At 41.2% G+C, this 141,681-nt stretch overlaps 9 protein-coding genes and 1 long non-coding RNA gene across 13 annotated transcripts in view; 6 read left to right on the plus strand and 4 right to left on the minus strand.

The window, feature by feature from the left end:
* The first annotated feature begins 5,463 nt into the window (after positions 1-5,463).
* fbxo10 (F-box protein 10) lies at positions 5,464-14,896 on the plus strand. The gene is made up of 11 exons (XM_089006562.1): positions 5,464-5,799; positions 6,088-6,691; positions 7,771-8,544; positions 9,732-9,881; positions 10,775-10,911; positions 11,378-11,448; positions 11,520-11,672; positions 11,757-12,107; positions 12,217-12,527; positions 12,601-12,785; positions 12,867-14,896. Exons 2-11 carry the CDS (start codon positions 6,107-6,109, stop codon positions 13,045-13,047), a joined length of 2,898 nt encoding a protein of 965 aa, XP_088862688.1. The 5' UTR covers positions 5,464-5,799; positions 6,088-6,106; the 3' UTR covers positions 13,048-14,896.
* polr1e (RNA polymerase I subunit E) lies at positions 14,843-19,760 on the minus strand. The gene is made up of 12 exons (XM_089006563.1): positions 19,670-19,760; positions 19,353-19,456; positions 19,206-19,282; positions 18,892-18,977; positions 18,465-18,517; positions 17,930-18,074; positions 17,488-17,598; positions 17,300-17,396; positions 15,975-16,105; positions 15,816-15,897; positions 15,605-15,736; positions 14,843-15,075 (listed from the first exon to the last, which is right to left on the minus strand). The coding sequence occupies exons 1-12, from the start codon at positions 19,731-19,733 to the stop codon at positions 14,910-14,912; spliced, it is 1,248 nt and encodes a 415-aa protein (XP_088862689.1). The 5' UTR covers positions 19,734-19,760; the 3' UTR covers positions 14,843-14,909.
* Positions 19,761-20,208: 448 nt separating this feature from the next.
* On the plus strand, positions 20,209-27,969 carry zbtb5 (zinc finger and BTB domain containing 5). 2 transcript variants are annotated; one of them, XM_089006374.1, is made up of 5 exons: positions 20,209-20,683; positions 21,478-21,571; positions 21,654-21,694; positions 22,331-23,125; positions 24,447-27,969. In XM_089006374.1, exons 3-5 carry the CDS (start codon positions 21,668-21,670, stop codon positions 25,557-25,559), a joined length of 1,935 nt encoding a protein of 644 aa, XP_088862500.1. In that variant the 5' UTR covers positions 20,209-20,683; positions 21,478-21,571; positions 21,654-21,667; the 3' UTR covers positions 25,560-27,969. The 2 variants fall into 2 exon arrangements, with proteins under 2 accessions (XP_088862500.1, XP_088862499.1); XM_089006373.1 differs by having other exon boundaries at positions 21,478-21,694.
* A 150-nt stretch (positions 27,970-28,119) lies between these two features.
* Positions 28,120-31,169, minus strand: grhprb (glyoxylate reductase/hydroxypyruvate reductase b). Its single transcript, XM_089006376.1, has 9 exons — positions 30,929-31,169; positions 30,474-30,607; positions 30,323-30,395; positions 29,961-30,077; positions 29,785-29,873; positions 29,601-29,705; positions 29,364-29,499; positions 29,033-29,163; positions 28,120-28,388 (listed from the first exon to the last, which is right to left on the minus strand). The coding sequence occupies exons 1-9, from the start codon at positions 31,099-31,101 to the stop codon at positions 28,267-28,269; spliced, it is 1,080 nt and encodes a 359-aa protein (XP_088862502.1). The 5' UTR covers positions 31,102-31,169; the 3' UTR covers positions 28,120-28,266.
* Positions 31,170-32,275: 1,106 nt separating this feature from the next.
* On the plus strand, positions 32,276-43,844 carry uba6 (ubiquitin like modifier activating enzyme 6). The gene is made up of 32 exons (XM_089005756.1): positions 32,276-32,318; positions 32,834-32,875; positions 33,014-33,108; positions 33,635-33,663; positions 34,115-34,209; positions 34,294-34,405; positions 34,540-34,620; positions 34,720-34,842; positions 34,992-35,115; positions 35,214-35,317; positions 35,410-35,472; positions 35,927-36,003; positions 36,165-36,231; positions 36,321-36,464; positions 36,601-36,747; positions 36,841-36,921; positions 37,803-37,880; positions 38,096-38,277; positions 38,409-38,514; positions 38,612-38,701; positions 38,799-38,879; positions 38,977-39,105; positions 39,217-39,268; positions 39,345-39,408; positions 39,490-39,559; positions 39,698-39,769; positions 39,845-39,968; positions 40,881-41,074; positions 41,181-41,308; positions 42,132-42,219; positions 42,323-42,417; positions 43,480-43,844. Exons 2-32 carry the CDS (start codon positions 32,835-32,837, stop codon positions 43,619-43,621), a joined length of 3,078 nt encoding a protein of 1,025 aa, XP_088861882.1. The 5' UTR covers positions 32,276-32,318; position 32,834; the 3' UTR covers positions 43,622-43,844.
* A 155-nt stretch (positions 43,845-43,999) lies between these two features.
* Positions 44,000-61,511, minus strand: polq (polymerase (DNA directed), theta). Its single transcript, XM_089005757.1, has 35 exons — positions 61,253-61,511; positions 61,106-61,169; positions 60,678-61,018; positions 60,378-60,604; positions 59,970-60,146; positions 59,767-59,897; positions 59,531-59,687; positions 59,344-59,455; positions 59,077-59,278; positions 58,843-58,984; positions 58,011-58,157; positions 57,377-57,589; positions 57,160-57,302; positions 56,900-57,089; positions 56,446-56,588; positions 56,114-56,307; positions 55,387-55,511; positions 54,863-55,106; positions 52,854-54,192; positions 51,109-52,375; positions 50,862-50,993; positions 50,596-50,786; positions 49,807-50,014; positions 49,543-49,736; positions 48,831-48,959; positions 48,589-48,763; positions 48,392-48,512; positions 47,681-47,784; positions 47,512-47,594; positions 47,330-47,431; positions 47,150-47,261; positions 46,204-46,328; positions 45,678-45,813; positions 45,486-45,592; positions 44,000-45,274 (listed from the first exon to the last, which is right to left on the minus strand). The coding sequence occupies exons 1-35, from the start codon at positions 61,324-61,326 to the stop codon at positions 45,161-45,163; spliced, it is 7,665 nt and encodes a 2,554-aa protein (XP_088861883.1). The 5' UTR covers positions 61,327-61,511; the 3' UTR covers positions 44,000-45,160.
* Positions 46,702-60,839, plus strand: LOC148892811 (uncharacterized). The gene is made up of 3 exons (XR_016116176.1): positions 46,702-46,732; positions 47,486-47,623; positions 60,727-60,839. It is a non-coding gene; the product is annotated as an uncharacterized LOC148892811 (long non-coding RNA).
* A 298-nt stretch (positions 61,512-61,809) lies between the features above and the next one.
* On the plus strand, positions 61,810-72,247 carry ptpn9b (protein tyrosine phosphatase non-receptor type 9b). The gene is made up of 13 exons (XM_089006565.1): positions 61,810-61,918; positions 63,546-63,689; positions 63,818-63,907; positions 64,040-64,164; positions 64,257-64,362; positions 65,131-65,241; positions 65,704-66,590; positions 67,436-67,532; positions 67,634-67,703; positions 67,819-67,897; positions 67,983-68,133; positions 69,451-69,658; positions 69,755-72,247. The coding sequence occupies exons 1-13, from the start codon at positions 61,886-61,888 to the stop codon at positions 69,976-69,978; spliced, it is 2,325 nt and encodes a 774-aa protein (XP_088862691.1). The 5' UTR covers positions 61,810-61,885; the 3' UTR covers positions 69,979-72,247.
* A 1,070-nt stretch (positions 72,248-73,317) lies between these two features.
* melk (maternal embryonic leucine zipper kinase) lies at positions 73,318-83,128 on the plus strand. 2 transcript variants are annotated; one of them, XM_089006056.1, is made up of 18 exons: positions 73,318-73,472; positions 73,650-73,746; positions 73,821-73,906; positions 74,361-74,477; positions 74,565-74,708; positions 74,797-74,865; positions 75,180-75,272; positions 75,449-75,547; positions 76,871-76,939; positions 77,033-77,131; positions 77,431-77,517; positions 78,793-78,924; positions 79,002-79,157; positions 79,804-80,074; positions 82,038-82,134; positions 82,215-82,371; positions 82,447-82,550; positions 82,633-83,128. In XM_089006056.1, exons 2-18 carry the CDS (start codon positions 73,668-73,670, stop codon positions 82,808-82,810), a joined length of 2,037 nt encoding a protein of 678 aa, XP_088862182.1. In that variant the 5' UTR covers positions 73,318-73,472; positions 73,650-73,667; the 3' UTR covers positions 82,811-83,128. The 2 variants fall into 2 exon arrangements, with proteins under 2 accessions (XP_088862182.1, XP_088862183.1); XM_089006057.1 differs by lacking the exon at positions 77,431-77,517.
* A 16,644-nt stretch (positions 83,129-99,772) lies between these two features.
* The window catches only part of pax5 (paired box 5), a 47,466-nt gene continuing 5,557 nt past the window's right edge, over positions 99,773-141,681 (minus strand). Inside the window, exons 2-11 of one of the 2 annotated variants that reach the window (XM_089005660.1) lie at positions 136,263-136,428; positions 133,027-133,224; positions 132,332-132,396; positions 129,122-129,247; positions 120,859-120,959; positions 112,361-112,493; positions 105,868-105,969; positions 102,442-102,528; positions 102,017-102,103; positions 99,773-100,269 (exon numbers count right to left, since the gene is read on the minus strand). In XM_089005660.1, coding sequence (XP_088861786.1) covers positions 100,193-100,269; positions 102,017-102,103; positions 102,442-102,528; positions 105,868-105,969; positions 112,361-112,493; positions 120,859-120,959; positions 129,122-129,247; positions 132,332-132,396; positions 133,027-133,224; positions 136,263-136,428 — 1,142 coding nt within the window. In that variant the 3' untranslated portion in view covers positions 99,773-100,192. Of the gene's footprint in view, positions 100,270-102,016; positions 102,104-102,441; positions 102,529-105,867; positions 105,970-112,360; positions 112,494-120,774; positions 120,960-129,121; positions 129,248-132,331; positions 132,397-133,026; positions 133,225-136,262; positions 136,429-141,681 lie in introns of both variants that reach the window. The other variant, XM_089005659.1, reaches the window with a different exon arrangement.

The following is a 141,681-nucleotide window of genomic DNA, read 5'->3' on the forward strand; positions in this document are numbered from 1 at the left end:
TACTTCCGGGTTGACAGAAAAACTGATCCTGTTACTGTAAAATGACCTTGAGAGTTTTGAAAGGAGCTTAGAAATGAAATGTATTATTATTATTATTATTGTTATTATTATTATTATTATTATTATTATTATTGTTATTATTATTATTATTTCTTACAGACAGTGGCTATTTTAGGTGTTCAATTACCTTACATGAAGGCGGAAGTATACGCCGAAACATGTAAGGTAATTGAACACCTGAAAAAGCCAATGTATGTAAGCAAAGAATATGTTGTAAATTAGATAACAAGTAGACAGTATGAACTTAACAGTACTATTTTGTATCTAACTTGAGATGGCGGACCAACTCTTTCTATGTTCATGACACTAAAATCATTTCTTCATTTTGTGTGGTTCAGTGCTTGAGGTTTGCCTTTAACCGCGCACTTCTGAACCATACAGTATGGATAACAGAAGTGTTATTATTGGAAAAAAATCTGTGCCAAATGCCATCCTATTATTCAAATTATTCAATGGATGGATGGATGGATGGATGGATGGATGGATGGATGGATGGATGGATGGATGGATGGATGGATGGATAGATGTTTGTTTTTTTGTACCCATTTCAAAGAACTCTCTGGCCTATAAATGACCATTCAAGAATGGGACAAAAACAACGAACAAGAAACTGATTTTGCAATTTTTCTCACAAAAATCATCCTGGTTCCGAGCCTTGTGTACATTGGCCAATGAAAATTATTCACACTGCAATGGATACTTGGACTTTATGTTTATCAGTAACCACATAAGAAGTTGTTCTATTGCAGTTTCATCAGTAGGGGCGCAGTGCAAATGGCATTAGTAAGAAATATAACAGCATAAGTACCAAGTTATGTTAGGTTCATACTGTCTACTTGTTATCTAATGTACAACAGATTCTTTTCTTACAGACAGTGGCTTTTTTAGGTGTTCAATTCGAACGACGAAAGCGGAAGTACACGCCGAAACATGTAAGGTAATTGAACACCTAAAAAGGTCACTGTCTGTAAGAAAATAATCTGTTATAAATCATAAGTACCACGTTTCTGAATACAAACGAGTATGAGCTTAAAAACATCAAAATGAATAAAGGGGATGGAAACAAGGACAATGTGACAAAAAGAGCAATGTCCTATAAAAGCTGAACTTTTGTAAATGACAACACCCAAAAAGTTAAATTAAAGAGACATTCGCTATACAATTAAAATAAACGCAAGTTTTACATGAGTACTTCTACAATCCGAGTGTAACTCCTTAACTCGCTGACTAACTTGAATCACACAACAAAGACAACACGTGCACAACGGCGGGAGTGTTCTCATAGGAAGTAATAACAGTTTGAATGAATCAATGTTATCATCCGAAAAAACCGAGCCCTCATTTTTCATTGGTACCATGAGTTCCTTGGAAATCACACACACTCTGAATCGAGTCTACAGTTAGCACTTCCACGCTCGCTCAAGCATCGGTCTTAAGCCTCAGCACACAATTTGAAATCATTTGCAAATATTTGTTCAAGCAGAGTAGGAGTAGGAGGGAGCACCCCTTTTGATTTTAAGCCATCTTCTCCATTTTGTCTTGATTTGTCGGTGCAATGTTAGGTATTTGCTATTTATTGATCTATCTGTTTGTTTTAGAGAAGGGAATGTTGCGTTTGGGTGTTTTTTCCCATGTTGACACTTTGTCTCTAAATATAAACTGCTCGTTATGAACTGAATTAATCTTTGGGTTTATTTGGGTGGGAAGATGTGCTCTCGCCTGGCTCAGGTTCACCTACCTTGGGGAATGACATGTCATTGACATCGTTTATCTGGAGTCGTGACTCAGGGCGGTCAAAGTAGATTCCATGGGAAGCTGGATTCTGCTTCCCGTACTGGTCCCGATTCGCTCCAATGACGATATGACTCACTTGCGGCTAGTCACTACCCCATTGATCTGTTGGAAAAATAGCTCCTCGGTGATGGGACATTATATGCTTCCTTAGAACCTATAAAACAAAACAAGAATGTTAATATTAATTTCTCCACATATGAGTAAAAATATTCAAAAGACAAGATATTATTTCATGTTTTGTTTTCTATGCATTCAGAGAAACCATACTTTATATACATTATTGCTGAAAGGCATCTTTGAGACAACTCTGAGTATTATTTAAGCACCTGGACCAAGTGTTCTCTTTTATTAAAATATAAATATGGGCACCATTGCACATAATTAGTTACAGGTACAGTACTTACAAAATTTGATATTATCTCCCATTATGGATAAATCTGGAGCAACTACATAAATATTCTCAAACAAAAATTTTCATGCTAATAAATTGTACATCTGTTTGATGAACCCTTTTATTTGGTTGTATTTATTTACCTTATTTTTGTTTGTTTCATTGACCAACAGTATTCCATCGTAAAATACACGGTGGCTGTGGTAAATGTTTATGTATATTTAAGTATGACGGATCTGCGGTGATGGAATGAGCATTTTCCCAGCCAGACGTTTGCGTTAAAATCAGGACGGTTGGATATCAGTATGCCATGCTTGAGATGGCAGAAACAGGAAGAGACTCGATGGAGTCTGTGAATGACATTGGCAGATAAACCGCAGTCATGCCCCGCTAGTCTAAAATGTTGAGTGATAGTGTTCATTTATTTTATTAGTTGTCTGAGTAGCACTTGCAGTGGGTCTAATACTACCCTGCAGAACAACTATTTTTTGGGCGTATGTGCATTTATATTTGGAATTGTGTTTGTTTCTTGTTCAGCAGTTTTGTGACTTCTTAAATGATCAATTATGACCAAGAATAACCTTTGCATTGTAAATACGTATGTGGGAGTTTTGTTTTTTGCTGCAAGACATTTGTTTTTGCAGTAGCAGTCAATGACTTTAATACATGCACTGAAAAAATGTCAACTAAAATATTAGATGTATGAAGAGCACTTATTTAGCACGAATGCATGTCTTTTGTCCAGAAGCAATATTTGACATGTACTGTATTAGGAAAGGCATGCCCCCAAGAGCACTGATGAACAAATGTGGTCCCCTCCAGTATTTTAAGTGCCATTTCCTGGTCTAATTTCTTGTTCCAGGAAGCAGGCTAATGATTAAAGAGTGACACTGGTATTGTAGAGAGAAAGAAACCCTCAAGAACAGAACCACCACAGTGATTTCCTCAAATTGCATAATAGATTTGTTGTCATAAAAATAGATCAACTAGGCTGCCCCCACCCCCCCCCCACCCCCAACATCCCCTCACACTTTTTACAGCTATAAAAGCTTCCTCTCTAACAGGAAGACCCTGGAATGTGGGAATTTTTGGCCACTCATGGAGATGTTAACAACTGACTACCAAAATAAAAAAAGACACAGCAGCATTCCACCTCGTGCAACTGACAATTTAATAAACATCATATGTGGGGCCTAAGAACCACTTGGGGGCCTATTAAATTCGAAGGATGTGGGAAGCAATGTAATGGCTAAAATCTTGCTTCGTAGATCAACATCGCCACCTTTCGGTAAGAAAGTTCCACTAAAGGCCATTAGACTAAATGTCCCATTCATTTGTTTCCTTGTTTTATATATATAGTATATATAAGGATGGCAAGGTATGCCACAAACATACACACCGACACACATCCCCACATACAAGCTGGTTGGTTAATCTGCACAAGGTGTCGCATCGCCCAAACAGTGCAAAATATTGTACTGAATGTCTCATCTTTATCATATTGGAATAGTCCAAGATTGATTCAGTGCATCACTCCTTTCATTGTCTCATTCATCAAGTTAGTGGCCTTGTGATACCAGAAACATTCAATCGCCTGTTTTTCTTGAAATGAGCTGTTCTCATCTCCAACCTCTATTCATACTGGCACGTTTTGAGAAAAATAATTACTGGTGACTGGTTGACAGGTATCTTTTCTTCCCAATGTTTCCGAAAGCTGTCATGAACACGAGCTCCTGCATGGTAGGAGCCCACAAATGATTGAAAAAAAAAGCACAAGAGAGGGGGCAGCCACTCGAACATTAACTTATGATATGAAGTAGCACCAAAATATCAAACTGTGGGCCATAAATGGGTCCCGGGTCACAAGTTCAAAACACCTGAAATAGAGATGAAGTGGTGAGTGACATAAATGATATAGGTACAGTATTAAAGTTGCTCAACTGCGAAACTATATTAAAGGGGGAGTCGGCAGTGCTATAAACTAAAAACAACAAGCGAGATTTGCGTGCACTTTCACTTCACTCATCTCTCCCCACCTGAATCTCTGCCCAAAGCCACACCCCTCATTAACACTGTATGTAACAATCACTGGAAACTAGCTATTGTTTTGAAAGGCACTTATAAATATATTATTATTATTAGCTATGGCTGCTACGTTCAGAGCATGAGCATGACACCGACCCGCCAAATTGAGTCGCCTCAAAGAAAGAAAAACATAGCACTCAAAATGTAATGCATTATATTAAAAATATGTTTTAAAATTATAATAAAATAATAATACATTTTATTTCAAGCACCTTTCAAAAGCCTTTGAAAAGCATTTCAAAATCAGAATCAGAATCAGAATCAGAATACCTTTATTCGTCCCGCAATGGGGAAATTTGCAGTCCACAGCAGCAATTGAAGAGGGATGGGGTTGGGGTGGGAGTGAAAGGATAGAAAACAAGATATTCTAAGCATAACAAAATAAAAATGTCAACTGTATACTGTGCAAATGTAGATGTGCAAAAACCGTTCTATAAACAAGACTGTACATAGTGCAGTGCATAGTACAAAATACATTTATATGTGATTTACAAATGAATATGATAAGATAGTTAACAGTTGTTGATGAAGAAAATGCATCTGTGTATTCTAGCCTCTCAAAAGTTGTCAAGCTCAATCAGGTTTGAACAGAGAACAATTAGAAGATTGACATTGTTATTTTCTTGAGATGGATATTCTGTCATGGTTTCAGCCAAGCTTGCAAAGCCAAAGGTAACTGGTCATCGGCCGTGGTTGTATCCCCACTATGAGTGGGCATGACAAATGATTGATGCCGAGGTTAAGCGTTTTGTCTCTTGTTGGTTGTTTTTGCAGCTCCTGTGGTTCTACGTAGAGGCACAAGATGGGGCCAGAGATAGGTGGGTTTTTTTTTTCAGTTACTGACTACTACTCACCACTGTTGTCATGTAATATTGACAGCTTTGACAAACGTGACAGTGATGTTTTTTAAATTGCAATATCCCTTTTTTTATATGTTGATTAATGGTCTCGTCAATATGGGGCCTGGTGATTGGCTTGTTGATGAAATTGGAGGACTTTATGAAATTTGTGTAACTCTGATAATAAAGAATTGTCTAAAATTTTGAGTTTTTAGATGGTGATGAACATTTTTCTAAATATTTGAAACACAATGGTGTGGATGACCCGATAACCCCATTTTTTATGAGCCCCCAAGAGACGAAACAGGCCCCTGTTCGTAAACAGCGGTGTGGAGGGGAGGCGGAATATGAGGACATGATAGTTGCTGTCTTGTGACACTCGTCTTGGGAATGCGACAACAGCCTCATCCGGACTTTTCCAGGAAAAGGAGAAAGCGGAATGACTGTTATGTTTCCGATTTCGCTATTATTGCGCTTTCGCACTTGGCAGCAGCCTGCCTGCTCGCTTTGTTTTGAACTCTGCAAACAGCTTGACGAAAGTCGCTGTCTCAGGCATCTTCGGGGCGGAGAGCTACGTACCGCGTCCTGTTGTCACGATGTCCAAACATGGTAAAGCGGTGAAATAAAAAGGTTGGTCTTCACTTTTTAAAAGATCTTGCGTGAACGTGTTAACTTTATAGTTAGCGCGTTTGACTCTTAACTAGCTTGCTAGGCTACTCGCTCGATCGATTGATTAGCGTCACACCCACCTTGGCGTTTGTCTGAATACAGTATAAATGGTTCAAGTATATTTTCTTCGCATAATAACGCTGATGTTCCTTCCTTCGTTTTCACATCAGCTGTTTATCTGTAACGGCTAACGGTTCACTGTTGTATTATGTGTGTGGGCGTGCGTGCGCACTGTGCCTTCTTATGCAGCACCCCCGTCCCTGCTGTCATGGAGGTGGGCAGCCTCCCAGTAGAGCTGTGGAGGGTTATCTTAGCGTACCTGCCTCTCGCCGACCTGGGCCGTTGCTGCCAGGTGTGTCGCGCCTGGAGGGAGCTGGTCCTCTCTCTTGATAACACCCGCTGGAGGCAGTTGTGCCTCTGCTGCCCCGAGTGCCGTCACCCCAACTGGCCAAGCAAGCCTCACCTGGAACCCGCGTCGTGGAGGGATGCCCTCAAGCAGCACGCCCTGGCCACCCGCACCTGGACTCAAAACGGACCCGAGCACCAGCCAACAGCCTGTCTCCTTTTATTCAAGCGCCGGAAAGACCGCAAGGTTTGGCATGTGGGGCCCGGGTTTGAGTTTGAGACCCTGCGAGGAGCCCTTGGAGTGGCGGGGCCTTATGACCGGTTGGTTCTCCATCCTGGGGTGTATGAAGAGCAGGCTGAGGTGGCCCTCAAGGTGCCTGTGGAGCTGGTTGGACAGGGCAGGCTGGGTGAGGTGGCCCTCTTGGTGTGTATGGAGCAGCAGTGCCCGACTGCCAGGCTGTGTAATCTGGTTTTCATGCCGCCCTGGTTCTCCACCGTGGTCTATAAGGTGAGATAGTTTTTTGTTTGATCCAGAACCACTTTTTGAAATAGTAGGACTTAAGTAAACCGGAGTTCTACAAGGAGCTACTTGAATAAGCCCAAGTATTCAATGAAAGAAAATACAGTATGCATAATTGGTAACTATTTTGTTTGTTTGCAGTAACATAAAATACTGTAATATAAAGCAAATTAAAAAAAAAATAAGAAGAGAAAGCACATAGTCGTCTTTGAAATGTAAATCCGCCTCGCCATTTCAAGGTAGGGAAATGCAGCAATATTGTCACATTTGATAAATTCCCATTTTTATGTTGAGACTTGTATTTGCCAAAACAATTTCCTTTGTGGAATTTAATGCATAACACTATTTTAGGAATAAATGTGACATCAAGTCATTGCCTGGCTGTCCTTTGCACCAACCAATTCTTTAGTGATACACCGAATGACTTCTCTGTAGATGTAAATCGGTATTCTCTTTTTTTATTTCCCTACCAGGTGACCAGATTTCTCCCTGACGTTTTCATGTTATTTTCTTGCAGCTGGCATGCAACTGACCTAAATACACAAGTAGAATTAAACAAACATGACGAAACCTCGAGTTCATTTTGGGATAGGGATGAGAAGAAATGCATTAAGCAATAAACCTGATGTACAAATAGATTTTATTGGCTTTGTGGGCAACATAAAATGACATGGTTGGCCTGATCAGGACTATGTGGCTTGAGTTTTATGCTCGTGATCTGAAGTCTTTTGAGAGGCAGATATTTTTCTTGGTAGTGCTGGAAAAAAATCACAAGGGGTTACCCGTTTCTTTTTTATGTGCATTCAGGTCATGATCATTTTTGAAAATGTTTTTCTTGTTATTATTTTGTACTTGGTTAATGCAGGATTGTTCGGATTTAGCAACGGATTAAATGTGGTGCTATTCTAGTTTTAGTTTCTTGTTATTTTTTTAATAGACACATTTCCTCTGACTTACCATGAAATGTTGTTCTCGTACTAAATGTGCTGGATCACAGTGGTGTTTCAAAAGAAATAGTTGCTGATGCCGTCATTTGCGTCCCCCCCCCCCTCTCTTGTTTGTTGTAGACATCGTGGGGTCATGTCCAATTGGATAACTGCAACTTTGAAGGGGCTCAGCTGCAAGTCCGCGGGCCAGGGACTTGCCAGGCCCGCTATTGCTCCTTCTCAAAGGGAAGCTCTGTACATTTGCTCAGTGTGGCTCTGAGTTTACTGGAAAGCTGTGATTTCTCCGGGAGCGATGCCGCTTCTGTAACAGTGGAAGGTTCACCCGTGTCTGAAAAGAATTGGGCTTGCAAATATATGGCTGCCCTGGCCAGGACATTCTCACCGTGTGAGAGCAATAATCGAGGGAACTTCACCGGTTGTTCTGATGCTACTGTTAAAAAGGAGCGCACAAGGATGGAGAACTGGAAGCAGCAAAACGGATCGGAAGCAGTTGATCAGGGCACAGTGATTGAAGATGAATGGCGTGTTGGTGAAGATGACGGCAACGGAGAAGGAGGAATCACCCAAAAAACATTTTCAGCGGATTACAAAATCTCATGTGACAACCATGGACTTGCCTATTTACTGAAGCCCCGTGCAGATGGCTCTTTGACATCCGCCTCCTGCCCACATCCCCCATGCGTGATTCCGGAACCTCTCACCCTACAGCAGGAAATAGAGAGGGACCCAGATGCTCAGATGTTTGTAGCGTCTACTCTAGGCTGCCTCGTCAGGCGTTGTCTATTTAGGGATGGGAAGGGAGGAGTCCATATGTCTAATTACGGACAAGCTCGACTGGAAGGCAACATTTTCCGTTGTCTCAACTATGGTGTCAGATGCATCCAGAACTCCATAGTAAGTATGGCCATGATAAAGAGGAATCACCGAAATCAACCACAATTTATTGTAGGGAATAATTCACATACCGTAAATCATCATTGGGGTGCGCCCCCCACCAAAAAAAAAAAAAAACTGCAACGCCCAATTTGTCAATATCACTTACTGTATATCTGATTGATGCATGAACCGAAAAGACAAAAAAACATATAATGACTTAAAGGACAACCGACGTTTCCGGACAAGTTGTGTCCATAATTTGTAAAATGGCTTCAAATGACTTCTACTGAGCGTATTTTACAAAGATTCCACCGCATATAGCTATATTTTACGTTTTAAGACTCGCGCTGAATATTCAGGAAGTCTTGTTTTTGAGTTGGTGACGAGTCCGTACGTGACGTCACTGAAGGAATGCCCTGACCGATAAAAAGACACATTGTAGCAGTCCTTCCATCACGTCAACGTATTTTGCTGTACTTGATTGGTCTGAAAACCTCGTGTTGCACCAAAAAGTCGCCAGAAGAGGGCGACCAAGCTCCATGGAAGGAATTTAGCAGCCTGTGGAAACGGGCTGATTAATTGATCACAGGAGCTTGGACGCCATTTTCTGCCTCTTTTTGGGTGAGACATTCCCCCCCCGCCCGTTTGCCTCAAAATGACACGGAATAAATTCTTTAATCGATTGCAAACATGTATGCTTTCCTCTTCAGAACTATTTGAATCATATTCATAACTGGATGTGTAACAAGAAAGCATATTCTCTGAATGTGAAGCCATTGTTTTGATTCTCCAGCAATGCAAGACGTCTTGGTGTGACGTCACGAACTGGGGGCGGGACTTTCTGAAAATGCCCAATTCGGAGCTCAATTTTTGCAGATTTTGGACACTTTAAGTCATTTTTATTGGTGTTTTGCATTTGAATAAAAATATCATGCTGCGTGTTTTGGGTATTTTGGATGCTATAAAACGTTTTTTTCATGTCAGTTAGGAAACAAAAAAGTGACGTCGGTTGTCCTTTAATTTTGGCCTTTTTTAAAAACCACATGATTGAGGCAAAACCCCAAAGAAAAACCATGTTTGAAGTTGAAGTTTAACTGTGTAAACCGGTGGGCTCCCTGTATCATTTTTTTCCTATTTAGTGAATAAATGATGGTCAAGATGTAGCACAGAACCAAATCAATCAAGCTTTTGTCAACCTCTTCTAGATAGTGATGCTGCGAAACGAAGTGTGCGAGTGCAGAGCATCAGGCATTTTCCTGCGGCTATCGGCCCAAGGCCTCATCGCTGAAAACGATATCCACTCTAACGGGGAGGCAGGGTTGGACATCAGGAAAGGAGCCAACCCAATTATTGTGGTAACAGTCACACCGATATCAGAATCATAAAGCGTTTAATAGTCCCACGATGGGGAAATTTGCAATTTACAGCTGCAAAATTGAAAGTGGTGGCGGGGGTCTGAGGATAAAACAATGTATTCTATGCACAAAAGAAAATGTAAGGAGACTGAGGCACAAAAAAGTTTTGTAAAAAGAGCTGTGCATAGTTTAAACTATAAAAATATGTAAAAATATAAAAAGCATATTTAATATATGTAACTGTATTGACTCGACAGGTATATTGATTGATGGTCTACAATCAATATGCCTGCAATGTTAACACAATTTTGCATTCATACGCGTATGAATCCTGATTGGTCTATAACCACATCATCAAACTCAAACAAAAAAAAGTGTAAATTTTTGGACATTTCCCAAATAATGGAAAATAAGACATTTTCAAGTACATGTCGATAGTACCATAAAGATGAAATTCAGTGTTATTAAAACTGAAAACTAGATATTTTTTGTATACTTGGTTTATTTTTATTTAGTTTACCATAATTAGTTTTTAGAACGGGTTGGTTATTATATTTTATTTGTTTACTTTTATTAGTTTTAATATTTGTTCTGCGTATGAGGTGTTTGACAGAGTTAATTAACAAACAAAAAAAAATCACAATCGGCATTGTGTAACAATGTAAACAATAATTTCAAAACGGTTGTTTGACCTTTCTTCTTCCGGACAGTTATACAGTAAATACTGTCATCATTCATATGTAATTTCTAAAGGAATTACAATTTGTAGTTTCAAGACTGAAATTGAATCCTTGTTTTATTATTAAGTTAAGTAGGTTGGCATTAGTTTCTGAATTCTATCTAATCTATTTGACATATTTCTTTCTCTCCCTCTCTCTCTCTCAATCCCTTAGTGTAACAGAATACACAGTGGCTTGCGCTCTGGGGTTGTTGTGCTTGGCAATGGAAAGGGTTCACTTCGGAGCAACCGGATCTATAACAACAAGGAAGCAGGTGTATATATCCTCTTCAGTGGGAATCCTGTGGTCTGGTAGGTGCAATTCCATAATCGTTTTTAATAGAAAATAATAATTGCCACATGCAAAATTGCACACAAAGACCAGAAATATGCTAAAGCACTCATTGGCAGAATCGTGACTCATAGAAAAGTCAGATTCAGGAGACTGGAGTTCAGTATCTTAGTTGCAAGTGGCAGGGAATCTTAGCAGTGAATGGACAAGGTACATTGCCTATCCCAGACTTGGATCAAGGACTCCCCTCAGGGACCCATGCCCAATTTGGTACATAAGCAGTCCATTATCTGCAAATATTGTTTATTGCAGAGGGTTTTCTCCTCCTGGAATTGACATGTATTTGACTTTTCTTTTTATCTTGACATCAACAGTGACTGCCGACTCAACTTTCATGAATGTTGACTTAAAAGAAAGTAGAATGTGACCTCTATTACCCAGTATTTCTTCACAAGTTCCTTTCTTCATGTTCCTCCCCTCTCTTAGTGGGAACCACATTTACCAAGGGCAGGCAGCAGGAATTGCTATAAATGAGAATGGCAGAGGGATGGTAATTGGTAAGTCCATTATTGGGGCTTAAAATGTAAACACAAAAAGTACTCTGTAAACCTTTCATTTTTAATTCCAGAAAATGTTATCAAGGAAAATCAGTGGGGAGGTGTGGACATCCGCAGAGGAGGTGACCCAGTCTTAAGGAATAACTACATCTGTCATGGATACTCTGATGGAATTGTGGTGGGAGAACGTGGCCGGGGACTCATTGAGGGAAACCATGTCTTCTGTATGTTATCCCCTTCTTTAATATCAATATCAGCAGCCAAAGTTCTCTCCACTAGATAGTTTTCTTTTTCTTGTTACTCTATAGGCAACAAAGGTTGCGGTGTGTGGGTTATGTCATCCAGCCTCCCGCAGCTCCTTGGAAACTACATCACCCATAACTGCATGTATGGCCTGGCTGTGTTCTGTAGAAAGGACCCTGAGAACATCGAAGCTAGGGAGGGTAACTGGCTGGCACATGACGGGATCGGTGGAGACAACAGCGGTGACAGGAGAGGCTTAGTAGAAGATGATGCTAGGGATGAGCAGGAAAATTTACACGAGGAAGGAGAACTCTTTGCATGGGAGAGCGACCTTGAGAGTGAAGATGAACGGCACACAGCACGGCGCTCCATCAGTGTGGCGCTGGTAGAAAGCAACTGCATGAGCTTCAATGGAGGTAATTTAACAATTATCAGACTTGTTTATTTTTTCACGGCCTCAATATCATTGCGTTCTCAATATTAAATGTTTTTTTTTTCATCATATTTCTCTCACCCTCTGTGTAGCTGTGGGTCTGTATATTAAAACCAGCGAACCGCTCAACGTTTATGCCAACCTCGTCAACCGTAACAGGGGTGATGGCATCGCTGTGCTCCAGAGTAGTCATCTGACCCGCCTGGTTGCCAACTGCATTCTTGCAAACCAACGAGGGGGCGTTACAGTAGAGAAAGACTCCCGTGCGGAGCTTCGCGGTAACGGCATATATGAAAACAACGGCCACGGCATCAACTTCACGGGGATCGGACAGATGCTAGAGAACGATGTGCTTGGAAACTATGGCTACGGGATCCAAGTCTCTGGATGTGGTGATGTCAAGGTGTTGCATTTGGATATTATCTGTAAAAAAACATTTCACATGAAATATATGACCGTTAACTTGTCACTTACAGGTGCTGCGCAACCGTGTGCAACCGGCATTGGGCTGTGGCATCTCAATTCTGGGAGCAGTAAAAGCTGTGGTCACTGATAACCAGCTGTTTCAGGGCCACCCGGAGAGCAAAAAAAGCCTTTTATACTTGGACCCTGGCAACGAGAGCTGTGTGTTACGCAACAACAGTATTTCAAGACATAGCAGGTATCTAAGCAACCCGCCGTGTGCCAAACTGTCTCCAACACTGCATGTCCACTGAGCCAATCTTTTTTTTTTTTTTAATAGCTGTACATATATCTCTCCTTGGACACTGGAAAACCCTCCCCCTCGTCCTCCGACCAACTCACCTTCGGGGCTCTCCTCCTCCCAGTACCCTTCACGGCTGGGAATCTCCATGGCGACCAGAATCAGTGCCACCGTGGAGAACGGTTGCCACAGTGGCAGCATGTTCTGCTCTATCCTGTGATGAAACTAAGAAGGAATTCAAAATTTCAAGATGACCTCAACAGAAGTGGAAGTGGACCTCATCGCTGCCTTCAGCAATTGCGCTCCTTGGATTGAATGGAGCCAAAAAAAGAACTGTCAATTTGAAATCTGGTTCGGTGGGTCAAAAATTGTTTGTCAATCAAATATATATACATACAGTGTTATCCAGAGAGTATTTACAATGTGTAACTTTTTCCACATTTTATATAATAGCCTCTCCACCAGAAGAGGGATTTTTGGGGGGCTATACACACTTGCGTGACAACATGATTTTTAAAGAATGTTGTTGTGAAAATATTCTAAATAAAAACTAAGAACTCACATGAATGTAAGTATTCACAACCTTTTGGTCACTATTTTATCTCCGAACCTTTGGAAGTAATTGTGAAGTCTTTTTTTTTTTTTAATATGATGCCACAACCTTGGTTAGCCTATTTTTGCGGCTGTTTCACGCATCCCCTCTCAAGCTCAATCAAGCTCGACAGGGTGAATCAGTACACAGCAATTTTCAGATATCTGCAGTGATGCTCTATCACATTCAAGTATGGGCTCTGGCTGGGCCACTTAAAGGACAACCGACGTCTCCGGACAAGTTGTGTCCATAATTTGTAAAATGGCTTCAAATGACTTCTCCTGAGCGTATTTTAATAAGATTCCACCGCATATAGCTATATTTTACGTTTTAAATGTGTTCGTTTAATTTTAGAATGAGGCTATGATATACTATCTGGAAAAAAAAGCACTGTGAATCATTTTCGGATGCATTATATCCTTACAAGTGCTCTGGGATCATTTCTATGGTAACAGAAATTTGTTGATCATTTTTGAATAATACATCTATACACCGACTACAGCAACCTGCAAAATGGGATAATATGCATTCAATTAACTGCTATTAAAATTCATTCTGAAATTTGCAGTTATTTTTGTATTCCAAAATATCCTTCACAAAACACAGTGTAATAATCCAAAATTGATTTTTTTTCCCCCACTTATTTTATTTTCGGAGATTTGACATTATCACAAAGCATTGTCCCATTATATGTCCCACAGATCTCGTATATCCTGTTGTGTGTATTGATACTATTACAACTGCTTGAACACAGTATGTAAGCTCAAATTGGCATGTCATGAAATAGCTAAGTAGTGCTTTGTCTTCAATTGGTCAGATTTCAAACTTCAATTTCAAATATGTACAGTCACTATAGCTTCATGTTGACTTCTCACCACTGTTTTGATCTTCATTACTGAAGATTCAGGGAGGTAGTGTATTGTCTGGATTTTTTTTCAGGGGAGATTTTGAGTTGAATGAACTTTTATATTCAAAATCACAATGAGTTTTGATGTATACTTTTTCATGCAAATAAGTTCTGCAACCATTCCTCTTCTGTCAGCGTTGTCTACACTTGTAAATATTCATAGACAATTAAGTCAAATCCATGTGCAACATCAACCTGTGCCTTGTTTGAGCTTTATAAGAAATGGTAGATCTAGGGTGAGCTTGATATGGGGGGGGGGGGAATGCAACCTTATGCTCGAGTCTCTTAATAAATGTCCTACCTTCTTCTCAGTCTGTGCTCTTGCAACGAAATCATTCAAATTCTTTCATTCATTTGAATGTTTGCGATAGATGCACCTGTGGCGGTCACCAAAAGAAAGTCGGAGATTTACAGAGTGCAATATACGCCTGTATAAATGCATTTACATTTTTCTTTGTCTATCAGAGCTGTGTAGATGACGTGTAGATGACGATGAGTGTAGATGACGATTTGCAATCACATTTTAATTAACTTTATTTATTATTCAATAATAAACATTTCTCAACTTTGTGTTTGTCTGTCCTTAATGTATCCTCTTGCGTTTCCTTCTCTCTGCAAATTGCTCATATTTGACGAGAGGGAGGATGAGAGAAGCCTGTTTGTGTTCATCTTGCAGTCCAGCCACGGTGTTCTGTCCACGGATCTTCTTCGCCAGGGTCAGCCCCATTGACTTTGCAACTTCAGTCATCCTAGAAAACCACATAAATAAACCTCAGTTAGCACTTTAAACAGAAGTACATTCAGTAAACCCACACAGCATCCATCCGTCCATTTTTTTGGATCCGCTTATTCTCATAAGGTTTCGTGGGGCACGCCGTTACCTATCCAGTTGTCTGTGGGCAGTTAGTGGGGCACACCTGAACTGGTTGCCAGCCAATTGCAAGGCACACAAAGACAAAAAAAACATTCGCTCTTACACCGAGTGACAATTTAGAGTGTTCAACCAGCCTGCCATGCATGTTTTTGGAAATTGGGAGTAAATCGGACAACCCAGGGAAAACCCACGCGGGCCCGGGCAGAATATGCAAACTCCACATCGGGAGGCCAGAACGGGATTCGAACTCACGACCTCTGCATAGTGAAGTTGGTGTGCTCACCACTCGGCTGCTGGGTCACCAAATAATTTCTAAAGTTGGCAATTATGATTTATCTCAGATTCTGAAGTAATGGCTAACATTTTGTCGAGAATATTCCCAATCTCAAAACCTCAACACCCACCTGGCCTCTGTGAATCCCATATCTCGATGCAATAATGTGAGGTCAACGGTCATGTCACCCATATGGAGAAGCAGAACCAGGCAGTAGGCTGCTAATTTGACACGCATTGAGTCGGACACAAAGTGAAGGACCCTAAAAGGTGACAAAATGTCAGAGTGATCAAACTGAATATATTTTGATAAATTCAAGTAGGGCAATATCACCATCATACCTTCCATTGTTGAAAGTCTCTACTGTGAATGTCCGGAATATTTTGTTTTGTACAATGCGGGGGCAGCGTTCTTCCGTGCCAACTGTGAAGACAAACCCACAACTAGTTGAGAAAGGCACAACGTGCTGCTTTTTCAGCAGTGACGGTGACTTCACTGACACTTGCGACTGATGCTCTTCTGCCGTGACAGTTTGAGAAGTATAGAAAGGTAATAAGCGCAGCATGCCATCTTCTTTCGAGCTTCATCATCACTGGGCAGGTTCTCGAGGTGCTTCAGGACACACATAACCCTAAAGCGATGGAAATTATGATCAGAAGTTCAGAAAGGAAAAGAGAAAACTAGCCTTTTGATTTCAATCCACCAAGAAGTACAGTTGTGGTTGTGTTAACCAGTGGGAAATTCAATGCTTTTCCACTAGACTCGTGGGGAAATTATGTACCCGTTGTGATTCAAATAGCAGAAAAATAGTTTTGTGTTCAACTAAACAAGCCAACGTTACGCATTAAAGGACAACCGACGTCTCCGGACAAGTTTTGTCCATAATTTGCAAAATGGCTTCAAATGACTTCTACTGAGCGTATTTTACAAAGATTCCACCGCATATAGCTATATTTTACGTTTTAAGACTCGCGCTGAATATTCAGGAAGTCTTGTTTTTGAGTTGGTGACGAGTCCGTACATGACGTCACTAAAGGACCGCATCTGCCCGTAAAAAAGACGCATTCTAGCGCTCCTTCCATCACGTCAATGTATTTTGCTGTACTTGTTTGGTCTGGGGACCTCGTGTTGCACCCAAAAGCCGCCAGAAGAGGGCGTCCAAGCGCCATATAAGGAATTTATCAGCCTGTGGAAACGGAGGTGGCCACAGGAGGTCGCCATTTTGTGCCTCTTTTTTTGGGTGAGAGATTTTCCCCAATGTTGCCTCAAAATGGCACAAATAAATTCTTGAATCGATTGCAAACATGTATGCTTTCCTCTTCAGAACTATTTGAATCATATTCATAACTGGATGTGTAACAAGAAAGCATATTCTCCGAATCTGAAGCCATTGTTTTGATTCACTAGCAATGCAAGACGTCTTGGCGTGATGTCACGAACTGGGGGCGGGACTTTCCGAAAATGCCCAATTCGCAGCTCATTTTTTTTCAGAGTTTGGACACTTTAAGTCATTTTTATTGGTGTTTTGCATTTGACTAAAAATATCATACTGCGTGTTTTGGGTATTTTAGATGCTATAAAACGTTTTTCTGATGTCAGTTAAAAAACAAAAATGTGACGTCGGTTATCCTTTAAGTGTGTGTGTGAGTAAATTGAGATGATCTTTATTCATTAAGTTGGCTTTTTGGTTTTTGGTATTTTGCTATGAGTTTTTTTTATGATGAAAAATATATGCCATGGCCTATTAATTTCTGGGAAGCGCCGGGTCAGGTGTGTCATTCTGAAATGATGTCACAATATTAACATCAGACTTAAGTCAACCTACCCTCCGTTCTCTCTCATAGCCTGCAACTCTTCAGTAGTGAGCGCTGCCATCTTGGAACCAGCTTCTTCCAATGCCTTGAATTCCACAGGACTGAGGACTGTTGTTATTCATAAGGAAAAGAAGACTCAAACACAGTTGTGGTTTTGATGTCGGCGTCACCCGCAATGGATTGGGGATCAGAAGGATACGTCCGTTCAATGGGTAGACATTCTCAGGCATGTCTGCATCTGCGTTACATGGCGGAAGGTGGAGAGCAGAATCTGCCTGTGAATCGGTCTCAGCAACTTCCTGTTTCAGAGCTGTGGAGGGGAGGGAAAAAAGAATGTAAAAATTTTGCAACCCTTAAGTTTTACATATCAATTTTACAATACAGATATTTTACAATATGATAATATGTAATGATCAATCACTCGAATGGATCAAAAAGGACGTGAACTCCCAGTGTCTATGAATGAATCACTGGTGTTTTAAAATCATGCTTAAAAACAAAATAAGAGCCAGCCTTTTAAACGGCTCTTTCAGGTGAGTGACCCCTGAATAAAAAAAAAAAAAACGACAAAAGTTACATCGCTAATCATTGTTCAAATAAAGTACATTCATCATTATGTTCCACTTGGCCCCTTTGCTTACCATCCAGACCCTTCTCATCAATTACGGTATTGGCAGCTTTTATGACGGCCTGCTGCAGCATGTCGCTGTTCACTTTGTTTATCCTGCGGGAATTCAGAGCTTTCTTCTGTTTGTTGGTACCGAACGCCTCGATCAGAGATTCAACCTGCACAGGACGTCAGACGTTATTACCAAACACATTTACTTTAAAAAACATTAGTGAAAGTGCATTTTTACAATTTTTAGACATCATTTGATTTGGTTGACAAAAGTGTTCCTTTTGGTTGTGAGGGATGCATCTTCAACAAGTACTGCGAGGAATTTAAAAAAAAAACATTTGTAATGATTCTAGTGAGCCTGTCCTTTTTCCAAAGTAGGATCCTTACCAGTGAGTTTGTAATGTCAGGTCGCATCGCTAAGAAGTCCAAACAGAAACAATTGTCCCTCTAATTAAATTAGCTGCTTAAATGAGAATGTTTTTTTTTAATTTATCACATGGAACAGGGAAATTGTGTTGCCAAATATTACTCATTATACAAACAAGAACGTGACAAACCTTTTCTTTGTAGGTCTGAGTTGCCTCCTTCTCTGTTGTCACTGTTGTTTCTCCTAGTGTAAAGATTAATTTTATTAGGCAAAACATTTAATAAAGTCCTATCAAACAAAGTATAACTCAAAATACTCCTGAACACTCTTGTTGCGCATTTGACAGCCTGGCAACTCATCACTTAGTGTTCGTTCAGGCAAAGTTATGAAACATAAAGTTACTGGATTGGAATAGTCCTCATGGTCAACGCTGGCATCACGAGCAAATTACAACTGAACATGTCAACATACACATGACCCTAAGATAACTGGTTCGCATTCAACCTAATGTAATCATTGGTAAACCAAACCCATTCACTGCAAAATAACGCTAACAGAAGAGTTGCTCGTCAAGGTAAAAAAAAAAATTAAACAATTGCTATATATATTCCTCTTACCTGGTATAACAGGCTGCATGTTGAAGAGCAGTGCACTGTGCAGTTCCATTTGCATGGTCTGCTTATTCAATACTCCAACATAATAGCTGATGAACAAAACACAAACAAGGAAAGTGTACTTGAGAGTTTTGAAAGGCGCTTATACATTAAATGTATTATTATTATTATTATTATTAAGGACAGTACTATCTTCTTCTTTTCCTTTCGGCTTTTCCCTTCAAGGGGTCGAATTAGTGTCCTCCAGCTTCAGAGGTTTGATTCGCAAGGACAGTACAATATAGCGATCTAATTCCAAAGAACCTAATTCGACCTACTTGCAAAGACTGTTGCATTTAAGGGATCCAGTTCCAAAATTTTGCCCAACATAGTACAGCCTTTCTGATTCAGCCACCTAAGCAAAAAGATACACAGTAAGAACATTCTCAACAATTAACCAGTAAAAGAGAGGTCACTCGTCTCACCAGTATTCGCCTTGATTTTTTCCGAGGGTTCACCTCATCGACACTCTTGTACATTGTGAAGTCCAGTTTCTCTGAATTCTGGACGCATCCATTGGAAAATCGGACTAAAGTAAAATACAATATACATTCATGAACGTATAAGGAGGTTGGGTTAGTGATACATTTATGAATTAGACAATAGCGTAAAGAAACTTTTCAGACTCTTGCAGGAATATTTAGTGAAAATAAAAGTTAAAATAAATGCACAGAACAACGAGTACAAAGACATACATAATTGGAAATTAACAAACTATTGCATACTAAAATAAAATAATTACATATCACTGCTTTGTCGGAGTCTCGCTCTTCTCCGCAGCACACTACAGAACAGGAGGCCGCCATTTTTGTTCTGTGTTGGAGTGTGGAGAAAACTTCCGGGTAACTAACTTCCGGTTCGTCATGCCTTCGTCACATTTATTCAAGTGAAACGTTTACGTGTACACAAAAAATCGAAGGATAAAAGTGTCATTCGTTAAGTACGCTTTAATGTGTTCTAGTATTTTTTGTCTGTTTCTAATCACGCTATCAGCATTTTGTGCAGTGTTACATTCCGAATTCTGTATATTGAATAGCCCAAACTCACTTTTATTTTGTGCAATAAATATTCTTGCATTTTCACCCCCTCTGCAAATTGCCGGGCTTATATTTGTGTCGATGCTAACTATATTCAAATAATACACTAATGTATTATTGTTCAGTGTTATTCAATGTTGTCCAACATTTTTGAAACTCGGGCCTGTTTGTCATCTTTATATGCTGTGGTTGAATCGTGACACCTATTGGTCATTTGTAAAACTGCGGATGCTCACCTCAGCGAGGTCATGGAGCACAGCGCCGCCCTGTGAGTCTGGTTGGGAAAATCTGTCTGGGGAGCGCAATTAACAAGATCGGCTATTTATTTGCCTTTCAAAGTGCGCATCTCATTGCTATCTCTTTTATGAGTAGTTTTTATTTTGAAAAGTTATTCTGGTTGAAACTACAATCGGCCGAAGATTTGCCGGAATGAACAAGACCCATTTGGCTCTCTCGCCCCACAAGGCAGGCTGCCATAGTTACAAGTAAATCCCCGGGAACCTGGATCCTGGCGTAAACGAATTTTTAGAAATATTGGACGACGTTTCGCTCGTCAAAACACTGAACTCGCTGGTTTAAATGAATGCCCTATTAATGTGGCCGACTGAATGCTTCTGCTCCCACCAGCTTGCAGGCAATTAGCTGGTCAATAGCCAGCTAACTTTAGCCGCGCCAGGGCCCGAAGTCTGCTGCTTTTTCCCACTGTTTGATTGTTCAAGGTAATGTGACGTTATATCTTAGGTTTAACATCAAATGTTTTCGGTGTAGTTAGTTGAGTCAACAGTTATCTGTGCGTCATAACGATCTATTAACTATTTGTATCATTGGCACTGCTACGAAGCTGTCGTGTAAGTGGTGCTGTTTAATTGCAATTGATACAAAATAAGACTATCGCTAATCATCAGTAGGTTTTATGGGCAACATCAATATATCTGGAGTTTCTGTTATGTGGACCAAAGCAGTGGTACACTTGTCCGTTACACTTACATAATGTTGACTTGATTGAATACTTCATGGTCAACGCATTCATTTGAATGTATCTGCCGTGACAGTTCGTTTTTTAAGAAAATATAATGACAAAGGGTAGGGTATTCAAAATCTGTATATCAGAGGTATTTTGCTTTAGAAAAATGACTCAAGTAAAAGTAAACATAGTCCTTCAAACTAAAATAAATTCAGCCCAGGAAATGATTTGATTCTATTTTTTGTTAAAGATGTAAATATGTATAAATCAATATGTATTGTATTGTATTATATTATCACTTGTTAGACTCACCAGACCAATTTGTGATAATAAGATGAGACAAAGCTAAATAAGCTCTTTAAATTTATATGTATGTACATGATATATGAGCCCATCAAATGTACACAGCTTCGTGCTAGAATACAAGCGAATAGTATTTCACTTAACCCTAAAAGGGTAATGGATGACTGACTGTAAAACATTACTGCACTGTCTTAAACCGAATGTATTGATTCATATTCCAATAACCTATTCATATCTTGCCGTTAGGAGGAGTATGGACTTTCCGAGCCACTTTGAGCAGATCTTTCAGCAGCTCAACTATCAGAGGCTGCACGGTCAACTGTGTGATTGTGTCATTGTGGTGGGTAGTCGACACTTCAAAGCCCATCGCTCTGTGCTGGCTGCTTGCAGCACCCATTTTAGAGCGTTGTTCACGGTTGCAGAGGGTGATGCTAGCATGAATATGATCCAGCTCGACAGCGAGGTGAGAACACTCATGATCGACGCAGCGCTAACTCGATGTTTCATCATAAGCCGTTGTGTGGTGCTGGTCAACCTCTGATTTGGTTAGGCTTTTTAAATAGATTCAAAGAATACCTAAAATGATCCCTGCAGCCCGATGGTTAAAGGGTAAGCATGTCTTCCTCACATTCCTGTGTTCAAATTGAGGAGTTTTCATGTTGACACACGGACTTGCATCTGTTTTCTGTTGGAATTTCGTGATTATAAACACTTAGACTAGAGGATTTAGATCAATTGATGCTGCTAATAATTGTCAAGTTTGGGTTTTTCTCACTTTGAGACTCTATTGTGAATCAGGACTATTCACGTGTTTTTTAATTAGCTGGCAGGCAATGTTTTCAATCATTCATACATTATCTGAACCGCTTAAACTCACATGAGTCACAGGCGTGGTCGAGCCTTCACAGCTCTCATGGCGCAGCAGGCGTGGTACACCCTGGACCGGTTGCCACTTAATCGTAGCATTTGGATAACTTATGGCATATTTTGGTGGAACTGCAACAGTAACACAGTATAACACACAGTATAGGCTTTAAGGCGTTTGTCATTTGAGCTTCCACTATGCATGGAACCAAACAACAATGTTGTATGTATGCAGGTGGTGACAGCGGAGGCATTTGCTTCCCTGGTGGATATGATGTACACATCCACCCTAATGTTGGGAGAGAGCAACGTGATGGACATTCTGCTCGCCGCCTCCCATCTGCACCTCAACAATGTGGTCAAAGCCTGTAAACACTACCTTACCACACGAACCCTACCAATGTCACCATCATGTGATAGACCCCCACCTCACCACCAACAGGAACAGCAGAGGCACAGGCAGCAAGTAGCAGACTTGGCGAACCCCTCTTTAGACTCCAATGCTAATAACCTTGACACAAATTCCGAAGCCTCTAAGTTGCAGCGTTCTTTCTTGCTGCAGCAGCTCGGCCTCAGCTTAGTGAGTTCTGCTTTCGGGGGGATGGAGGATGGCAGAGTGGTGGAACAGAGATCCTGTTTCCCTGCACGACGCTTCCACAAGCGCAAAGCCTCCCCAGGCCTATCGGAGGAAAGGTCCAGACAAAGGCAGCGCCCCTCTGCCCCAAACTTAGGGTTACTTTCAGAACAGGGCGTGAGCACAGACAGAGAAGAAGGAGCGCTTCTTTCACCAGATTCCCACAAGATGGGGGATGACACCAAAGTGGATCCAAGCATGCTCGGTGCCCCTCAAGACGATCCACAGATGCCAAGCCAGTCAGATAGTGGGCGGTGTGAGGGAAACAACATGGGGATAATGCAGCGTGGGGTGAGCAAGGAGGAGGACGTGGAGGACGGAGACCACCCAAGCAACGAACTAAAGATCAAATCAGGAAGTGAGGAGGAGGAGGGGGCAGAAGAACCAGAACAGAAGGTAACATTGTATTTTTATTTTTATTTTTTTGCATAGTGTTTTTTTTTGGAGGGGTGTGGTGGGGGGTTGTTGCTGTGACTTACAGTCTTGTACTAGCCCAGTTGGACCTAAGGTGCAAAGGTCGATTGTGGCCCGCGGGCCTTGGGGCTGCTGTTGATGTCAAACCTTGACGACAGTGCCTTGGGCTATCAACCTTTCAAGGATGTTGCACCGTGCACACGGTAGACATAGGAAGGTTTTTTTTATGTCCGGCAATGGACATAATTGATTAGTTTTTGCGTGAATAATAATAATACAGTGATACCTTGTATTATGAACCCCTTGGCTGACGAACTTTTGGGTTTATGAACGTGACATTTATGAAAAATTTACCTTGGTGTACGAACTATTTTTTGGGATACACACGGAGTTGCCACAATGAGTGATGTGTCGTTCGCGAACAAGCCCGTTCTCCTATCAAGAAAATGATGGCCGACTGTTTTGTCCTCTATTCCCCGCCACGTGATTGGTCAAGAACACAGCAGTGAGGGCGTGGGGGTTACAGACAGACAGACAGAGAGAGAGTGAGGCCGTTCTCCCAAAAACAAAATGGCATCTTTGGTTAAAGCCACGTGATTGGGCAAGAACGCGGCAGTGAGGGGGGAGTGAAAAAAACAAAAATGAAATGGTGAGAAAATGGATAGAAAACAGTGAAATTTGGACTCGTTTCATTCAACTTTGATAGTTCAAAAAGAGAGTGTAGACTGGAAGGTTAAAATATCCCATCAATCAGGCTCCACAAATAACCCGCACAAGCCATCTGTACACTAGATGCAAAAAACTATCAACCCAGCTAAACAGAACACAATTGATGAGGAAAAAGGTAAAATTATCGCAGAGAAAGCACCTCCAAGGGATCATTCTTCAAGATGGTGAAAGAAGAAGGCTACGTTCCTCATCAAGTGTTTAATGCTGATGAAACCGGCCACTCCATTCTATCAAGCCATCAACGACCATCACAAAGGTAAATAAAGCGACTTTATTATACGGTACAGTTAGTTTCATAGAACATTTATTTTCTATAAAATAAGGCATATTTTGTGTAGTTTTAAGGCTTAGAAAATTAGACAGTAGAAAATTATGTTTTGTGGGAACGGATTATTCTCATTTTAATGGTTTCCTATGGGAAATTAATTTTTGGGATACACACTTTTCGCCTTACACACTGTCTAGGAACCAATTAAGTTCATAAGCCAAGGTATCACTGTACACTGAATTTCTAAGCGCCTTTCAAAACTCTCAAGGACACTTTACAGTCCACTGCTCCTCTTTTCTTCCTCAGGTGCTGGTCAAACAAGAACCATTGAGCTCACCCGAGCCCACAGATGAAATTAGTGACCCTGCCGAGCCAGCGAGCCAGGAGGAAGAGGAGAAGGTAGAGCTGAGTCCCGAGAGCAGTGAACGCAGCTTCACCTCAGAACCACAGCCCAGCTCCAGTTCTCTGATGCAGTCTGGCTCCCAACATCTCCTCAAGAGCAGCCCTGGTGGAAGCAGGGCTGCTTTTGGGTGTAGTAACACAATGAACAGCAAACCCGATTTCAGTATCTCTAGTTTCCTCGGCCCAAAGAATTATGGGAGTGGCTGCGCTAGTTTGATCAGTGGAGAGGATGACATTCCCAACACCACCTCTGGTGAGGCTGTTCCTCATAGCTACCTGTTGAGGCAGGAAGCTTCTGGATCATCCGCTCCTGCCACGACCTCCTTGCTACAGTCGAGCAGTGAAGGTTGTACCCGTTTTGGAAACAACTTACAGACCGATTCCCTCTTCCTTCGCCCCCTTCATGATGGTTATGGAAACCCAAGAAGAAGTGGGCGGAATGATGTGCATGGAGGGGATGATCCATTTGGTTTGGACTTTCAACGCTCCAGCCTGGGGCTACACTCCCTCGGGCGACACCCACAAGGTGCTAGTGAAACCACCCCCACCGTTCTGGGTTATCCCGGATACAGGCGCATCGCCCCAAAGATGACAAACGTCACGGGGAGGGGACAAGGCGGCCCGCTCCAGGATCCCGCCTCTTCCTCGTCCAGCCTGGCCAGCCCCATGCTTCTTAATGAAACTTCTCGGTACGACGTGGCTAACGGCAGGCCCAACTCCCTCCCGCCTCAACTGACACGCGCCTCAGCAGACGTGCTGTCCAAGTGCAAGAAGGCTTTGTCGGAGCACAACGTGTTGGTGGTGGAGGGCGCTCGCAAATACGCGTGCAAGATTTGCTGTAAAACCTTCCTGACGCTGACCGATTGCAAGAAACACATCCGAGTGCACACGGGAGAGAAACCTTACGCGTGCCTCAAGTGCGGCAAACGTTTCAGCCAATCGTCACACCTCTACAAGCATTCAAAGACCACCTGTCTTCGCTGGCAGAACACCAATATGTCTAATGCTTTACTCTAGAGGTCTTGTCGATCCCAAGGAGGATGCTTGAAGTCAGTCTTGATCACGGCGTGACAACTATAGTTGTTATGGCGTCCATCACATTGTGGACAGTTGCCGTGAATAAAGTTAAAGAACGGCCTGATAATGTCAAACCAGGATTGATAAAATGTCATGATTATTGGCCTATTAACTCATTCACTGCCAGATGTGCAAAAATGTGTCCTCTCCAGTGCCAGGGTTTTTGTCATTGTCACTTGAATTCCAGGACCCACAGAATATTGAGTTTTAGGACTACATAAATATTCAATACAGCGTGAGAAATCTTAGACTCTTCTTTCATCAGAAAAAAATGCTTTATTCCTAAATTATATGGGTATGGAGTTATGAGCTTGAAATGAGGATGGCTGTCCAAAATACAATGCAATCCATATTGGTTTATATTGCGCTGTCACTGTTGTTTTTGTGTATGTTGTTTTTCTACTTTCTTTCCTTTCATCTTCCTTTCATAACTTTGCTGCTGCGAAATGTAAATTTATCCACTGCAAGACTAATAAAGTCAAATCCAATCCAGCAACAGCTGAAGTTGGAACAAAGCGCTAAAATAGGAAAAAAAAGGAAATGCTGCCCCCTTGTAGAAAAGAAAACATTGCCAGAGGCCATGGCCAGCGCTTTATCGGCACTCAAGCCTGAAAAAAACAAAACGCGAACAAATTCGGGAATGGCGCTCTACGTCATATTTTCAATTCCCGAATACATAGGAGAATGGCAGTGAATGAGTTAAGTTACAAAATTAGAAAATGTATTTGTCTTTACATAGCAACGTTTTACATAGAGCCCGGTAAAGACACAGTCCGTTAAAATCAACTGAATTCCAAGTGCCAAAATATACACCTTTGACTTTTCAGTCCACAAATGGGTCTATAAGCCATCAGAGAAATGCACTTACTAAACTTGTTTCGTAATGATCACAATTCACTAAAAAATCCAAGCGCACCTTACTTTGCAATCATGTTTGACGAAAATTTTAAGCCTTAATAGTTAACGATTGAGATTGAAAGGCCTGTTTTGTGTGAAAGAAAACTGCCATTCAGCAAGATTTCTGAAATGTAATTAACCATTTGTAGATTGATGTATACATTTTAAAAATAGTATGTGTAAATGGTCGCTTTGCTTCATTTCAGTGTTTTTAGACATGTCTCATGCATCTCACATACTGCACGTGTTACAATGTCAAATTACGTTTATTGTAAATATTCAGTGATTGTGAATGCCTCTTTTTAATTACGGCTGTTAAGCTGGGTGGTTTTAATAATAATAATAATACATTTAATTTCTAAGCGCCTTTTTTTTTTTCTTTTGACTTGAATACGGAGCCGCGAGTGTGGCTGCCTTTCCAGCAGCTCATGTATTTTGTTTTTCTACTTTCATTCTTTTTATCACTTTGCTGCTGTGAAATGTACATTTCTCCACTGCGAGACTAATAAAGGCAAATCCAATCCAAAACTCTCAAGGACACTTTCCAGTCACAGGATTTTTTTTTTTTTTTGTGCGGGTGAGCAGCGGCAGCCATTCGCGCTGGCGCAAAACGTCCGGGTAGACTTTACCCGGACGTTTTGTTGCATTCATCAGCCCACTTTTGTGAGCTTTTATTGAAAAAAAAGGAGAATTGTTGACTTTTCCAGGGATTTTACAGTACATGTATTTCAACCAGTTATTAGTGTTAACATATCTACGTGTGATCTGTTGACTCCGACTAATTGTTAAATGCGTGTTTCTTGTCCATCATTAAAATCACAGAACCTTATTAAACTCTGCGAGGGTCTATACCAAGTTGTAAATCGGAGCAGACTTGTTGAGTAGAAATCATATTCAGTGTTACATAAGTGAACTGAAGAAAAAAAATGAAGAATGTGTACTTTTTTTTATCACTTAATGCTCTGTGAGAATCACAATCATTACTATTGTGCACCTTATTTGTACTGAGGAGCCAGTACAATCCATGTGTTCCTATGAGAATTTGGAAATATTCTCAAATGCATTCAAAAATCTTATTTGTCAAAACTATGAAAATGCCATGTTAACAACAAAATGTATCTGCTGGTTGAGTCAAAGCTCTGCGGCAGGGTCTTTGCTTTCTGAACCAGCTCTGGTCCCTGTGATGCATATACAGGTACTTACTTGAATGCCAGAGTTATCATATTTTTGTACTATTTAACTATATATATACTTACTCTCAAGACATACAAAAAACCCTAAAATGATGATTCTGGTTTCTGCCTTTCCACCTCTCTGCTGGAAAAGTTTTTTTTTGATTGAGTCCAAATTCACAGTATTGTTTGTGTTCACTTTGATGTTAACATAGCATGAACATGCAGTATAGACGACTAGGGGGTCTTGTTGATTGTCAAATTCGGTTGCACATGCACACTGAATATTAAAAAAAACATCCATGTACATGAATAAACAAAAAACTAAAAGAGTGAAATTGTGTTGATTGTGATTTTTTTTCATGTACAACTTTTATTTTAAATGATTGTCAAATTCGGTTGCACATGCACACTGAATATTTAAAAAAAACATCCATGCACATGAATAAACAAAAAACTAAAACAATGAAATTGTGTTGTGATTTTTTTTTCATGAACTTTTATTTAAAATGCTCACATTATAAGCTTCTGTATTATTATTATAATTTTGGGGGGGTACAGTTCTCCAGGGCAGAAGTTCACAATTTTAGCTCTTTGATCATTGGTTCACCCCGCAGGCCAAGCAGAAGGTTGTTTGCCGCCAGGCTGGACATAGCGTTACGGGTGCTGTAGGAGGCACTGGCGATGTGTGGCAAAATCACTGTCGAAGGAACAGACATTAGGAACATCATTGCAGGTAGGCTTGGAATTGAATATGTAGACAAAAAAATATAGAGGCATCTGGGTATTATTTTAGTGCACAGGTGTCAAAAGTCAAGGCCCGCGGGCCAAATCTGGCCCGCCACATCATTTTTTTTTCGGCCCGCGAAAGCATATCAAACTTGTTAAATTCCATGATGATTGCTAAAATCTGAGCCAAAATTTCATATTTTTGGATGTCAACCACAATAAAAGTCATTATTCTTGACTTCAGATTTGAAAAAAGAGTTATTCATTAATTTGCTGTGTGCTCTATATGTAATATTTGAAGGGACTTAAACATTCTAATGGGTTCCCCAAATTCATAACGGCCCTCGAGAGGAAACCTTAACTACAATGTGGCCCGCGGCAAAAAAATGACTTTGACACCCCTGTTTTAGTGTGTGTCTGGGAATTTTAGTCCATCGTGTCAGGTCAGATTTTACTGATGTTGGAAAGAATAGCCCATAAGGCTCAAGTTTTTCTGTACACATATTTTGACTTATGTCTATGGACAATTTTTTCCCATGTGCTAAATAGAAAATCTCTGGGAATGTCATCCACAAAAAAAAGAATCATACTTCCTATGAACAATCATAAACTTACCACAATTTTTGAGGGTGAACAGTGGATGGTCAGTTGGTAGGGGCTCAGGGACGGTCACGTCTAGTCCAGCGCCAGCAATCTGATTCGTGGCCAATGCCTCATATAGGTCGTTTTGATTCACCACGCCGCCCCTTCAACAACAACAGCAACAACAACAACTGAAATGTCTTTATCTGTTGTGTTTGGAAATGCTTTCAGGTGTTGTGTTTTTGCTTATGTGAAGTACATTGAGTAGCCTTGTCTATGAAATATGTCATGTATAAATAAAGCCGCCTCGATTAGTATTAGTGTTCTTCCAGTATTTCAGGTGAACGTTTTTTTTCTGTCTTACCTGCTTGTGTTGATGAAAATAGAATTTGTTTTCATCTTGGAGAAAAGGTTCTTGTTGCAGATTTCATGTGTTTCAGGCGTTAAAGCGCAACACGCTAATAGGAAATCGGACTGCTTTGCCAGATCATCAAAAGACACTACGACAAAGGTATTGGTCATCATTTGTACAAAAGCACATTGACACAATTCCATAAAGAGAATTCTGAATTCCAAGTTAAGACATCAGACTGGTTCTTACCATACTCTGCATTAATGTCGCGAGCTAGATCGGGCCGGGGACCCATGTCAGTGTAGATGAACTTTTTCACTTTAAAAGGAGCCAAGCGTTCGGCAATGGCCACACCTTTAGAGCCAAGCATACAGAGTCAGACAATCCATCATATTTGAGATGGCTTTACATGTTTGTTTTCTGGAGTTCTCACCAATCCTCCCCAGGCCTAAAATACCCACAGTGCTGTTGGCCAACTCGTGTCCACACAGCCACAGGGTTCTCCATGTTCCCCATCCTCCACTGAAGGCAAGGTTAAAAGGCAGCTTACAATGTGTGCATGATGGATTCGAGGTCATGGAAAAGCTTGTGTGTATGTGTGCAAATTACGTCTTGGCTTCATGTGTTGCCTCGATGAGTCTCCTGGAAGTTGCTAACAGCAAAGCTACAGTCAGTTCAGCAACGGCATCTGTCAGAACGTCTGGTGTGTAACCCACACGGATTCCTCTGCATGGACACACATCCTTATTAAAAGATCACTGAAACAATAATAATAACCATCACCATCATTATTATTATTATCATCATTGTACTTTTTAAAATGTTGTTTATTATAACTATTACTATCTACTACTACTTCTACGACTACTATCATCAGCTTCCTTCATGAATACTGCCAGTGGGTAGCATAGTGATTCAATCGTCCAGTTTTCTAAATGCTGACTTTAAGAATTGTGTGACATCAGAATCACCTTTTCTTGAGCTCCTCTAGAGAGAGGTGGTCAAAGCCCACAGACATGGTGCTTAGGACCTTCAGGTTGGGACCTGCAGAAACAACCCGAACATTCATGTGTGTTGAAAGCATGTGTGATCAGTTGTGTTGAGAATGGGCAGCCCCCTAACCTGCAGCATCCAACAGTTCGGCATCAATTTTCTCAGTTAAGACACAGAGGAGAGCATCAACACCTTTGACCTTCTGAAGAAGCTCCTTCCTTGGTACTGGGACATCATCAGAGTCCCACAACTCAAATTTCACTCTACAAAAGAGACACGTGTCCAGTGAAATCAAACCAATCAAATTATAATAATAATACAATTCAAATCAAAACAATGAATAGTTTGTAGAGTGTGTCTTTGTAGTTCACGTGTGGAGATACCCTTTAGTCTACATGTCTTATCTCACCTATTGGGTGACAAACAGCACCCCCACGTCTACCCTCCCCTACAATTTACTCTACTTAGCACGTTGTGTTTGGATTTTTTTCAGGTGCGATGTTGTATGAAAAGTTGAAGATGACATCTCCAATATTTCTAATGGGTACAGCAGTAATAAGTTTACACGGCGCGTGGTCACTCACTGTCCAGATTCGTGAAGGATCCTCAGGCCCTCTGGTGGGATCTGGCGGGTGACATACACCCGTGGTAGAGTTGACATGTTCCGGTGTATGAAGCCTATTGGAGACCCAGTGAGTATCAGCGGCTTGACAGCAGCCCGCTGGAGCTGACGCAGTGCCACACGACTGCACCACATCGCTAACAGAAAGTAAACTACAAGGGAGGCGAGAGTTCGTTGGTACTTTGAGGCTGTGGACCTTCTGCGTGCAGACATTGGCCTCTGGTTGAGTGGGAGGTGCTCCTGTATAACTGGCCAATCTGATTAGAGGGAGGATGTCTCTAAAGTCTGAAGGTGAAGGGGAATATGTCATGTTTTCAGTATTAAACAGTATGATAGAGTAATTGTATTTTACAAACATGCGGGGAACAATTTTGAATCTATTGAGAACAACATTTGACTCGCTTCTACACTACAACAGTCTTAATGAGAGTCAGGAATCTGGACAATGTAAATGTTTCACTTGATTGTTGCACTTTGCTTCTTCAAACAGGAAAGACCCCGATTTCCAAAAGTCTGTCAATGATAATGGTTATGCAAGCTAACGTTATCATACGGAACAAACACACACACACACAAAAATATTAATTAGCTTTCAGCGTGTGTGTGGTTGCTGTTAATAGCCTTTCGTGAAATCAATCACTCAACTTTGGATACTGTTTCACTATGCATTGAGCTTCAAAGAAAGACATTTGTCAACACTTTCGTTATATGAACACAATATAATACAATAATGCTTAGTTTTTTGCCATTCTCACTATGATATGTTGTGGTACAATGTGTGGGTTTTACAGCAACACGTTTTGGAATGATTTGTATTTATATTTGTTGTAAGAAAAATAGAAAAGATGGTACATTTGCATTACTGTTTCTGTTCTTTATTAAATAAAAAATAAGAATAAATATCTGGTTTTTGAAAGCACAATAGTGTTGACAGTGCTGTATGTATATGTTAGCGATTTCCTTATCCTTATAATGATTAACAAAAACACATCTATATTTTTACAATTATACATACAAGTAAAGAAAAAAATAAACAACAAAGTTGTTCAAGTCTGAGAGTTTAAAGTAATGTGTATGTAATTTACATTGTATGCTAGATGAAATAGGACAAATGTGTTTTGAAGTCAGAGGTTATTGATACTTGGATGTTTGTTTGTTTGTTTGTGTGTTAATTTGTTTGTTTTTTGAGGAACGTCAACGTTTGTCATAAGTACTGTACTATATTTATACTTTGGCGAGCTCATTCGACTGTGCGGATGACGTGCACTCGTAACCCGGAAACGTTCCAAATTTCTAACCAATCACAACCATTCACTCACTGCCGCTGCTCACGCACTCTGACAACTCCCTACGTATGTAATGTTTTCTTCATTGTAACAGTTTTATTAACGTTTTTTAAATGTTTCGGAATTCCCCAGAAGTAATCATATGTCTCTTTGGGGAGTGAGACTCAATGACTGATATGTTAGCACTTTCAACTAGTTTTGGCATGCTCCATATCGTTGCTCGTCACCGGCATCAGGCACTCACACCACGATAGCTAGCGATATCAACTCACAAAGAGGTTTTTTTCAGAAATGTTCTTTAATACATATTGTCTGTTTTTTGTTGTGTAAATAAGTTTTTTTTAAGTTTCGATAGTCTTCTAAATCGGCCCGTATTGGGTAAATTGCCATTGTAACGATAAGTACAGTCAGGTGTAATGTAGTTAGCCATTCAGCTACAACCACAGTGCATTATGATGCATTATAGATGCATTTTTATAATTAGAAGCATCACCATATGCGACATATCTGTTCATTCTGGGGTTTTAAAGGTCACATTGTTATCTCTCAAGTAGTTGATTTCCAATCCTCTTCCCCCCCAGCATGGCTGAAGACTCGATGGAAATAGACGACTCTCTTTACAGGCAAGTTGAAAACGCAAGTTGTTTACTGTTGATGGGGATCTAAATGACCTCAATGTTATATTGGCAAGAGCAATGCTTTGGGTCAATACTGTCATATAAAAAGCACATTACTGTTCTGCTCCCTTTCCCCCTGTCTAGTCGCCAGCGCTATGTGTTGGGAGACAGTGCCATGCACCAGATGGCCCAATCCGCAGTATTTCTCAGTGGATTGGGAGGACTGGGAATAGAGATAGGTACTCTATCACACACTTGTAATATACATTTGCTGACCACAACATTAGTTATAACTACACAATTGTGGGATTATTGTGTTGGATAACCCCAATACAATAGCTTTATCAAAGATCCTGTTTTGCATCAATACTGCTATTTCTCAGTATCACTGTGCTTGTTGTTTACAGTAGTGCAGAGCAATACTCCATCTCTGATAGTTATTTGAAATATGTATTTTGTTTGCCATTTTGAACTGCCCCTGTGTAACAAAATTCAAAACACAGCTATGTGTAGTTGTACTGTACTGTACTCCTAAAATTATAAACATATTTGAAAGATGGAATATCAGTGTTGATCATAAATGGTACAATATTAGAATTGTGAAAAGCCGACAGTAAATGCCTTGGTGGGTAGTTATCAGCAGTTTTTTTAAGAGAGCTGTTTTATTTTTTCATTGAACTGTTCTTGTGTACCCAATGAGGGTTCTCTTCCATAAAATACTAAGCAACTGGAAATCTTACAATATAGATGTTTTTTTTTTCACAGCAAAGAACATTGTCCTGGCTGGCGTGAAGGTAGGCATTCTTTTTAGCCTGGGTAATATTGTGCAGCATGTTGGGAAGAGTGATTCATGCTTCTGCCCCACAGTCAAGAGATTCTGCATAGGTTCCAGCCTTCAACCAAGCCCCCCTGTGTGGAGTTTGCATGTTCTTGTGCTTGCTTGCTTTTTCTCAAGGTGCTATATATGGCTCCCTACCACATTGTAAAACGTGGTTGTTAGGTTCTGTAAAGACAAATAATTGTTCATAGGTGTGAGTGTGAATGGCTGTTTGTCGATTCTGTTTGTGCTTTGTGATTGTCTGGCGAACAGTCCGGGGTGTACACCACCTCTTGTCAACCATCAGGTCCATTTTGCCCACGTGATATTGAAAATGAATGAATATGATTAGTATCTTGTGGGGGGGATCTTATTGCTGCTATTGTTGAGACATTGTGAGCATGTACCCTATGTTGTATATTTTATAGGCAATCACCCTCCATGACACAAAGCTGTGTGAAACCTGGGATCTGGGGTCTAACTTCTTTATTCACAAAGAGGATGTGTTGAGCCAGCGGAAAAGGTAATGGGCCTTTCATATTTTCTCCCATATTAGAGTGATCCCATGCCAAGCTTTTATATCCTGTTTTTTTAATCCTTTCTTAAGGGCAGAGGCAGTTTGTCCTCGAGTTGCGGAGTTGAACCCTTATGTCCATGTTGACAAATCCATCTCCGCTCTGGATGACAACACTGATCTCAGCTTTCTCCAAAAGTATCAGGTAAGTGCAGGTGTACTGAATAGAATGACTAGAAAGTCCACTGTACAAGACCAGGATGTTCAACAAGGATATATATACGACTGCATCTTTTGAAATTGCGATGTTTAATATTTGACAACACTATTTTTTCTTAGTGTGTCATTCTAACTGAAGCCAGACTGAGCCTTCTGAAGAGAGTGAATGAGTTTTGCCGCTCACAACGCCCTCCCATCAGAGTAAGCCTAAACACAACTAACCAAAAAGAGATGGCTGTCCTACATATGCATTTCAACCAGAGTCTTTGAAATGTTACGAAAACTACACTGTCTCCGCAGTTCATTGCATGTGACACATATGGCATCTGTGTGCGGGTCTTCTGTGATTTCGGAGAAGACTTTGAAGTGTTGGATACCACAGGGGAAGAACCAAAGGAGATTTTCATCCAGAGCATCACCCAGGTCAGCAGTTACAGGCTCTCCACTAAATTTTCAGTGTGAATTTGGAGGACCAAACTGGAATTGAAACGTTGTTACTCAACAGTACCATAATGGTGCTACAAAATGTTGGAGAAATATCTCATTATTTAAGTCAATATTTTTACACTCAGGGGAATCCTGGTGTGGTCACCTGCCTGGACAACCAGCCTCATGGCCTCAAGACTGGCCAGAGTGTCGTTTTCAGAGAAGTCAATGGCATGGTGGAACTCAATGGCACTGCAAGACAGGTTAAAGGTATTTGTATTATTTCTGGCAAGACTGGTTTTTTTTCTGCAGATGTCATGATTGTGAAGTTGATTGAAAATTGTGTTATTTTACTTGTCTGTCTTCAGTCCTTTCCCCTCACAGTTTTGCAATAGGAGACACATCCGATCTAAAAACATATATACATGGAGGTTTCTTTGTCCTTGTGAAAACCCCAAAGATATACTCATTTGTAAGTCAAATGCATCAAATAATAATTAATGGTTAATAATGAAAAAAAAAACCTTTATGCTTTTGTCTCTGAACTTTTCTGAAACATTTTAGGAATCACTCGAGAGACAGCTGTGGGATCCTCAAGTCTTGATTCCAGACTTCAGTAAACCAGAGGTGACTTGAACCACGGGTGTTGGGGTTGCACGGCGGTGTATATTACAACTTACAATCTTTCTTTAGTCTCACAGAAATATCACACTGTCTTTCACATCCCAAAATATTGGGAGTTTCTTACATTTTTCGGTAGATGTCTCTGGGCTTATAAAGATTCACAAGTCTCTGACCCCAAAAAGGATTACAATTGGTCATAAATGGTTAGATCATGACAAAACACTGATTTTGTCTGCACATAGAAACTCAATTCACTTCTATGTAGTTCATTGACTCCAAGAGGAGCACAAAAACTGAGAATTAAGTGTGTTTTTCAACAACCTCTGGGGGATAGATTCCAAAACAAAATCAGTGAAATCTCTTGTGGCCCACTGTATTTATGATAATAAATAAAAGTAGACAGAAACAACACTTTTGCTGCGGCCTCACCAAAATTTGCTTGCCACTTCCCTATTAGGCACCGCTACAAATCCATGCTGCCATGTTGGGTCTGGATACCTTTCAGGAACAGCATAATAGACTTCCCAACCCTGGGTAATCAAACCTTTTCAGTATCCAATCTGCCTTTTGTATGGAAACATTGCATTTGTGTTGTGCGTGTGTGTGTGTATGTGTGTGTGTATATGTGTGTGCGTGTGCGTATTTAGGGCCTTGTCACATTAAGTCATGAAAACAAAATCACTGTATTCCACCAGATGTTTACAGGACACTGAGACTTTACTGAAATTAACTGAGGAAGTGAATGCCACACTTCGGAACAACGTAAGTGCCCCCTCCCCCCCAAAAAAAAAGTTAAAATGTTAGTTAATCGTACCTTGCTGATGTTACTGTTGCTACCTCCCTATAATTAGGCTCCTGTGAATGCAGAGTTGGTGCAATGGCTAGCGAGGACTGCAAGGGGGGCGCTTCCTCCGCTTGCGGCTGCTATAGGAGGCCTCGCCAGTCAGGAGGTTCTTAAAGCCATCACAGGGAAGTTTGCACCCCTACAGCAATGGGTAGGCATCATACTGTGATATCTCATTTGGATTTCAGAATCAGAAAGCCTTTAATAGTCGCATAATGGGGAAATTTTGCACTCTCATCTGATATTGCCGGCTAATAGTATAATGAGTTTACTTGTCTTTGGTGCAGTTTTATTTAGATGTCATTGAGGTAGTAAAGCCACTTCAAAATCTGCCTGCTGAAGAGTTTCTTCCTCGGGGAGACCGTTATGATGGACTGCGAACTTGTATTGGGAAATCATTGTGCGAGGAACTGCACAAGCTCAAGGTCTTCATGGTAGGTTTTGTCCAGCTCTTAATTCAATAAACATGTTAGTGCCGTCATATTGAGATCAATTTAAAATTCATGCTACTATTTCCACCCTTGCAGGTGGGCTGCGGCGCCATAGGCTGTGAAATGCTGAAAAACTTTGCCCTACTTGGAGTGGGTTTGGCTCAGAGCTCGGGCCAGGTGAACACTTTACTTCTGCTTGGTTTTAACTACTTATCAGTAATATAAGTAGTGAAAGGACAACCGACGTCACTTTTTTGTTTCCTAACCGACATCAGAAAAACGTTTTATAGCATCTAAAATACCCAAAACACACAGTATGATATTTTTAGTCAAATATAAAACACCAATAAAAATGACTTAGTGTCTAAAAAGTACTTCAATTTGAAACCGAAAGTGGAAGAAGGTTTCAGAAGGTCGCGCCCCCAATTTCGTGGTGTCACTGCAAGACGTTTTGCCTTGCTCGAGAATCAAAACAATGGCTTCAGATTCGGAGAATATGCTTTCTTGTTACTCATCCAGTTATGAATATGATTCAAATAGTTCTGAAGAAGAAAGCATACAGGTTTGCAATCGATTAAAGAATTTATTCCGTGTCATTTTGAGGCATCGGCTGGGAAATGTCGCACCCAAAAAAGGCAGAACATGGCGAGGAATTAATCAGCCCGTTTCCACAGGCTGATTAATTCCTTACATGGAGCTTTGTCACCCTTTTCTGCCTCTTTTCGGTCCTACACGACGTTTTCAGACCAAAGTACAGCAAAATGCATTGACGTGATGGAAGGACTGCTCCAATATGTCCTTTTTTCGGTCAGGGGCATTCCTTCAGTGACGTAACGTACGGACTCGTCACCAACTTAAAAACAAGACTTCCGGAATATTCAACGCGAGTCTTAAAACGTAAAATATAGCTATATGCGGTGGAATCTTTGTAAAATACGCTCAGTAGAAGTCATTTGAAGACATTTTACAAATTATAGACACAACTTGTCCGGAGACGTCGGTTGTCCTTTAAGTAGCAATCCTTACCGATGGAAAAAATATCCCATATTTCTCTTCAGGTGTGCATCACAGATCCTGACCTCATAGAAAAGTCCAACCTCAACAGACAGTTTCTTTTCAGACCACAGCATATCCAAGTGAGATGATCATTTCGATAAGCCGAGACATTTTCCATGCATATTCTTTTTTTTTTTAATTCAAAAGTTTGTCTCGGACAAACCCAATAACAATGACGTGCTAAACATTTTAAAAAATCACTATTAAACCCAGATTTAATTAAATACTATCACTATTCAGTCTTTCCAAACTCCCAAACTCATTTCAAAAAGTTTCTTCTTCTCCTTGATGTCAGAAACCAAAGAGTACGACAGCAGCCGAAGCCACTTTGAAGATCAACCCCGACCTGCAGTTGGATGCTCACCTTAATAAGGTGTGTCCTGCTACAGAGAGCATCTACAATGACTCTTTCTACTCAAACCTCAACCTGGTGGTCACTGCACTAGACAGTGTGGAGGCTCGGAGATATGTGGACAGGTGGGTCAAACTAGTCTGCCTCTCCAAGCGATCTCTGTGATCAATACATTCTAATAATATTATTAATAATAATAGTAACATCGCACCTTTAAATGGAGCCTCAATTTGTTTTTATTTGACTTGGTTTTCAGCCGCTGTGTAACTAATCAGAGAGCACTCCTGGACTCTGGGACCATGGGAACTAAAGGACACACAGAGATCATTGTCCCAAATTTGACTGAGTCCTACAATAGCCACGTGAGTATACTTGCAGACACACTTGTCTGCAAATGTGTACTCTTCAAGATACAAAACGAATGAATGAATCTGTTACTCACCTCGCCTTGTTCACCAGAGAGATCCGCCAGAAGAGGAAATCCCCTTCTGTACGCTCAAGTCATTCCCTTCAGTCATAGAGCACACCATCCAGTGGGCAAGAGATAAGGTGGACCCCCACAAAGATCATCAGATTTAATTCCTGCATTATACCAAAAAAGGGTGGTTGTTAATCTTATTATCTGAATTTTCTCTTTATCATCTAGTTTGAAAATGCATTTGCTCAGAAGCCCTCCATGTACAACTCTTTCTGGCAGACTCACAAAACAGCTGAATTTGTGCTACAGGTGCAAAAACTATCTTATATTATTAATGCTCACAATGAAGTGCTCCTGTTCCCATTGTTGCTTTTCCTTCTCATGATTTCTTTCAATTTGTGTACAGAAAATGCAAGCAGGTGAAAGTTTGGAAGGCTCATTTGAAGTCATTAAACTGCTTAACAGGCGACCTCATCGTTGGGAGCAGTGCATAACTTTGGCCCGGCTGAAATTTGAAAAGTATTTCAAGAGAAAGGTAAGGACTCTTGCAACATCCTTATTTTGAAAACTACTGATATGTTCATGGATAGTGCATGTGTAATTATCCGCCTTTTAACATTTTGATTGAAATGATCTCTTCATGTAGGCCCTGCAACTTCTGCATGCTTTCCCACTTGATACAAGGTTAAAAGACGGAAGTAAGTTTTCAACAAATTCCCATAAAAGCGGATTGTCCACTTGGCAGCAAAACACATCACGGTCTCCATTTGTTAGGTTTATTTTGGCAGTCTCCCAAAAGACCGCCAGCGCCCATTGATTTTGACTTAAAAGACCCCCTGTGAGTAAACTGCTTCCACATTACCGTTCTAGTGTACTGCTCATTTCATCTTACAACTCAATCTCTCCTTTATCCCTACAGACATTTCACCTTTATCATCAGCACAGCCCGACTCTTTGCTGCCATTTATAACATTCCCTATTCAGAGAAGGTGGGTCTATCTGAAATAGTGACAGAGGAAGTCACAAGTCCAGCAATATGCAAGATGTATACAGACTGATTCTGATTCTGATTCTGATTCTGAGACTGCTTCATTGTTTGTTTGTTTGTTTTCATTTTCGGCATGCAGGATCTCTGTGAAGAGGTGGTAGCTGAAATCCTCTCTCAAGTGAAGATCCCTAAATACCTGCCCACTGTCAAAGTATACTTCAATATCACATGGATTTCACCATCATGGATAATGAACTCAATTTATCTTGGTTCATCTCCTTCACAGTGTATCGAGACAGACGAGGCGGCAAAGAAGCCTGATCAATTGAAGATGTCTCTAAGCAGTGAAGAGGAGAGAGCGGCCATCGGGCAGCTACAGTATGCCATTGCTGGCGACTTTGTCAAAGCAGGTTTGTCTTCAGATATTTATAATGATGATTAGCACCAGGTTAATGTGTCGATTTCTGCATTCTGTAATGAAGGTGCTGGCTCCACGGAGCTTACAAGTATCAGTGCCATTTGAGCGTGGCAATAAAATTGAGACCATTAGCATTGTCTGAAAACTCATGACAAAAAGTTAGCGGACACCCAGGCAGACAACTCTGAAAAGTTGCCTGCCCCATTTTTTCACAACTTGAAACACAATAAGACGACTAATTGCAAAAAAAAAACCCAAACAAACATTGTTGCGGAGTATAAAGGATTTTTTTTAATTAAGGAAGTACCTACCACAAATGCTCCCTTGCTGAAGATTTTGCTCCAGTTGTCGTTTGTCGTCATGGTGCACAATGCAATGTTTGCGTTGCGTTGTCTGCTCAATGCCACATGGACTCCTCTTTCTAAGCGGCTTTCAAAACTCTCAAGTACACTTTATAGTCATGGTATGGTCCGAAGCACGAAACAGGCTTCAGATTGGCTGCCGTGCCGAGTATGCAATTTGCCAAACGAACGTTCGCTTGTCAATTTGCACGGCAACCAATCAGAAGCCTGTTGATTGAAATGATCTCTTCATGTAGGCCCTGCAACTTCTGCATGCTTTCCCACTCGATACGAGGTTAAAAGACGGCAATAAAAATGAGACCATTTAATAAAAATGAGACCAGTATGCAAATTGCGTTTAAAATGTGTTTAAGTGAGATAAAGAGCTTCATGTAGTGCTTTTCTGCCATGTTCAAAACTATTGAAAATTACCTTTTGTTTTTGATTGTAAGCTAAATGGGAAAAATGAATGGAAATGTTAAAGCAATCTCATCCGGCCTTAGAACGGAATGAACATATTTCCTGCAACTCCAAGTTTGGTCGTTTTCTCTTGCGATCTCTAGACAGGTTGCAGATGTCGCCGCTGCAGTTTGAGAAGGACGACGACAGCAACGGCCACTTGGACTTTGTCACGTCGGCATCAGCCCTGAGAGCCAAAATGTACTCCATCGAGCCCGCCGACAGATTTAAGACCAAACGCATTGCCGGCAAGATAATCCCTGCTATCGCCACGGCAACAGCGGCTGTGGCTGGACTGGTGAGAATATGCCTGAATACAGCGCCTTCAATCTCAAAATAGCTCTTCAGAATGCTCATACATAATGCGGTACTGGTCATCTATTCAATGACTTATTGTGCCTTAGGTCGCCCTGGAGCTGATCAAGATAGTTGGAGGCTTTGGCTTTGAATCGTTGAAAAACTGCTTTTTCAACTTGGCTCTCCCTGTCGTGGTCTTCACTGAGCCGGCGGCTGTCAAACGGTCCCTCATCAGGTAACATCAACCACGTTCTTTTTCACATACGTGACGAATTAATTGTATTTCCATTCATTTCAATGTGGGATAAGGATTTAAGATACAATCGTGTTCACCCAACAAATTATACTCATCTCTTAAAGGACAACCGCCATCACTTTTTTGTTTTTTAACTGACATCAGAAAAACGTTTTATAGCATCTAAAATACCCAAAACACGCAGTATGATATTTTTAGTCAAATGCAAAACACCAATAAAAATGACTTAAAGTGTCCAAAATCTGCAAAAAAATTGAGCTGCAAATTGGGCATTGTCAGAAAGTTCCCAGTTCGTGACATCACGCCAAGACGTCTTGCATTTCTAGTGAATTAAAACGGCTTCAGATTCGGAGAATATGCTTTCTTGTTACACATCCAGTTATGAATATGATTCAAATAGTTCTGAAGGGGAAAGTATACATGTTTGCAATCGATTAAAGAATTTATTTGTGCCATTTTGAGGCAACATTTGGGGGAAATCTCTGACCCAAAAAAAAGAGGCACAAAATGGCGACCTCCTGTGGCCACCTCTGTTTCTACAGGCTGATAATTTCCTTATATGGCGCTTGGACACCCTCTTCTGGCCTTCTGGCGGCTTTTGGGTGCAACACGAGGTCCCCAGACCAAACATATACATACCATGTATTCCGCCCCAAAAACAGACAAAGTGCAACCTGCCTCTCAGCCTCAAAGTTTTCTATGAGAGAGGCTCCGCCGGCTCTCCTGAAGTGACACCAAAACGAGGACAAGGATTTTAGAAAAGTGAGCAGTAATGTTGTGAAATCCCCATGATGTCTTTCAGGGAGAACATCTACTTTTCCATCTGGGACTGCTGGACTATTAGCGGTCATGAAGACTTCACCTTGTCCGACTTCATGAATGCAGTCAGGGTGAGAAACAAACTAACTCATATATTTACATTGCCCCCCCCCCCCCCCCCCATTTTTTCATTACGAACTTTCTTCAGTGCTTATGTGCTTTGTTTTATTTCAGGAGAAGTATGGGATTGAACCCACAATGGTCGTCCACGGTGTGAAGATGCTCTATGTGCCTGTGATACCCGGGCATTCGAAAAGACTTAAACTGACGTGAGTGTTTCATTGAGAAAATGTTCTTTCATTACTCTGCTTCGATCGGTAATCAACATTTTCTTCAAAAAGTTTTCATCTCCCTTATAATGCACAGGCCAAAATCTGTTAATGACAAAATCTCTTAGCAGAATTGAGAGCATTGCACACCCACTTAAAGGAAAACCGACGCCTCTGGACAAGTTGTGTCCATAATTCGTAAAATGGCTTCAAATGACTTCTACTGAGCGTATTTTACAAAGATTCCACCGCATATAGCTATATTTTACATTTTAAGACTTGCGCTAAATATTCCGGAAGTCTTGTGTTTGAGTTGGTGACGAGTCCTCACCCTGCGTCACTGAAGGAACGCCCCTCACAGAGAAAGGACACATTGTAGTAGTCCTTTCATTCACGTCAATGCATTTTGCGGTACTTTGTTTGATCTGAAAACTTCGTGTTGATGGAGAAATTAGAAGGAAACATAGAAATAACGCGATGGTGAATCCTTGTGTTGTATCAAGCATCTATTTGATATTCGCTGACAAAAATTGTAAGGAATTTTAATCAGCCCGTTTCCATGGACTTTGTCGCCATCTTATTCCTCTTTTTGATTTTTCCCCCCCACCCAGATACCTCAAAATGACACGTAATAAATTATTTAATCGATTGCAAACATGTATGCTTTCCTCTTCAGAACTATTTCACTCATATTCATAACTGGATGAGTAACAAGAAAGCATATTCTCCGAATCTGAAGCCATTGTTTTGATTCTCGAGCAAGGCAAGATGTCTTGGCGTGACACCACGAACAAGGGGGCGGGACCTTCTGAAACTCGCCACTTCCGGGTTCATTTTTTTTTGCACATTTTGGACACTTTAAGTCATTTTTATTGGTGTTTTGCATTTGACTAAAAAATATCATACTGTGTGTTTTGGGTATTTTAGATGTTTTTCTGATGTCAGTTAGGAAACAAAAAAGTGATGTCGGTTGTCCTTTAAATAAACTTTCAAGTTTATGTCCTTCTTACTTGCGACATGCATAACAATACCAAATGGCCCCCTTATGTTTTATGTGGGCAGGATGCAGAAGCTGATAAAGCCATCGGCGACCCGTCAATACGTTGACCTCACGGTCTCATTTGCTCCAGAAAGAGCCGAAGATGAAGATCTCGCAGGTCCTCCAGTCAGATACTTCTTCAGCCGTGATGATCACCTGCCCTGACAACGTCCCATTTCTTGTCACCTTCATGTACGCCGTCAGAATGACCAGGGAAGTGATCACAGCTCACACTCCTCCTCCTCAGCCTTGGTTTCTGGTTTCCTTCTCTCTGATCCAACCAGAGGAACGTGAAGGTCCCTGGGTAGCACTGAACTGTATTTCTGTACATACAGTATGTTCTCTGTTTGTTTTACTTGTGATGATAAAGTGGACAGTGCCGCCTGTGTTGATGCCTTAAGACCCCTTTTTGTTTGTGGTACTAAACATGGATTTAAAAAAAAAGTATTGACAGAATCTTGAAAACACCACACGGCCACACTTTTCTCATTTGTGACAAGCTGTTGGCCCACATTTAAGGACAGTTTGGACTTTCGAGGTTATATCAGTGGAGATGCCGCCATGCATGCCTGTTGGCTCATTTCATCACACCTGTACCTAAGTGAGTGCAACTCATGTTTCCAAGCATTGCTTGATCATCATTGTTGCTCCATCTCAATGCTTCCTAATTAATTGTAGATGGACTTGAGATGGCATCACTTCTGGGATCACGAGCAACATTTTCTATATTTTTATTCTGACTTTGTTTTCCCAGATGTTATATTCGTTTCCGCCTTGCTGACTTGGTTTCTGTTTTTGTTGTGTGGATGTATTGTCATGTAAAAGTACTCAAAAGTGTTGAACATCATGTGTGTTGGAAGGACGTCTTGCCTTGCTCTAAAATCAAAACGATGACTTCAGATCCAGAGAAGATGCTTTCTTGTTGCACATCCAGTTATGAATATGATTCAAATAGTTCTGAAGACGAAAACATAAATGTTTGCAATCGATTAAAGAAGTCCTTCCGTGTCATTTTGAGGCATCTGGACTGCAATGTAGCGTCCCAGAAAAGAGGCACAAAATGGCCACCGAGCTGTTGTGAGGAATGAATCAGCCCGTTTCCACAGGCTGCTAAATTCCTTCCATGGAGCTTGGACGCCCTCTTCTGGCGCCTTATGGGTGCAACACGATGTTTTCAGACCAAATAAGTACAGCAAAATACATTGACGTGATGGAAGGACTGCTACAATGTGTCTTTTTTCGGTCAGGGGCGTTCCTTTAGTGACGTCACGTACGGACTCGTCACCAACTCAAAAACAAGACTTCCTGAATATTCAGTGCGAGTCTTAAAACGTAAAATATAGCTATATGCGGTGGAATCTTATTAAAATACGTTCATTAGAAGTCATTTGAAGCCATTTTACAAATTATGGACACAACTTGTCCAGAGACGTTGGTTGTCCTTTAAAAGCACTATGCACCTCTCACTCTGTTAAGATTCATTTATTTCATTGCTTAGTGTCATTGATATACATGTTTTTAAAAACACATCAATATTGTTTAAAAAGACGTACAGACGTATTGTTTAAAAAGACAAATTGGCAGTTTTCAAATATATTCACCTACTTCATTTACCTTTAAAAATTCAAGTATTTCATTATGTATGCTATTGATTAAAAAAGTGTACTTAAATATGATAGCCTATACAGAAAATATTACAGTATATTAAACATCCAAGTCCTCCAAATTCCCCCAGCTGGGTCCTGCTTTTACTTTGGCTTTTAGCTTCACGTAAAGTTTTACCGCTGATTCCATCTCCCTCTTCACTATCTGAGCCACCTGGCAAGAAACAAAAACGGGACATCATTATGGAAAAACAATAACCATATTGTTAGTTTCTCCAAAGGGGAGCTATGTTACCACAATGGTGTATTTTTTTATAAATCAGAAATTGTTAATACCAGGATCTCTAAATCTCCATTCAAAGTGCACCTGTACTTGATGTTGTGGCAAGTCCGTGTACAGTTAGTTATCTTCAACACTGTCCTACCTGTATGAGATTTTCTTCTGTAGTTTCATAAAACAGTTCATCATGGAGCTGCAGGACAAAGTAGGCTCCTCTCAAGTGTGCGCCCCTCCGAGGATGACCGGTTGTACCTTCAGCACACAATTTGGCATCACACATGCACGTCACGCAAAGGTGAGATTTGGTCCAGACTCACCGCCTGCGGTTGTGTGTCACCTGTATGTGTGTGTTGATGAGAAAGTGGAGATTTCGGGTATGTCTTTCTCAGCCGCCTGTGGATGTTGACAGTGGCACGTTTAACAATGTCTGCTGCTGAGCCCTGGACAGTTGTGTTCACTGCTTGGCGCTCCGCCTGGATAGAACAAGAAGATAATGGAATATATTCTATCAAAGTTGAAACTCTCTCACTGTCGTCTGCTTGTCTCTTTAATATTTAAACCACCACTGCTGCGTTCTTGACCAATCACATGGCTTTAACCGAAGATGGGGGCAGCGAATAGAGGACAAAAACAGTCGGCTGCCATTTTGTTGTTAGAAGAACGGGCTCTTTCACGAACGACACATCACTCATTGAGGCAGCTCCGTATATGAAAAAAGTTTGTATATGTAAATGTAAGGTTCGTGAACCAAAAAGTTCGTAAGCCAAGGGGTTCGTAAACCGATGTATCACTGTACTCAACAAGTTCAACAAAGTGATCCGCTGCTAAATAGGACATTCCACTGTTAAACTTCAAGTACATACGTGTGCTTTGACATGAGGATTTGTGCTGGTGATCCCAGGAAGGTATCTGCGACGTCCCATCAGAGTTTGAACATAACCACCCTTGATGCACTTCTTCACCGTTTCTTTGAGGAAAGCATTGATCCCTAAACACCCACAGAAGAATCTCATAATATCCAATGCAAGAGTTATCTCTAAAATACATGATACACCAATGTCAATAATATACTCTAAAATTTTGCCACTACAAAGATATCCATGATAATTTTGGATTGACAAAATTAAAAGTAATTAATGTACTTGATGGTGGAGTTTGTATATTTTTTCCCCACATTTTTATTTATTTTTAACAATCGCGGTGGAATATAGGTCACTGTAGCGTACCTACACTAATGTAAATAATTGCAAACCATTTGCTTTAATTCAATGGATCTTGTGGTGCTCCTTCTCGTGTGCGCGTTGGCCACTTGGCGGCAGTGAAATACAGACAGAAATATACACGGACCGTCACAGTCAGAGGTAGCTTGCTGAGGACGAAGAAAATATCCCCGTGAGTATTATTATCGGAGACAATGGTTTTTTTATCCACCGTTTCTGTAAAAATATCCGTTGAGTAAAGCATTATATAACGCCATGACACCGATGCTGTTCGTTAGCCACCCTGCGCATCGTGGATTTGCATTAAGCTAGCAGAATTTCGGAAGGCAAAGTTATGTGGTTGTTTTAAATGTAGCACGTGTGGAATTATCTTGTTTTTATTTTTAATCTGACAGAATTTACTGCCAACAAATAGTGAACATACTGAATTATATACATTATACAACAACAAGAACAACTAAATTGCCCCAATGACGCCTCGTATCCTCGTGTTCATTTACGTGCTAACTGAAACTATAAATTACTCACCAATTCAGTGAAACAAGATAATTGATAATGGTCTATGATAAATTATGAAGAAACAACCTACCTTTATATCTGGACTTGAAACTCTCGATATAGCAAGCCGCGTTGTTCTCCTCCACGCCCATTTGCTCCCCTAAAGATTTGGCGCCCATCCCATAAATGATGCCGTAGCAAATCTGGAAAGAAGAAACAAATTAAAAAGGACTTGAACGCTAAGTGATTTTGTGTCACAATCATAACGCACCTGTTTGGCTTGCTGTCTGAGGTTGTCGTTGACTGCGTCTGGATCGATGCTTTTCCATTCGGCGGCGATGCAGCGAAACACGTCGGCGCCCCCATTTAGCACCTGTCGTGCACACACACGCAGACACTTATTTTTTTTTTTTTTGTTTCATTCAAGTGATGATACCGTCCATCATTCGAAACCTGCAGAAGACGTTGATCTTTGGACAGGTGAGCCAGCACCCTCAACTCCAGTTGGGAGTAATCGACCGCCAATATCAGCCCACCTGCACCAAAGCGAAGTAGCGCAATAAATGTAAGTAATGGGAAAATCCTGGGTGAGAAGGCACAGTTTAGATTATGCATCACAAACCTGAAAAGGGTACGAAAGCATGTCTCATACTGACAGAGAAAGATGGGCCTGGATTGGCTGCCTCACCGGTGGTAACCGACGGGGCTAAAGAACGTCTCTTCTTTCTGCAAGATAAAAGCCTTGATTTCTACATTAATTGTGATTTTTTTTTAATCATTAGTTGAAAAAAAATACATTAACTTCCCTAAAATGCAACTTGATGGTTTGTCGTGCAATAGTAGTCATTATTTCATTGGTTTAATATTATGTTGCTGTTGTAATTAACGGCTGGCTCTGTGCTTGGTTGGCAACCGGTTCAGGGTGTCCCCCACCTACTAGCCAAAGACAGCTGGGATAGGCTCCAGCAAGCCCTTTATGAGGATATGGATGAAATCGATGTTCAGAATCAGAAAGCCTTTAGTAGTCCCATAATGGGGAAATTTGCAGTCCACAGCAGCAATTTGAAGGGGGGGGGGGGAGATGTAAAACATATATTCTAAGCATAATAAAAAGACTGAGGTGTATGCTGTAACTGCAAAAATGTTTCATAAAAACTGTACATAGTGCAAGTATAAAAAAGCATATTGATATATGTAACTGTATTGCGTCAACATAAGGTGGCTGTGCTATTGACAGTACAAGAGTCCAGGTTTTTTTGGGGGGGGTTGTTTTCATTCACATGTGATTATTAAGAAGCCTGGTACATAGTATGTCAAAACAGCATTGTCGTACTCATGTTTGTTCTTGTAGCGGCCATCTTGTGAAGGCGGGCTCTCTCCCACCACGGTCGGCATGCAAATATCAAAGTCTTTGGGCACATTCTGTATGTTAGGCTCTGTAAAGCTCACTCGCCCTAAATTAATAAGAAAAAAAAGAATAAAACAGATGATTATGAGTATTGTACATGACGACTGGTTGTAGTGATCTACCTGTAGCCGTGTGTGTCTGGGAGATGGGATAGATTCTATCCATGGCCAGCGCGGTGTGATATTGCTTCTCCCTCTGCAGTGGAAACACCACTTTGGTCAAAGCATTGGTAATCCTCCTCCATTCTAGAATCACACCTGGGAGAGGATGCAGAGGCCGGAGCTTCTCCAGAACATCCTGTTGAAAGCGATTTAGTTTAGTTGGACTCGTTTAACAGTATTTTTGGTAGAAAGAAGCCATGCACCTTCGTTGTGCTGAACTGCTTCCCCAGCCGAACTCTCCCTCCGGGTCTGCGGGTGTATCCGAGGGTTTTCTTGCTCTTTAATGTGCTCATGTCACCATTTGGAGGCAGATGAAGCTCTAGAAATAAAACCTGCAAAAGGACAGCGAGGAGCAAACTAGCTAGCTCTATATTCGCTATCGAGCTGGCTATCTATCGATGTAGCTATTAGCTACCTATCTAGCTAGCTCCCTATTTGCTATCTAGCTGGCTATCTAGCTAGCTATTAGCTATCAAGCTAGCTAGCTCTTTATTTGCTATCTAGCTGGCGAGCTATCTATCTAGCTAGCTATTAGCTATCTATTAGCTCGCGAGCTAGCTTTCTATCTGTTTGAGTTACGTTTGGGTTGAGTGAACACTGGCGCGTGTGGCTGCTGCTGCTAACCCACAGAAAAATTGAGCCTGAGATTGACCTTGAGAGTTTTGAAAGGCGCTTAGAAATGAAATGGATTATTATTATTATGAAGGTAGCTGGTGTGAGAGAAGAGCACTAATTATGCTCGATCCATCAATTAAATTGCCCATCTGGTTCAAACTATTCATATAAATATTCTTCGATGGGCCTCAGTTACCAGCGTCTTTTCATGTCAGAAATCCCGATCACTCCCAAATAACAAGGGTTGACTATACTCGAAAAAAAAATCATTGGCCGACTTAAAATAAAACAGCATCTGACCTGTGCTATGTCGTCAATGCTGGTAAGGGAGAAGCCGTGTCCCGCCAGCTCATAGGCTTGAGATTCCAGCGCTGCCAGTCTGGCTTGCATCACATGCTTTTGTCTCTCACACTCATCAACACTGAATCCCATTCCATTGAGTTCCAGCAGAGCCAGGCACACGTGTGAGGGCATCTCGACACTCCTGAAGTATTCTAAGCAAGTTGTAACAGGATATGGCATGTTAAAATTGCTCAGGGTCATGATTCTTACATCTTATCTTACCGAGTGTGCCGTCTTTGGCCAGTAAAGTATTGAGATGGTTCATGGCGGTGTATACGAGCACACTCGTGGTTGCTGCCCTCACACGGGGACAGTGAGCATGGGCATTCCCAAGGCCATCCAATAGCGGGAGCTCTTCTGGGCAGAAGACGGTAATCATGTTGGCCAGAGTCCTCTCCTCAGTGCCAGGGTCTATTAGCCAGCATGCCACCTTGGAGAAAATATCAGCATACATTAGGAAGAAAGAAAATGGTTTCTCGGGATGAATTATCTCATACGTGTAACGGTATATATGATGAGGATGAGTTGGAAGGAATCAGTACTGAACATTCGGCAAGCCCCCTCGCTGCCCATCTTTAAAACCCACCTCAAAACTCACTTGTACTCATGGGCATTGGACTCGGCACAAAGACTTGATCTTAATTTTACTCCCTGGTGCTTTCTACTATCTTTGTGATTGCTTTATTTCCTGTACAGTGATACCTCGGCAGACGAACGCTTTAGCTAACTAACTTTTTGCCTTAAATTGGCGAGAATATATTCTTGGAGCTGAAAATGGCAGCAGATTTTTTTTCCCTCTATTCCCCGCCCCAGTCTTTGGTTAAAGCCGCACGTGATTGGTCAAGATCCGTGGTAGAGGAGGGAGGGGACACACGCAGCAGGATACACACAGCAGTGAGGGGGGCGGGGGGTTAGAGTGCTCAAATGTACCCTAGTACCCGATTCAAACGACGGAGTTATTTGAATACGGCAATGAAAGCCAGCTTGCTTTACCGACGCGGGTACGCCTACCTTGGGATCTTCACAGTTTCCCCCCAAGCTGATACTGCAGCTCAACACCAGCTGTTTGTACACCTGGATGATGTCATACGCGACAACCGTTCCAGCTGAAGGTTGGCTGAGAAGGGTTTTCACACGCTCAAGCCTCTCGCCTACTGGCAAACTGTCATCCAGGTCCGGAGGGGCAAGGCTTAAACTCAAACCTGAGAAGGAACGATGAGTAACGGTATGACCTGATTAATTTGTGTGTGTTGGGGAAGGCGGGAGGGGGTGGTTACCTTTGTTCTGGTTTTGCTGAAAGGATATGTAAAATGCATCTCTGGCTCCCCAGCAGACAGACATTCCAATCAACAGCAGTCCATCACTGCCTCTCACAGGAAAACCATCCACACCTTGTAGCTTCTGTTGTGCTGTTTACACGAAGAGCATTCACACTGTGGTCTGACCAGACTTATGGAACACACACGACTCACATTTTCCCTCAAATGCAAAATAAACAAATAAATAAAAATCTGCATTGATTACCTCTCTTATGTTTCACAACTATTTCATCTTCTGGGTCCATCTGGCGCTCAACCCTTTCACATGCCAAAGCCAGAGAATAACGTTCTTTAGTTTTCCACTCCTTGACAAACATCTCGAAAAGGCGCTTGTCACTTGAAACGTCAATGATGGAGAACATCCCACAATTGCCGGAGAAGAATGACGCATCTTGGGAAAGCTGAAGAGAGAAGCCCTCGTAGGGATCCGGCGACGTACTCTCGCTGGGAAGGTGCAGAGCGGTGCCATTAGACGGACTTTCGCTTTTTGATTGAGGAAAAGCTTCCGGTAGATCAATCACAGGACATTTTGGAGGTCTCCCAGGCAGGGCGCCCAAGGGGGTCGACTGAATGACGGGCTGGGCGGTGAGGGGCGACTGGATAGACATTGTGGTTAACTTGATTCTGGCCGTCACGGGGGCTCTCTCCTGAGTGGGGGGTATCAAATCTGTAACAGAGCCCGGCCTCTGCGTTCCAATCTCTGTTTCCTCTCGTGATGGTTGTGGCTGAACAGAATCAGACTCTGGGTTTATATTGACCGGCCTTGGGCATTCTTTCCTGTCTTGTATAGACGGAGGAGATTTTTTAGGAGTCTTTACAGGGTTTTTCTTATTGTTGTTAATGTGTCCTAAAGTACAGTTTTGCACCGGTTGATCAGACATACTAAGCCAGCAATCGAAAATCTCCTGAAGACCAGGACTGCAATAAAAGCCGTTCTGATGGGCAACATCGGCATGTGATTGTGATTGTTTTGAAATGATATCACCCGCTGGTCGGGAGATGAGTTCACCTTCTTGTTCATTCTTGTTACATTCCTTCGTCAGCCTTCCCTGGCTTGTTCTGGGTAGTAAAGATTGTGGTGCAGATGTGAAGTGCTCTTCGGGAAGAACATCACCTTCCATGTGACTGCCGTCCTGTCTGTCCAGAAAATGCTCACCAACCAGTAAAGAATCCCCCCACTCGGACAGGTTGAAAGAAGACCCACCCCACTGGATCGCTTCATGCTTCTCAACTTCCTGGTTGACAAGGAGCTCACTGCGACGTTTTTCTTGGGGGGAAAGTTGAGGGTTAATGCTTATCACCTGCTGGTTACCTTGCTCCTCGTAGGCTAATCGATCCTGGTCTATCTGGTGTGGGCTCAGAGAGTTCTCATACAGGCTGTCAAATAAGAAGCTGCTGCTTCGGTTAGGATCCTCCTCAGCAACATCGGCGCCAGTATCATTCTTTGCGTCATCCACGTTATCGACAGAATTCTGCAGAAACATCACAACCAAGATTATTTTCTATCTTTTAGTTTCGTTAAGTCAAGGTTCCACTGTATTTATTTGAATATGCAGGTAACATCCGACTTACGACCGGATCGACTTACGACCACCCATACGACCACGACCTCCAGACCCTATTTTTAAAAATTCCATTATACGCCTGGCATCGCAACGCACTAGCAGGCCGGCAATGCGTATGACAATTTTGGCCAGCCAGCATCTCACTATTGCACAGCAATCGCCCGTGTGATGGCACCAGAGGGGAGAGTTTGTGAGCCATTTAGCCTCCGAGTCTATTCAAAATTTTGATTGTATTTCGACTTAGGACCATTTTGACTTACAGCCGTTTGGTCGGAATGGAACTCGGTCGTAAGTCGGATGTTACCTGTAGTTCCATTTGGTATAAATAAGTACATGTGTGTGTGTGTGGGGGGGGGGGGGGGGGGGTTGTGACATCATTACCCACCTGATGACTGGTGTCAAGGATGAACTTCATCTGGCTGTCAGTCAAGGAAATATTGAACAATTGGCATTTATTGTTCAGGGTTTCAAGTCTGGCACTTCCTCTGTCTTTGTCATCCCGCTCCACGCCGGTTTCTACCATCGCCTCCTTTTGAATATGACTACTACCGTTCAAATCCTGTGGATGTCCATCATTTCCAACGCAGTGTTGTAAATCTGGCTGGACAATTATACGTTCAGTTTGAGTGTCCAATTCAAAACTGTCACCAAACGTTTCCTCTCCCAGATTGACCTCTGGCCGCACTTCTTCGCTTGGATTCTCGCCTATGTAGAGCTCTGGAGATGAAAACACGGCCACCTCTGCAGTCTCCATCCATCTTCGCTTGGTCTCAGGCGAGGATCCTGGGAGTGGGGCAGGATGACAAGACTCTGACACGTCTGACACGAGATGAAGTTTGGTTAGAGTCTTTTTGGCAGAGCCAGGTGCAAGATCAGCAGTAGCGCTTAAGGCATGAGAAGTCATCTCAGTTGAGTTTTGTGGCTTTTTGTCAGTTTGGATGGATTGAAGGACTTTGTTTAGGATCTTTGAATGCTTCAGTTTCCCAGGCTGCATTGGTGACATGCCAAGCCTTGAAGCATCGTCTGATGGCTTTGCGTGAACACCTGGGTCCTCTTCTAACCTGGCACTTGGTGCTCTCAACTGAGGAAAGGGCATTGGCGGGATATCTGGTTCAGAAGGTTGTTGGAGTTGAAACATCGGGCTGGACACAATTTCAGTCAATTCTTGTGTCATACTTCTTACTGGACCATTAGGCTGGTGTGTTTCCTTTCTGATTGAAACTTGAATTGGGACTCCTTCCTGCACGAATGTTTTTACATCTTTCCTTCTCTGGTCTATCTTTTCCAGTTTAGCTTCATGTTTTGTGTTCACGGCTTTGGATTCTTTTCTCTGCTCACTCATTTCTTCCTTGCTTTGCTTATCAGATTCTGCTTCAATATTGGTCAACTCAGGTTTGCATTTCACGAGATCTCCTTTAGGTTCTCTTTGATATCGCTGTGTAATCATATTTTTCTGAACAGTATCTTCCGCTTGGTGGCTTTTAACACCATCAGTCTCATCATGCTGTGTGATACGGAGAGCGGTAGCACAAGAGAGAAGCATCGCCGGGTCCCACTGAATGCCCAGCTGTGCCAAGTCTCTCTGTAGAAGGAGCTTCGACTCCGACACTATCGCAACGGCCGCTTCCAGCTCGGTCAGCGCCCGCCCGCCACTCACCCAAACGCAGCGGAGGTTCCGTCGCTCCATAACCTCCACTTCGTTTTCATCCACTGCACGCTTGGAGCTGAGGAAGGACAGTAGATTTACAGCTGTGGAATTAACACACTTTTTTTGAGAGGCTGAAGTGGGAAATAAATACAGTGATACCTCAGCTTACGAACGCTTTAGCTAACGAACCTTTCGCCTTATGAACATTAAATTCGTGTGAATATCATCTTGGCATACGAACTAGTTTTCGGGAAACACACGTAGCGCCACAATGGCTGGCGGACTAGTTTTCGGCAGAAGAACACCAAACCACACAGCCAAACAGCGCCACCGTGGCTGCCGGACTACTTTTCCACACACCCTTTCTCAGAGTGCATCCGTTTCATACGTGGATTGTTATCAAGGATACATTTGATTTTATGGGACCGAAAAAGACCCCACCACATGTGTTCAGCCGAAGAGGACACAAAAGAAAATTATGGTCGAGCAGAAGAAGTAGATCATTGAGAAACACGAACAAGGTTTGCGTTTGTGTGAGTTAGCGTCCTAGTACCAGTATGCTAAGTCGACCATTGCTACATGTGGCTAAGGGTGTTTCTAAGCAACGGTCTCAGGCAATAGAAGAGGTTGAAAAACTTCTGTTGGTTTGGATTAACGAAAGCAGTATGTCAAATTTCAAAAAGATGTGAAAGGCATAACAGTGCTACAGAACTGCAATTACACATTTTACACACAAACCCTCCTACCTCTTAAATGGGACAGCATTCCTCAGAGCTTTCTGGACATCGGCTACTGAAGCCCTGGCAAGTTCAGCGACAGTGCACAAGCCTTGGGCGTAGAGCGCTCGAGCCCTTGTCGCAGTCAGAAGGGAAACCCTTACCAGATCCACAAGCTCGCGCTGGACGCCGAAGCTCAGGCGAGTCTGGTATTGTGACAGCAGCAGCTCCATATTACCCCAACCCAGACGCCTACAGAACATTGTCACCATACCTGAAAGATGAATGAAGCAACATCATTGCTTGTTTGGCATGTATAAAATGTCATCTACAAATAGGTTATTTATCTGCAATATGAATGGGAAATATGTTAGTTACACTGTCAACATGTGCTTAATTACCTTGAGATATTTGACAGTGCATTTTCTGACAGATCTCCATTGATTGAACTCCGCAGGATTTGAACATATTAGGATGTGATGTGCAGAATTAAATGCAGAAATAATTGATACTCAGAATACCCATTCCATAGTTTCTCATTCATTCACAAGTACCTGCATATGTGGCAGCAGACTGTTGGAGAGACTGCAACTGCCCACGATTGCAGTTGTATTTGGACGCCACTGCTGCCAATGGCACCTCTGTGACCAGATCGTGCAGTACAAGAGTGGTAAAGAACCTGCGAAGGCATACCATTTATTATTTCATTTATTTAGAAATTAGTACATACTACAGTGAACATGTGCTAAACACTGAAGAATGTGTCTTTTTGTGTTGTGTCACATTATTTGTTTTATGTTTTTTTTTTGTTTTTTATTTCACGATGGCGCAGCGAGTGTGGCTACCTTTACAGCAGCTCCTTTATTTTTTTTTTGTTTTTGCTGTTGTTTTTTTGCTGACATATAAAGGCTCATCTAATGAAATGTAATAAAATTAGTTTTGACAAGCAGAAATAAATCTTCCATCCACATTCCATTTTCTCCTATAGAATATAATCCTGTATTACTCTTCTGCATAAAGTCAAGCAGTGCCCATAAATTCATACTATGATTCTTAGAATCAGAAAGCCTTTAATAGTCCCAAAATGGGGAAATTTGCAGTTTACAGCAGCAAAATTGAAAGGGATGTGCGGAGTGAAAAGATAAAAACAAAGTATTCTATACATAATGGAAATGTCAGAAGACGGAAATGTATAACTACGCAAAAATATTTCATAAAAAGAACTACATAGAGCAAGTATACAAATACAGTATCTCATCAATTCATAAATGTACGCATTACCTTTTGTGGATTGCCATTTGTCTGCATTGTTTCTCAGTTTTGGCGACAAGTTTTGCACTGACTGAGCGAGCCAGGAAACCCTCCTGGACGCCCACCAATTCAGCCACTCTTTTCATCGATGTGGACAGCTGTTCCCACAGACAGAAGAACTGATACCAATCTATTGTAGTCCACTCTGCATACAACGGGGTGATCTGATGGGGAAAGCTTTCAATAGCATTTATGCATTGATACTTGAATTACCATGATTTGGAACGTGTTGAAGGATCTTCAGCTATGTATTTACTGATACAATTAGAGATGGGATTGTAGGACTTTCATGAAAACAATACCAGATAGAGAATGTGCAGGTCAGTTTCCAGCACAAAGCCCTTCATAGCCCTCTGCAGATCTGCAAATATTCCCAGTGCCTCGGTAGGAGAGAGGGAGGAGGACAAAGTGGCGGCACCGAGTTGAGTGGGACAGTATTGTTCTTCTGTAAATACACACGCATCGATTGATGAGAAGGATTTATCTGAACTGTAACAAAAGCAGTGCTTGGACTCCCAACCCGAGAGCAGAATAATGCATCTGCCTTGTCAAAGAGAGGTTTTTGACAGTATCACAAACTATATGTTAACAAAAAATGAGAAGAATATGAAACGTATGGTCAACGGGTTTAATATTTTTGTGTCACGTTGCCTTGTTCAATCTTGATTAGAGCCTCTTTTTAATCCTATTTGAATGTGCTATAGAAAAGATACATAAAACAATCAAATGTGGTGATGCTTTTGACACACTACTTACTTTCGCCGTCTTTTTGAACACTGATGAATTCATTCTCCATGAGCCATTCAACACAGGCCTCAATGGCCCCCCTGTTGCTGTCTTCCTTTGAGCTCTGTGTGCTGTTACATTTCATGTCAGCAGCGAGAAGTGAACATGAAGCATATAACCTCACATCCTGGGGAGTGCTGGCTACTCCTCCCACAATGATCTGCAGGTTAGAGTGACGTCATCATATATGACCAAAAAAATGACAGGTTGTCAATCAGTCACAATCATACCTCCAGAATGGCTCGAAGCATGCTGGACGTGACACCATCTCCCTGCCTTCTCACTAAGCAGCTCCGAATTGGCTGAAGATCGCCTGTGAGGAGACTAAGACCTTTCTGACGCTCCGCCTCCTTACACACTAGCACACTCTCACCTGGAATGAGCAAAAACTCATCATGACAACAAACGTGATCGTTTTCCGTCAGTTAGGCTGTACTTCTTTCATACCCGTGGTGTCCACTCCTTTCCTCCCTGCTCGTCCAGCCATCTGTCTGTATGTAAGCGGGTCCAGCAGGTGCCCATTGAAGGTCGGGGTTCGAATGATGACCCTGCGGGCGGGGAGATTGACCCCTGACGAGAGAGTGGAGGTGGCGGCCAAGACCCTGACCAAGCCTTGACGGAAAGCCCCTTCCAAAACGTCACGTTCGTCAAATGTCAGACCTGCAGAGGAGATTATTCTTTTCATTCAATCAAATTCAGCCACCCACAGGATTATCAAGCTTTTCTAGCACTTTTCGCTGTGGTGAATTTGAGGTTTAAAATAAAAGTCACATATTATTTCACCCGGACTACCGCGGACACACACTCGCATGAGGCAAGTCGCATTGTGAACATTACAGCTCAGCTGTTTTGTGGGTTTGGTCACGCGACATATGACAGCTTTAAAATGTATTGTTCTTGTGCTCTCTGAAAAAAAGGCAATGACAGTTTTGTAACACTCAAGAAAGTAATATCAATATATTTTTTGATGATGATACTAGTGCAGCGTGTTCTACCGGAAACAAATTCCTTGTGTGTTCTACATACTTGGAAATAAAGATGATTCTGATTCTGATCTGAAAAGAAGTGATTGTATATTTACCAGCATGGTGAAAGGCCACCCCCCATGGGACTGTACGCTTCAAAATGGTATCCAATCCTGCTGGAGTCCGACTCAATTGGCCTATGACGTCCACTAGTCCCTCCTGATTCAAGCAAACTGGTTCAGGTTCTAATTTTCCTTCACGTTCTGCAAGACATTTATACAAGTATGTGTTTGCATATTCACACTTTGAATACTGTATATATTTTGTGGCTTTTATTGGCAGTAAAACACCCTTTGGGTATGTTTTCTTGTTACACATCCAGTTATGAAGATGATTCAAATAGTTCTGAAGAGGAAAGCATACATGTTTGCAATTGATTAAAGAAGTCCTTCTGTGTCATTTTAAGGCATCGGGACTGCAATGTAGCGTCCCAGAAAAGAGGCAGAAAATGGCGACCAAGCTCCCTGTGAGGAATTAATCAGCCTGTTTCCACAGGCTGATAAATTCCTTATATGGAGCTTGGTCGCCCTGTTCTGGCTCTTTTTGGTGCAACATGACGTTTTCAGACCAAACAAGCACAGCAAAATGCATTGACTTGATGGAAGGACTGCTACAACGTGTCCTTTTTTTCGGTCAGGGGCGTTCCTTCAGTGACATCACTAACTCAAAAACAAGACTTCCGGAATATTCAGCGCGAGTCTTAAAACGTAAAATATAGCTATACGCGGTGGAATCTTTGTAAAATACGCTCAGTAGAAGTCATTTGAAGCCATTTTACAAATTATGGACACAACTTGTCCGGAGACATCGGTTGTCCTTTAAAGTACTATTGTAAAAGCAAAATAGCCACATACATTTTTTGATCAAATTGGTCAAACTGAAAATTACCAGTATGTTTGAGGTTGAAGAACTCTCTGGCAATACTGTCGGCTAATTTCTCACACCAGTTCTTGGAGGGGCAGAACAGCAGTACAGAATGGCCCTCATGCACTGTCTCATAACACAAACTGACGATGTGTTCGTCATCACCCTTGATAAAAAAGTACAGAAGCGGTTATTAAAATATGATGTTTTCTTTTCATTTATTAAGTCACACATCAACCTACACTCAGTATTATTTACCTTTATTGAGAGTGCTGGAGTGAAGTGTCGAACCACAGATAGGCTCTTGTCATAGATGCTGCAGCCCACCTTAAGATGCTCCTGCAAGGGTACCGGTCGGTAGTCGGTCTGATAAAGCTCTGCACCTAACCAGTTGGCCAGGAGGGATAGGTTGGGCAAAGTGGCACTCATTCCTACTATCTGCACTCCTTCAGAAAGTGACCTATTGAAACGGGAAATCTGTCTCAAATAAAAGAATGTGCACACGCACATACACACAAGACAAACCCGACAGTGTTGCGCTTCTGTGCAATGTAGCGAATTTTGGTCAAGAGAAGTTCAAGCAGATATCCCCTTCCGGAATCTCCAACCATGTGCAACTCATCCACGACGACCATACCTAGCAGCACAAAAATCACCATGTAAAACTCACACATGATTATCACTCATAAACTGTCTTTCGAGGTTGTATTACCGAGTAAACCAATGTTGTCTTCCTCTATTAGTCTGTTAATGAGAGAGTTGGCTTTCTCTATAGTGCACACAGCCACATCCACAGAGGAAAAACCGCCAGCAGCTGATGTACTTCCCATGTAACCATCCACACGAACACCCGCCATTTCAAATACGCTCTGCAGGGCCATAGAAATCTATAAACCATACTGTTGACACACGTGCATTATATACCACAATTTCCCTCCTATTCCTCACCTGAAGATAGTGCATTTTCTCTTTGGCCAAAGAAACAAATGGCAAAATAAAGAGAGCTTTTCTTTTAGTCTCCAACACGCGCTTCAGCATCAGCAACTCAGACACCAAAGTCTTTCCAGCACTAGTTGGAGCTATAAAAACAAGAACAATTTATTTTTTTAATATTTAAAATGTTTTTTTTTTACTCAATGGAGATGTCTTACCGGAGTAGACCAGGTTACCTCCCTGCAGAACCTGACCAAGGCTGAGGCACTCAGCCTGCCAGGAAAACATGTGGGTTACTCTGTGCTTGTGGTAACACTCCAAGACTGGGGTGGGTAAGCCCCAACTGGATAACAAAAGCTTGTCTGATTGTGTGTCGGGAACACACAAGGCCAAGCCTGTACATTACAGAACACACAAAGCAATCACAATAAAAATGAAGACAATCAAATTACAAACAGAGATGATGGATGAAGTGATATTTCTGCCTTACAAATATAATTTCAGAAAAATACACTTTCAGCAGGATGACCACATTTCTATGACTGATCAAGGATGAAATAAATGATCAATAAAAATAATGAGGTCATACCTCATATTGGTCGTCTTATGATCAAAGGCTGTTTTACCTGGCTGAGGTAGGGCGTCACTGAGAGTATCAGACTCTATGCCGCTGGGAACCGTCAGCACGGAGACGGATTGATTCTGTGATGATTGCTGCAGTTTAGCCTGCTTCACAGCATCAGCCATGTGTGTAGGACTGAACAAAATGTAATCCCCAGAAACATCATGTGACGGACCTGCACTTGTGTTCTTAACTCCATTTTTGTCCTTGCTATGACAAAGCCTCTGTCTCCTGGAATACAAACAGTATGAGATCAATAGTAAAAACAGCTAAATATTACATCCGTCTCACAATCAGGACTCACAAAATGGAAGTTTCTTCCCCTTGGTGACTTTTTGCATATTTTCTGACAGATGCAGGAGCTGGTCCTGAATTGTTGTTTATCTGACACCGAGCAGGCTGTTGTGATTCCTCCAAGTCTTCACTGAACAGAAGGCGTTGAGCCAGGTCTTTGCAGTTGGCTGTTCTAGAAGGTTTCTTGACTTTTTGTTTCAAGGCATTTTCCTGAACACTGTGAAATTCCGAGTCTGCAGAAACGTGAGGTTTCTTCTGTGCATCAGAAGCATTATTCCCACGGTCATTCACCTGCATCACTTTCAGGATCTCTTCATCAAGAGCCAGCGTGGACTCTCCGAGCCCACCCCCCTACACGACACAGTATAATAAAGTGACATTGTGTTTAAGGATCTGTCATTTTACAAATGCAGTGCACAGTACCAATATCCATCTCACCATTGTGCCGCCTGGTATACAATTGGTTGTCTCGAACAAGTTGTCACTGTGAGCTGGCTCCTCGCTGTTACGGAGGGAAAAAATAACTTTTTACATTTATTCGATGAAATCATATGCCATATCTTTAACATCTACAAACGAACTTACAACTTTTTCTTCTTGATCTTGTGTTGACCCATATAGCATTTTCTTTTCAAAGGAGGACCACCAACAGCACTCATGTTGTGCTGACTTTGATGAGCGTGTTTGAAGGTTGCCGTTACTTAACATGACATCGGCTTGTTTGTTTTCCGTCGCTGTTTTAAAAACTGTTTTGGAATCACAGAAGTAAAAGATTGGTGAAAAAAACCAACAATGCACTGTTGCAATTTTGTCCGATCAAACATATATATCCTGTTTGCACTAATTCAAAAATTCCGCCGATATCGCTCCTATTGTTTCACCGAAAACAGTCCGGTGGGAAATTATATCAGTATGTAAACGTTCCTGTAGGATTTCGACGTAACTGTACATGTATTCAAATATGAACTAAACTACAGTTTTACGATTCCTGAAAATATAGTCTTTTGACACAGAGTGTCGATATTTCAAAGAAAAATCTTTATGCGTTAATTTAGTCGTTGTCTCCTAAAAATAATTTGCATGTGAAAAGGACGTGTTGGAGCATTTGAGAATGGGCGGAGCTATTCTGTCAGAGGGAGAAGGGCGTGCGCAGGCATTTGGTGGGCGTGCTTCTCATGCCCCGCCCTTTGCTTGTTGCGACGTTCCTGAGGCTTCAAGATGGCGGAAGCCCTGTCAACTCAGGAGCACCTGGTAAGCGTTTTTTTGGCGAAGTTTTCACATGATTTTATGCAGTGTAGACCTTTCAACTTGATAAAATTAATTAAATCAACCACCGAAGAGTTCCGACAATATTCTTAGTCACTGGTCTGGGTAGCAATAAGTTGCCAGGACTCGAACGCACCTTCCTCCAGGGCGACTGTCTACTGTGTGCCTGATAGTGGTTAGCAATGTTGGCTCATCCAAACTGCGGGCGATTACCTCTATATTTACCCACCCCAAAAATATCCATTTCCTACTGTGTTGAAAGGCGCTTATAATGAAATGTATTATTATTATTATTATTTCAATACAATGACCAACGTGGCCAACGTAAAGTGGCCGCGCAGCGATGGTTAGCGTTTAGCGACCGCATGCAATTTAGCCCCGGAGAAAATGGTAATAACATTATAATAAGAAGCATGGGAGTTCTTGCACACGGATCTTTCTTAAAATATAAACGTGTGCTTTAGCATAGAGCGATGCTTATTTTAGAATGTCGTCATACTGAAAACTCTCCAGGTATTCTTATTCTGTCTTGTTATAAGTTTTTCGCTCACATCTTACTGTCAATTAGTTGCATAATTTACCCCCGAGACGTCTCTGAATTGACTCTTCCTATTAAAAGCAACGTTGTTGTTGTTGTCAATACATTATGTTTTACAAGTAGAGATGGCCCGTCATCAACAGCACGACTTGACATTTTGGTCGAATTACTAATAAAAAGACGTGATAGCCACTAAAGGCGCATTCAAAAAGCATACAGCTTGTATCCATGCTTTTTGCTCAAATGCAAGGTAAAAAAAATTAAAAATAACGTTAGTGATCTCAACAGATGGAATAAGATGTTGACAGTAGATGCTCATTTATTCGACACCCTCCTTTCTGGAGTAGATGTCAAGCTGTTCAAGTATCAAGAGAGAGAGAGTCCTTCCTCATCAATGGATCCAGTTGAGAAGCTCCTGTTTTGTGTTTGAGATTTCTTACACTCTAAATCCCTTCATTCCTGGTTAAAAAAATAACAAAGTTACCCGTGTTTGGTCAAGGAGTGACACTTTGATGCACATTTGCATGTGCAAAATGTCTTGTGCTAGATACCACGTGCTGTAATGGTAATTACCTGTATTTATCGTTGCGTTGAAATGCAAACATCGTAGTTTTCTTGTTGAATCAAAACACGTGCATGGTTGGTTTGGCTGCGTCTGTGAAATAAATCTTGTATTGCAATTTGTTGTTGCCATTTGTTTCTTGCTTATCTAAAATTTGTGAAAGTAAAATGCCGTATTGTTTTGTGTCATTGCCCTCCTTGTGCTAATTCAAAATTTGAGGACAAATGCAGCTCAGTTGGCTGCTAAACAAGCACACTCTTGTGGTTGCTTGCTTTCATCCATTCCTTGTTCCATGGAGCAAGGCATTTGCGCTTGATGTAATTTTTGCGTGAAAATGTATTGTAGGTTCATTTGAGAAAAAGTTGAAGGCCCTGGTAGCCCTGACGATTTGGTCCCAGGTGTCTTCCTTTTGTTTGGACAAGCCTCTGCTTATTCCGTTTCTACATTCGCCACGCACCCATATACAAAGACAAGTCTCTTTTCAATCTCTCTCTATCTGTGTCATGTTCCAGGCTGTGGAGGAGTTCCTGAGTGAGGTGAGTCGCAGGGAACAGCTTCAATGCGCTGGGCTCGTCTCCCGGCCCACAGCTGTTAAGTTTCTTATGGCCCGCAAGTTTGATGTCTCCCGAGCCGTCGACCTCCTCCAAGCATACATGGTATTACTGCCCGGTGTGGAGACACCACTGTAATAGTCTTTTCAGCTGTCATAGCAGGCAAATATTTACTCCTGATCTCCAAACTAATGAGATTATGCTTCTCTCCTACCACAAACATAACATATCAGGACACAAGAATCAAAGAGGGGATCATCAATATAAACCCTGACGACAAGCCACTCCGTTCTGAGCTGCTCAGTGGTAAATTCACCGTCTTGGTGAGTGGTGGAGACTTACCGAAAAGTTGATCAATACCTCACTCTCTAAAGGGCACCGGGATTTGTATTCCTAACACCTTCATCCAGAAATATTTATCTGTGTGCCTCCTTTTCTTTTCATGATCCCACCAGCCCGGACGTGACGCAAGCGGTGCTGCGCTTGCACTCTTCACTGCTCGCCTTCATCGGCCAGATGGGACCACTCACAAAGCTGTGCTGCTGGCCATCATTTATCAGCTTGATAAAGCCATAGACAGGTGACGCACACCCAACCACTGTGCCTTGAAACAGTTAGCACACCACCTTGAAGCTGTTATCAATTTCTAAATGGTTTTTTGATTCTTTACAGTCTTCAGACTCAAAGAGAGGGACTTATATTTATATATGACATGACCAACTCCAGTTATGGGAATTTTGACTATGATCTCTGCGTCAAGATTCTCAATTTGCTCAAGGTTAGTCATCAAGAATTTGGTCTTGCAGTGTGTCGAGATCAGTGATTCCCAACCACTTTTCTGTGGCAATCAGAGATTTTCAAAGGGGGTCGTGGAAAATGATCGAATTTCACTTTGAAAAATGACAAATTCAAAATAAGTACCTCAGCAAGTCTAGAGTTCATCTGAAGTAAATTTGAGTAAATTCTGACTTGTTTTTAAATATGTCCGCACTTAACGTTTTCGTGAGATTTTTGCTTGTTTTTTTTTTTTCCCTCTGAGCAGATTGGCCCCTAACCTGACATTTTAAGGTGCCAGTTTAGATGTACATGTAAATCACAAATTGACTTATGAAGCCAATGCTGTATTCATATTTCCACTTATTTTCATTATATTGTTGATAAATGGCCAGAAGTGTGGAGAAAACAATAATCAAATCGTGCACACACTCAATTAGGTACTATACAAGACAACTGTATTTATATTGTGCTTTAAGGTGAAAAATATATTTGTACTGTCTCAAATTTGAGGGGCAAAATGTCCTACAGTCTGGATTAAATATAGCAGAAGGTACGTCATTGAATTAATTTCATGAAATATTATTGAAAAAGCTCAAAAGACCATCACAGAGACTTCACGAGGCAATACATAATAAATAAAAGAAATAATCCTTCAGATGTGAGGGATTTTTTTTTTTTAATATGTCCCTCTGCTCTACTAAGGTTGGGAATCACTGGTTTTATTTTAATAAAGCTCACTAATTTGCGACTTACCTTTTGTTTCTCTGAGGGGGCGTTTCCTGCTCGTTTAAAATGTGTCTTCATTGTGTCCTCGCCTCTTTGGTTTCGAGCACCTTTTGCAGTTCTTCGCCTCTTTGTGCGCGAGAAGCTGAGAGAACGGGTCAGTCTTTTTTTTTTTCACCAAGAAGACCATTTTTTTATGTTTTAAAATGCTCATGATCTTTTGCTATGAATTGGATTGGATTTACCTTTATTAGTCTCGCAGTGGAGACTAAAAAAGTAAACCACTGTTTACTGAAGGTCATCTATTCTCTTCGTCCCTGCTGTAATTGAAACACAGCAAAAAATTGCAAGTGAAAAATATATACCTAATAAATTAGAACATCCATCCAGACGTGGGACCAGTACTACTTCTGCTACACCGCAGTCATGGAATATGCCAGCAGTCAATCAGAACCCCAACATTGCTTAAAATTGTTGTTTTGTTTTAAAAATTGATTTTCATGAAACCTTTTTCCCCTCTACTTTTTAAGCAATATTTATCACTGGACACTAGAACAAGTGTGTGAAATATGAACACTGTCTAGGTCAATTGAAATGTATTTTCTTTTTCATCCTCCAGGTGTGTACAGTGAAGGCTCACAAGCTGGCCAATCACATCCCAGTCTCCTCCCTCCCTGAGAACCTAGGCGGGACATCCCAGCATAACCACGTGGCCTGGATCCAATCCTGCATAAACTCAAACACTGTGAAGGGAGACGCACATGTCCACGACAACCACGACTGTGTGGGAAGCCTGCTGGGGTCTTACAGCCTTGAGTGCGATGATTCAAACATTGGCGCAACACTGACCCATGCCCATTTAAGTAACCATCTGGGCTCCGAGCTAGGCGCGGCTAATTCTAACTTTTACGACGACAGCAATGCGAACCCACACAACCACTGTAGTGCAGATGAGAGCAGGACTTTGGGTCACCCTAAACTGAGCCCGCATTCTGCTGCAAACAGGCTACAGGGCAACCACCAACACTGGAACGGATCAGCTGGGAGTGGATACAACATGACTGTCAATGGCTCGAAGCCCAATTCAAACATGAATGGTCGTGGACGCCAAGCTCCCCCGCAGTCGGACACACCCCCTGACACTCCACTCTCTCACATGGGTGAGACAGACGCAGTGGATGGCAGAACAATAGACGCACCTCCGAGTGAGCATATTCAAGAGGTAGATGAGGAGGGTGATGAAGAGGATGGTGTGCCTCCATTGCCCCAGAAATCTTTGCCTCGGCCACCCCATCAACTCACCTCCCAGACATCGCCCTTGTCCTCGTCAAGGGGTGCAAAAGACGAGGACTGCTGTATGGAAGAGTCAGTTCACATGCCGGAGCAGGGAGGCATGGCGATACGCGAGCTGGTGGATCATGTGAAAAGGAAGAAGAAGAAAGGGATCTATCAGGAATACGAGGAGATTCGCAAGGAGCCACCAGCAGGCACCTTTGATTATTCCAAGTAAGATATTGTTAGATGATGCTTATTATATTTGTTCATGTTAGAATAATGATCAACCTTCTAAGAACAAATGCTTCTTTAGTTCACATTCGTCCTTGCACACAAAACCATATCTACTTGGGTAAACGGCTCACCATTTGACGTTTGTTTTGTGCACATGCATCCTGCAAGTTATTTTGGATTTGGATTGGATTTACCTTTATTAATCTCACAGTGGAGAAATTGACATTTCGCAGCAGCAAAGTTATGAAAGGAAGTAGCAAGGAAAGAAGTAAAAACAAAATACAGGAGCTGCTGGAAATGCAGCCACTCTTGCGGCTCCATCTTGAAGTCAAAAGAACAAAAAAAAAAACTAAATAACAACTAATATGACAACGCAAAGACACAGATAGTCATTTATCACAATCACATTAGACGTTGCATGAAGCAAACGTCCCCTTCTTTGAACTCAGATTGAGCCGCTGACCTGTTTGGCTTTGTTTGACTGACAATTCACTCCAGGGCATCAACTCCCTCTCACAGTAAATCAGTTGAGCTAAATTCCAAGTTCCTTATGACGCTGAACCTTGCATGCAGGATTAAAATGAATGGATGGATCAACATTTGGCACTGTTGAAATTACATTTCTTAAGGTAACAGAAGGTGTACAGTAGTGATACATTGTAAAATGACTATATTCCATATAACAAATCTTTATTTATTGAAAGCTACGCACTGGCAAATCTATTCCCTTCATTTTGTCTGTCAGGATCGCTTATCAACTACCTCATTGTCCTGTGTGGGCAGCTTTGCTTTGTAAACTCACTGTTTGTAGTTGACATTTCGTTTTGTATGTTCATTTCCAGGAAACTCTCCAATCAGCTCAAGAACCGCTACAGCGATGTTCTGTGTCTGGACCAGTCCAGGGTGCGACTATGCCAGCTCAGTGATGATGAGGACGAGGTAATGACAAATCCACCTGAAGCCAACTGTCGCGTGCAAATGCGGGGAAGCCTTGTTGAGGACTGTCATCACTCCAAGCTCTTTTGCTGTATTCCCTGCAGACTTCAGATTACATTAATGCAAGCTTCATGGATGGCTACAAGAGGAAAAAGGCATACATTGCTACTCAGGGTAAGAAGCACACAATCCGACTCTTGATTGTTTTTCATGAGATTCTCCATGCGGTATTCACATTGCTGCTTCTGGGGCAAATTGGAAAAAATCTTTTCCTATTTTTGTTCCTCAGGTCCTTTGCCCAAAACATTTGGGGACTTTTGGCGCATGGTGTGGGAACAGATGGTACTCATCATTGTTATGACAACAAGGTGAATTTATTTCAAGTGACAGTTGCAAAAATGTGTTCACGGCCGAGTAAGGGCATCTCATCTATGTACATGTTGTCTGCGTCAGAGTGGTGGAGCGAGGACGTGTCAAGTGCGGTCAGTATTGGCCGTTGGAAGAAGGCAGAACAGAGCAACATGGATGTTTCCTGGTCAGGAACACACACATCCAGGTCTTCCACGACTTCCAACTCTCACATCTGGAGCTCTATAATACTCAAGTGAGTTCTTACCACCTGCAGTCTGAGCAGTTCTCCACCACATTTATTCCAAGCACCTTGAAGCCTTATTCGGTGCAAAGTTCAGAGGGCGTAGCGATTTCCGCTGTAAATGTTACAAGTACTGGTAACCAATGTTTTCCAAATTCAAAATTAAAGGACAACCGACGTCTCCTGACAAGTTGTGTCCATAATTTGGAAAGTGGCTACTGAGCGTATTTTACAAAGATTCCACCGCATATAGCTATATTTTACGTTTTAAGACTCGTGCTGAATATTCCGGAAGTCTTGTTTTTGAGTTGGTGACGAGTCTGTGCGTGACGTCACTGAAGGAACGCACCTGACCGAAAAAAAAGGACACATTGTAGCAGTCCTTCCATCACGTCAATGCTTGTTTGGTCTGAAAACCTTGTGTTGCGCCAGAAGAGGGCGTCCAAGCTCCATATAAGGAATTTATCAGCCTGTGGAAACGCAATACACTGTCATGTCTACAAGAGGTCGCCATTTTCTTCTGCCTCTTTTTGGGTGAGACATTTACCCCCAATATTGCCTCAAAATGGCACAGAATAAATTATTTAATCGATTGCAAACATGTATGCTTTCCTCTTCAGAACTATTTGAATCATATTCATAACTGGATGTGTAACAAGAAAGCATATTCTCCGAGTATGAAGCTATTGTTTTGATACTCCAGCAATGCAAGACGTCTTGGCGTGATGTCACGAACTGGGGGCGGGACTTTCTGAAAATGCCCAATTCGCAGCTTAATTTTTTGCAGATTTTGGACACCAAGTCATTTTTATTGGTGTTTTGCATTTGATTAAAAATATCATACTGCGTGTTTTGGGTATTTTAGATGCTATAAAACGTTTTTCTGATGTTAGTTAGGAAACAAAAAAGTGATGTCGGTTGTCCTTTAAGGATTCAAGTTAAAACATCTGATAACCCGGGGTTGTGTAATAGATACATTTTTAGCAGTTCAGTGCAAGTACAATGTTGAAATGTTACTCACAGCATTTGTGATGATATAATCAAACCTCCCACCACACCCCCACCAATCGGATTACAGGAAAAAGAAAAAAAGGATAAAAACAAAACATCCATTGTAATAGCTGTAGATAGCATGACACAGTTCAAACTCACATTTTCCATCTGACACTCTCAACTGATTAATCATGTGGTGGACTTGAAAAGAGCTCTGTCAAAAATAGTCACATTTCCGTTGCGCTTACCTGCATTGCCGTCATACGTGAGCGGGAGGGTAGAGCTCGTGGAGCGAATGTTGTTGAGCATGAATCTAATCGTTCTCTCTCTGTCAAGTCTGGGGAGAGGCGGGATATTTGCCACTACATCTACATCAGCTGGCCGGACTTTGGAGTACCCAAGAGTGCGTCGGCCATGTTGGATTTCCGTGAGCATGTACTTCAAAGGCGGATAGATGCAGCCCAGAGACTGGGCTCCAGTTGGAAGGGTGGTCCAGGAGGCCCTCCTGTGGTGGTACATTGCAGTGCGGGAATCGGCCGGACAGGTCAATGCAAATATGATGTATTGTCAAATTCAGTTGATGCGAACTCTATTCCCGATTTTGATTTCCTCGTTAACCTGGCATTCATCCTGACTTTAGGCACCTTCTGCACACTGGACATCTGCCTGTCCCGGCTGGAGGACATTGGCACAGTAGATGTCCACCAGACTGTGAGGCGCATGCGCACGCAGAGGGCTTTCAGCATCCAGACGTGGGACCAGTACTACTTCTGCTACACCGCCATCATAGAATATGCCATGCGCCGCGGCAAGCTCAGCCCGGTACAGTGGTCCGACTCGGACATAGAAACCGACAGTGAGTGAGAGTCACAAAGGAGCTGGATGTCACCGACCTCAGTCTATATCAGCATGGAACGTTTGGCAGTGGAAAAATGAGGACCACGTCTGCAACTTTGTGACAAAAAATGAAAGTGGATGCCTTGGTTTGGCTCTTGATATGATGACTCTCCAATCCATGTCGGCCCGTCGTGTGAACGGACAGACACGCAGGGAAAAAGTGTGAAGAGCCCTACCGATGTCAGAGGAGCTCTGCCTGCCATGCACTTATCCCATTGACAAGAACCTTGTAGCATTTTTTTATTGACTTGCACATGACAAATGGCAAACTTGAACCCACCGAAACCTTTCTATTCTCTTTATCCTCAAACTGCCATTTCCTTTTTCAGGGGAGCGTTTGAGTGAGACATGTTGTGAGAGATTATTTTGTGAGCCATTTGAGAATTTCATTTGATGCCCCCCCTCCCCCATAACCGTTTTTGGTTCTTCCTATGGTGCATTTTCTACACACGTTTCTTAATGTGTGCATGTGTAGACTAACTTAACTAGGCCAAAGTCATCACCCCGAATGCTTGGATGAACTTCTTACTAAGATATTATCGACTGAAACCATGTATAGTCTTGTAAAATACAGCTACATTTATACGTTGTTGTGCATAACAACCTCTTGAATAAGTGTGTAGAAATACCTTGTTTTAATATAATGGTTTTCAAAACTAGACACATAAATCGGACTAGTAAGACAGGTTATATAAATAGCAACAAAATTGTATTAAAAGTGATGTCATGCCAAGTCTCGGCATTTTTACTCTTCTCTGATTGGACTATTTCAAAGTAATTACAAGTCCACGTTTTACCTGTTTCATCTTTCTTATTCCATTGCCCTTTTCCACTATTACCGTACTTCTTACTCTTGAGACATATTCTGCCTCAGATAATTGTGCCTTCAGGTTGTTGTTTTTGTTTCATGTCACAGTATAAGTAAAATAGTAATAATGGCAGCCAAGCTTGTGCACTTGACATGACACACTTTTTTGCCTTCCATACTGCCATGGAGTAATATGAAAGTCCCGAGTGGACAAAGTTCTGGTTCTTCTTATCATTTGACCTCAGGAGCAATTTTGGGGGGGGTTCTTCTAAGATCCGTTACTGCATTTTGCATCCGAATTATCATACAAATGAAATCTTTATTTTGTTTTTTCACTGTATTTTATCTTGCTATATTTATCTTTGTAAAAAAACAACAACAATGTACAGGTTCAAAGTCAATGAATGTTTGCTCTGACACCACAGCAGAATCATGCGATAAGCTGAACAAATCACACTTTGAACTACATATACATATAGTATATATATATATATATATATATATATATATATTTTTTTTTTTTTAGTTGTGGCGTGTGTTTCAGAATACCCTCCCATGGTATTTTCATAAATGATTTGGAGAATCACTGATTGTTTAAATGTTTTCTGGTGTATTTTTTCTTTTTTTGGGCGGGAGGAGGGTTGCTTGACAATACATATATTATAAATTGGCCAACAAAAGAGCACTAATGGAACAAAAATATGAATTTCTGATGTATGTCTGGAAAGTGTTTGTTAGCATGAACACAAGTGTCTTGACTGTTTTATGGGGCTGCTGTGTTTAGACCATAGGTGTCAAAGTCAAGGCCCGCGGGTTAAATCTGGCCTGCCACATCATTTTATTTGGCCCGCAAAAGCAAATTAATCATGTCGAGTGCCATGATGCTTGCTAAAGTCTGAATCTAAATTTCAAATTGTCATATGTAATCCACAATAAGTCATTATTCTTGATTTCAGATTTGAAAACGAGTTATTCATTATTTTTTTGTGCGTTCTGCAAGTTATATGTGGAGGAGATGAAACATTCTCATGGTTTCTCCAAATTCTTAACAGCCCTTGAGTGGAAACTAACTATAATGTGGCCCGTGGCAAAAAAAATGAGTTTGACACCCCTGGTTTAGACCCTTCACTGCTAAATGCTCACCTTTTTGTGTATTTCATCATGGACCTCCCAATGCAGTCACATATCCACCAATACACACTGAGTCTTGCGATGTGTCATGACAAATATCTTGCTCAAGCTAGTAAGCGCATGAGCATGCAAGTGTCTGGATTTGTCTTTTTTGGTCACATGAGGTGTGCATAAAAGCAAGATCATAAGTCATCCTTATTTTACTGTTCCCGTGTATATCTTGTGATTGAATGTTGGCCTTTTTACACCTTGTATGCCTGGCTGGCCCATTAAAGCAATGCTATCACTATCTGAAAAGTGTACAACTTGTGATCTCTTACTGACCGGATTAAAACTAAATAAAAAAACAACCTGACACATACTGTAGAAATGTTAATGCTGACACAATTTAAAACATACGCCCCCCCCCCCCCCCCCCCCCAGACATGGAAGAAAAAAACACATTTGCATTCCCTCGCAAAAACGAGCATTCTCTCACACAGTTTTGCATTACCTCGCAAAACTTTGCATTGCCTCGCAAACATTGCGAGATGTGCAATATTTTTTTAAATACATGTCATCGAATTCCTGGTCAGCTTGGCGAATGAAAAAAGTCATTTTTTGCTCACCCCTCGTTTCAAATGTCTTTCGTTTATATGGAAACCATATTTAAGCTCAAGAACAGATTTCATGTCTGTATTTCAAGCCAATTTGAAATGCTATTAAACTCAACAACGGGTGAAAACAATCCATATTTGTTGTATTCGGTTATCCGGACGATGCCCCACAAGTACATCAACGCACAAATAAAAAAAATATTACGAATACCTCGTAATACTTATTGGTAATGCACCGTTTTGCAAAGGAAGGAAACGTTGTTTTTTTCTTCTTCCATGTGCCCTTAGGGCAGTGGTTCTTAATCTTGTTGGAGGCACCGAACCCCACCAGTTTCATATGCTCATTCACCGAACCCTTCTTTAATAAAAATTAAAATGTGATTTTTTTTTAACTGGTGCACGAAATGAATTGTGCATTAATATCACTTTGTTCAAATAACAAAACCAACACAGTGCATGAACTCAAAACACGTTCTATGACTGTGCCCACGAACTACAGACTAGACTGAGGGGTGGACCTCTGCGGCGGAGTATCCACCGAATTCCTGTGACCGACTCACCGAACCCCGATAGTTCGTTCGAATCTAGTTTAAGAACCACTATCAGTAACTTCGGGGTTCCGCGGTGCTCTGTACTATCTCGAGAATTGAAAGCATTTTCACTGTACAAGTATTGCAGAGCTCATAATAATTGCGACAGTAGCGAATTTAGCCACTTGAGGGCAGTCAGGAGCCAAAGCGGAAGCAGGAAGTTATGTTTAAATGTGCGAAATTCAAATTCATCTGACAAAACATTCCAGGTTGGCAGTAACCACCCCGTACTTTGATGGTTTGCTGACGGATTTAGCATTTTTGTTTGACTGATCGCCTCATATTCTGGTGACGGAAAGAAACGTCATCGCAACAGACGAGAGCTTTTTTACTAACGTAAGTCCCATTGCTTTTACTGGCCGTATACTTGTTAAGTGTGAACGCATAATTGGAGAGCCATGAATCGGCAATAGCGGCTATATACATTGAGCAATTTAGTGTTTTTTATTATGTCAGGATTTACACATCTTCGGATGAAGTGTATGTGTTTATGGCTGGTGTTGTGTCCTGCAGTCGGCTGAAGCAGACAGTATGCCCGTAGAGAGGACCGAGCCCCACGGGGCCGAAGAGCTTCATAAGTACTACGAGCTTTATGAGACTATCGGCTCAGGTAATATATTGAAACCACAAACAACTGTCTTGTACAATTTGGGCATTTAAATGTGTTTTTTTTTTCTTTTCCAGGGGGATTCGCAAAAGTGAAGCTGGGTCGTCATAAACTAACAGGAGAGAAGGTGGCCATTAAGATCATGAATAAGAAGGATCTTGGGGTGAGTCTTTCCTGTAGAAATGTGTTTTCAAACATAGCCATATTGTTTTACATTTTAAGGGTGATGTCATAGACATCCAACATTTGTGAAATAAATTGAATACAATGTGTAATCAAATACATTTTATAACATTTAAAATATGATAACGTAAGAATGATCGGCTAGTTATTTTTGTTTGGCATTGGCTACACTGGGTTTTACCTGTCCAGCTTTAAAACCATTAAAATAAACCATGACGGAAGTTCTGTTTTTATTTGTTGACCTAGTCTTTTTAGACACATGTCAAACTGGATAAAATACAAACCTAAGTATTTATCATAAATCTGTTTTTGGCAAAATCCGAGTTTTCACAATTAGTGAGGCATATATGTGGTATATTTCAGAGTTTATTTCATTGTGTATGACACCTCAAGGATGAAAGTGTTAGTTAAAACCAGTTTACATAATTACCTAGGAAGATCTTCCTCGAGTGAAGGTGGAGATCGAGGCAATGAAGAACCTCAGTCATCAGCACATCTGCCGTCTATACCAAGTCATCGAGTCCTCCACGCACATTTTCATGATACTTGAGGTGAGCAGACAAATGGAGAAGTCCATAAACTGTAGCTGTGCATTTGTCTTCTATGCCAACCCATCACCATATCCGTATCTCTTACAGTACTGTCCAGGAGGGGAATTGTTTGACTACATTATAGCAAAGGACCGGTTGTCAGAACAGGAGACAAGAGTGTTTTTCAGACAAATTGTGTCTGCAATGGCATATGTTCACAGCCAGGGTTATGCACACAGGGACCTTAAACCGGTAAAACCAATGAGCTGTGGATTTTGAAGTTGTCAATGTATACTTTTGAAATGCAAATCTTATCATCTGATGTCTCTCTAAACATAAGGAGAACCTGTTGATAGATGGAGACCACAACTTGAAGCTCATAGATTTTGGCTTATGTGCCAAACCAAAGGTACTTCAACTTGTTTACGCTTTGGTGTGAGATCTAATATGAGATCACTAATGCTCAGTTTTGACTGGTACTGTCTGGAGTTGGATGTAAGTGATGTTGAACATTACTTTCGCTATACTATGAGCTACTCCTGAAGTTTATAGTCGTACACAGCTGATGCAGCGGAGTTGTACACCGCAGCAAATTATATCCACAGTCAGCATCGTGTTAAGACCTCAATCAAGACTTTGGGCAGGCAGAAAACTTGTATTGCTTTACTTGTAACTTGTTCAGTCGTTGTGGAATTTTGTGTAATGTGGGATCATATGTCACAGGGAGGCCTTGGTTATGAGTTGATGACGTGTTGTGGAAGTCCGGCTTATGCCGCTCCTGAGCTCATCCAGGGAAAAGCTTATATTGGGTCAGAGGTGAGTGATTTGCAGTTTTTTTTTTCGTCTTCTCATATAAGCTTGTCTGAAATAAATGCGCTGAATCTGAATGGTCTTCCAATAATTGTAAAAGCCTGTATTTCCTGTACATTTGCCTTGTCCCGGTGCCCGGAAATAGGAATGAATGATTTTAAGCAAACAATACTATGTTCCAGGCTGATGTGTGGAGTATGGGCGTGCTGCTGTTCGCTCTGCTGTGTGGTTATCTGCCCTTTGATGACGACAGCTGTGTGGTGCTCTACAGAAAAATTACCGTAAGAGCAAAATGTTAATTTTCATTGTTTTTTTTTTTTTTTTTTTTTTTTTTTTTTTTTGCAAAACTTGACCATACTTTGAGAAAAATTGTGGAAAGTTAGGTTAGTGGTCACCCGTCACATAGGTGTTATGAAGCTACATTAAAGTTAAAGGACAACCGACGTCTCCGGACAAGTTGTGTCCATAATTTGTAAAATGGCTTCAAATGACTTCTACTGAGTGTACTTTAATAAGATTCCACCGCATATAAGTATATTATATGTTTTAATACTCGCGCTGATTATTCAGGAAGTCTTGTTTTTGAGTATGTGACGTCACTAAAGGAGCGCCCCTGACCGGGAAAAAAAAGACACATTGTAGCAGTCCTTCCATCACGTCGATGTATTTTGCTGTACTTGTTTAGTCTGAAAACCTTGTATTGCACCCAAAAGCCGCCAGAAGAGGGCGTCCAAGCTCCATATAAGGAATTTATCAGCCTGTGGAAACGGAGGTGGCCACAGGAGGTCGCCACTTTGTGCCTCTTTTTATGGGTGAGACATTTCCCCCCAATGTTGCCTCAAAATGGCACGAATTTTTTTTTTTTTTTTGATTGCAAACATGTATGCTTTCCTCTTCAGAACTATTTGAATCATATTCATAACTGGATGTGTAACAAGAAAGCATATTCTCTGAATCTGAAGCCATTGTTTTCATTCTCAAGCAATGCAAGATGTCTTGGCGTTGACGTCACGAACTGGGGGCGGGACTTTCTGAAAATGCCCAATTCGCAGCTCAATTTTTTGCAGGTTTTGGACACTTTAAGTCATTTTTATTGGTGTTTTGCATTTGAATAAAAATATCATACTGCGTGTTTTGGGTATTTTAGATGCTATAAAATGTTTTTCTGATGTCAGTTAAAAAACAAAAAAGTGACGTCGGTTGTCCTTTAAGTTATACGGACTGCCTGCCTTTGCATTCTCAGGACATGAATGGCCACTTGTAGCACTCAAATAAACTAGTGTGCGCCTTCATTTTTCATCATTAAATTGCAGCGATTAAACGAATCAGTGCTATTTTCGTTTAACATCTAATAGTGTACTTTCTCATCCAGTTGTCTCGCTACCATTGGGAAGTGCATCTTAAAGCTCACAGGGTGAAGCAGCATTTAGCTGTTTTGCTGCTTCCTGATGCCAGCATATTGAGGCATCAACCCCAAGTGTGAAAACCATTTTGACAAAAAAGATACCTTGAAGCACGTATCCAGAAAAAAGTGGATATCCAACTATTAATATTTCAAGTTTAATACTGCACCTTGATGTATTTCCATGGATGTGTACTTTCAGAGAGGAAAGTATGATAACCCCTCATGGCTATCCCCTGGAAGCATCCTCCTGCTCAACCAAATGATGCAGGTATGATTACATGTATCAAAATGGTGAAAACAAACAACACATTTGTCAATGGAACCATATTAAGTTGTGGTTAATTTTTTTTTTGTCCTTTAGGTGGACCCCAAGTTGCGTCTGGAAGTGCAGCAGCTACTTGAGCACCCTTGGGTGATGAAAGACCATAACACCCCCGTGGAGTGGTGCAGTAGGCAGCCGGTACAATAACAAATCAATAAGCGCATCTATTAACAGATACATAAAGCATATTCACAACATCAAGTAACCAATAGGTTTCATTTTTTTACACAAAAGCCCCGTGAATTAGATGCAACATAATCCTTTTTAATACAGTTACAGCTGTAAAAAAACAGCTTTTCAGAGCATCGAACAATAACTACAAATTCTGTGCAACACATAACATACGCATACTATAAAAGCATGCAAGCCGCATAAATTCTATTGTATCAAAGTTTAAATTGTTTCTGCTGATGGTCCTGTTCTTGTTTATTTTGTAGCTGGGTCACATAGATGAAGATTGCATCACTGAAATGGCAGTCAATATGAAGCGTTCTAGAGAAAGCACCACAGCTCTTGTAAAAGAGGTATGTAACACTATTTTTGCATCAGAACCAATGTTGGAGAATGTGTAAAGCATGGGAAAACAGGGGAAATAACATTTTTACAAAGCCAACATTCTGCACATTTGAACTACATTACAATTTACAATCATCATTGTTCTTAATTTTACATTTGCGGCTAAGGTATCATGCAACAATGGAGATCTATATGCCCTGCTTATACATGTATTTCAAATACAGATCCAGTTATGGAACTTCTTTCCATAATTTGCCCAAAACCGTGGGGTCAAATTTTGTGTCTAAATCGTTAGACGTTGACCATGAGATCACACAAGATTAAATATGGCATGACTACCTTTTTGCACTTTGACCATAGTTGTTCTTTTAACTACTGTTACTGTGGTATCTTCCCTCGCAAATTTAATTCGTTCAATGACCATACCCATTCCCCATAAATCATATTTACCAAGTAAACTGGATGGTCATGTAATTAATCCATTCCTGTTGACAATGGAAAACGTTTGTTACGTGTGTGTTTTAACGCAACAAAATAGCACATAATTGTATTTCACATTATTAACAAAAACATCGTAATAGTGTGGTTAAATAGAATGTTTGTGCATCATTGTATTTCCTTGGCCACGAGAGGGCGGTATGATACAACGTTACACAATATTGAAACGGGAGACTGTCAGCTGCAATTGTATTAGTAGTTGTTTTTGTCGTTTACGATGAATATGTATGCCTGTGAGTATTGTTATATGCTCTATCTCAACGTGTTCAGATAGAAATTGTTTAGAATAAACTCCCCTCTGATGTTTTGCGTGACATGTTGAATTTAAGCTAGCAACTTGATGGTTTAGTTAAATACACATTCCACAATTGTCTGTTATATATATTTAGTTTTTAATGCAGACTTGAGTTGGAAGTAACCCAACAAATAAATAAAACGTTTTTTGAGTAATTTATTGTTCACTATCTGCCAAATTGTGGCGTGTTTTGAAGTTGGCCGCCACCAGAGGGAACACATAAGTCAAAACTGTCTTTCTTCCCTAACCACACAATCAATTAACAAACGGACGACGCGAATATCTTTGTTGTGACTCGGGTTAAGTCGAGTTCGCACTTTTTTTTACAGAAAATTATTTGTAAATGCGAACCACACCAGAACGTGTTTTTCTAAACCTTTTCACTGTGTCATAATGTCTGCACATGAAGTCATTGAGAAAACTGTCACATTTACTGTACAATTAACTCGACATCCAGCAGAATGATTGAAATGAAGTGTCATGTGTGCAGTGGCACTACGACCATATCACAGCCACATACCTACTACTGCTGTCAAAGAAGCAGAAAGGCAAGCCAGTGCGCTTCCACATGGAGTCACATATCACAGAAGATGCCTGCTCCCCTCTCCATGGCCGATTACAGGTAGACTGTGACTCCCAGCATGCCTTTTCAGCTCTAGGTCTAGTCCTCAGCCACTTTAAAAAATATCCCTTTTCCAGGCGATGAAATCTCTTCACTTTGCTGCTGACGACGACTGTGTAATTTTGGATTCATTGGATCTTTGCTCAGACTACATCGATGATTGTCCATGGGTACCTGTCTCACATACACCTCAAGGGGTGCGCGAAAGGACAATACGAATAACCGACGATAAGGTAGGCTCAAGTAGGGACGAATACCGAATGATTTTAAATTCTAATTGAAATTGATTTTTACTCCTTTGCTACTGCGTTTATTCTCTCAAGGTTCTCTTTCCGTTTTATTTTTTAACAAATGTAAGCAATAAGTTAGTCTGTTTTAGAATAATCAATTTTTGATTCCTTACACATCACTTTTGATCTTGCGTATAAATAATAAACAAGTCAAATGAACCATGATTTTATACAAAACACTATTTACAGTTTACGCTTCAATCAGAATTAACTCACTCAAACTTTGACTCACTGACAAATGTTGCTAAAGCATAAATCTGATTACAGCAAAAATACAAAGAAACGTGTGGCTTTATCAATTAAATGTATGTTTTGTGAAACTTATGTGGACTGCATGCCTTAAGCACTCAATTAGAAATGATATAAAAATGAAGGAAATTGACCAAAGAGATTGTCTCACATCTCCGATCCCACGTGAATCCGCTTCAATTCCAAGCCGCGACAGTTCCACATACGCAACCCCTCCAAAATGCAGCCTCTGCATAAAAAAAAAATTGCATTCAATGACATTGCAATGTCGATTTGAATTTGATGTTCGAGTGTATCTATTATGCGGGAAAATATTTGAATATACAAATTATTTTTACAGAGACTAGCATCGCCGGTAGAGAAAACATATGGTCGAAGCCCACTGCCTGACAGAGCTCAAGTGACAAGCCAGCACCACCAAGAGAGGAAGCGCAAAGAGAACCAACACACCACCGAGAACAAAGAGAACGTATCTCAGCAGGAGAACGCCGTGGAGATCTTTGCACTGCCTCCACCTCGCACTCCTACCTCCAACAAGAACACACGGCCCAAGAATGTGTTGACCACACCCAATCAAAATGTGTCCAACGGCACCAGAAGCACACCTAAAGGTTGGGACACTCTCTTATTTTGCCTAATAAGCTTCAAGGAGATAGAATTACGATGCAAAGGTTTGAATGCATTTTGAGTTCATCCATACATTTGCACCTGAAAGCCTATTTTAAACATGCGAGTTTGTCTTTGCTTCCGGCTTTGTAAAAGAATTTTGGGGAAGGCTCTCCTCATAAACGCTTCGGTAAGTTTGAAATAGTTTAAAAACCCTGAACCCAACTCCATCACGAGAGGTGAGACAAGGAATTATCTGGGCCGCACCGTTGCGCCATTTATGCATTTTGACATCCACTGGTGCAACTTTGTAAATCCACAGCGCCAGCACCAACTAGTTTTCAAATCTGAAGTCAAGAATAATGACTGTTATTGTGGTTTCCATCCAAAAATCTGAAATTTTGGTTAGGATTTTAGAAAGCATCATGGAATTGCACAACTTTGATTTGCTTTCGCGGGCCGAAAAAAATGATGTGGCGGGCCAGACTTGGCTCCCGGAGCCATGACTTTCACACCAGTGCCGTAGAATATCAAAATAGCACGGGATTGATTGTATCCTAACTATTTTATGTATGAAGAAATTGACTTGATTTAAAATAGTTTATACTGTGTATTAGAGAAATACATTTTAGTCTGTTTTTATTTTACAGTAAAGTCTCGTTATATCGATATCGGATATATCGATAGTCCCGGTTATATCGATACTATTTCTATGCACGCACGGAGAAAATTACATGCAAACAGGGTTGGATATATCGATAGTCCCGGTTATATCGATATTTTTTCGGACTCCCTTGAATATCGATATAATGAGACTTTACTGTATTTGCAATTTAGAAATATTGAACTCCAACAAATGTATTTTGGTTTATTTCATTCAGATTTGTATATTTCGGCAATGTAGTTAAATCGGGCCCATTCAAGTTTAGAATTTGGTCGACACACCCCAAAAAAAATTGCAAGTCATCCCAAATTTTATTGTGCGTTCGGTAGTAGCAATGGTCAGGTGTCCCCTTACTTTTGCCCGTCCAGTGTTTGTGTTTCTTTTCATTAATACAGTTGTTGTCTTGTTTCTCTCATCATAACAGCACCCAAAACCACATTTGCAACTAAATTGTCTTGTCGTAATAACCCTATTTTGGGAGTGAGGATGGGGAGGGTGTTGTTTGTTTTTTCCTCCTTGTAGGTTTTTCTGTTTCTATGATTTCCCCATCATTAGGCTTTTGAAACTGTCAACTGGCTACTCGGCTTATCATGGCGCTAATTCTATTGGCTCCCATGATGAACGCTAATAGAAACGGCGGATCATTACAGGCTTAATTATGTGCTAAGCCGAATCAGATGCGGATATTGTGTCCGTCAAAGCCTCTTGAATGAGAAGCGTGACGTCTGACACCTTCAAAGAAGAACATAAACCTTTTTATCGATGGACCACGCCTGTACAACTGAGTGTTTACACAGACTTAGACCATCTTCTTTCAGCAGAAAAAAAGAGCTAATTCCTAAATTATATGGGTCTGGAGTTATATGAGCTTGAAATGAGGGCAGCTGTCCAAAATACAATGCAAAGCATACCTATAGGCTTATATAGTGCTTTAACAACAGCTGAAGCTGTAACAAAGCGGTAACATGGTAAAAAGGGAAATACTGCCTCACCGTGAAAGGGAAAGAAACATTGCCAGAGGTCTGACTAGCCCTTTATCGGCACCCCTGAAAAACCCGAACAGATTCAGGAATGGCGCTTTACGTCATATTTTCAATTCTCGAATATATTCGGGAATGGCAGTGAATGAGTTAATACGCCACCTGAAGAAGTGATGTGCCCAATCTCACAAAAAATTTTTAAATGTGTTACCCGGTTTTGTTGCTTTGCTAGCCAGAAAGCCTATGTCCTGTTAGGATAGTTGTCTTGGGGAAAAAGCATCCGCACATGATTGTTGTGATAGGTCCGATCTCTGTGTGTTGTAGCTGAAGGCAGTGGTTCTAAAGAGCCTCATAAGAAGAAAGTAGCAGACAGCAAAGAGTCCACCAACATCGAGATCCTCGCCTTTAGTCCAGAAAGAAGGCAAGTCACACCAGCGCAAGTCGGGGTGACCGACACCACCCGTTAACGTTTTTTTTTTTTGTCCACGTCTTCTTTCACAGGTCTCGTTCTTTGGACATGGCCGGTAGCGGAGACAGCGGAAAGAAGCGAAGGGGTGGGCGAGTGTTTGGCTCCCTGGAGAGGGGTCTGGACAAGGTGATTACAATGCTCACCCCCAGCAAGAGACGAGCCTTGCGAGACAACCCGCGTAAGATTAAGGTAAGCACGCGCTCATGAATGAACACTCCTGTTCCGTTTGTGTTTTTTCTGACTGCGTGCTTCACCTCTCCGCAGGCCCAGTACAACGTGACCTTGACGGGGCAGACCAACCCGGACCAGGTGTTGAACCAGATTCTCTCCATCCTGCCTGAGAAAAATGTTGATTTCCGACAGAAAGGGTAAGTAATGTCTGCCCCTCTCTCCTTCATGACCCTGGATATGAATGCAATATCCAGTAACTTTTATTTTCCATTTGTCAAGCTATACCGTGAAGTGCAGGACCTGGGATGACTTTGGCAAGGTGACCATGGCTTTTGAGCTAGAGGTGTGCCTACTGCACAGGCCAGAAGTGGTCGGCGTGCGACGCCAGAGACTAAAAGGAGATGCTTGGGTCTACAAGCACCTGGTAGAGGACATCCTGTCCACTTCTAGCATCTGAACTTCACAAGTCACTGTGTTTTGATACCAGCAAGTTTCAAAACCAACATTACTACACCTTTCTGCGTCATGTACCGTCAATTCCCTCCCCGTATTGAAATTTGTTTTAGATCCTGTCAGTTCACACCAGAATCATGTGTCAACTCTATTTACTGTACAGATTTTTAATCTGGATGTTTTTACCTCTAAACCGCATTGATTTTGTTGCATAAAGAAAGCCCAACTTAATTGTCCTTTTTTTAAATGTGTCTTTACAATGATGATTGTTTTGTGAATCAATGTTTGTCTGGCATGTTTGTCACAAAGTAAAGGGAGCAAAATAAATGGTTTCTGCATTGATATTGAGTCCGTTACTCCAATTAAACAGATATCAATGATGGAAAAAAATCATACTAAACCTTTCAGAAAATAGTTTTACCTCTTCCACTCCTTCCAAACATGTATTGCTTAGCTCCCCTTCTCATTTTTCTTCTGCCACGAAACAAGACTTTTGCTGATCGCACAGAAAAAGAATGGTGCAATTGCGCAAATAAAAGGTAAATTGTGATTACATCAAGCAGCTTGTCATTACCATTGGAAGTTTACTTTAAATCTTACTTGTAAAAGAGTCAAATGGTGTATATGTAAACATAAAACTTTCAACCAAAACAATCACTTTTTTTCAGGAATTATATGATGAAGGGTTTGTTTATGTAGCTTGCTACCAATATAGTGAGCTAGCTCTAGCCAATATGCTATTGTCACTAGCTGCTTGTGATAAGAGCAAACTGGTGTTAATTAAATAATTTTGTCCATGATCTCTTACTAAATAATTTCAAATTTCAGCTTCCTTTCATTACTTTTCCCCTGTTGCGCTGTTTCCAGATGTGTGTTTTCATATTTAAACATTTAACCAATCATATTTCAGCCATTATTTGTTACCAGAGTAGGCTGGGGACTCCTTCACAATCATTTCTGCGGGCCAGATCGCATCAATCAAACTTGTTCTAACCAATCAAATTTCGTGTTGGCAACCCAAAAGGGGTAGAAGGCGTTTTAATAACGTCAGAGTTTTCACAAACTATGATTGGCTAGTGATTAGCCAATCATAGTTTGCGAAAACTGCTCTTATCACAAGCAGCTAGTGACAATAGCATATTGGCTAGAGCTAGCTCACTATATTGGTAGCGAGCTACATAAACAAATATATTGTGTAGATTTAATATCAGTTTTGTCAACCCACAATGGCGGAAGGAGAAGAAATTTATTTGGTTGGAGATTTACTGTTAAAGCCATTTTCAAGACGGACTTTTCTGAAAAAAAAAAAAAAAAAAAAAAAAAAAAAAAATGGACATCATTAAGAAAGGTTATTTCTCGGCTAATGGTACACTCTAGTGGACTTGTCGTAAATCACACCACATTTTTTTTTCAGTCTGGATTGATTCAAATGTAGCAATGCTCAAGGCAGAGCGATGAGATCCACTGGGTAAATATAAATAAGTAATACTTGAAATAAAAACAAAGCGGGGTTAATTCAGTGTTGTGTCACTGTTACTTCATACAGATGATTGGCACTCTACTTCCAAGCCTGCAATTTATTTCACAACTTGTTTTTATTTTGCCACTTAAGAAGATTAAATGTGAGGAATGTGAAGGGCCACTGAGAAACTCTGAAACCTGAACTCATTCTGTTGGTTCCAGCTTTGAGTTGAAAGTCAAATTGGCTGCAGGTGTGTGTATGGGGAAGATGAGACTTCTGCTGGCAGTGGCTCTTATTGTGCTCTTCTCATGTAAGTCCAGAGTAGTTTTTTGCTGTTGTTTTTTTTTCTTTAATGTGGCATAATATTTGACACTGCTGTTTGAGACATGTTGTTCTTTTTTTGGGGTGAGGACAGGGTTACACAAGGCCTGGATTTCAAACAGCACCATGCATGCCACTCCATGTGAGGTAAGTAGAAAACAAAATGGTGGGCCCGCTCTGAGATCTGGATTGAGTTTTGTGGCAACAAAAGTTTCATTGGTGCATCAACATGATGTGTTTTTGTATCTATGTTTTTTTAAATAGTTTACATACTGTCCTGTGCATACTTTGTTCCAATGATGTGTAGTACAGGAGTGTCAAACTCAATTTGGTTAGTGTTGGTGGTAGTCAAGGGCAAAAAGGCCTTCTCTTCTACAACATTAACATGTCAGTTTAATCTATTCAAAGCATTTCACCAACTCTAAATAACACCTGAGTAGCAAGCGTTATGTAACTTATCTTTTTATAGGCACTAAAGGTATGAAAGTCAACGTTGCTTAGTCACTGTTTTTTTGTAATATTTAACAGGGATGATAAAATGCTTTGTGATATGGTAATCTACAGGTGGATGTAAGAAAATGTGAATATCTCTCAGGAAAGTTCATTTATGTCAAAAATTATTTTAAATGTGAAATATTTACTGTGCAGTAGATTAGTTCACACACACACACACACACACACACACACACACACACACACACACACACACACACACACACACACACACACACACACACACACACACACACACACGCACACGCACACACAAGGTGAATTATTTCAAGTCTTTATTTGTTTCCATTTTTTTATCATAGCATAAAGACACACACACAAATCCAAAAGTCCACTATTTCTGTTCAAGATCCTTTCTTGTTGGTTACATGAAATATTTAAAGTTTCTGAAACATTGGATTTATTTATTTATGGATGCATCTATGCGTGCATTTATTTATTTATTTGTGTATTTATTTAAGTAAGTAAGTAGTTAGTAAGACGCCGCCGCTGCGCCTAGCCTTGGCAGGCACAATGTCTCGGAAGAGATACCGGCCACCCCGGTATCTTTAGGGGTGTTCATTGTTTGGTCTTCCATTTTGTTTCACGTCTCAAGTACTAATAGCTATCTATTCACTGGCTAATAGCTAACTATTCGCTGGCTAAGAATCTATTCGCTGGCTAATAGCTATCTATTTGCTAGCTAATGGCTATGTTTTTGCTAGCTGATAGCTGACTATTTGCTAGCTATTAGCTATCTATTTTCTAGCTAATAGCTGTCTATTCGCTAGCTATTAGCTATCTATTCACTAGCTAGCTTGGTATCTATTTAAGGTACTTTGGGTTGAGTGAACGCTGGCACGTGTGGCTGCTGCTGCTCACACACAGAAAAAAAAACTTATCCTGTGACTGTAAAGTGACCATGAGAGTTTTGAAAGGCGCTTAGAAATTAAATGTATTATTATTATTTATTTCCAGTGCAAACACGGTAACAGGAATTGTCTTGGAACAAAACGATCACTGGTCATTTTCTAAATACATGTTTCAACTGAAATACATTTTTGGGCAGCTGAAGGCGGGAACAATACACATTTCTGACAGGGCTGTAGTGCTTGCAATCCCCGGTGTGGCACTGAGCATTTATGTATGTATGTATGTATCCAAATGTTTTTTTTTCCGAATTGTGAGAAGCCAAAATCACAGTCGGCATTGAATGTTGAGGATTTGCCAAGCCCCTTGGTTGGAAGTGAATTTGGTTTTTCCTTTAGGGAGCTTCCATGGGTGAGATTGTGGTTTCCCTCCTCTTGTCTCCACTGTCACTGTACTCCAACTTGATGTCCACTCTGGTCAGACTGGTCATTTCCATCCCACCGCTGGTCTTCAGTGCCCTTCGTCACTCAGTGTTGCTGCTGGTGGCGACGCCTGTGTGCGTCTTCAACCTCGTCATGTCAGCTTTCCTCACCTGTGTATGTGCGGGCCTCTATTTACTGCACGTGGCTTTGTTGGCGGCCGTGGCCATTTGGATGCTCACTCAGCAACCAGCTGATGTCAACCATGAAAAGAGACGTTTGACAATCTTTGGTTGTTTCAAACAAACCTAAGACGCTTGAAAAAAAATGCAATAAAGACGTCTTATTCCTACTTTTTCTTTGGTTTATTTAACCAGCATACAACTTAATTTATTCCATCCATACACTCTGTTTAAAGGACAACCGACACCTGCGGACAAGTTGTGTCCATAATTTGTAAAAAGACTTCTACTGAGCGCATTTTACAAAGATTCCACTGCATATAGCTATATTTTACATTTTAAGACTCGCGCTGAATATTCAGGAAGTCTTGTTTTCGAGTTGATGACGATGCCTGACGTGACGTCACGTCTGGAACGCCCCTGACCGAGAAAGCGACACACATTGCATTTTGGGTACTTTGTTTGGTCTGAAAACTTGGTGTTGATGGCGAAATTAGAAGGAAAACACATAAATAACGCGATGGTGAATCGTTGTGTGTCCAGACGGCTCGAATTGATACGGAAGGACTTCTTTAATCGATTGCAAACATGTATGCTTTCCTCTTCAGAACTATTTGAATCATATTCATAACTGGATGAGTAACAAGAAAGCATATTCTCCAAATCTGAAGCCATTGTTTTGATTCTGGAGCTAGGCAAGACGTCCTAGCTTGACGTCACGAACTGGGGGCGGGACTTTCTGAAAATCCCCAATTCGCAGCTCATTTTGTTGCAGTTTTAGCACACCTTAAGTCATTTTTATTGGTGTTATGCATTAGACTAAAAATATCAGCCTGCGTGTTTTGGGTATTTTTGATGCTATAAAACGTTTTTCCTGATGTCAGTTAGGAAACAAAAAAAAAATGGTCTCAGTTGTCCTTTAAATGAGGGTGAAAATCTAAAGCCACCCGTTGTCCACTGATAGATCCTCTTCATTCTGCCTCTCCAGCTTTCTTACAATACACACTCCCAATTATGTGTGGTTTGTTTCCCTGCTTTCTCATTATTAGCCTTGTCTGTCATATGGAGATGAACAGACGTGAGCAAATACGAACAAGGGGATTTTTTTTCCCCCCTCTACTCAAGTGTTATTTTGTTTTTGTGCATACAAAACACATGCTGAAAAACTAATAAAGCGAATTAACGGCCAGAGAAACTACCGTGCAGATGTTGCAGACTATTGGCTTAATTCAAAGTGGCAAAAATCAATTTTCTACTCGGTATATTTACACAGTAGCCGCACAGCCCCGACATAAAAAGTAATGAGTGAACTTTGTGTCTGAAAGAGACAGACAGAGTGGGAAATGAGGCTGGATCATAGAGATTTATGACATGTCCGTGGCCGTCTAATTAGCATAAAGACTGGACCGGCCCATTCAAGCAGAGAATTAAAAAGCCTAATTGTGCTGTCAGCCTTCCCCTCTCGCTCTCTCTGTTGACTCGACTTCATTGCACTCGCATCCCCTCTCTGTGTTCACACGTTCGTTTATGAAGGAGTCCAGCGCTGATGTAGATTAATTGTTGACGATAAATGGGGGCAGAGTTGTTTGTAATTGTCTCTCCGATGGCTTCTAGGAGAAGGAGGAGAAGAGTCGAGAGACACTATGAGCGAGTGGTATTGGGCTCTCAGAAAATTGTGCGGGTGCAGCTCAAGTTGGGAACAATAAAGGGTAACACTTGATTGGGCTTAACAATGGTACAGTGATACCTCAGTTTACGAACTTAATTGGTTCCCAGAAAGTGTGTGTAAGGCGAAAAGTGTATATTCCAAACATTAATTTCCCATAGGAAACCATTAAAAATGAGAATAATCAGTTTCCAGGTCCCCGTAAAACGCCCAAAAAGCCTTAAAACTACAAACAATATACCTTATTTGATGCTATGGTATTGTAATTAAAGAAATAAACTGTAATGTCTAATATAGTCATTTTATTTACCTTTATAATAATAATAATAATAATAATAATAATAATAATTAATACATTAGTATACTAGTGTTCCATTTGAACACAAAATGTCACCCCATTTCCCACTTCAACTTCTTTAAAAACAAAGAAATAAAAAGTGGACTTGTAACTGAAATGACAGCAGGAGTGAGGTTTCTGAATGGTTACATTTAAAGTCCTCACCCCTGTAGTGAATTTGGTTAAAATAGTTTTACTTTTTGTAGTCTGAACTTTTTTTCTTAACCACGCACACGAACAAATAAACACACACAGTGAGTAAAAAGTGTGTGTATCCAAGTGAAATGAAAATACACACCAAAAAATCATTTTGGGTGAATTTGTGAGGACCTCTGTGAAACTTTAACAGATGCATATATAGACCCTCTAAAAGCCTTTATAATGAAAAACTTGTGAGGACCGGCCAAAAGGTCCTCACTTGTCAAAAATGTCCTCACGACGTATGGTACAAAATGTTAGTGGTCCTCACAAGACTAGTCATACAAACACACACACACACACACACACTTGTAGGCAACACCACTCCTTTAAACTTTGCCACTTTGCCCCAACCCTGCTACCTGCTTTTTAACCTCTATGCCCTTCAACTTCATCCCAATCTGCCCCCTTGTGCACTACTCCCCCCTTCCTTCTGCTCCCTCACTCTAATTGGTCTCCACTAGGTTAGCTTGGACAGGCCTATTCATCATTGCACCATCCTCAGAGACAAACCCTCACGGATCCTGCAGGGATGGACAGAATCAGATGGGAGGGTGAGAGGGTCTGACGCTTGTCAACTAGTTCTTCATCTTTTTGTGCTCCCTCTAAAAAAAAAAAAAAAAAAGAATCCCAACACTTTACGGTCACTTCATAGATGTCAATTTTACATAGAAAGACAAAGTGGAGGAGGGAGAGACAATGTCGACACATTAGTAAGGTTGTAAGTTCAACAAGCTGCATCCATGCTTGTCAGTAGTGCCCCACACACTTGCGCGGGACTCACGGCTGACATTTGGTCCATGTGCCGTTTGTGTGATATGGAATGACATGGATCAAAATGTGTGTGTTTGTGAAGGGGTTGTAGGGCATTAGCACTCATTTTTACCACGTGTGTGTGCGTGTGTGTGTGTGTGTGTGTGTATGCGTGTGTGTGCGTGGCTGTAAAGGGCAATGAGAAGCATGTAACGACTGATTCTGTGTGGTCCAAATGTCTGCAGTGATAAGGTCAAACTAGATGTTTTTCCACTTTGTGTGTGTGTGTTTGAGAGGGAGCAGGTTCTCTTCTTTTGATGATTCGACACCCAGATTAGTTTTTTACTTATATATATATATAATATACGGTGAGACCTCAACTAACGAATGTAATTGGTTCGCAGAAAGTGTGTAAGGTGAAAAGTGTGTATCTCAAAAAAACAATTCCCATAGGAAACCATTAAAATGGGAATAATCCGTTCCCGGGTTTCCATAAAATATACTTTTCAACTAAATAAGCCTTAAAACTACACACAACATACCCCATTCTATGTATAATAAATGTGCTATTGTATTGTAATGAAAGAAATACACTGATTTGTCACTTTATTTGCATTTGTGATGGTCATTTATGACTTGATGGAATGGCGTTGGAGGTCGAAGGTCAAAGGGAATTGCTGTTTGGAAAGAGAGGTGCATTACATGAGGACTGTAATTAAAGCAATAAACTGTGCTGTAAAATAAAGTTTTATTTACCTTTTTGATGGTCGTTGATGGCTTATGGAAGGAGAGTCACCTTCCATAAGGACTGGTTGGTAACTTAACCTCTGGTGCTGTTTGGTCATGTGCTTCCGCCGAAGATCACTCCTCCAGCCATGGTGGGTGTGTATTATGAAAATAGTGCTTATTATAAGGTTTAATTTTCGTAAATTTGACGTTTGTAAGACGAAAAGTTTGTAAGATAAGGTGTTTGTAAGTTGAGGTCTCTCTGTGTGTGTATATATATATATATATATATATATATATATATATATATATATATATCCTTTCCAGCCTCCCCAGAAAATACATAAAAAATATATTATGTGTATTATAATTAGAAAAAAAAATAGGCATGTTAATATGTAAAAACAGAGTAATGGCAATTAACCCTTTTAGGGATGCTGTAATCTCATAACACGATCAGAGGGCCAATGTTGTAAATGCTGTCCCTGATATGTTTAAAAATCCGTTCATCGTTTTGGGGCAGTGGAAATCTGCTTGCCGTTCCTCAAAAGAACTCAACACACAACCGTTAATGTCAAATTGAATGGCAACAAAACTGATTCTACACCCAAGAGAAAATGTCCAAATTGTGCCCAAAGTGGAATTCACCAGAGCTTCACCGGTTTGCACTCTTCCACTCCTCCATGATGTTATTGATCTCGTTTATTGATATGTATGATCTATCGAATTGAACCTCCCGCAGCGGTGATTCAGCACCTTGTAAATTACTTCACGTTGTGATCTCGCCCAGTTTTATGCATGTGTTGTCAGTTTCTTCTGCTCTCTCTGTTTTCCATATCTCCTCTGGGCATCACTCCTTCTTCGTTCGTTCATTTGCTAATCAGGCAAAGCCCAATTATACTCTGTTGGCCCCCACACCTCCTCTCCTAACGGGGCTCTGGAGGGCCAAAAAGTACATACGCTGATTGACGTTAATTTGCATGACTCCTTGGCCTCCGTGAGTAGAATTGTTGTCTGTCTTCTCATTTGTAGAGGAAGAGCGGAGTGGGAGGGGTGGTGCTATGGAGCTTCAAATGCCACGTTATGTAATCCGGAGTGATACAAGTGGGGAGATAAAAAAATCGCAATCAAGATTCAACTTTATAACTTGATGAGTTACAAAATTAATTGGCTCCCAGAAAGTGTGTGTACGGCAAAGAGTTTGTCTGCCAAACATTTATTTCCCATAAGAAACCATTAAAAATGAAAATAATCCGTTTCCAGGTCCCTATAAAACAATTTTCTACGAAATAAGCCTTAAAACTACACAAAATATACCTTATTTTGTGTATAATGTGCTATTGTATTGTAATTAAAGAAATAAACTGTACTGTATAATAGTCGTTTTATTTACCTTTATGATGGTAGTTGTCAATGGATGACGAACTTCCAGGTTGCCTCTTGACAATATCTGAGTGAAGTTTGGTGTACTTTCTCGGCGATAATACCCTCACTCACAATGTCCCCTGCTAGCTGCTTTTCATTAATCAAAATCAACAGAAGTTTTTCAACCTCTTCTATTGCCTGAGAACGTTGCTTAGAAACACCCTTAGCCACACGTAGCAATGGTCGACTTACTGGTAGTGCGACACTAAGTCACACAAACGCACACCTCTTCTCCATGATCTCCTTCTTTTGCTCAACCGTAATTTTGTTTTGTGTCCTCTTCGGCTGAACACTAGCCTGTGGTGGGCTCTTTTTCGCTCCCATAATAGCAAATGTATCCTTGAAAACAAACCACATCTGCACTCAAAGGAGGTGTGGAAAACTAGTCCGCCAGCCACCATGGCGCTGTTCGACTGTGTGGTTTGGTGTTCTTCCGTCGAAAACTAGTCTGCCAGCCACCGTGGCGCTGAGTAAATTAGACGTGCTTATCAAAATTGTTCAAGAATACTTGGGGGGGGTCCATATAGAAAATAAGTGCGTCCAGATTTGGGTGAGAGGCAGCCTAATACCCCTGCTGTAAAATATGAAGCTTAATGGATTAGCTTTGGCTGGCAAGGACACACACACACACACACACACACACACACACACACACACACACACACACACACACACACACACACACACACACACACACACACACACACACACACACATTCATTTTTTTCTGTTGTGGCATCTGGGCAAACACCCAAAGTGAGGCCAACCCAGCCTTTGTCTCAAGCTGGCTATGTGCTGTTCTTGGTGTGTGTGCCATGTTGTTGACATGTCATGGCTTGTGTCCTATTATCACCCCTCCCCTGCAAACAAGAGTGTGTGAATTCATCCAAGAGCCAAGAATAGTGCCAGGGGATACTTCACCGTTGCTCTCCTCTCATTTTGTGGCATCCAAAATGAACGTTCTTATGATGAAAGCACATTGTGTGTTTTGAGTTTGTGTTGCTCACACTAAGCATAGTAGAACTGTTTCCCTTCATGATTGTGTATAAAATCATGGAAGCATACAATGTGTGTTCAGGAATGTGACATCATACAAGTTAAGACTCACGATTGGGTTGGGCGACTCCCCATTTTGACCACAATATACTCCTGCCTCATGATTAGAGAGCCAAATCTCACGATTTCCCCCAAAAATATGTTTTTGGTCGCTCTCATTTTTCACCGTTTTGTAACAATACCATTCACTCTGATTTAGAGAGTGACCCAACTACGAATAGCCTCAATTGCTGTCATTTTCTGCCGGGGATCAAAAAATGACAATCAAAAATAGCTGGTCTCGCAGTGCACGAGATTTCATACGTTCGAGAACAGCAGACGAATAAACATGGTGAATAATAGCAGCGAGAATCCAAAGCGTCCGGCAAAAAAAAGTTATGAATGTAAATTTCAGTCAGGTTGTTGAACTGAATATTCTTGGAAAAGAGCAAGTGATTGATTTACTTCTAATTTACACTTTTGTAACGCTCACATTATTTTAACAAGCATGAAAATCTCCCTATTTATGGTTTCTGAAACTTAACATGTATGTGACATTAATACCGGAAACCTTATTAGGTGTTCTCATTGCACTAATGCACTCATATTTCCCCCCACCACCACAAAATTATTTTTGATTTTTTATTCTGAAGGACCAATAAAATTATGGCAACTATTTACAAATAATTACTTCTTCATTTCACAATACAGATACAGAAATAGAATAAATGACCAACTGTCACTGAAGTGAACGAATGGACAAATGCACAGATGGAAATGACATGACGGGCAAACTGTCAGTTAATAATTCACAGTGTAAACTTAATACCCAAATTAGAAAAAAAATACAATAGTACCAATGTAAAAGTACCAAAAATTATAACATCTCCACTATTTCACCGTGTTTTATGAACAATATTAGAGCAGTAAAAGCAAACGGCAAAGCAAAAGGCAAGATCTCCAGTGATATATGATATCTTTGGCAAATTTGCACTGCAGTCAAATACATTCAAATATTCAGACAATACACAAAACACAAAAAGAGGAAAAAAAATAGCATTTTTTTTTTGCATCTACAAAAACAGTGAATAGAAAACATACACGGTTTGTCTTTTACGTCTTGTTTAAACCACCACCCCCCGCCCCTGAAAACCCCTTGTAGGATATTTGAAGGCATTTCTCGTCCTCAAGTCTTTTCTGAAACTTGTTTTTAAATGTCTTTTTTTTTTCTTCACAAAAGTTTCAAACAGGCATCACAGGCTTTGGTGAACGTTCTAGATATGTTGTCCTTTGAGAATGATGGAAAAACTACTTTGTGTTGTTGTTACTCACTGATCTCTCTTAGGGAGTTCCATTTGAACATTTTATTTTTCACCAATACAGTGAGACCTCAACTTACAAACACCTCAACTTACAAACTTTTTGTCTTACAAACGTCAAATTTATGAAAATTAAACCTTATAATAAGCACTATTTTCATAATACACACCCAGCACGGCTGGCGGAGTGATCTTCGGCGGAAGCACACGACCGAACAGCACCAGAGGTTAATTTACCAACAGTCCTTATGGAAGGTGACTCTCCTTCCATAAGCCATCAACGACCATCAAAAAGGTAAATCAAACTTTATTTTACAGCACAGTTTATTTCTTTAATTACAGTCGTCATGTAATGCACCTCTCTTTCCAAACAGCAATTCCCTTTGACCTTCATTTATTATACATAGAATAAGGTATGTTGTGTGTAGTTTTAAGGCTTATTTAGTTATATATAAAGTATATTTTATGGAAAACCGGGAAGGGATTATTCCCATTTTAATGGTTTCCTATGGGAATTTTTTTTTTAGATACACACTTTTCGACTTACACACTCTGTCTGGGAACCAATTAAGTTCGTAAGTTGAGGTCTCACTGTACTGTTAATTACCTCAAATTGATGACTGAACCACCAACTGATTCCACACGATTGACCAATTTTTTAAAAAAAAAACAACAATTATCCCGCTACCTCTTTCTCACACCCCAGATAGGAAGCCATGAAGTAAAATAAAAGTCCAGATAGGTGTACAAAAGGCCACAGTTAGATGGAAATAAGTTGTCCTTTATTTTTTTGTCTTGAACTTATTTTCTGTGAGCTGTGTCTTGTTTATGAATAAAATTAAGATGTACACAACATGGCTACACTTCATTATGAGATCTATCCAGAGCGCCGTTCATATCAGCAAAACAGCAAACAGATTGTGCCACTAATTGCTGTCAAGATGTGATGCCGAAATCCCCCCAGGTTTTATATAAAGGCGACGGCCATCTTATTGAATTCATGTTGAGGCTGCATGTACACTCTGTGAAATACCAATAAAGAAAAAAAAAAGCTCATTTGCTTTTATTTGAAAACCCAGAGAAAAAAAAAAAATCACGCAAGCGGTCTTACTGATGAGAGGAAAGATCACAAGACGCAAGTTTTGCCATTGAAATGACCTCACTTTGGCACAAAAAGCCTGACTTTTATTCCTTTTATGAATCTCTGACAGGACAGCGAGCATCGCGACCGAATAGTCAGTGAGAGAAAAGTACGAAAAAGGATTAATAGGTTGTCTGCAGAAAGAGGGAGAAGGTCACAAGGCTGAAATCCAACAGAATAGTTTAATATTCCTAATCCTGGTGGTGCGGTGGGGGAAGAAGGGGGGTTATGATGAGATTAGAGTTGGGGATGAGCTTCTGATGGCGCAGCAGCTTCGATCTCCCCAGGGGGGAACACGGGGGCATGGGTGGGCTTGAGTGGCTTCATTCCACTAAGCAAACGACTAAAGGAGCTGGGTGTGTTCTTAAATTTAAGTGCCACGGGTACCACCCACAAAGACAAACCACCATCACCCCCCCCCCACCTTCTGCTCAATGTCATGGCTACCATTCGGGCAGGCCAATGAGAGGCCGTTTTCAGCCAGTGTGAGCCAATTAGGTTATAGCGATGGCAATTTATGCTGTGTGGCTATGCTTTTGTTGACAAATAATCCTGTTAATGCCTCAGCAGGCTCCGTTGGGGCCTCCTTGGTGCTGAGGCGTCTACAAGGGAGGATAGGGGGCGCCTCGGGCTTCACCTCCACAAGGAGAATGGCCTACGATCAATATGGTATATGCTGGCCTGCGTGAGGTTATGTCAGAGGGAAAAAGATGTTTGTGTTGGATTGAATGTGGAGATACTTCATAGTTTGTGTCACTCCTCGATAAGATAGTGAGCCCCATTTAGCCTAAGAGAGTATTCTGAGTATGTAATGTATACACTGTGTATGTCATGACCTATTTTGGAAATCAGAGCCCCAGCAAGGACATTTCAGTCACTTCCTCCAATCATATTTTTAATAAAAACGACAATCAAATGTTTATTTGTTTACAAATAAAATTAGATCACATAGAAAGTGTGGTAGAAATATATAAATGATGAGTAAATAATTTGCTCATGGCCAATATTCAATAACATCAGTTATCAGTACATACCGTATGATATAGTGGTACAATGACTTGACTTTAAAGGACAACCGACACCATTTTTTTTTTCCTAACTGACATCAGAAAAAACATTTTATAGCATCGAAAATACCCAAAACACGCAGTATGATATTTTTAGTCAAATTCAAAACGCCAATAAAAATGATTTAAAGTGTCCCAAAACTACTTCAAAATGACCTTGGAGATGGTGAGTTTCAGAAGGTCCCGCCCCCTTGTTCGTGACTTCACGCCAGAATGTCTTGCCTTGCTCTAGAATCAAAACAATGGCTTCAGTTTCGGAGAAGTTGCTTTCTTGTTACTCATCCAGTTATGAATATGATTCAAATCGTTCTGAAGAGGAAAGCATAAATGTTTGCAATCGATGAAAGAAGTCCTTCCAAATCAATTCGAGCCGTCGGGACTCAAATGTAGCGTCCCAGAAAATGCACAAGACGTGTACTGATATACAGAACAATGAGGTGCTACTTCACTTGATGACACAAGCTACGTAACTAACATTTTTTGTAACATACAGTATATGCTTACTGTTATGCCATGAGTTGTTGTTTTATAAGTGACTGAAATGTCCCCATTGTGATGTCCACGCAGGACCATGAAACACGGTTCAACTCATGTCATTGGAGCATCGGTATAACTGGAATACAAATGAGTGTCGATCCTATTGTAGTTTTCCAACTGTGTTTTAGCTTGTTTCGAATTTTTGTTCACAGGGCTTGTTTTTTTTTTCCCTGACATGCGGTCGTGTTGAAGGGGGTGTTAAAGGCACTGTCCTTTTCAGCTGGTGTGGTTCAGGTTTGATAATGCCTCAGAAAGATCTAGAAAGAAAGAGCGAAATGAAAGAAGGCTTCTGCCGTGGCGTGTGGGCTGGCATCACAATAAGAGATTTTTTTTTCTTTCGAGTTGTGCACTTACAACTTTCAAGGTCCACAAATACAAAAGAATACGCTCAATTCTGATTTCCAATCTGAGGACTAACAAAGGCTGAAAAGCTAACGCTGTTTCTGAAATTTAGGATTTGGTGCATCCAATCGATCACAGAAGCAGTGGAGTGCTACAATGAAAAGAAAGTAACACCAGAAACAGTTGTTGTTTTTTAAACCTTAAAGGACAACCGACATCACTTTTTTTATCTCTAACTGACATCAGAAAAACGTTTTATAGCATCTAAAATATCCAAAACACGCAGTATGATATTTTTAGTCAAATGCAAAACACCAATAAAAATGACTTAGTGTCCAAAATCTGCAAAAAAATGAACCCGGAAGTGGCCAGTTTCAGAAGGTCCCGCCCCCTTGTTTGTGATGTCACCCCAAGACATCTTGCCTTGCTGGAGAATCAAAACAATGGCTTCAGATTCGGAGAATATGCTTTCTTGTTACTCATCCAGTTATGAATATGATTCAAATAGTTCTGAAGAAGAAAGCATACATGTTAGCAATCGATTAAAGAATTTATTCTGTGACATTTTGAGGCATCAGTGGTGGGAAATGTCGCACCCAAAAAAGGCAGAAAATAGGGACAAAGCCGTGTAAGGAATTAATCAGCCCGTTTCCACAGGCTGATTAATTCCTTACATGGAGCTTTGTCGCCCTCTTCTGCCTCTTTTTGGTCCTACACGAAGGTTTCAGACCCAAGTACAGCAAAATGCATTGACGTGATGGAAGGACTGCTACAATGTGTCCTTTTTTCGGTCAGGGGCGTTCCTTCAGTGACGTAGGGTGAGGACTCATCACCAACTCAAAAACAGGACTTCCTGAATATTCAGCGTGAGTCTTAAAACGTAAAATATGGCTATATGCAGTGGAATCTTTGTAAAATACGCTCAGTAGAAGTCATTCGAAGTGATTCTACAAATTACGGACACAACTTGTTCGGAGGCGTCGGTTGTCCTTCAAGGAACCCCTCAATACTCAAATCTAAATCCAAAATGTAAATAATTTATATTGGTATGTGTCTTTTCTCTTTCAATCATCGTGGCATAAATGTTTTAAGACGTAAGCTGGGAAGCACATTCAGCTTTAGAAAGATTCTGCCCGTGGCTATAGACCAGAATTGTGGTCTTCAGATCCATGGTGATCAATCCTCTACTGTGTGTACCCCAGATCGTGATAAGGCCTCAACCCTGGAGTCATACATTGTCACAGCGCAGAGCTAACATGGGAGATGGAACTTTTTTTTTTTTCACAAATGTTTTTTGTTTAGTTGTTTGTTTTTTTACTGAAACAATTAGGGGATGTAAAGAGGACCAAGCAATTAAAACATCATTGAGAAGAAGTCCAACTACATTTAATAAGAAAGTCCCAAAACTAAAATGGCGCCTTTTACAATGATTGAGTCTCTTTGTGCTTTTGTAGTTACTCAGCCGATCCACTAGGGGGGGGGCATCTTTGGGGAATTGAGTGAGAGACTGAAAAAGTGGTGTCACCACTTCCTGGTTTCCTGGCTCTTCTTTGTGAATAAGCAGGAAGTGGATAAAATGGCTGTTGATGACATTTTTTAAACAAGAAAACCTCAGTCGATACACATTTATAAACAGACAAATATTATCGTGTGTGTGTGTAGTGGATTTTTTTGTTTTGTTTTTGTTTTTTTTTTTTTTAAGACTACTGCATCATCATCACTATTCTAGCACAACAGCATGACACATTATAAATGGTTACAGGCATTCACTCTCCTCACAGAGTGTGGCGCAATATATTACTCTTTCTCCACCATTATAAATAGCTATTGATGACTACTAAATCTTTGCGGGGAGGGGGCTGGAGAGGGGGGGGGGGGGTAGTACCTTCTTGCATGGTAACACTCCCTGTTTGAGCTGGGTCTCATTTCAACACAGTCCATAATCCATTTTACACTTGAGGTCTGTGCTTTGTCAGAAAGGCTCATCCTTGTCATCGATTCTCTGAATTTATTGTCATCCAGGGGTAGGGAACCTGTATAGGGCAGTTTCAAAATGGCTCACGAAAGCATCCCAAGTGTGTTTACTACATGTTTGTAGCCAAATTGATTTGTTCTTATTATTTGGCAGAAAATCTTGACTAAAACGATTGGTTTTCCTTACTTTTTAAACGATTTATAGCATTACAAAAAATATTTTCTTAACATTGACTGAAAAATAGGTCACTTCAATATGTTTAAAAAAATGTGTTAAACAACCATAAATGTGACTGAAAACATAAAATACAACATAGAACAACCAAGATGAAAGGTCATGAGTATGTATTAATATGAACTCGACGATGCGGCTTACAATAAAACTTAGTTTGACGCTCCTGATCATTGATTAGTTGGCAAACAGCCCTGGGTGTACCCCACCCCTCGTTTGCAGTGTATAAAAACGATGTCTGGATGAATTTTGAACAATTGCAGATAATTTGGAGCATTTTATTTAGCTGGTGGAATAACATGCTCACATAGCCCAATTTGGCCCTCAGGCTTTAGGTTCCCCACCCGTGTTGTAACCAAAGATGTATTGAAAAGGGTTTGGTCATTTAAAGTTATGCACGTTGGATTGTCTTTACTTCAGCGTAACATGGCATAGAACTTTGAATTGATTGACCACTGTTTCTTTAAAAAAAACGTGGTTTGATTTTGTTCTAGCCAGGCGACACTGTATCATCAGAAAGAGAATAATCCCAACCGTCACGCACAAACATTTAGCCCACAAGTCCAAGTATCTCTTGGACTTGTTAGTGGTTGAAAATGAACATATCCACATCTGATGTAGTAGAAGAGTCCTCAGAGTTGCAAAAATGTACTTGAAATGCATGGAGGGAGCCTACCTGTCGCACTGCATCATGTGTGTCCTCACAGTAACCTTTTGACAAGGTGGTAGTGCGTAGATCGGTTTCAATGGCAGTCCAAAAAAAAAGATTCACAATTGTCAAAATGTGAGTGGCCAGTGCATGGGGTCAGACTTGTTGAAGTGAGCAGTGCTGGTGCTGTCCTTTCCCTCCCTCCTTCCCTTCTCCTCTCCTCTTCTAAGCGGGTGTGGTCAGTGGCGATCATACGCCGTAGCCGTGGCGGTGGGTCCAGCCCCGCGTGATGTCGCACTGTAGTAGTACGGCGAGCCTGAGGGAAACACATGTCGTGAAACTAACTTGCTTCGTCTCCATTTCAATGATACTGGACGCACCACCAAACTCAGTAACAGCAAAATGTCCCTCAGTGAGACAATTTCTAAATTATGTTTATCAATCCAATGTTCTATTGTGCTTTTCTCAATTGGATTATATGTTAAATGGAGCCTACCCCAGAGTACAGGTACAGTGATACCTCGGTTTACGAACCCCTTGGCTTATAAACATTTTGGTTTACAAATGTTAAATTTATGAAAATTTTACCAACTTTTTTCGGGATACACACTGAGCTGCCTCAATGAGTGATGTGTCGTTGGCGAACGAGCCCGTGCTTCTAACAACAAAATGGCTGCTGACTTTTTTTGCCCTCTATTCCCCGCCCCCAGTCTTCGGTTAAAGCCACGTGATTGGTCAAGAACGCAGCAGTGAAGGGAGGTGGTTTAAACATTAACGAGACAGGCCGACGACAGTGAGTGTTTCAACTTTGATAGTTCAGAGGCACAGTGTAGACTGCAAGGTTAAAATATCCCATCAATCAGGCTCCACAAACAACCCGCACAAGCTATCTGTACACTTGATACAAAAAGCTATCAACCCAGCTAAACAGAACACAATTGATGAGGAACTAGATAAAATTATCACAGAGAAAGCACCTACAAGGGATCATTCCTCAAGATGGTGAAAAAAGAAGGTTACGTTCCTCATCAAGTGTTTAATGCTGAGGAAACCGGCCACTCCACTCCATCAAGCCATCGACCATCACAAAGGTAAATAAAATGACTTAATTATGCAGTACATTTTATTTCTCTAATTATAATACCATAGCACATTTATTATATATAAAAAGGTATATTTTGTGTAGTTTTAAGGCTTAGAAAATTAGAAAGTAGAAAATTATATTTTATGGGGACCTGGGAACGGATTACTCTCATTTTAATGGTTTCCTATGGGAAATTATTTTTTGTGATACACACTTTTCACCTTACACACTCTGTCTGGGAACCAATTAAGTTCGTAAGCCGACGTAAGGCAAGGTATCACTGTACATGTACTTTGGACTGGTCGCCAGTCAATCACAGTGCTTGTGTGACCACCTTAGTTTCATTTAGGATGTTAGGGTTGTAATGCATTGATTTCCAGTAAGAATCAGGATTATGCAATGCACTTATTTTGTTACATTTGCAACCCAAACAGGAAATGAACAGTGAAAAAGTGAGAATATTTAGTTTTATCTGCAAGCCAGAAGCAATCATCAAAAGAGCCATATATGGCTCGAGAGCCATAGGTTCCCGACCCCTCTCGCTAAAGTGACACTCAGAGTGCAGCTCTACAACTGCTTCTGATTCCTTCAGTCTATTTACTCCATTGGAAAGAGGTCAACACGCACACACTCACAACTGTCTATGTTGCGTCCATCAATCTGGCTGGCTGTGTGTTGACAAGTGATGTCCACAGTCCAGGTAATCTCAGGAGGCTCTTTGGGGAAGTGAAGGATTAAGCCGGCCTGACAAACTATTTAGTCTCACTCATGACTTAAGGCTCCCTAATGCGCCATTTATTTGGAACACAACTTTCTTTCGTTTGTCACTTTCACTCACATCCTATGCCTCATTATGGCAGCCTTTTCCTTGTCATTTACGCTAAGCCCTTCGTGTGTCTGAGAGTGTGCAAAGTGGACTGAAAGGGGAAATGTAAAGTAAAAATGATTTCTGTCCTTTTTTTTTAAGTTTTACACCTACCTTGCATTTGTCCCGCCTGGCTAGTGAAGAGACTAGATGAACATCCGATTTCGGTGCCTAAAAGGGATCCGTAATCTTGCTGAAACACTGAAGGCAGAGGAAGGGAGAGGGGTGAGTTAATGAAGCAGTCAGTAAGCACAGTTGCAATCCATGTCTTGATTGTTTCTGGTTTAAATGGAAGCACTGAAATGGCTCTCTGCAATGAACGTGACAATGACGTCTCAGAGTAAACGTATGTGGACTGATTTGGCGTTGAATGTGATTTGAAATGGAGTGATCATGTTTTGAACGGGAGAATAAAACCTAAGTCCAAAGCGATCGTGATCACGGAGATACACTCAATCTGTTCTGATGAAACCTTGATTTTAAATGACTGGAATCAACTCTATATTTTTCCCTATGAAGGAGATCATGTCGAAACATACCTAATAAACTAGGGTTAGGAAATCTCCAGGATTCGTTGTATGTGGAATACTGAGGATGGGAATAGGGGCTTCCAGAGAAATCTCCTCCTGAATCGGGAAACCAAAAGCAAACACAGATCACAACAAGTTAAAATCTTCTCTGGTAGATAAAAAATAAATAAATAAGGCTGTCAAGTTTTATTACTTGTTTTCCTTCTACATTAACACACTGTCAATGTCTTTCTCTGAAACGTAATGAATCAATTGGAGGAGCGTGCAAACACAAAATATCGTTCTGCGATCTGCTTGCGTTAAAGTACACAAAATTTTCATATGAGTGCAGTATCTTTACTTCGAGAGGATAAACTTTGTATCTATTAGCAAAAGCTCACCAAAAGAAATACTGCATTCATGGAACATTCAAACTCAAAAATCCTTTTGGAATTTTATTTTGAAAAAGACTTCAGATCAGTCAACTTCAAAGCGAAATTTGTGTCTGCGCTATCTTTGGCTTTTTATGGCGTCATACTCTTGTCAAAGTGGAAGTTGAGTTGCATGTTTCATTCTTTTTAACTCATTCACTGCCAGACGATGTGCAAATGTGTCCATTGCAGTGCTGGGTTCTTTGTCATTTTCACTCAAATTCCAGGACCCATAGAATATCAAGTGACCTTGAGAGTTTTGGAAGGCGCTTATAAATGAAATTTATTATTATTATTATTATTATTATTGAGTTTTAGGACTTCATAAACATTCAATGCAGTGTAAGAAACCTTAGATTCTTCTTTCATCAGACAACATTTATTAATTCCAAAATTATATGGGTCTGCAGTTATATGTGCTTGAAATGAGGGCGGCTGTACAAAAGGTAAATGCTGCCACCTCGTGGGAGGGAAAAATATTGCCAGAGTTCTGACCGAAGCTTGAAACGCACCCCCAAGAAAAAAACAGTTAGTTTTGTAAATTTATTACATCATGTTTTGCAGTCGTTTTTTTGGGGTGGCGCCAATTTCTGAAAGTGTATCGTCAATGTTAGTTTTGTTTATTTCATTTGTTTTTTGTTAACTATAAATTGGATGAGATTTATCTACCATGAACAAAATTCTCAAAAAGTCAGTTGAGATTTTGAAAATATTGTCTTAAAACCTGTAGGCAAGTGAAAGGTAATGTGCAAAAATGTAAACAGAGGGTAAATCTGGCTCAGGGCTTTGGAGGCAACATTCAAGTTTTTCTTGCAGTCCAATTTGCAGTCTCTCTACGAGGGAGTGCAAGCCGTGCAGCGGATGATAGTGTAGCTTTTCTCCCTCATTTACTACCTACTGTCTGGGATTTACTCATTCTCTTGTCTTCGCTTGACCCTTTCCCCTGCCTTGTATTTATCTCCCCCCCCCCCCCCTTGCCTCCCCTTCCAACATGCCTCCATGGCTACAGTTGGTCCATCACCCTTCACATCAAAACAACATTCTTCCCTCATTTCTTCTCCTTTTCTCTTTGTCCTCACCCCGCCGCTGACTTGCTCTTCTTTTTTTTCTCCAATCTTTTCTAGTCCTTCTTTCCTCTCCTCTGAACCTTCAACTTCTCCCGGGGGATCCCTCTCCCATCGCTGACAGTCACAGACCCCGGTGCACTCCCCACCCCCCTGCACCTCTCGACGCCACCTCTTACCCTCCTCTCCCTCTCTCTGTCGGTTCTGCCTCAATGCTCTCCAACACCTCCTCTGAGTGTCAGCCCCCTGCTGCACTGAGAGATGGGGGGGAGAGAGAGAGAGGGAGAGCGAGAGAGAGAAGTGGTATAGGTGGAGAGAGAGATGGGGAGAGAAAGAGAGGGGGACATAGAGAGAGAAGGCAAGAATGAGGGAAAGAGTGAAGGATGGAGAAAGAGGGCGTAGAGGGAGAGAGAAAAAGAGAGAGTGTGTGTATGTGTGTGTGAGAGAGAGAGAGAGATTGAGGGAGAGAGAGCAAGAGAGTGAGAGTAGGAGAATAAGAGCAAAAGAGAGGGACGGAGAGCTAGTTAGGAGAGAGAGAGAGAGAGAGAGAGAGAGAGAGAGAGAGAGAGAGAGAGAGAGAGAGAGAGAGAGAGAGAGAGAGAGAGAGAGAGAGAGAGAGAGAGAGAGAGAGAGAGAGAGAGAGAGAGAGAGAGAGAGAGGGGAGAGAGAGAGAGAGAGAGAGAGAGAGAGAGAGAGAGAGCGAGAGATGGAAAGAGAGACGGGGAGAGAGAGAGAGAGAGAGAGAGAGAGAGAGAGAGAGAGAGAGAGAGAGAGAGAGAGAGAGAGAGAGAGAGAGAGAGAGATGGGGAGAGGAGGGAGAGAGGTAGAGACGGAGAGAAAGAGGGAGAGCGATTCTGTGAGGAATAAAATTGGGCAAAACACTTGTAAAATGACTCCTTTTCAGTGAATGTGCGCTCATTGCTCTGCAACGGTTTGAATCCTGAAGAAAGTGCTTATTTAACCAAGGTATGATATTAGTCAAGGTGGACTCAAAGAAGAAGAGTATTTTGCAAAACAATCCCCATCTCAGCTCAGAATGTTTATATATTTCGTCTTTGCCACTAAGTTCGAAGTGTTGGTGTGTTTGTGTTTGTCTGTAACTGTCAGCTGGGGTCGGGATGCGCTCTCCGTGGTATCCCCGGGTGCAAACATCCGCCCCTTGTCATCACCGCGTTGACGGCAACATGTCAGGTTGTTTAGGAGACGAGCGTGTGGGAGGTAAGGAGGAGAGATGAGGCTCGCGGGTCTCCCTGGTGTAGCGCGGTGTCAAGGTCGCACACGCACTGTCAAAAACAAACGCACGCGCGCACACACAAGCGGCACACAAGTGAAGACGTTCCCAAATATGCTGTCAAACGTGAGTGCACGGGGACGAAGCGACAGGGTTAGCCATCTTTAAACGTGCTGTTTCAACAAGTCCACTGAGACTGCGCGAGTGTGTAAGACTGTCTTTGTGCATGAGTGTGTGTCAGAAACAAAATAATTGGGAATTGATCAAAACAAATACTTAAAAATAACATGATTTCAGCATTTTGGGTTCTTCCTTTCCTCCTTGTCGGTCCTCGCTGAAAATGTGCGAGCGAGAAGGAGCGCCGAGAACTAGCGTGGCGGCCCAGGATTGAAACACAAAAGCGGCGAAGATGGCAGAGTGGAAAGGAATGAATGAATTAGTCGTGGGTCACTGGTGATTCTCATTAAAAACAAATTACTAATGTTGAGGAGGGACAGCTGTGCGACTGTGGCTGCTTTCTAATGATACACACACACACACACGCGCACAGACAAGCATGGCGACACCCTACTGGGAGAACTGTCAGCGGCAGCATTGGCAGACAAAACAAGGAGGAAACGGCAAGACTAGATGAATATCCCGCACACCCGCACCCACACTTATCCACTGGGATCCATCCTGCGAGTTGTTTGCCTAAGTGATACGCTGTTAAGTCACAAATTGGGAGTACCTGGTACCATGCCAGTGAGGGAGGGTGTGGAGTAGCTACCCTGTCCCGTGGGGGGGACATGAGGAGGGTAGCCTGGCAGGGTGGTGCTGGCGAGGTCACGACCTGCAATAAGACGCGTGCAGATGTCAATCAATGGCTGAATAAAATGATCAACAGTTTGAAAAATCTTCCATTGTACAGTATGTATATTGTGACGGTGATACACTTCATGAAGCCGCAGCGGACAACACAGTTTGGGGTGGCACGTTGAGGCTGGAGAAATAAACAACAGTATGATAAACTATCACTTAAATTGTGATAACAAATAGCGTATTTCCGCAATATAATTTTCCTGGTAGTCGAGTGATTAGCACGCCAGCTTCACAGTGCAGAGGTCATGTGTTCAAGACCCAGTCCGGCCTCCCTGTTTGGAGTTTGTATGTTCTCTTCTGGCCCGTGTGGGTTTTCTCCGGGTTCTCCGGTTTCCTCCCACATTCCAAAAAATGCATGGCAGGCTGATTGAACACTCTAAATTGGATTGGATAGGCCTTTATTAGTCTCGCAGTGGAGAAATCGTCCCTCTGTGTGAGTGTGAATGGTTGTTTGTCTCCATGTGCCCTGCGATTGGCTGGCAACCAATTCAGGGCCTAGTGCCCGAAGACGGCTGGGATAGGCTGCAGCTCCACCCGCGACCCTAGTGAGGTATAACCGGTACGGATAATGGATAGATGGATAATTCAAAAAAGCATTACATTTTCTCAAAAGTTTGGATTGTATTACCTTTAGTTCGGCTCCATCTAGTGGATGAATAACGTAAACGCAGCTACGATTGTAGCTTCTATTCTACGCACGCAATATCTGGATATAACTACTGTTTTACAATAGGCCATTCATCAAAGGTGCGCCTTGTACTCTGAAGCATATTATTGTGCAAAAAATAAATAATACAGTATGGGTCATTTCGGCAGATATGTCAATTCAGAAGGTCATACAAAAATCCCAAACTCCTATTAACATACCTCATTCAGATTTAAGGGACAAACGACATCTCCGGACAAATTGTGTCCATAATTTGTAAAATGGCTTCAAATGACTTCTACTGAGCGTATTTTACAAAGATTCCACCGCATATAGCTATATTTTACGTTTTAAGACTCGCGCTGAATATTCCGGAAGTCTTGTTTTTGACTTGGTGACGAGTCCGTACGTGACGTCACTGAAGGAACGGCCCCGAAAAAAAAGGACACATTGTAGCAATCATTTACAAACTCACCCTATTACTCCCATTAACAGAGGCAACGCCCCTCAATCCCCCGACTGTCAGTAGCTGGACAGGATATATAACCGCAATAGAACACATGACGGCGTGTCGGCACGAATCATTTCTCTCCGTTTGCATGTGCATCATGGTATGCGTGTGTGGAGTAGAGTGCCAGCCGTACCATTCGTCATCATCATCATCAACATCCTCATCATACACAAAGGCATCTACACGTGCATCAATACTCTGATTTCATACGCATTTATCATCATTATGAACAGCTCACATGCAAACACCATCAATCCCATTGGCTTCTTCAACACTTAACCATAACTAGCTGGGAAGATGAGGATGAGGAGGGTGAAAACAGGAAGAAAGGAAGTTCTTTGTCAAAGGGGAAAACAATAATTATCAGTGGGGGAGAGGGGTAATTACAATGAGCAATTGAACATTCTGTTTTTCCAATGCAGAAGTGTTCATTTGGACCGAATCTCGAAAGTAGTTTTTTTTTTTTTGGGCGGGCGGGTCTTTCTGACTATAACCGCAACGGGAAACTTTCATTTCTTTCATTAAAATCCAATTCAACATCTCATGCCAAAATACAAAATCAGAATCAGAACGCCTTTAATAGTCCCACAATGGGAAAATTTGCAATATACAAAACTCACATGATGAAGACATGGTGATCCTCAACACTGTCCACCACAGATTTTTCATAGCTGTTTTTCTGTTACTAACCAAAGACCAATGCAAAAACAATTGATATACAGTGAGACCTCAACTTACGAACTTAATTGGTTCCCAGACAGAGTGTGTAAGGCGAAAAGTGTGTATCTAAAAAAAAAAATCCCATAGGAAACCATTAAAATGGGAATAATCCGTTCACGGGTTTCCATAAAATATATTTTTCAACTAAATAAGCCTTACGACTACACACAACATACTTTATATGTATAATAAATGTGCTATTGTATTGTAATGAAAGAAATACACTGCATTGTATCATAAAGTCACTTTATTTACATTTGTGATGGTCATTGATGGCTTGATGGAATGGCGTTGGAGGTCGAAGGTCAAAGGGAATTGCTGTTTGGAAAGAGGCACATTACATGAAGATTGTAATTAAAGAAATAAACTGTGCTGTAAAATAAAGTTTTATTGACCTTTTTGATGGTCGTTGATGGCTTATGGAAGGAGAGTCACCTTCCATAAGGACTGTTCGTAACTTAACCTCTGGTGCTGTTCGGTCGTGTGCTTCCGCCGAAGATCACTCCGCCAGCCGTGGTGGGTGTGTATTATGAAAATAGTGCTTATTATAAGGTTTAATTTTCATAAATTTGACGTTTGTAAGACGAAAAGTTTGTAAGATAAGGTGTTTGTAAGTTGAGGTCTCACTGTAGTTCACTGTAACGTTGCATTTTATCATGCAAGGATGTTGCTCACAAAAACATAAAAAGTAAATGTAATATGGACCAATTATGCAATTTGGATATTGTCTATGCTAGCATTTCCTTCGGGGTCTCAGGAGTACCTTTCCAAATGCACATTTTTACTCTTCCTGATCCCCTTCTCCTCTGTCCCTCTCCACCTCATCTTTGCTGTCTTCGTGTAGTAAAGTTTTTCTCAGTGTTTGACGCGACGGCGAGGTATTAGCTCAGCCGGGCTGCTCATCCGATCAGGGTCAGTGCACAGGGCAAGAAGAGGGGGAGGAAGGAAAGAGGTTGAAACAGAGCCGAGATGGACCCACTGCAACCGAACTTAGAAGGGGCAGACAGGGCCAGATCCTCGGAAGGGTGCGTCTATGCGTGTTTGTGTCTATGTGCATGTGTGCAAGCGTTACTTGATGTATCTGTTGTCCACAGCTTTGCCGTAGAGGTCAGCACAATGTCAACACGTTCCCTCTGAGCTGATAACCTGAAGTCCCAAACAAGTGCTAATAATATATGAACAAAATGATTGAGACACGCAGCTCAAAATGTCACGTTCTGAATTTGCGGGAGTACTTTTGTAGGAGAGGCCTGTTATGTACCCGATGCACAAGGCAAGGTTCCTGAAGAGAAGTGGACAGTAAGACTCTATTTTGGATATGTTGTACTGTAGTTAGATTAGTTTTCATCAATTTTACTTAAACCCTTTAGAACAAGGGTGTCACACTACTTTTTTTTGCCACGGCCCACATTGTAGTTATGGTTTCCTCTTGGGGGCAATTATGAATTTGGGTAAGCCATGAGAATGTTTAATCCCCTCCATATATTACATATAGAGCGCACAACAAATTAATGAATAACAAGTTTTCAAATGTAAAAAAAAAATGATTGTTATTATGGTTTACATGGGACAATTTAAAATTTTGGTTCAGACTTTAGCAAGCATTATGGAATTTCACAAGTTTTTGATTTGCTTTCGTGGGCCGAATAAAATGATGTGGTGGGCCAGATTTGGCCCGCAGCCCTTGACTTTGACACCTATGATTTAGAGAGTGAAAGGCTATTCAAATGTTTTCTTTGACATTAATTCATCTTAATGTCACAGGTTAATATTATTATTATATTATTATTATTATTATTATTGACTCATTCACTGCCATTAACGAATGTATTCGTGAATTGAAAATATAACGTAGAGCGCCATTCCCAAATTTGTTCGGGTTTTGGTTTTTCTTGTTTGGGTGCCAAAAAAGCGCTGGCCTTGGCCTCTGGCAATGTTTCTCATGTCTACAAGGTGCCAGTATTTCCATTTTACCATGTTAGCACTTTGTTCCAACTTTAGCAGTCGTTAAAGCCCTATATAAACCAATACAGTAAAGTCTCGTTATATCGATATTCAAGGGAGTCCGAAAAAAATATCGATATAACCGGGACTATCGATATATCCGACCCTGTATGCATGTAATTTTCTCCGTGCGTGCATAGAAATAGTATCGATATAACCGGGACTATTGATATATCCGATATCGATATAACGAGACTTTACTGTATGTACGTATGGCATTGTATTTTGGACAGCCGCCCTCTGTGTGAAGATGAAATGTGCACATGCATAAAGAGAAATGGAAATTCATTTTTTTGCCGTCTCTGCTGCGGCAGGTATTATTCCGCTGTGGTTTTGGACGGCCAAAAAGAAGCAATTCCCAGATATCCCAAATTCCCAGCTCTATGATTCCCCTCATTACCGATGGGAGCAGTGAAGCCTTGTCCGAGCGCTCCCTGGTCTACTCTTAATTAACAACTGCTTCTCCCAGTGTCCCTAAATGGAGACAAGCTTTTATAGCACACCTCTATCTGTCCATCTTTCTTGCCATCATTTCCTTCAGGCATGTCTCTGTGGAGATCGGAGGCACTGAGCTCTTTATAGACCTGAAAACACTTTGAAAGTGTGGAGCCCGCGGCGCTGCTCAAGTAGATTTTATAAGGATTACAGTATTTGGCGTATATGAATGACTTTATTTCTTCATCTAATACGTGGATTAAGTGGGTGCACTGGAGGTTGAAGCGTCATTGAAAAACATTGCGAGGAAAGGTTTTTGTGCATATATACAGATTTAATAGTGTTTGCACAACTAAATTGTCCTCCTGTCACACTAACATATTGAACGCACACACGTCTAGCACGTAGTGCAGATAGAAGTGGACTATCTCGCAAATGGATTAGAGTGATTGAGGCCGTATATTAGAATCAAGTCAACGCTGTGTTTATGTTTCATCCGTTGCATTACTTTCTCAATGGAAACAATCAGCATGGGCGCGAGCTTCCCGTAAACCAAAGAATAATAAAATGCAAAAGTTGAAACCCATTTGTATCCACTTTTCCATGATAAATTATAAACCATTTCTTGGGAGTAGTCCTAAAAAAATGCTGGGTTATGATCAGATTTAATGGGAATATTTTATGGCCTACTGTGAAAGTCACCGTGGTCAGCTCAAATTAATCACAGACTAATTACAGGTAACATCTGACTTACGACCGAGTTCCATTCTGACCAAACTGTTATAAGTTGAAATGGTCGTAAATTGAAATACATTCAAAATGTTGAATAGATGCTTGGAGGCTAAATGACTCGCAAACTCCCCCCTCTGGTGACATCACACGGTCGATTGCTGTGCGAGAGTGAGATGCTGACTGGCCAAAATTGTTGTATGCGTTGCCGGCCTGCTAGCATGTTGCGATGCTAGGCGTAGAATTAAAATTTTAAAAATAGTCGTGGTTGTAAGTCGAGCCGGTCGTAAGTCGGATGTTACCTGTCATTGTATTTTGTCCATGAATTCTTATTAAATCATTCCAAATTGTCTTTCAGCTTAGTTTCATTGCTTTTCCCATGTTGTGCTGCTTCCAGATGTGTGTTTTCGTATTTAAGCATTTAACCAATCACATTTCAGCCAGCATGTGTTAATAGGCGATGACACTGTTGCTTTAACCAATCACAGTTCGAGTTGACAACCCAAGGCCTGCTGGAAGGCGCTGGAAATGTCAGAGTTTTCGCAAACTATGATTGGCTGGTCATATAAATGGCTAGTCACTAGCTGCTAGTGAAGAGCATACTGGCCAGGGCTAGCACACCGTATCTATAGCGAGCTGCATAAGAAATATATTGTTGTGTTGATTTAATAGCGGTTTTGTTAACCCACAATGGCTAAACGAGAAGAAATTGGTTTGGTTGCAGATATACCACTAAAGCCATTTTCAAGATGGACTTTTCAAGAATAGATAGACATCATTAAGAAACGTTGGACAGCTCTTAAGCTATCAAAAATATTGCAATTTAAGAGGTTATCATGAATCCACACGTTCATAGTAAAAAGCTGAACAGTTTAATGACAGTACTTAGTTTCTTCAAGTCACAACTTGTTTCCTAGCCAACGGCACCCTCTGGTGGATGTGTAGTAATATCACACCACACTTGATTCAGACATAGCACTACTGAAGGCCTAGGAGTGTAATGCACGGCCCAACACTGTAAAATCACGTACACCGGAATGCAGATATTCCCAAATAAATATGATACATACAAATTGATTGTAAAGAAAACAACAGAGTTAAAAAAAAGTAATATTAAACAAGAATCAAAAAGCATGAAAATGTGTCGACTTGACAAACCACAAAAAAATTGCTGACAGGAATTTACTCAAGTGGCACACTTTTTGTCGTCGTAAACGTAATTATGAAATATTTCATTATTTGTTTATTTTTATTTATTTGTGGTATTGTTTGTTTGTTTGTTTATACAACTGTCACGTGTTTCTTGATCTCCCTTACCTGGAACTAGTGAATAGGACTGTGGGCCGGCCACACTGGCTCCTAATTCCGCCCCGCTGCCGGGATTGGCCAAACTGTTCTTCATCTCGTCCAGTCCACTAGCTAGCGAGGCCATGGAGGAGTAGTCTGATGTCTGGGGAGGAACAGAACATGGATACGGAAGCTCAAAACATTATGACTTTATCTGTTGAGCAGACACGTAGAACGTATTAATGCAGCGTTTTGATCCTGGCGCATTACACTGCTTTCTTCTTCTTCAGGACTCTATTTATGTTCTCACTCACACATACACGCACACACATACACAACAGAGTGTCTATTGATCTGTTTACAAAGACAAGGATTTACTCTCCAAGCAAGTCCAACAGTTTATAATCACAGGATCAACTTGCTGTTTTTCTTCATCCATCTCAATTGCACCCCTCATCCACTCCCAGCCCCCACACACACAGCACAGTTGTACACAGTACACTCACATGGATACCACAAATAATACAAAGATAAAGTACAAAAAAAATATATTCAGGTCTATCTTGAAGAACAGCAATCGATCGTATCGAGTTTCATATATGCCAATTGATCATGATCATCAACTGCTTATCAAGTCATTGTTGCCCCTGACAGCATGTGGCAAAATGCAGACACAATGACAGCCTATGGTCACCTTCCCCTTAACCTGACCTGTGCTTGACCCCACAGAACCAATTTATCATCTACTAATGATAATAGCTTTAGACAGATGGCTCAATATTGATCATCAAGTACGGGAAATAAAGAAACTATCCATTTGGTACACTGTATTTATTCAATATAATCAATATAATCCATTGGCGTGTTGAGAATTTGAAGTAAAAAGTCATTTCATTCTAAAGTGGAAGAAGTAAAAAGGAGTAAAAAGATGAACTTATAAAAATAAGATGACTTTAAGAATATCATTTGTTATGTTCTTTTGTATTTTGTCTGAATTGTTTTATAATAATAAGCGGCAGAAACGACTATCACAGGTTAACCAGTTATGATGCTGTGAAAATAGGAAAGGCAGGATGCATGCAAAGTGCGGTCATAAAGAACTCGGCCAAGGGGTGCTTGTACAAACATATTAAAGATGGTAATGATAATATTGAATTCAATTGATTGATGATTCCTACCATAATTCAGAGGGTTCGATGCATTCCATTATATTTATGAATGAAACACTGCGATATCCATCACATTATGTCAGGAGAACCAAATAACTCTTTTGTCTGCCTGCACTTTGATCAAATTCACTAAAATCGCTTTACATCACTTGTACCACAACTTGCACTTGCGATTTATTTTATTTTCAGGGACTGAATGGTCATCTGCGCTGGCGGCGTGCCCCAAATGCTGCAGGATATATAGCCCGTTATGTCCTAAATCAAAAGATGAATTCATCAATTTTATTTTATTTTTATTTTGCATGAATTCCTCCTGTTGTACATGTAATTCATGTTTGCTGCTATAAGCATTATCAGGACAAAAACATCATTTTATTCATTCTGATTTTAAAATTAAGCCTCAACAAATCCATAATGGTCAACCCCAAATTATGATGATCGTAATTTCTTGAATTGTATGTGAGGTGAAAGTGATAACAAACCATTGCAGTTCAGTGGAGTAGTGTTATGAGTGTCTTTGTGTGTGTATGGAGATAGTGGACACTAACGACAGCGATCAAAACTTCCTTTCAGTGATGAGGTGAATGGTTTGCAGTGACCCTTTTAATACCTCTGAATTTGTTTGAAGGTACGAGATAAGTGTGAGCGTGTGTTTGTGCTCAGTGACCTCTTAAACACCTCTGCTCGTCAGCACACAACGCAACCACTGGACTGTGACCTGCCAAATAAGTGCTTACCACACACACGCACGCACACACCTGCCCGCTCAGTCTCTCCTCCTTAAAGGACAACCGACGTCTCCGGACAAGTTGTGGCCATAATTTGTAAAATGACTTCTACTGAGCGTATTTTACAAAGATTCCACCGCATATAGCTATATTTTACGTTTTAAGACTCGCGCTGAATATTCAGGAAGTCTTGTTTTTGAGTTGGTGACGAGTCCGTACGTGACGTCACTAAAGGACCGCCCCTGACCGTAAAAAAGACGCATTGTAGCGGTCCTTCCATCATGTCAATGTATTTTGCTGTACTTGTTTGGTCTGGGGACCTCGTGTTGCACCCAAAAGCCGCCAGAAAGCCAGAAGAGGGCGTCCAAGCGCCATATAAGGAATTAGCCTGTGGAAACGGAGGTGGCCACAGGTGGTCGCCATTTTGTGCCTCTTTTTTTGGGTGAAAGATTTCCCCCCAATGTAGCCTCAAAATGGCACAAATAAATTATTTAATCGATTGCAAACATGTATGCTTTCCTCTTCAGAACTATTTGAATAATATTCATAACTGGATGTGTAACAAGAAAGCATCTCCGAATCTGAAGCCATTGTTTTGATTCACTAGCAATGCAAGACGTCTTGGCGTGACGTCACGAACTGGGGGCGAGACTTTCTGAAAATGCCCAATTCGTAGCTCAATTTTTTTGCAGATTTTGGAGACTTTAAGTCATTTTTATTGGTGTTTTGCATTTGACTAAAAATATCATACTGCATGTTTTGGGTATTTTAGATGTTATAAAACGTTTTTCTGATGTCAGTTAAGAAACAAAAAAGTGACGTCGGTTGTCCTTTAAGACTTCATGCACATTTTAAGCTTCCTCTCTTAATGACTTCCGCCTCACCTCCCTCCTGCATTCATACATCACACCTGTATATTTCCTCATTCCGGAAACTATCCCGAGTATTCCCCCTCTTTCATTTCTTGGCTACCGTCAGTCTTATTATAATGGTGCCTAATGAGTCCATGTATCCATGTAGATGGGTGTTGAGGGGTAGGGGGGGGGGGGGGGGCATCAGTGGAGAAAAAGGGGACTGCTGTGGTAATTGGCCATGATGAAGTTTGGCCAGCGGGGTGACAGGCCCGCTAAGGAAGATGGATCATTCTCATTCGCCCCCGTAAATGCTGTCAATTCTGCCGCTCATACGGCACCATCAGCCCGCATCAAAGAGGAGGGACGCAGCTGCGGAGGCGGCGCGGGAGATTTGGGGGTTGAGGGTGTAGGTGCGGAGAGGCGGGGGTTAAATGGGCAAAGATGGTGGGTTGAAAGAAAAACGGAGGATTTGGGGCGAGGGAGAGGAAGTTGGTGGATGTGACGTGAGTGACCAAAGTTTGAGATGATTGACTGGCAATGACTTTCAGCACCTTGGAGAGAGATCTCTTTTGTTTACATTTTTGTGTGAACTAAAGGTAGACAATGTTTGAACTTGTTATGTTAAAAAAATGTAAATTAAATAATATAAATACTTGCCTAGCCTCTCTTTCCTTTGCCTTTCCTTTTTCCGCAGAATTTTGAAAGCAATTCGTGTTTTAGATCAGAATTAGATCAAGTGTAATGTAGCCATTGGGCTGTGGCAGCAACTGTTTCACACGGAGAGCTACTGATATAAGTTTGTCTTTGTTGAGATGACAATTGGCTTTGTTCCCTCGTGCTTTTTTTTTGTCTCCACCTGTTGTCATCATCCGGGTCCCTTATGTTTCAACAATTAGCTTTTTTTTGCTGTCACAGTCTATTTGTTTATTTGTTACTTGCTTTGGTCTTTGTGGTTTTCTATAATTTGTTCATGTATTTGTATTTTGTTCAGTCCACTCGGCTCTGCTCTGAATGTAAAGTGCAACCAGTTTCACACACACACTTCTAATTTAACAGATTATGTCAAAAATACCTTTACGAATTGTACCTGTGATACTTATAATTAATATTTGTTTATGTGGGAACACAAATTGGGTTATTTTTTTCACAATAATTAAGAAACTGGTGAATATCAATATCCTACGCAGTACAGTGGTGATAGCTCAACTTAATTGGTTCCCGGAAAGTGTGTGTAAGGCGAAAAGTTTGTCTGCCAGCCACCTAGGCGCTGTTCGGCCGTGTGGTTTGGTGTTCTTCCGCCGAAAACTAGTCTGCAAATGTGCCACTGTGGCGCTTCGTGTGGTTTGGTTCGTTTGCCGAAAACTAGTTTGTATGTCAAGATTATATTCTCGCGAATGTAATGTTTGTAAGGCAAAAAGTTCGGAAGCTAATGTGTTCGTAAACTGAGGTATCACTGAATTTACATTTCAAAATGATCACTTCTAAAGCAATTACAGAAATGCTTCAAAGAGAAATGTTCAATCACTGATAAGCTAATTTCAGAACAGGGCTGCAGGTTATTTGCTCGGTTGTTTAGGGCCAATGGGCACTTGGTAGCCTCCCAGGTCTCATGTGTCTGTGAGTGGAGAACATTTCCTATAAATGGTTTTGGGGACAACATCAAAAATTAAATAGCATCACAATGTTTCAAAACTGAATAAAGAGTGCGGGGTGGCAAACGTCGGTGACAGGCTAACGAAAGAAAATTCATCACAGCGCTGTGACATGTTTGGTTATATTCCATTTTGTCTCATCAGTGGCTGTTCAGTGATTGCTCTCTCCGGGTAGCCAGGTGATGCTTTGGTCCAGATCAGATCTCACATCAATAAGTGATGAGCCTTAACCGAACCTCCACCACACACGCACCTTGCTATGTTGCAGTAGGGCATTTGCATAATGGTATTCCCCTTTCCCCCCCAATCGCTAAATTGTCCTGGCCCATTTCTCCATTTCTGTCTTTGTCGCTCACTGTCTGCACATTCTTGTGTTCTGCTGATGGAAAAAGGCTTGACTGTAAACAAATACAATTCGCGCTGGTGGCTTGAGAACGGGAGAGTGAGGAAGGAAGGAAATCATCTGTGTTTAGATCGAGCACAGCAGGGCTCCATGGGAATGTGCATTTTGACTCCATTTTGCATAGGGACTGTAATAGATTGAGATTTAGATTCTAGGGCATTTCGTTAGTTACATTGGCCGGATGAGATCTCCAAGATATTTACACAAATACTGTTTAAGGTGAATATTTTATAAATAAACATTTTGTCCCGCTCAATGTCATGAAACTGATCAGGACACAGCTCATAACTATTGTTCAACGGGATATTTTTTTTTAATAGAGATTCTGTATCAGATAGGAAAGTGTATTATTTAAATTGCTACATATGTTTGATATCTAACACATCATGAATATACAGTATATTTTAGTTTAATAGCCACATGTTCATAAAAAACTCTCATTAAAAAAAAGTCTAGAAACATCAATTGAAAAATTAGTTTAAAAAACACGCTGCCATTTTGATGTTTTTGATTACCTGCTCAGAATTTAAACAACTGAAATTTGGCAGTATTTTTTTTTTACTTTCCATATGGAAAGCATGCGAGGAAAGAAACACAACGTTTTGTCATTCTCTTTTTGGAAATGGGAACAGGCATTGGGACCCGGCATGGTATGGAGGGGTGGGAGGTGCCATGATCTGAGCTGATTTATCACCTGACTAATGGGAAGTGATTGAACGGAAATTCAAATGAACTCTGTCTGACAAGCACACGTGCAGACACACCTTCCGCCGTGCACCCACAAATTAATCGTGTGGCTTAATATACTATGGTGGGAGGGAAAACAAGAACGGGGAGAGAAAAAAGCTTCAGAAATGGAAGGACGAGTATGTTTTGATGACAGGCAAGCAAAGATCTGGGGGATGTGAGCAATTTAACTATTGAATGAATTTGTGTAAAAAAACACATTGCTTAAAAGGAGAAAGTATAGTCGAGAGGTCACCAAGATGATGCCCCCAAGAACCACATGAGTAGCTTGCGTGCCTATTCTAAAAATAGCTAATCAGTGATGGGTTCTTGCGTTTTTTTCTTGTAATTTTGTCACAGGAAATTTTAAACACAGATTTGTAGAAATTAAGTATTGCAAAATAAGAATCTTCCCAAATATGAAGTTCATTTATGACAACTGGTCTGAATCGTGTTACATAAAAAAAAATTGTGGTATATCTTATTTGTGATTAATAAATTAAGAATTCACATACAGTATGGGTCATTTCGGCAGATTTGTCAATTCAGAAGGTCATCCAAAAATCCCAAACTCCTATTAACATACCTCATTTAGATTTAAAGGACAACCGACGTCTCCTGACAAGTTGTGTCCATAATTTGTAAAATGGCTTCAAATGACTTCTACTGAACGTATTTTACAAAGATTCCACCGCATATAGCTATATTTTACGTTTTAAGACTTGTGCTGAATATTCCGGAAGTCTTGTTTTTGAGTTGGTGACGAGTCCGTACGTGGTCACTGAAGGAACGCCCTTGACCGAAAAAAAGGACACCTTGTAGCAGTCCTTCCATCACGTCAATGCTTGTTTGGGCTGAAAACCTCGTGTTGCACCAGAAAGAGCCAGAAGAGGGCGTCCAAGCTCCATGTAAGGAATTTATCAGACTGTGGAAACGGGCTGATTCATTCCTCACAGGAGCTCGGTGGCCATTTTGTGCCTCTTTTTGGGTGAGACATTTCCCCCCAATGTTGCCTCAAAATGGCACGGAATAAATTCTTTAATCGATTGCAAACATGTATGCTTTCCTCTTCGTAACTATTTATAATATATCATATTCATAACTGGATGTGTCACAAGAAAGCATATTCTCCGAATCTGAAGAGACTCAACATTAACAGCAGGTCCAAAGTCTTGGCATCTTTGAGTGAGGTCTGTCACAATGCAACATGACCCTCCTTGACCACACGCGCACCCACAAAGCTTGGAAAGAGGCTGAGCTGTGGCTGTCAGTGCTAAGCATATGACTGTCAATCATCCCCTCTGGGAAATTCAGGCTGGGAAAAATGTGAAGAGGGATGTGTGGGGAGGGACCAGATGATGGAAGGGGGAGCGGAGGTAGGACAGATCGGAATGTAAACTTCAATGTGTGTGCGTGCGTGCACTTGCATCTCTTTGTAATCACAATGCAGCTGCTAAAGCCAGTCTGACCCCGAGGCGACCCCGCATTTAACACCCCTGTCTGCCACCAGACCTCAGTGGCTTGACTTGACTGACAGAGGACATTGACCTATGAATCATGGGTATTATACTCTTGACTCGCAGTCTATAGAGCTTCTTCAGCCAATCCCTGTCGACCTCTCGCCCTGTGCCACTCTACTCCCCATGTTGGTCAAAATTAAATGAATGAGCTAAAAAGGCCAACTTTGCCCTGAAGGTCTAAGGCTGCACCCGATCTGTGTATCAACATGCCATGACTCTACTCTGTGTGTTTGTGCTTTTGCCCTTGACACTGCTCGAATCAACAAACGTGAAAGAGGCATATATTTGAAGGTGGCGCAATAATAATTGTCATTTTGCGACTTTGGAAAAACTTATTCCCTTAATATAAATCTATGGAATGCGCTTTAGAAGCATCTTACGGAATACAAATGCCAGCTTCTTGTTGTTTTGTTATTACACCTGTCCATTTCGCTCTCATTTACATGATTGCACGGCCGAGAAAGGGCGTGAGGTCAATTTAAATTCAACGACAGGATGCAGCAGGTGCACGTTGGTGCGAGGTCTTTTTGTCTAAGCTCCATGCTGAAGATTCCTGAGATGCATCAGTACAAAGCAATTTCACTATCAAAAGTAGCGGTCGTAGTAGTAACTGAGAGTCAGCTAATTAACCTCTTCGGTGGAATTGCCTTAGCCAGCCAATAACTCTAAGGAAAGGGTATCAAACTCATTTTTTTGCTGCAGGCCACATTGTAGTTACGGTTTTCTCTCAGGGATCGTTCTGAATTTGGGGAAGCCATTTGAATGTTTAATCTCCTCCACATATTACATCTAGAGAGCACAACAAATTAATAAATAACGCTTTCGCGGAGCCAAATAAAATCATGTGGAAGGCCAGATTCGGCCCCCAGGCCAACCGTGCTCTAAGGGGATGCGGGTACAGCTAGTAATGTTTTTTAGTAATTGTTTACTTTAAAATTGCATGCTGAGGTTTATTGGGCAGTCTTGAAGATTATTGCCGTGCAAAAGTTTTGGTTGACACTCACGGAAGAACGTCAAAACAAGAGGGAACTGATAAAAAGTGTAGTACGATCTGAAAGAATTTCGGTTGAAAATGCATTCTCCATTAGAGGAACTTTTTGAATTCCTTTCATTTGAAGTAAAAGCTCCAATCAGATTTCAGCTTTGATGCATGGCCATGTCCATAATATCTTCCCAACACTTTCAGAATCCCAAATGCTGGTGTCACCGTGGACATTTCGTTAAAATCCGAATGCAAAATGGGGATTATAATAAAATGCATCAGAACATTGTCAGCTGTATACAATTGCAATTGATTCCTAACTCTTCCCACAGTTGACCAACAAACCCAAATTAATAATCTGGGTTTTGCCTAACCTGCACCCCAATCTCTGCACTGTGCCACGCCCTTACCTTGCCAGGGTCTGGGCTCGCATAGAGGTCAGAGCTGGATTGGATTGGACAGGATGGCTGTCTGTCAAACAGGCGGTCCAATACCTCGATCTGCTGTGGCGAGAACAGCTCCCCTCTCATCTGCTTCCTGAGGAAGTCCCGCCCGTTGTGGCTGTGCCCATTGGCCAGCGGCGACTCCTGCACACCTAAACAGGATGGAAGGAAATGTCGATGTTGAGGAGCCCGACAGACCGAAGCTATTTACAGGGAAGAATTCTAGATGGATGTGAGTAGGGTGTTAGTGGTTCAAGTCTCGGATATCAGATAGGGAAACCTGAAGGAGGCTGGCAGCAGAGTGAAAGGTGGCAGATATAGTAAATCTCTGCAAAAGAATTAAATGAACCTCGGCGGGATGATTTAAATAGCACAGATTGTGGAGACTGCAAACCATCGCTATACAAATGCAAGCTATTACCAGGCATATGCGGTCTCTCCGTTTTGATCTCTGAGCAGCACCTCTTCTCTCTTTCTCTTCTCTTCTCTCCATCATTCTGGTCGCATCAGCCATACGCACTCCGACGGCAAAATATATATTGCTGCCGTATCAGTATTAGACAGTGAGCTCTCGTATCGTGCAGTTACTGCGAGGCTGAAGGACGGAACGAGACAATTATAAGAACTCTGAAAACTCAGCCCGCAAATGATTAGAAAAGGGAGAACCAGAGAAATAGATAAAGAGAAAAAGGGGAAAGGTGGGGATGAAGGTGAAAATCCCCTCCGCTATAGAACCAATTCATCGCTCCAAACTGCTCCTGAGAGTCTATTTTAGTCCTGGGGTCACTATGTGTGAGTGTGTTTGTTCTGTGGGGATATGACAGACAGGCAGTGAAGGGGTTGCGGGGACCGTCAAATATTTCTTTCTTTGCTTTCGACAGAAAATGCATTCGTGCAGCCTGGTCTAGGAGAATAACAATTGAAAAAACATGAGGCAATAACAGAAAACATTTTCTAGACGTTATTTTCTATGGTTATGCTAACCACACATTCATGATGGTAAATATTAAAATATGTAAATATGGGGGGCAAGATTGACATTACAGGATGTCGCCAATATCACAATACCCTTTATCATCAACATTTGGAAGCTTGGGCTTTGCGGTTTTTCTATCATTGCCTGACCCATATATGGCTCACCGATCCAGATAAGTGCTTGGCCCGTGTGGGTTTTCTCCAGGTCCTCCGGTTTCCTCCCATATTCCAAACACATGCATGGCAGGCTGATTGAAGTCTTCAAATTGTCCCTAAGTATGAGTGTGAACACTGACGTTTGTTCATCTCTCCGTGCCTTGTGATCGGCTGGCAACCGGTTCAGGGTGTCCCACACCTACTGACCGAAGACTGTTGGGAGACCCCCGTCACTCCCCACGGCCCGAGTGAGGATAAAGCGGTCTGGACAATGAATGAATCAATCTCTGTGCATAAAATGAGTTCAAACAGACATGCTGACTTGTTCAGGTCTGTACTTAACTGAGTGGCCATTTTGTGTTCAGCTTCTCGATTATCATTAATCATTCCCAAATATGTTGAGTACCATCGCCCTTGCTTTTCCAACCATATTTCAAAATGCAGTGGCTATACATTGATTGTTCTTCTATCCTGATGACATGATTGAGGCAAAATGCAGTGCACGAAGTCACGATTGATTCAGTCTTGAGCAACCGCCGTATAGTTTTGAAGCCTTCAGAAGGCAACACCAAAGATTTTCAGATTAACTCTTAGTTTGTGAACTGCGGGATGTCAAGGATCAATATTGCGGTCGAACAGATGCAACCGTGTGTCGTTCTCATTCTTGGAGGCTCCCCCTCAACATATATTGCGCCTGAGAAGAAAAAAAAGAAGTTGCCATACCTTCAGTACACAAAACCTTTCATCTACACTGACAAACACACTCCTTGATCATAATCTCTCTTTCTCCACTTCTCCCCTTAACCCACACATGGCCGGCGCCGTGTGAGTGTAAGGTCCGCAGGTCTCTGGTGGTGACAGACCAATCAGACTGGAGATAAAGCCAGTGTGATGCTTCAGCCTGGTAACCCACAGTGACCCATTTAATCCTGTCAGCCGGGCCCCATGATGGAATTAAATTGATCAATCATGTAGCTCTGATGGCACCATTTCAGCCATCTTATTGCTTTCTGCCATCCCTCCGTCACTCTTTCACAGCGACACATACAAATAGACACTCTCAAAAAGTCGGACCCACGCTTGCCCAGATTGTGAAAACACAAAGCACCAGACAAAAAGGAGAGGTTGGAGAAACAACACAAACTACAAGTAAGAATGAAGCTTTTGTATTTATGATGATCAATATCATCCATTCGTCTGGATGGAGTGTGTGTGTGTGTATGTGTGCGTGTGTGTGTGTGTGTTTATGAATGTGCGTGTGTGTGTGTGTGTGTGTGTGTGTGCCTGGATGGGCGGGTGCTGAGCCTGATATCCGGCTGGTTTCATTGTATCTGTGGATGGGTAAAGAAACTCATTGCCGTGACGGGTTAAATCCTATTCACCGCTGGACACACACACACACACACACGCATACACACACAGCTGCCTCTATCTCTGGGAGTCCGTCTTAGAAGGGAAGTGTTTCTCTTCCCTCTTCTTCAGAGCAGAACAAAACAAACAATGAGCCATTATTGTTCTATGCTCAGCTTTTTTCCTTTCTCTTCTGCCTGCTTTCCCTCTCTTCCTCCCATCATCTTTTTTGACCTGCTGTTGACATTTTTTTCAACATCCCATTAAAATAGAATACACACAGGAAGAGAGGTCACCTGTTGGACTTTTTCGGTATTGGGTAAGCGTCTGCGTGGATGTGTATGTGTTTTTACAGTAAAGTCTCGTTATATCGATATCGGATATATCGATAGTCCCTGTTATATCGATACTATTTCTATGCACGCACGGAGAAAATTACACGCAAACAGGGTCGGATATATCGATAGTCCCGGTTATATCGATATTTTTTCGGACTCCCTTGGATATCGATATAACGAGACTTTACTGTATTTGCAAGAACTGCACTTGACTAATATTTTACACAAGAAAAATCTCACTGCATACCAACAAACAGATATATCATAAAATGTTCAGTATGTTGCCCAAAAGCATACTTTAATCATCCAAAATCATAGGGGTGTGCGTATTACATAATTTCTCCTAGTTACAAACATCCGAGTTACGAACAATGGTACATCCGAGCAATTTTGTACTAACATATGTAGTATTATCTCCAGTTGCATATACAGTAAAGTCTCGTTATATCGATATCGGATATATCGATAGTCCCGGTTATATCGATACTATTTCTATGCACGCACGGAGAAAATTACATGCAAACAGGGTCGGATATATCGATAGTCCCGGTTATATCGATATTTTTTCGGACTCCCTTGAATATCGATATAACGAGACTTTACTGTATGTATTTTATAAACGTATACAGGTTACTTATACAAGCCTTAAACATACTTGTATAAACCTTAAACATACTTATATAAACCTTACATACATTCCTTACAAAATATCCTTACAAATTTACTACGCTCAATGTGACTCAGAGAGAATTGCGAGTTCAGCCATATTTGCTGAACATGTCATTTCATATCAGTTCCTACTACGTCCGTTTTACGCAATATCGGTTTTCATGTCGCCATTACTAAGTATATCAGAAATGCCAAGCACTTAATTTGGAATATACTGTACTGTACACAATCAGAACTCCTCATACCAAATAAGACATTACTGGTAACTTCTTCCGTACACTGATCAGTGTTGTCAGAGCAACAGGAAAGTTAAAACCGAACAACATACAAATTATTATGTAGATAATAATTGCATTTTGGAGGCTAGTTGCCATATGATCGCCATTGGTATTTGTTATGATGTGTGAACTCTGACCTGAGTGATGCGAAGAACCCAGGAAAATCCAATCCACAAAAGTTTGGATGTTTATACGTGCTGCTGAAGGATTAAATATGTTTTTGCTTTTTATTAAGTGTGACAACACCCTGCCTAATTGTTTTTAATTCTTTGTCAACACCAGACAAAACAGGAGCAAGTCATCAAAGCTGAAATACTTCCAGGAATTGAATAAAGACACACATGAGATCTTAAATCACTTTTGGTTCAATTAGATGAGAGCCAATGAGAAGCAAAACGTCCGACGCCTTCATAGAAGTACAGATGACTGCTGAAGAAACCAAGTAATTTTCCGAGACACATCTGATGATGACACATACTTGCAACTTGCATACTTGCTTAGTGTGTATATCTTTTTTTATAAACTCCAGTGATCAAAGGGTTTTTTTTTTTTGTTTTTTTTGGGGGGGGGCGCGGAGAGGGTGGGAGTGGCTGGAAACTCGGGCTGAAGGGCAAAGATTCCCTCCCTCTGTTCCTCCATCCTCCCCTCTTGACGGTACCGCCTCATGCTCATTCCCAGCATCTTTTATCCGGTGAGCTGTTGCGTGTCACAGTGGATGCACCCGGGTTCAAAGGTCAATTTACCATGCTGGTTTAATCATTTTAGTGAAATGATTTTGTTTAAAATGTAGTTTTCAGCCATACTTGGGTGTATATTTTCTCCTATAACTAAACAGTGTCCCAATAAAATCAACAATTGTATTGTAGTGTAACAACACACACACACACACACACACACACAGACTTTGTAATATAATAGGTCAAGAAACAATAGTCCCCTTTTGGCCCCACAAGTCAAGTTCTTCCATTCAATCCCATTCATCCCCCATCAGCCTACTGCCCCTCCCTTAACCTTTACTTCCCCTTGCTTTGGTTGGGGGCACAGGTCATTACAGGGCTTTACCACCCCCGCACTGCCCCCCCCCCCATTCTACACACACACACACACACACACACACACACACAACTTTGTCTTTTGTGATGGATGTGTGCCGAAGTAGCAGGTGTGTATTAACTTTGAGTTTACAAACAACAGAAAAATAACTTTCCTGAACAAAAGTTGATCTTACTTTGAAATTCATGGGCCTGTGGACAAAAAAAGTAGGACAGCGTCACGGTGATATGGACTGACAACGCCCTTCTCTGTTTTTTAGCATTCTAAAGAAAGTCCCAACCGGCGGTATTGCCTTTAAAGGACAACCGACACCTCCGGACAAGTTGCGTCCATACTTTGTAGAATCACTTCAAATGACTTCTACTGAGCGCATTTTACAAGGATTCCACCGCGTATAGCTATATTTTACGTTTTAAGACTCGTGCTGAATATTCATGAAGTCTTGTTTTCGACTTGATGATGATGCCCTAAGTGACATCACGGAGGGAACGCCCCCGACCGAGAAAGCGACACACAATGCATTTTGAGTACTTTGTTTGGTCTGAAAACACCGTGTTGATCGCGAAATTAGAAGGAAAACTACATCAATAACGCGATGGTGTTGTGTGGCAGCCAATTGCGGTAACACGCATAAAGAAGGTGTAAGTTTACTCAAATTCCCAGTGGACAAATCATCCCATTTCCAATGGAGCTTGGGCGCCATCTTGTCAATTTTCTGGGGGCTACATTGGAGTCCTGACAGCTGAAATTGATACGGAAGGACTTCTTTAATCGATTGCAAACATGTATGCTTTCCTCTTCAGAACTATTTGAATCATATTCATAACTGGATGAGTAACCAGAAAGCTTCTCCGAATCTGAACTTTCCGAAGGGATTGTTTTGATTCTGGAGCAAGGCAGTTTGTGAAGGAGTATTCTGGTGTGATGTCACAAACAAGGGGGTGGGACTTTATGAATCTCCCCAGTTCCGAGCTAATTTTGTGGCAGTTTTGAGATACTTTAAGTCATTTTTATTGGTGTTTTGCATTTGACTAAAAATATCAGCCTGCGTGTTTTGGGTATTTTCGATGCTATAAAACGTTTTACTAATGTCAGTTAGGAAACAAAAAAATGGTGTTGGTTGTCCTTTAAAGTATTCGCCAACTGCCAAAAGAAAATCAACATGATTAGGAAACGGGGGATTTGGGCTGCCAGTGCAAGCTTTCATTTTAATATACGGTAGATACCAGTCATACCTGAATGTATACTTTTAAAACAGTGTGACTCATAAGGAGAGAAATACGACAAATTTTGCAGTTCCAAAAATGCAGTTGGTAAACACATTTTGAGCTAAATCCAGTCTTGTCTAAATGTCACTACAAATAAGATTTTTTTTTAAATACTGTTATTGTTGTAGCAGGTCTTCATTCAGACACTATTAATTCGAATGTCTCCCTGGGCCAACATATGGAGGCAAGATGAAATAATTGTGTCCTGTTTGCGTTTGTCTATGTCTATCCGTGTCGCTGCATGCTGTTCCTCCCGTCGCCCCTCGCTGTGCCTGTGTGTCATTATCCGGCGGGGGTTGCTCTAATGGAAGCTGTGATTAGCAATGCTGTTAATTAGACCACCGAGTCAAACAGGCAGGCCTCTGCTGCAGCGAGGCTGGTGGCTCATGCACGATCGACACGACGCAGTGCAAGTTACGCTTTCTGGATGCTTCAGTGAAATTTGAATGAGAAAGTTCCATCAAACAATCATTGTGTTACTCATAAAGAACAAGATGGAACAGTGACGTTCCTAATTTGATTACTCTGTATTTGAGGCTTTGCCATCATCGCTCAGGCGCGCATAATAGTTCATCCATAGAACATGACATTTATTATTCGTGTCAAAGAAATACAGTCTCCAAATAAAGGATTCCAATTATGGGTCATTTTCACGACAAAAATAGCACAGATATTCACTTGTACAATAATGAGAATGGATTTGCTCCCTGTAAATGATGTCTGTTTGACAGCATGCAAAACTGAAAGAGTGTGAATGCATTGTGTTGATAATTAATTGACTTTTTTTGCCATCACTTATTATTCATTATACAAATGTACTTGTTAAAGATCTACGTGGTCACGAGGGGTTGAACTAATTAGTTGACTATTTGAGAAGTCAACTTTACAACTCCACGTCGCCATTTAAAGTTCACCAACCAGTAACCATTAATCTCGTGTTTTGGGCATCATGTCTTCCAATCAGCCCGTTTACAGAGGATAGACAGTTTTGATATTCCTGCGCAGGTTAGAGAACAAAAACAAGATTATTGTACATGAGAACTCTTGTTAGTTGCTACTTTGGGCAATTGCAATCGCAGCTAATCAGTCACTCTTAAAACAAAAAAAAATGTAATAAATGCATAAGTGAAATTCTTTTTGGTAGGGTGAGAAGGGCAGCGTGGTTACGATGGCGTGCCAGCCTGTTTATCAAAGAGTCATACGGCAATTACACCAGCAGTAATGACGGGCTAAATTTAGAATTGCTTGTCCGTTCTGTCAAAAATCTTGAAATATTAAAGGTTCAATGACAACATTTTCTTTTCATCTTGTTTACATGAGGCTCAAAATGCAATCTTTTGACTTCAAGTTGACGCTGCGAGAATGGCTGCCTTTCCAGCAGTTCCTGTATTTTGTTTTTCTACTTCTTCCCTTCTTTTACTCTCCCTTCCATAACTTTGCTGCTGTGAAATGTAAATTTCTCCACTGCGAGACTATTAAAGGCTAATCCAATCCAACTACTTTACATTGAGGTGTGTTTTAGTTACCCCATGAAGGTACATTAAAGATAAAGAAATAAAATGATTCTAAAATTGTTTGTCCAAAGGCTAGATATTCGATACCACCATATTTCTGAACCTCATTAGATTGTGTAAGTGTACGTAATATTTCACTAGCGTGTGTGATGTGTGTGGCAGGGGGGGGGGGGGGGTTGTTTTGGATGGCAGGCCCCAGTGGTTTTCGCCAACCCTCGAAATCCCCCATTCAGACATCTGGTCCTGTCTCATTTACCGTAGTGTGTGATGACTTTTTAATGCCACTGACAGAACCACATACACACTCCCAAACACACATGTGGTACAGTAATATCCTCCAAAATATGTGAACACTTTTCCACAGGCTCCCACCACCACTGACAGGCATACAACATTGATCAACAGAGAAAACGATTGAGATCGATAGCGCATGAATAAACTTCCCGTTCAACGGCTTTCCAGCAGGGTTTGTGAATGAAGATATTTGCCGTTGTGTTCAAGTGTTGCATGTGCACTCGCATCTGCCATTGATCGTCACGAGCACGGCTATTCCCAACAGGGATTTCCATACTGGAAAGGAAATGAGGGCGATCCTGAGGCTATCTGTAATGGGTTTATGTTTGTTGTTCACTTGTGAACATAAATGTGTGAGCAGAATAAGTAAATATAAAAATGAACAGAAAGGAGGTGAGTAAATTCTCTCATCAACTCACCTTCATCTCTCTTCCTTTTCGCAACGTCAGCAGCTGAGCTGATACCCAGAATGCCGCTGATTGAGTACGAAGAGCCGGCAGAGTCGCTGGTCACCGCAGAGACCTGTGTTGCGGCTACTGATGTTGCTGTAGGCATAGAACGTTGCATTTATAATAATAATACATTTCATTGATAGGCGCCTTTCTAAACTCTCAATGTCACTTTACAGTCACAGGATAAGTTTTTCTGTGGGTGAGCAGCGGCAGCGTTCACTCAACCCCGGAGTACCTCAAATAGATAGAAATCTACATAGCTAGCTAACAGATAGCTAATAACTAGCTAGCAGTCTGTCATTCTGAGATATTGGGTTAATCCCCAAAAGTGTGTTGTGTTGTGTTGTGGGGCTTTTCCATGCTGGGATGAGAGGCAATAGCCACTTGCTAGCTCACAGCTAATAGCTTCCAGGTCAACCAATATGTCATATGGCTTTTTGTTGTGTGGGTTTATATAAATGTCTTCTAAATGCATTTTTACCTCCTGGGTGTGCTCTGGCAAATCTGTTTCTCTTTCCGGTATGTCAAAGCAAGGGTTTTGTCTTACTGTGTAATACTCTTTTTTTATGTTTAGTTTGACAGTCAACTTCGAATGAGAATTGAGTCTCAAATTATTGCTCACAACCCACATCGCTAAAAATTCAAGTACTGTATTTGTGTTACTCACGTTACATAGCACAACTATTGGTCTTATGTTTTCCATTCCTTGTCAACATCTGTGACTTGTGACATGACACTATTTTAAACGTATGCCTTATTCTCCAAATACATTTTGATTGGGAATTTCTCCTTTGAGGGACGATTGTGCTTAGCAAACATGGCCAGAAGCATGAAAAATGCTCAGCGGGGATGCCACTGTCACTATTTCCTTTCGTCTCATCCACCCTCGCTCGGGGGCCCCGGAGGGGCGACTAGTTCTTCGTCGGGCGACACAGCAAAAAAAAATACCTGTCATTTCTTTAGACACGCACACGCATTAAAAACATACAGTCACTCATCCCTGGTCTCCTTATCTGTGCCCCAAGTGAGGGGCTGAGTGACAGTATGGTATCCCATGAGGGACAAAAAGATGAGGAGGAAGACATCCTAAACCGCTCTCCCAGAAGACCCCCCCCCCCACACACACACACACACACACACACACACACACACTTCCATCCCTCACCAACAAATACGAACAAGAACAAGAAGGAAGAGGAAGTTGATGATGATGATGCCCTAGGAAGAGGAAGAGAACAAGAGGAAGTTTGGAAACACTGGTTACACGACACACACACACACACACACACACACGCATACAATCCCCAAGGATGTAGACCCCGCCCCCTTCCCTCCACTCTGTTACACCTTCGCCAACAACGGCAAAATGGTAATGAAATGAATGCATATCCGACTTTTTCCTATCAGTTGATTTAACACTTCAATTATCTGATTTTCCTTCCTTTTCATCTCCACTGTTTTTATTATTCTGAATGTAATGCTTTTATTCAGCAAATCCAAATGTTCAATTTTCTGCCTGGGAGTGGGACCCATTTATCTAGATAATCTGCGTGTGTGCGTGTGTGCGTGTGCGTGTGCGTGTGTTAGAGGAACAGGCGGGAAGCCATGCATCAGAAATTAATTTAGATTAATAGATGTGTGATTATGAAGATATGAGAGACACCGAAACACAATGCGGAGCTTGAAAGTGCAAAAGTGGTGGGTGGGCAAAGAAAGGCCCTCATGTTTATTTGACATGATAAAGTGATATAACGATTGAGTTTTCATCATTACTCAACTTTTATGATATATAAAGACAACAAATGAGAAACAACAACTATCACAGGTCATGTTACTTGAATTTATTTTTACTTTAATTTATTTCAGCCTCGTAGTGGTGAGCACTATGGCTTCACAGTGCCTTCCTGTGTGGAGTTTGCATGATCTCCCCTGGCCCGCATGGGTTTTCACCGGGTACTCCGGTTTCCTCCCACATTCCAAAAACATGCATGGCAGGCTGATTAAACACTCAAAATGGCTGGCAACCAATTCAGGGTGTCCCCCACCTAGTGCCCGAATACGGTTGGGATATGCTCCAGCACCCCCCGTGACCCGAATGAGGAATAAGCGATACAGAAAAGGGATAGATGGATTTAATTTATTTTATACTTTATTTTAGTGCTTTATTTACTTTATGCTTTATTTGGCTGCGTCTATCTGAGTGTAGGTCAATGGGGAAATACAGTATAGATTAGAGGTGCAACAATGAATTGATTAATTGACAACTAATAAATTATTTTAATTAAAAGAAATTGAGACTTTTTTCACATTGATATTGTCCAAATCCTCCTGCAAACAGCTGTTGTGATGTTGCACGTCTTGTGCCACGTAATGGCAAACATTATGGAACCTAAACACTCTTTAAAATCAAAAGTTCTGCATTAAAGCGTGGTGTCAAAGTCAAGGCCCGGGGGCCAAATCTGACCCGCCACATCATTTTATTCGGCCCGCGAAAGAAAATCAAACTTATAAAATTCTATGATGCTTGCTAAAGTCCGAACAAAAATTTCAAACTGTACCACGTAAACCACAATAACAGTCATTATTTTCTAAAACTATGTATTCATTCATTTGTTGTGCACCCTATATGTAATATCTGGAGCGGATTAAACATTCTAATGCACAGGTGTCAAAGTCAAGGCCCGGGGGCCAAATCTGGCCCGCCACATCATTTTTTCGGCCCGTGAAAATAAATCAAATTTGTGAAATTCCATGATGATTGCTAAAATCTGAGCCAAAATTTCATATTTTTGGATGTCAACCACAATAACAGTCATTATTCTTGACTTCAGATTTGAAAACTAGTTATTCATTAATTTGTTGTGCGCTCTACATGTAATATGTGGAGGGGATTAAACATTCTAATGCCTTCCCCAAGTTCATGACGTCCCTCAAGAGGAAACCATAACTACAATGTAGCCCCGGCAAAAAATGACTTTGTCACCCCTGTTCTAATGGCGTTCCCAAATTTATAAAGGTCCCCGAGAGGAAACCGTAACTACAATGTTGCCTGTGTCAAAAATGAGTTTGACACCCTCTAATTAAAGGATTTCGCTTGAATGCAAGATTCTCCTGAGATTTAAAGTTCATATCAGCGTTGCTGTGAAATGGACTTCGACAAGCGCGTCAGGTACCTACCTAAGTTGTGAACCGCTACAGAGCCCGTTTGGCCCAGTGGCTGCTGAACCTTGGTCCGAATGATCCTGTAGGAGAGAGAAGATATTAGCGTTTGAGAAATGGTCATTTCTTGTGTGCGCGAAAGAAAGAGGGAGGCATCAAGAACATGAGAACACGAGCGTCGTGGGAGCCACGCTGCGTGTAAGCATGCGAGTTGTCGTGCCTGCGTGCGCGGAGAGGCTTGCGGCCGGCCGACATGGCAGAGGGGCCTCACACTTCCTGCTTGGCTGCTCATGCAAGTCCCTTTCTTCCTCTTTCTTTTCCTTTCCTCCCTAACTCCTTTCCACCATGTCCCCGTCTTTCCCTTCCCTGCCATTCTCCTTCTCCCCTTTTTTCTTTTGTGTCCTTATTCCTCCCTTTTGTATGCCTCTTTCGCACACCACTTCTCTCTCCTATTTCACTGTCCCTCCCTCTTCGGTGGCTCCGTTCATGCTCAAGAGAGAACCTTGTCATTGTATCATCGTGTAGAACCACTGAACTGCAGCCACTTCATACATATGGAGAGGCCTGGGGGCTCTTAACTAGGCTTACCGTCATTCCAGAAATATAGCGACACAGCACACTGCGTGATACTCGTTGCTAAAATGTCAGTGTCACGAGAGTTACAACGTGCCAATGTAAAGTTAGCGCACACAAACAATTATGAGCATTGGTACCTGTTAATGGAGCTGACGCTGGGAACGCTGTCGTTGTCGCACACTCTCTCGGCAAGGAGCCTATCCCGGATCTCCCAGGCAAACATGGTGGGGTTTTGGCGTTTGTAATCGGCGATCTTGTCGACCACTTTGGGTGTAGCAACCTTTGGTTTGGATCCTCCAATGACACCTGGCCGAATGCTTCCTGTTTCGTAGTACCTGGTAAAGCGCAGAGGATGCTTGTGTTGGTCATTATGTTCAATAATACAGTGAGACCTCAACTTACGAACTTAATTGGTTCCCAGACAGAGTGTGTAAGGCAAAAAGTATGTATCTCAAAAAAAAATCCCATAGGAAACCATTAAAATGGGAATAATCAGTTCCCGGGTTTCCATAAAATATATTTTTCAACTAAATAAGCCTAAAAAACTACACACAACATACCTTATTCTATGTATAATAAATGTGCTATTGTATTGCAATGAAAGAAATACACTGCATTGTATCATAAAGTCACTTTATTTACATTTGTGATGGTCATTTATGGCTTGATGGAATGGCGTTGGAGGTCGAAAGTCAAAGTGAATTGCTGTTTGGATAGAGAGGCGCATTACATGAGGACTGTAATTAAAGAAATAAACTGTGCTGTAAAATAGAGTTTTATTTACCTTTTTGATGGTCGTTGATGGCTTATGGAAGGAGAGTCACCTTCCATAAGGACTGTTGATAACTTAACCTCTGGTGCTGTTCGGTTGTGTGCTTCCGCCGAAGATCACTCCGCCAGCCGTGGTGGGTGTGTATTATGAAAATAGTGCTTATTATAAGGTTTAATTTTCATCAATTTGACGTTTGTAAGACAAAAAGTTTGTAAGTTGAGGTCTCACCGTAGTGGTGAACAGCAATTTATTCATTTTTTTTTGCTTTTAAGTTTGAACTATGATTGTCATGTTCAGGTTGCCGACCAACGGGTGGCGCTGTCGGCCCCGCCTGCAGCTGCACAGGTGTTGGTCGTTTTAATCAGTGGCAGTTAAAAGGACCCCCGGCACGACCATTCGGTGTCGGGTCATTGTGTTTGTTTCACACTGTCAGGTTTGTTTCATCTTGGCAGATTTTTTTACTCATGGTTTTCTTTGGTACTTTGTACTTTTGTTTTATATTATATTTATGTTTAATATTTTGTTCCTGCTGATTGTATTTAATACAATTTGTCAATTACACCCTGCTCCTCCCTGCTCTCGCTGGGCAAAATTGTCATACGCGTTTGTGAACAAACAGTTATTTTGTATCCTCATTTTGTGCAATGCCGTAATATTCTCTACTAAGATAAATGAGGCATGCTGAATGTTGAACGGATCTGGCAACGTAGCCACAACGCTACATATGGTCCTTTGACAGCGATCGGAAAATAGTTCTTATACAATGCTGAGAGTAGCGATTCCTCTCCGTGCTCCGGCAAATAAACGTCCTACTTGTTCAATCTAAACAAGAAGGGCCATCTCGAGTCTTTATTCTACCAAATGCAGATCTCAACAGCTGCCACCGTAGCGGTCCCAGCCGTAGAATAATTAAAAAAAAACGGGGCTGGCGGTCGTGGTCGTAAGTACGGGTGGTCGTAACTCTCACCGGTTATAACTCGGATGTTACCTGTGTGTGTGTGTATATATATATATATATATATATATATATATAACAGTGGGTGGGAGAGAGTGAGAGAGAGATGGATAGATATGGAAGGATGTATAGATGGTTATTTTGTGAGTAAAAAATTGGGCAAAACACTGAAATGACTCCTTTCCGCTCATTGGTGCAATGGTTTGAATCCTGGGTTTCCGTGTGACCTCACATCTCCATTTCTTGAGATAATGCTGCTTTGATTCCTGTCAAAATTTCAAATGTATGACCTCACGCGCATCTAACGTGACAGCATATCACACTGAGAGTCCAATGCAAGACAGGGTGACACTGACAGGCTCGCTCGCACGGAGATCCAGGAGTTTTCTTTCTGCCGTGGCTATTTCATGAATTTATTTGCATGCACAAGGGGCAGGTGGGCCGCGGGTAGGGTGGAGGACTGGCGGAGGACAGCAAATGTTTGTTTGCAGTAAAGGGAGGGGGAGGCAGTGTGTGGATGCAAGCTGTCAGTCAGTCTTAAAACTGCTGCTCTTTCTCTCTCTCACCGCGACTATACGGTGGAGTAATCCCTTCCGTGATGTTTGTTTCCTTTAGCGTGTAGTTCTCTGTTGTTTATGTGTGTGTGTGTGTCTGTGGCACGCGAGCTTGCCATTTTTTCTCTCATTTGCTGAACTTGTACTGTTAAAAGAAAAAGCATAATCTATTTTCAAGTGGAAACCAATTTAAATTATTCACCGACAAATCATTGGTGAATGAATGAGCGTTGTTATTGATATCTGCACCAATGAGACACACATAACCAAACAAGGGGGCAGAGTTTTTGTTCTACTGGCAGTGGAGAGTCAGAAAACAGAAAAGAGGATAAAACAAGCCTCCCTCCTTCCTTGCATCCCTCGATCCCCTCCTCCCCCTCTCTCGCGGTAACGCTTCAGTGAGTTGAACGGCCAGGACAAGGTGGGGGGGGGATTGGGGGAGACTGGGAGAAGGAGCAAGAGAAAAAGAGAAAAGCAAGGGAGAACAATGAGCAACACATTTTTTGATATAGCCGAGGGTCGCTGCGGCTAATCCTTCCCTGTCGTCACCACAAATGGTCTCTCCGTTTCTAATTCCTTTTTGACTTCTCCTTACTTCTTCTTTGGTATGCCCCCCCCCCCCCTTCCTTCTCTTTCTCCATCCTTGTCTCTATTCTCTTTTTGCGATATTTTGTGGTGCTGAAATATGGTGCCACTTTCATTTTGATGCTAATTCCAAAATGTGATGAATCTCTCCCCCGCTTTGTGCTTCTTTTTTCTCTGGCAGACAGAACGAGTCGGGATTTACTTTTGAAATCGGCCTGATAAAAGGTAGGGGAGGGTAGTTGGACAGGAGGGGGAAAGAAAGGTGAAAAGGAGAAATGTGAGTCAGTAGAAAAGCAAACGAATAAGAGCAGGAGAAAACAGAGGAGATGATGGTGGTGGAAATGTGCAAGCTCAGGGAATTGGCAACTTGGCAGCAAAGACTATGGATGACTTACGAGGTGATTACCTTGATGACACAATCCCTCATTAGTTTTATTATTGTTACATAAGAGTCCAGAGTATAGTTCAGTGGTCATACGAGCGCCTAGCCGTACGGGTCTTCCATACCTGCCCAGTATTTTGCTGACACATCCATGGCTGACGCGTAGCTGGCGGGAGATATCGCAGGGACGTACACCTTGGTGGGCGAGTTCTACTATTCTCTGTCGTACAACATCTGGGAGAGGTCGGCCGTTTACAAACACGCCCCCAAGTTGGTTGACGCCACCATGCCCTGTAAAAAGCAGACGATTGAAGTTTGCTTCAAGACAGGTTAAAAAGCGAGTCATAATTATGGTGCTAAGAGTCAAACTGTACTGTATCGCAATGTAGTCTAATTTGTTATACTCCTCAACTTATGAACATTCGAGTTACAAATAACGGTACATATGAACATTCTTGCGTGTACAGTACGTCAAAAAATGTTCAGACAGAGATGCTGTAAGTTAGATTTTGTATTGCGCGGCTTTTTCCGGCCAAGCTCGCTTGCCATTGGTTGCGTACTGTGCTACGCATGCACACAGACAAATAAGAGGTTTCAAGGGCTGGATGATTACGCAACGGACACCAAGGCTGACCAATCAGAGCCCGGTTGTGCCGCAATGTTGCCAACGAGTTCAGGCCCCGATCCGCCCAGCTCGCTTACGATTGGCTGTGTAGAGTACGTGGGCGGGGAGGAAATCCCTCTTCCCATTTGAGGCTCCAGGAGGACACGACGCATCACAAAAACTAATGGCTGCCGGCACGTAATTCAGTAATTATGTGCCAGCAGCTTCAGTAATGGCTTAGTGAAGACCCAAGTATGTATTTTGTCATAGATGTGAATTTATTTTACGACTGTGGGAGCATACAAAATATAGCACTGAAGCAACTTACGAACAAATTTACCTCGCTCGGAATGTATCTCGTTCATAAAGTGGGGAGCGTCTCTACTCCCAACACCACCATAATCAAACACACATCTACATACACATTTAAGGGTAAATAAATTATAGTGTACCAGCATAATACTACCCGAGCCAGCACTGACCCATTTAGGTCGACTAAAGTAACATTTCACATAAATGAAAGGATTTCAATTACTTATTGATTACCGGGGTTTGAGTGAAGCTACCCATTTTCCCCTGAGGGAAGAGGGAATAAAGAGAGGATGGGAACAAATTGGAATGAACCACCACATAACTTCTATACTTTCTAATGATATCCAGTAAAAATGTCGCATTTCACAGACCATGTTCTACCAGTCCCTTTTAATCGAAAACATAATGATGCGGAAAGGGCAGACCTCCATCACGACTGTGAAGAATTCTGAAACTAAGTGGCACGATAGTTGTGTCATAGCATAGCATAGCATATGTCATGCATACTTTATTTTTTAGTCAATGAAGTAATCAGATAGTTGTTTAGTTGGCATCCAGTTCAGGGTTTAAGCACTAGCTCTCAGTATGACAACAGTCCAACATACAACCACACTCTTCACCATTATTGTAAAATGAATACGTCCATCAGTTAACCTGACAAGAAATCACATTTAACTCATTCACTGCCAGATGTGCAAAATGTGTCCACTCCAGTGCCATGGTTTTTGTCATTGTCACTTCAATTCCAGGGCCCACAGAATACTGAGGTTTAGGACTACATAAAAATTCAGTGCAGCGTAAGAAACCTTAGATTCTCTTATTTCATCAGAAAGAGAGTTAATTCCTAAATAACATGAGTCTGTAGTTATACGAGCTTGAAATGAGGGCACCTTAACAACAGCTGAAGTTGGAACAAAGCGCTAACATAGAAAAAGGCAAAAGCTGCCCCCTTGTGGAAGGGAAAAACATTTCCAGAGGTCTGGCCAGCACTTTATTGGCACCCCAACAAGAAAAACCAAAACCCCAACATACTGTATTTTCAAATCCTGAATAAATTTGTGAATGGCAGTGAATGAGTTAAGGTAGCTGCTGACCTGTAAATAAACAATTTAGTTGAAAGAAGGAAAAAAATCTTCAAATCTACACTAAAAATAAAAATATCATGGGGTGCCCAAGGAAACAACAACATCAGCTACTTAAAGCATCAAATATGAATTCAGCATCCATGAGGGAGAGGATATCGGTAGCAAGGACTGGCTCAGGATGCTGTCACTCTTATTCCCCCACAATATGTTCATGTACAGTATAGGTTGCACCAAAAGGCAAAGCATCCTTTCTGTAATCCACTGGTTTTGTATTACCATTGTGATTGTGTCTTCGGGGGAAACACACACACACACACACACACACACACACACACACACACACACACACACACACACACACACACACATTAATCCCAGCTGTGAGGGTAATAGATTTTAAATACCTGACCCCTGCAGGGATATCGCCTAAAATGCAAAAAAGCTCTTTCCTAAACCTGAACACGTCTTTCTTTTTTATCTACATCCACACGAAGCAAGCAAACAATCAAAACAAACCTCCTCCATCTCCAAAACAAATACGGCTGCACATGAGGGGTAAATGCAGCGAAAAAGTCTTAAAGGACAACCGACATCACTTTTTTGTTTTTTAACTGATACCAGAAAAACGTTTTATAACATCTAAAATACCCAAAACACGCAGTATGATATTTTTATTCAAATGCAAAACACCAATAAAAATGACTTAAAGTGTCCAAAATCTGCAAAAAATGGAGCTGCGAATTGGACATTTTCAGAAAGTCCCGCCCCCAGTTCGTGATGTCCCGCCCCCAGTTCGTGATGTCACGCCAAGACGTCTTGCATTGCTGGAGAATCAAAACAATGGCTTCAGATTTGGAGAATATGCTTTCTTGTTACACATCCAGTTATGAATATGATTCAAATAGTTCTGAAGAGGAAAGCATACATGTTTACAATCGATTAAAGAATTTATTTGGGCCATTTTGAGGCAACATTGGGGGGAAATCTCTCAACCAAAAAAAGAGGCACAAAATGGCGACCTCCAGTGGCCACCTCCGCTTCCACAGGCTGATAAATTCCTTATAAGGTGCTTGGACGCCCTCTTTTGGCCTTCTGCCGGCTTTTGCGTGCAACACCAGGTCCCCAGACCAAACAAGTAAAGCAAAATACATTGACGTGATGGAAGGACCGCTACAATGCGTCTTTTTTTACAGGCAAAGACTGTCCTTTCGTGACGTCACGTACGGACTCATCACCAACTCAAAAACAAGACTTCCTGAATATTCAGCGCGAGTCTTAAAACTAAAATATAGCTATATGCGGTGGAATCTTTGTAAAATATGCTCAGTAGAAGTCATTTGAAGTGACTTTACAAATTATGGACACAACTTGTCTGGAGACGTCGGTTGTCCTTTAAGAGTCATGTACAGTGATACCTCCGAACACTTTCGCTCACGAACTTTTCGCCTTACGAACATTAAATTTGCGAGAATATAATCTTGGCATACGAACAATTTTCAGCGGATGAACCAAATTACACAGCGCCACGGTGGCTAGCGGACTAGTTTTCTGCGGATGAACAGCAAACCACACGGTCAAACAGCGCCACGGTGGCTGGCGGACTAGTTTTCATCACCATCTTTCTTTGAGTGCAGATGTGGTTTGTTATCGAGTGGAGTATTTTGCTATTATGAGACCGAAAAATACCCCACCACAGGCTAGTGTTAAGCTGGACACAAAAGAAAATTACGGTCGAACAGAAGAACAACATGAACGAAGTGTGCGTTTATGTTACCAGTACGCTAAGTCAACCATTGCTACGTGTGGCTCAGGGTGTTTATGTGATGTCTAAGCAACAGTCTCAGGCAATAGAAGAGGTTGACAAACTTCTGTTGATCTGGATTAACCAAAAGCAGCTAGCAGGGGACAGTGTGAATGAGGGTATTATCGCCGAGAAAGTACAGCAACTTCACTCGGATATCATCAAGCGGCAACTAAATGAACGTCCAACACAAAGGTAAATAAAACGACTTTATTATATAGTACAGTTTATTTATTTAATTACAATACAATAGCACATGTATTCTACATAGAATAATGTTATTTTGTGTAGTTTTAATGCTTATTTAGTAGAAAATTGTTTTATAGGGACATGGGAACGGATTATTCTCATTTTTAATGGTTTCTTATGGGAAATAAATGTTCAGCAGATGAACTTTTCGCCTTACACACACTTTCTGGGAACCTATTAAGTTTATAAGCTGAGGTATCACTGTATTTGGAAATGAAACAAAGCTATTTCACTTCCTTCATCGCTCTATTTCTTTCTAGAGAGACTGAAACTCATTATGCAGATGCCCTGTTTTGAAAAGCAATCACTTTTTCGAAAGATAGCAACGTACCGAGTTGCAGACACTAAGGCTATAGCCCGGAGTACTCGTCTGTGTAACGGCCAGGTTAGACAATGTTGACAGGCTGGAACTACAAGTTCACATGGGGGGAAGAGATGTTGCCAAATTGGTCAATCATTATAATGCAATTGTTATCCATAAATGTATACCTCAAGGTTATACTTCAACCAAATGCTGTTAATGACAAAGTTGTTTTTTTCCGGCCACCGGTAGTGTTGAAGGGCGGATATTATGAATGACATCATATTTTGGTATCAATGGACTAACCATCCAGACACTTTTTCGCCTTTTCCCTCAGTTCCTCTGAAGCCTCTTACATAATCAAACAAAATTGGGCCACTGGGTCTACAATATATTTTTTTTAAATCTGCAATTTAAAATTATTGCCAGGCCTACCGGGTTCTATTTATATTCATATTACAGTACTGCAACGTCCCACAGACTCTTTTGAAGCGTCCACTGTACTAAGTTGAATGGCCAAAGACTCAAGATGACAGCGTGTCTCATATAGCAAGCAACAAAGCATTCACTCTGTAATTTACTTTTTTACAGTTAATTTCAAATAGACTATATTTGGTCCCCCGTTGAACGCAGTGAAATTTCAGACGAAAATACTCTGAACACAGTATTTTCTGGTGTATAAGGCGCACTGGAGTATAAGGCGCACCCCCAATGAATGGTGTCTTTTCAAACTTTTTCCATACATAAGGCGCACCGGACTAAAACGCACATTTTCAATGAATAAAAAAAAACGTTTTCCAATATAATATATAAATATGTACAAAATTTCCAAATACAGTAAAGTCTCGTTATATCGATATTCAAGGGAGTCCGAAAAAATATCGATATAACCGGGACTATCGATATATCCGACCCTGTTTGCATGTAATTTTCTCCGTGCGTGCATAGAAATAGTATCGATATAACCGGGACTATCGATATATCCGATATCGATATAACGAGACTTTACTGTATAAGGCACACCACGTCATAAGTGGAGGGTGAGGGTACACACAACTTCTTCTACAGCGGGATAGGGGGGAGTGGAGTCAGTGGCTGCTGACAGTCGTTGCGAGATCTGTTGTGGCTCAATATTACTTCACAACTAAGGCGCACCTGCGTACGTATAAGGCACAGGCTCATCTTTTGAAGA

This window comes from Hippocampus bargibanti, linkage group LG10 (assembly GCF_051943395.1).
Source record: "Hippocampus bargibanti isolate YZ-2025 linkage group LG10, ASM5194339v1, whole genome shotgun sequence".
Lineage (NCBI taxonomy): Eukaryota > Metazoa > Chordata > Actinopteri > Syngnathiformes > Syngnathidae > Hippocampus > Hippocampus bargibanti.

What these genes read in the sequence shown, in the direction of transcription:
- fbxo10 (XM_089006562.1), top strand. Translation starts at nt 6,107, where the DNA reads ATGGAGGTGGGCAGCCTCCCAGTAGAGCTGTGGAGGGTTATCTTAGCG. An exon ending in TCTCCACCGTGGTCTATAAG is followed by an intron (nt 6,692 to 7,770) that starts GTGAGATAGTTT and finishes TGTTTGTTGTAG; the next exon opens with ACATCGTGGGGTCATGTCCA. An exon ending in AGTATTTCAAGACATAGCAG is followed by an intron (nt 12,786 to 12,866) that starts GTATCTAAGCAA and finishes TTTTTTTAATAG; the next exon opens with CTGTACATATATCTCTCCTT.
- polr1e (XM_089006563.1), bottom strand. Translation starts at nt 19,733, where the DNA reads ATGGCGGCCTCCTGTTCTGTAGTGTGCTGCGGAGAAGAGCGAGACTCC. An exon ending in GCTATGAGAGAGAACGGAGG is followed by an intron (nt 16,106 to 17,299) that starts GTAGGTTGACTT and finishes CCATCGCTTTAG; the next exon opens with GGTTATGTGTGTCCTGAAGC. An exon ending in GAGACTTTCAACAATGGAAG is followed by an intron (nt 15,737 to 15,815) that starts GTATGATGGTGA and finishes GTCACCTTTTAG; the next exon opens with GGTCCTTCACTTTGTGTCCG.
- zbtb5 (XM_089006373.1), top strand. Translation starts at nt 21,485, where the DNA reads ATGGACTTTCCGAGCCACTTTGAGCAGATCTTTCAGCAGCTCAACTAT. An exon ending in TGATCCAGCTCGACAGCGAG is followed by an intron (nt 21,695 to 22,330) that starts GTGAGAACACTC and finishes GTATGTATGCAG; the next exon opens with GTGGTGACAGCGGAGGCATT. An exon ending in CAGAAGAACCAGAACAGAAG is followed by an intron (nt 23,126 to 24,446) that starts GTAACATTGTAT and finishes TTTCTTCCTCAG; the next exon opens with GTGCTGGTCAAACAAGAACC.
- grhprb (XM_089006376.1), bottom strand. Translation starts at nt 31,101, where the DNA reads ATGTGGTGCAGTCGTGTGGCACTGCGTCAGCTCCAGCGGGCTGCTGTC. An exon ending in TTTAGGCCTGGGGAGGATTG is followed by an intron (nt 29,706 to 29,784) that starts GTGAGAACTCCA and finishes TTGGCTCTAAAG; the next exon opens with GTGTGGCCATTGCCGAACGC. An exon ending in CGACATTAATGCAGAGTATG is followed by an intron (nt 29,500 to 29,600) that starts GTAAGAACCAGT and finishes CCTTTGTCGTAG; the next exon opens with TGTCTTTTGATGATCTGGCA.
- uba6 (XM_089005756.1), top strand. Translation starts at nt 32,835, where the DNA reads ATGGCTGAAGACTCGATGGAAATAGACGACTCTCTTTACAG. An exon ending in TCATCCAGAGCATCACCCAG is followed by an intron (nt 34,843 to 34,991) that starts GTCAGCAGTTAC and finishes TTTTACACTCAG; the next exon opens with GGGAATCCTGGTGTGGTCAC. An exon ending in CCCCAAAGATATACTCATTT is followed by an intron (nt 35,318 to 35,409) that starts GTAAGTCAAATG and finishes GAAACATTTTAG; the next exon opens with GAATCACTCGAGAGACAGCT.
- polq (XM_089005757.1), bottom strand. Translation starts at nt 61,326, where the DNA reads ATGAGTGCTGTTGGTGGTCCTCCTTTGAAAAGAAAATGCTATATGGGT. An exon ending in TGTTCAAAAAGACGGCGAAA is followed by an intron (nt 56,589 to 56,899) that starts GTAAGTAGTGTG and finishes GTGTATTTACAG; the next exon opens with AAGAACAATACTGTCCCACT. An exon ending in TCATCAACACACACATACAG is followed by an intron (nt 45,593 to 45,677) that starts GTGACACACAAC and finishes TGTGTGCTGAAG; the next exon opens with GTACAACCGGTCATCCTCGG.
- ptpn9b (XM_089006565.1), top strand. Translation starts at nt 61,886, where the DNA reads ATGGCGGAAGCCCTGTCAACTCAGGAGCACCTG. An exon ending in GCGAGAAGCTGAGAGAACGG is followed by an intron (nt 65,242 to 65,703) that starts GTCAGTCTTTTT and finishes TTCATCCTCCAG; the next exon opens with GTGTGTACAGTGAAGGCTCA. An exon ending in TGCGGGAATCGGCCGGACAG is followed by an intron (nt 69,659 to 69,754) that starts GTCAATGCAAAT and finishes TCCTGACTTTAG; the next exon opens with GCACCTTCTGCACACTGGAC.
- melk (XM_089006056.1), top strand. Translation starts at nt 73,668, where the DNA reads ATGCCCGTAGAGAGGACCGAGCCCCACGGGGCCGAAGAGCTTCATAAG. An exon ending in AAGCTTATATTGGGTCAGAG is followed by an intron (nt 75,273 to 75,448) that starts GTGAGTGATTTG and finishes ACTATGTTCCAG; the next exon opens with GCTGATGTGTGGAGTATGGG. An exon ending in AGTGGTGCAGTAGGCAGCCG is followed by an intron (nt 77,132 to 77,430) that starts GTACAATAACAA and finishes TTTATTTTGTAG; the next exon opens with CTGGGTCACATAGATGAAGA.